This window comes from Astatotilapia calliptera, chromosome 23 (genome assembly GCF_964374335.1).
Source record: "Astatotilapia calliptera chromosome 23, fAstCal68.1, whole genome shotgun sequence".
Taxonomy (NCBI): domain Eukaryota; kingdom Metazoa; phylum Chordata; class Actinopteri; order Cichliformes; family Cichlidae; genus Astatotilapia; species Astatotilapia calliptera.
In genome coordinates, this window is record NC_137443.1 from 1659919 (window position 1) to 1785000 (window position 125082).

Below are 125082 nucleotides of genomic sequence, written 5' to 3' on the forward strand. Positions count from 1 at the left end.
GACGGAATCCACCCAAACTGAGGAACAGCTTGTTCCCCAGAGCTGAAGCCTGCACTGTTTGCACTATAATATAATATGATATAATATAATATAATATAATATAATATAATATAATATAATATAATATAATTAGGGCTGTCAAATGATTAAAATTTTTAATCAGATTAATCACAGCCTAAAAATTAATTAATCATGATTAATCACAACTCGAAATATGACCAAAATGTGTGCAAACATACGGACAGATAGCGGATTTTTACACACTTGTTAGTGTTATTTAATGCTAAGACCACGCTGAGTGGCCTGCGTTCACTCAGCGTGGTCTGACGTAGGCTGGGTGTTGTGCTGGAAGCGAATTAATCACAGCCTAAAAATTTATTAATCGCAACTCGAAATATATGTGTAAAAATCGGGACAGATAGTGGTTTTTAACACACTTGTTTGTTTTATTTATTATTAATTGTGAGTACAAGCAGTACAAGCAGAACAGGGCTTCAAATAATTGTGAGGGATTTTTACTGAATGTTTTCCACCCGTTTAAATCTAGCACATTGTTTTATCCATATACATCTTCAAGTTCACAGAACATAGGCCTAATTCAACAGGCAAAATGTGGAGGCAGGAGTGGCCAGGTATCTGCGAGCAAGGCGGGCCAGCTGGCTGTGGGCTCCTGCATGAGCTGCCCACCACTGTAAGGGACAGTCCTCTAAGGCAGTGCAGGGCTCTGCTCTGTAGCGCTGTATGGCTCTGTCCTGCTGTACCTCCTCCTCTGACTCAGAGTCAGAGTCCATCTGCAGCAGGCTCAGCCTCTTCTTGGCTGGACCTTCTTCTGCAGTGTGTGATCTTCTAGGAGAGTCTTCATGCAGCATGCCTGCCAGTGTGGTCCACACTGCTTCTCTGTCAGTCTTGGGCACACTGCGTAGGTCTTTAAAACGTGGGTCCAGGGCAGTTGCGATCTGGAGCCATGCATAGTTGGTATGTTCCTGGCGGGAAGCAAGGTCTTCCTTAAACTTCTCTTTAAACCTCACCACATATGCAGGGTCCTCATCAGTTACTTCCATGACACGGCGCAGGTGGCAGAAGGCTGGTAGAACTACAGAGCAGGAGACGTAGGCCTCTCCTCCCAGCAGTTCAGTCACATATCTGCAGTGGAATACACACACACACACACACACACACACACACACACACACACACACACACACACACACACACACACACACACACACACACAGATAAGACAGCAAATTAAAAAAAGCTTTTTAATACTAGGTAATATTAATAAAATATTTGATTTCATTTATTTTTTAAATAAGACATTTTCATAATAATGAATGAATGAATGAATGCTTTATTGGCCATATGCAGGTTGCCCCACAGAGGAATAGGACCCCCCGACTTACACACACAACAACAAGACATCACATGGGAATACAGTCGGAGACCGGCAGCGTTGAGAGAATAACACTGAAAAAATTACACAACATTGGGAAAAGTACAAGAGGAAAAAAAGAGACCTCTTCACACGCTGGGCAGCCTATGGGAGGACAGCATGAGAACAGGAAACAAAAAAACTCCTCTGCACAGAGAGCACATTAATGTCCACATCACAACATCAGAGCACATGACAAGCCACAGGGGATGGATAGGGGGTGGGGGGTGATTCGAAGGAACACAGCAGTCGTCCTGCACCATGCTATCATTTCAGCGCGGCACGCAGACCCGCTGCCTTCCCCCACAGGAACAAGCATCGAAGGCGTTTGGAAGGGAGGGGGATGAGTGCGTGCTTATCAGTGTAAGTGTATGTGTGTGCGTGTCCATAGTTCAGCTGAGACAGTGTCCTTCGCCGTATCAGGCTAAGTAAACAGTCCTAACAAAACTGATTTAAGATGTATGTTTGATACATTTAATCGAAACCTACAATTATGGTCACAATGACAGGCTCACCTGCAGGGCTCTAGAAGTGTCTCCAGTCTCTGGAGTTTGTCCCACTCTGGAGGCGTCAGGAGGACAAGTTTATGCTTTTGTTTATCCAGAGTCGCGGTTACTGCAGTTTGGTTGCGGATCAAGCGCTTCACCATCTCCAGCGTGGAGTTCCAGCGCGTAGGCACGTCCTGGGCCAACGGCTCCTGCTTGCGCCCCAGTGACACCTGCTCTGCGTTCAGCTCTGCTGTGTTTGCTGGGCTGTGCTTAAAATGGCCAACAATTTTGCGGCATTTGGCCAGCGCAGTGACAAAGCCACTGTCTGCGAGACTCACTGTGATGCATCTCTGTAGAATGTGCGCGGTACACGGCATGTGATTGAATGGCATGATGCGAGCCGCGGCGATCATATTGCGCGCACTGTCCGTGCCTACTGTTGTCACCTTCTCCTCAATTCTCCACCTGCGAGCAACAGTCTGGAACTGCTCTGCACAAGCCTCCGCAAAGTGCCGCTCTTCCGTTTTCATTATAGTCAGCGCAAAGGATGTCAGACCCCAGGCTTCAGTGATTAAATGCGCAGTAACTCCCAGGTAATTGTCATTACTCAATGATGTCCAGTGGTCTCCTGTCAGAGCCACGCATTCTGTGTGAACTAAAGCCTCTTCTTTTTTCTTTTTCTCCGTTTCATACAGTTCGTGGATTCGAATTGTTATTGTGCTTCTCGCTGGGGGCTTGTAGGACGCGTCCTGAGATGCAACCTTTAAAACATCCGCAAAGCCCTTGTCCTCCACAATGCTTAGCGGTCTGCAGTCCTTTGCTATCCATTTGGCTATATTGTCGGTCAGTTTGTCCAAAGAAGACTTACCGAGTGGCCTGCGTTCACTAAGAGTGGTCTGACGCAGGCCGGGTGAAGCTGCTGCCCCGACAAACGCGTGTTTGGCATTAAGGTGGTATTTTAAGGTCGAATTTGAACGGTGAAATTGAAACTCTTTACTACAGTGAGTGCAAATTACAACGCGTTTGTTTATTGTCCCATCTATGTTCTTCTTGTATTTAAATTCCCCATCCAGAAGGCCATCCGCTTCCTGCTTCTCCATTTTCAGTGGCGCGGTAAACAAATCAAGTGGAATTATGGGAGCGACTTATCTGCGTGTTGCGCTAAATAGTTAAATATTCTAACGTAATTAATTCCAAAATTTAATTATCGCAATTAACGCGTTAATTTCGACAGCTATAAATATAATATAATATAATATAATATAATATAATATAATATATCATGTTGCTATTTAATGTTTTTTGTTCGTGTTGCAGCTGCTCTGTGAGCCAAGCTTTCGTTGTCTAAATTCAATGGCAATATATCTCTGCACCACACGATGGCGATAGATTCTCACAGACAGTCTGTGCTCTGCTTCCGCCACCAGTCATCTTTAAATCTTTTTTTTAATTCAATGAAACCTTTATTTAACTGTCCATCTCGCGGCATTACTTAAAAAAAATCATATTTAAATACAAAGAAGATTAAATACATGAACGACAGTAAATTGATAAAAAACGAGCAAATAAATATATTTACAAATGATAGCAACATCAATGGAATAAAAGCATGAACAGCAGCAGAAGGAGAAAGAGGCCTGTATCTACATTATTACTCTGGCAGCTCTCAGTCTCCATACAGACAGGACACGTTGCAGCGTAATTGCAGACAGGTGCGTGGGCCTGAGCTCCGCCCAGGCAGAATGACGAGTGGAAGAAAGCAGCAACACAATAAACATATGTAGCCTTGCGGAGCCGGCCGGGCAGACACCGAGACAGAGTGCAACGATTTTATACGTGACAACACACACAAAAAAACACACACAACAAAAATCAGAATGTGTTTGTGATTTGGATTTTTATTTAAAGGTGAAACCTTTTTTCTTTTCTTGTTTTGCCAGATTAGACATTTTGATTCATTTCATTTAGTTTTTTTGTTTTACTTTGATGCTATAATAGATGTTTTTAAAATGTAGTCATATTTAATACTATATTGCATCATGGCAAAACAACAGTCTCCTCAAGCTGCTTTATACTGTAAGGTAAAAACACTACAGTAAAAGCCAGAAAACCCCAACAATCCAATGATCCCCTTTGAGCAAGCACTGGGCGACAGTGGGGAGGAAAAACTCCCTTTAGGAAGAAACCTCCGGCAGAACCAGGCTCAAGAAGGGGCGGCCATCTGCTGCGACCGGTTGGGGGTGGGTGGGCAATCTCAGTCCACGAGGGCCGGTGTCCCTGCAGGTTTTAGATGTGTCCTCGAACCAACACAGCTGATTTAAACGGCTAAATTAGCTCCTCAACATGTCCTGAAGTTCTCCAGAGGCCTGGTAACGAACTAATCATGTGATTCAGGTGTGTTGAGCCAAGGTGAGATCTAAAACCTGCAGGGACACCGGCCCTCGTGGACTGAGAATGCCCACCCATGATATAGGGAGACAAGATGAAGTATACTTCTAATGGCCTATTTTAGCAGTTAATTTTTAACAATCAACTGGTGGTAATCCATCATCAGAATTGAGGAAAGGTGGTGTTGATGGAGACTCTACAGGAGGATTCACTGGGGAAGCCATACCTGCACTTCTGCCAGGGTGTCTTGGACGTACCTGAATAAATGTAGTTTTCCCTGGAAGTGGACGAGGATTAATCTGAGACGGAGTCTCCTCAGAACATCTCCCCATCATGCTTCTATGGTCCAACGATGCCAGCTTTTGTCCTTTCTGTTTTTCTAATTTAAGCTGGAGTTGAGCGTCTTTCACTCTAGATTTTAGATGACCTATCTCTTTTTCTTCATTGGCAGCCTTTTGGATAATCTGGTTCACTGGTCCAATGAGCTCCTCTCTTTGTCGGAATAAAGCGTACTCGGAAGACTTTACCATGTCATTGTACTGCTTTTTAAATGATTCCAGCTCCCGTGTTTTAGCTAGTAAAGCTGCATCTAGATCCTTGCATCTGATACGTAGACAGTTCAGCTGTTTTTCAAGAAACTCCGTTGTTCCAACAAAGGGGGTGCCTTCCACTCCGTCTACGTATTTCTTTTTTAAGTAGTGGAACATATCCCTAAATTCCACCTTTTCTTTTCCTCTCAAGTGACCTTCATGTGGAAATGCCTTTTCAAAGGACAAAACGCACTGGCACAATTCCTCTTGGAAGTAGCGCTCTTTCTTCTCCAGCCAATTCACTTTGGATATAAATCTTTCCCGTTGCTTTTTTGTGGAGCGCAGTTTCTCTTCCAGCGCCACCTTTTCAGCCAGTGCCTGATTGTGTGCCGCTTTTACTTTGTGCCGGTCCACTGCTGTCTTTCTGTGGTTTTCCTGCTCTGTGCTTAGGGCCTTTTTGACGTCTTCAATTTTCTTTTTCAAAGAATCAACTTCGTCTTCAAGCATAGCCTTCATTTTCTTTTCCAAGGCCAGAGCTCTAATATTACTCTGGCATTTCTGCTTGATCGCCATATTCTGGGCCTTTTGGTCGTCTATCACTTTGCCCATTTGACCTTTCTCCTCTGTTAATTCTTTCATGTTTTTAACCATAAATTCATTTTCGTCTTGTAGCTTTGTATTATGCCACAAAACACCGTCAATCCAACACTGCGAGGATTGACGTTCTTCCTCGCGTTCCTTAACCGCATTGACGGTCACACCTCTACTATTTTTTACTGCCGTCTGCAGCTTTTCTATTTTGGAGTCATACATGTTGATCACCTCTTCTAACTTCCTGTCTGCAGCATTTGCTTTGTTTTCCAGTTTTTTAGTATTTTCCTGGTAAAACTGCTGCATCTGATTTTTTTCCTCTTTGTGGCGTTTCAATAATAATTCAACAACTTGGCTGTTGTGAAATTGCTGACGTGCCACCTTTTCTTTCTCTGTTTCCAGCAGTCCTTGCAGGACTTGGACTTCGTCCTCGTGTTTTTCTTTAAGCTCAGCCAGAGTTTTCTCCGTCTCTGCGCGGAACTTTACCAGAGCTTCGTGGTCATCTTTTATCGAGTCCAACCTGTCTGCGATGTTTGTCCTGTCATCCAAGACCGAACCCAGCAGCTTATTATTCTGCAAAAGTTCATTGTTTTCTTTTGTTAGATCCTCGATCCGTTTCTTATTGACTGTATGCAGGTTTTTGAAGTAGTCAAGCTCAGTTTTGAGCTTTTCAACCTCGTCGATCATTGGCTGCAGTCTTTGCTCGAACTGTCTGGCATATGTTTCTTTTTCTTTTTCACTTTTTTTAACCATTGTTTTCGAGAAATTAACATTTCTGTCTTTGTTAGCTTTCGAACTCATTTCTGCTTTTTTATGTGCTGTATCACTCCAACAAAACGATAGCTTAATGAATTCCCTTTGACAGCTGTCCTCTATTTATAGACTTGAACATCAAAGGATGAAAGGACTGTCACTATGACATCACCACGTTCTGTGACGTAACAGGGCTTTGGAGCGTGATGTCACGGGGGTGGGCGTGGAAAGGATTTTGGGGGTCTAAACAAAGCGTGTCTTTTTTTTAAAACTTTATTTAACAAACAATGAGTATACAACATACGAACAGATGAAGTATACAACAGAACATGAACACAAAAAGCCAAGGGTGAAAGAAAAAGGTAACAATTATAAGAATACACGCAAAAATTCACATACATATATTGTTGTGAGAGCCTTTTTGTTGGTGCAGTCTGATATTGATTGTATGTGCATGTGCACATCCTTAAAATAATGACAGAAATATGGTGTTTTGTTAGTAAACTTACATTTATGGATAAAAAATTTAGCTAAAAGTATTAAGAAATTTATCATAAAAAACATTTCTCATACTTCTTGGGGAACTTAAAGAAACAGAATAAAACATTTTCCCATCGTAAAGAAAACTCCCTTAAAATATGGACAATAACAAAGCTGCTAAATTCCTTCCAGAATCTCTGTGTAAAAGAACAGTACCAAAAAAGATGTGTCACCGTTTCTGGATGATCCCCACAGAAAGTACAATTAGTATTTATGTCCCTTTTAAATTTGACCATGTAGTGACTGGCTGGATAACATGTATGTCGAATTTTAAAAGAGACTTCTTTCACCTTATTTACAATCAAATATTTATGGGGGACCATCCAGACTGTCTTCCGCTTGATATCTGGAACACTGATTGGAAAATTATATAGTGCAATAAAGTCGTTGTAAGTAAGTAGTTGTCCCTCTTTACTAACCAGCTGAGCCACCAATAGGATCCCATTTTGGAGCCAAGTTTCCAGGAAAAGTGATTTATTTTTCTATAAAATATCTCTGTTGTTCCAGATAAGGTATTTGTGAGGTGAGAAGTTGTGTTTATAAATGAGGGTCCACGCTAAGAGGACCTGCTTATGGAAGGATGAAAGCTTTACAGGGACTTTCTCAACATTGTAATTACAATTTCAAATAAAAGTAAAGCCACCAAAACGAGAGAAAATGTGGTATGGTATAAAGTTCCAGATAGAGGTAGGGTTTTAAGAAAATGTTTGGCCCAATTAATTTTGAAAGTGTTATTTAAAGTAGAAAAGTCTAAGACGTTAAGCCCACCTGATTCGTACTTATTCATCACAACAGTTTTTCTAATATAGTGCGTACGGTTTTTCCATATAAAATTAAAGAGCATACGGTCAATATCTTTACTACTTTTCTTATCCAGATGTAAGGAGAGAGCAGCATATGTTCATCGGGATATCCCTTCAGCTTTAGTAATTAACACTCTACCTTTCAAAGACAAGTCCCTTGTTCCAAGATGGCGCCGCCGCGTATGGATGCCCCGGTGCTTCAGTGCGTTACTTCTGTTTTGTTTTTGTGCATAACTTCTGTGTCTGGGCACTCCTCTGGATATTCTTACACTAGAGAAGAGCTTCTTAACTACAGGACTACAACACCTGTGGATTTACTTCCAATATTTGTCGCATCTGCGGCAGATTTACTGCAGACTCTGATCAGGAAAGTGAGACGCCGAAAGCGAGGAAAGCGAGCCGGCGCACTCGTGCGTCTGAGGAGACGCGGACTGCGAACTGCTCTTCCTGGGATCTTCCTTTCCAACGTACGCTCACTCAGGAATGAGATGGACGAGCTGGCCCTGATGAGAAGCATGAACAGAGACGTTGCCTCCTCCTGTGTCTTGTGTTTTACGGAGTCGTGGCTCTGTGAGGACATCCCGGACAGCGCGCTCAAGCTGGAGGGCTTTCATCTGCTGCGCGCGGACCGGCAGGCCTCTCTCTCTGGTAAGACCACAGGTGGACGTGTCTGCTTCTACATTAATAGTGGCTGGTGCACAGATGTAACAGTGATTGCTCAGCACTGCTCTTCCTCTCTGGAATACCTTTTTATTCACTGCAAACCGTTTTATTCTCCGCGGGAGTTTGCTTCATTCATCTTGGCCGCTGTTTACATCCCGCCAGATGCGGATGCGCAGGCAGCTCAGTGCGCACTCGCGGAGCAGATACTGCACATGGAGCGGACATTCCCGGACTCTCTCATCATTGCTCTTGGGGACTTTTACAACACCCCCCTCCTCACCCCACACAAAAGAGGATTTCACACCACCTCCTCCCACCACAACCCTTCATATTCATGAAGCAGATGCGAGGAAGCAGTTTAAGAGTCTGAATGCTCGGAAAGCTCCCGGCCCAGACGGTGTGTCTCGTCTACTGGACGCAGCCGGAGGGTTCACTTGGTTGTTTGCTCTCAATAGAAGCTGAGCGCGTCTCCGTGTCTGTGCTGGTAAACGATACTGAGTCCCAGTGCTCAGTAAACTGTACACCTGACCGTTATTCTCCCACTGAATCCGGTGTGTCCACGGTCCAACACGTGCTCAACACGATGGTGCTGACCGGTGCCCAAACACACCAGAACACCAAATAAGTAAAATAACACAAACACGAACTTCTCCATGGCTCGTCGGGATGGCAACTGCTCCAAAAGTGACACATGAAATAGGCTGACATTTGAGTTTGACACGGGAGGTGAGGGGGTGTTTTGAATATGCTTGACTCCGTCACGAGGTTGCGCACAGCATCACCGGCAAGGGGGCTTGGTTTGAGAGGTTTTTGGCATCTGTGATGTGATTTACAACCATCCACCCATGTACAGCAAGAAGCCGCACTCACAACCGTGGGCATCAGCAAGTTGGTGAAATTTAAACAAAACAAAACAGCATTCCATCTGAAACTCTCTTATTGTACCCAAAATACAAATTTTAGTGATTACATGTGGCTTCATTAATTATGTTCAAACGGATGAATACATAACGCAAGTAATAACTTTATGATCAGTCAGTGAATGAAGGAGCTCAAGAGTGCAAATATAGTTGCAATAAAGTGACAAATATGCCCTTTTATGTCAAACAAAGACCGAAATAAGTGGCATCAGTGTGAGGATGAGAATGAGCGATCCAACCTCACACTGCAGATATCAGGGCAAAGCACAGTGGGGGGGGGGGGGGGGGGGGGTTGCAGTCTGCGCGCACAAGAGGGCTAACAACGCTGTGAGTGACGGAATCCACCCAAACTGAGGAACAGCTTGTTCCCCAGAGCTGAAGCCTGCACTGTTTGCACTATAATATAATATGATATAATATAATATAATATAATATAATATAATATAATATAATATAATATAATATAATATAATATAATTAGGGCTGTCAAATGATTAAAATTTTTAATCAGATTAATCACAGCCTAAAAATTAATTAATCATGATTAATCACAACTCGAAATATGACCAAAATGTGTGCAAACATACGGACAGATAGCGGATTTTTACACACTTGTTAGTGTTATTTAATGCTAAGACCACGCTGAGTGGCCTGCGTTCACTCAGCGTGGTCTGACGTAGGCTGGGTGTTGTGCTGGAAGCGAATTAATCACAGCCTAAAAATTTATTAATCGCAACTCGAAATATATGTGTATATGTGTGTATATATGTGTAAAAATCGGGACAGATAGTGGTTTTTAACACACTTGTTTGTTTTATTTATTATTAATTGTGAGTACAAGCAGTACAAGCAGAACAGGGCTTCAAATAATTGTGAGGGATTTTTACTGAATGTTTTCCACCCGTTTAAATCTAGCACATTGTTTTATCCATATACATCTTCAAGTTCACAGAACATAGGCCTAATTCAACAGGCAAAATGTGGAGGCAGGAGTGGCCAGGTATCTGCGAGCAAGGCGGGCCAGCTGGCTGTGGGCTCCTGCATGAGCTGCCCACCACTGTAAGGGACAGTCCTCTAAGGCAGTGCAGGGCTCTGCTCTGTAGCGCTGTATGGCTCTGTCCTGCTGTACCTCCTCCTCTGACTCAGAGTCAGAGTCCATCTGCAGCAGGCTCAGCCTCTTCTTGGCTGGACCTTCTTCTGCAGTGTGTGATCTTCTAGGAGAGTCTTCATGCAGCATGCCTGCCAGTGTGGTCCACACTGCTTCTCTGTCAGTCTTGGGCACACTGCGTAGGTCTTTAAAACGTGGGTCCAGTGCAGTTGCGATCTGGAGCCATGCATAGTTGGTATGTTCCTGGCGGGAAGCAAGGTCTTCCTTAAACTTCTCTTTAAACCTCACCACATATGCAGGGTCCTCATCAGTTACTTCCATGACACGGCGCAGGTGGCAGAAGGCTGGTAGAACTACAGAGCAGGAGACGTAGGCCTCTCCTCCCAGCAGTTCAGTCACATATCTGCAGTGGAATACACACACACACACACACACACACACACACACACACACACACACACACACACACACACACACACACACACACACAGAGAGATAAGACAGCAAATTAAAAAAAGCTTTTCAATACTAGGTAATATTAATAAAATATTTGATTTCATTTATTTTTTAAATAAGACATTTTCATAATAACAAAACTGATTTAAGATGTATGTTTGATACATTTAATCTAAACCTACAATTATGGTCACAATGACAGGCTCACCTGCAGGGCTCTAGAAGTGTCTCCAGTCTCTGGAGTTTGTCCCACTCTGGAGGCGTCAGGAGGACAAGTTTATGCTTTTGTTTATCCAGAGTCGCGGTTACTGCAGTTTGGTTGCGGATCAAGCGCTTCACCATCTCCAGCGTGGAGTTCCAGCGCGTAGGCACGTCCTGGGCCAACGGCTCCTGCTTGCGCCCCAGTGACACCTGCTCTGCGTTCAGCTCTGCTGTGTTTGCTGGGCTGTGCTTAAAATGGCCAACAATTTTGCGGCATTTGGCCAGCGCAGTGACAAAGCCACTGTCTGCGAGACTCACTGTGATGCATCTCTGTAGAATGTGCGCGGTACACGGCATGTGATTGAATGGCATGATGCGAGCCGCGGCGATCATATTGCGCGCACTGTCCGTGCCTACTGTTGTCACCTTCTCCTCAATTCTCCACCTGCGAGCAACAGTCTGGAACTGCTCTGCACAAGCCTCCGCAAAGTGCCGCTCTTCCGTTTTCATTATAGTCAGCGCAAAGGATGTCAGACCCCAGGCTTCAGTGATTAAATGCGCAGTAACTCCCAGGTAATTGTCATTACTCAATGATGTCCAGTGGTCTCCTGTCAGAGCCACGCATTCTGTGTGAACTAAAGCCTCTTCTTTTTTCTTTTTCTCCGTTTCATACAGTTCGTGGATTCGAATTGTTATTGTGCTTCTCGCTGGGGGCTTGTAGGACGCGTCCTGAGATGCAACCTTTAAAACATCCGCAAAGCCCTTGTCCTCCACAATGCTTAGCGGTCTGCAGTCCTTTGCTATCCATTTGGCTATATTGTCGGTCAGTTTGTCCAAAGAAGACTTACCGAGTGGCCTGCGTTCACTAAGAGTGGTCTGACGCAGGCCGGGTGAAGCTGCTGCCCCGACAAACGCGTGTTTGGCATTAAGGTGGTATTTTAAGGTCGAATTTGAACGGTGAAATTGAAACTCTTTACTACAGTGAGTGCAGATTACAACGCGTTTGTTTATTGTCCCATCTATGTTCTTCTTGTATTTAAATTCCCCATCCAGAAGGCCATCCGCTTCCTGCTTCTCCATTTTCAGTGGCGCGGTAAACAAATCAAGTGGAATTATGGGAGCGACTTATCTGCGTGTTGCGCTAAATAGTTAAATATTCTAACGTAATTAATTCCAAAATTTAATTATCGCAATTAACGCGTTAATTTCGACAGCTATAAATATAATATAATATAATATAATATAATATAATATAATATAATATAATATAATATAATATAATATAATATAATATATCATGTTGCTATTTAATGTTTTTTGTTCGTGTTGCAGCTGCTCTGTGAGCCAAGCTTTCGTTGTCTAAATTCAATGGCAATATATCTCTGCACCACACGATGGCGATAGATTCTCACAGACAGTCTGTGCTCTGCTTCCGCCACCAGTCATCTTTAAATCTTTTTTTTAATTCAATGAAACCTTTATTTAACTGTCCATCTCGCGGCATTACTTAAAAAAAATCATATTTAAATACAAAGAAGATTAAATACATGAACGACAGTAAATTGATAAAAAACGAGCAAATAAATATATTTACAAATGATAGCAACATCAATGGAATAAAAGCATGAACAGCAGCAGAAGGAGAAAGAGGCCTGTATCTACATTATTACTCTGGCAGCTCTCAGTCTCCATACAGACAGGACACGTTGCAGCGTAATTGCAGACAGGTGCGTGGGCCTGAGCTCCGCCCAGGCAGAATGACGAGTGGAAGAAAGCAGCAACACAATAAACATATGTAGCCTTGCGGAGCCGGCCGGGCAGACACCGAGACAGAGTGCAACGATTTTATACGTGACAACACACACAAAAAAACACACACAACAAAAATCAGAATGTGTTTGTGATTTGGATTTTTATTTAAAGGTGAAACCTTTTTTCTTTTCTTGTTTTGCCAGATTAGACATTTTGATTCATTTCATTTAGTTTTTTTGTTTTACTTTGATGCTATAATAGATGTTTTTAAAATGTAGTCATATTTAATACTATATTGCATCATGGCAAAACAACAGTCTCCTCAAGCTGCTTTATACTGTAAGGTAAAAACACTACAGTAAAAGCCAGAAAACCCCAACAATCCAATGATCCCCTTTGAGCAAGCACTGGGCGACAGTGGGGAGGAAAAACTCCCTTTAGGAAGAAACCTCCGGCAGAACCAGGCTCAAGAAGGGGCGGCCATCTGCTGCGACCGGTTGGGGGTGGGTGGGCAATCTCAGTCCACGAGGGCCGGTGTCCCTGCAGGTTTTAGATGTGTCCTCGAACCAACACAGCTGATTTAAACGGCTAAATTAGCTCCTCAACATGTCCTGAAGTTCTCCAGAGGCCTGGTAACGAACTAATCATGTGATTCAGGTGTGTTGAGCCAAGGTGAGATCTAAAACCTGCAGGGACACCGGCCCTCGTGGACTGAGAATGCCCACCCATGATATAGGGAGACAAGATGAAGTATACTTCTAATGGCCTATTTTAGCAGTTAATTTTTAACAATCAACTGGTGGTAATCCATCATCAGAATTGAGGAAAGGTGGTGTTGATGGAGACTCTACAGGAGGATTCACTGGGGAAGCCATACCTGCACTTCTGCCAGGGTGTCTTGGACGTACCTGAATAAATGTAGTTTTCCCTGGAAGTGGACGAGGATTAATCTGAGACGGAGTCTCCTCAGAACATCTCCCCATCATGCTTCTATGGTCCAACGATGCCAGCTTTTGTCCTTTCTGTTTTTCTAATTTAAGCTGGAGTTGAGCGTCTTTCACTCTAGATTTTAGATGACCTATCTCTTTTTCTTCATTGGCAGCCTTTTGGATAATCTGGTTCACTGGTCCAATGAGCTCCTCTCTTTGTCGGAATAAAGCGTACTCGGAAGACTTTACCATGTCATTGTACTGCTTTTTAAATGATTCCAGCTCCCGTGTTTTAGCTAGTAAAGCTGCATCTAGATCCTTGCATCTGATACGTAGACAGTTCAGCTGTTTTTCAAGAAACTCCGTTGTTCCAACAAAGGGGGTGCCTTCCACTCCGTCTACGTATTTCTTTTTTAAGTAGTGGAACATATCCCTAAATTCCACCTTTTCTTTTCCTCTCAAGTGACCTTCATGTGGAAATGCCTTTTCAAAGGACAAAACGCACTGGCACAATTCCTCTTGGAAGTAGCGCTCTTTCTTCTCCAGCCAATTCACTTTGGATATAAATCTTTCCCGTTGCTTTTTTGTGGAGCGCAGTTTCTCTTCCAGCGCCACCTTTTCAGCCAGTGCCTGATTGTGTGCCGCTTTTACTTTGTGCCGGTCCACTGCTGTCTTTCTGTGGTTTTCCTGCTCTGTGCTTAGGGCCTTTTTGACGTCTTCAATTTTCTTTTTCAAAGAATCAACTTCGTCTTCAAGCATAGCCTTCATTTTCTTTTCCAAGGCCAGAGCTCTAATATTACTCTGGCATTTCTGCTTGATCGCCATATTCTGGGCCTTTTGGTCGTCTATCACTTTGCCCATTTGACCTTTCTCCTCTGTTAATTCTTTCATGTTTTTAACCATAAATTCATTTTCGTCTTGTAGCTTTGTATTATGCCACAAAACACCGTCAATCCAACACTGCGAGGATTGACGTTCTTCCTCGCGTTCCTTAACCGCATTGACGGTCACACCTCTACTATTTTTTACTGCCGTCTGCAGCTTTTCTATTTTGGAGTCATACATGTTGATCACCTCTTCTAACTTCCTGTCTGCAGCATTTGCTTTGTTTTCCAGTTTTTTAGTATTTTCCTGGTAAAACTGCTGCATCTGATTTTTTTCCTCTTTGTGGCGTTTCAATAATAATTCAACAACTTGGCTGTTGTGAAATTGCTGACGTGCCACCTTTTCTTTCTCTGTTTCCAGCAGTCCTTGCAGGACTTGGACTTCGTCCTCGTGTTTTTCTTTAAGCTCAGCCAGAGTTTTCTCCGTCTCTGCGCGGAACTTTACCAGAGCTTCGTGGTCATCTTTTATCGAGTCCAACCTGTCTGCGATGTTTGTCCTGTCATCCAAGACCGAACCCAGCAGCTTATTATTCTGCAAAAGTTCATTGTTTTCTTTTGTTAGATCCTCGATCCGTTTCTTATTGACTGTATGCAGGTTTTTGAAGTAGTCAAGCTCAGTTTTGAGCTTTTCAACCTCGTCGATCATTGGCTGCAGTCTTTGCTCGAACTGTCTGGCATATGTTTCTTTTTCTTTTTCACTTTTTTTAACCATTGTTTTCGAGAAATTAACATTTCTGTCTTTGTTAGCTTTCGAACTCATTTCTGCTTTTTTATGTGCTGTATCACTCCAACAAAACGATAGCTTAATGAATTCCCTTTGACAGCTGTCCTCTATTTATAGACTTGAACATCAAAGGATGAAAGGACTGTCACTATGACATCACCACGTTCTGTGACGTAACAGGGCTTTGGAGCGTGATGTCACGGGGGTGGGCGTGGAAAGGATTTTGGGGGTCTAAACAAAGCGTGTCTTTTTTTTAAAACTTTATTTAACAAACAATGAGTATACAACATACGAACAGATGAAGTATACAACAGAACATGAACACAAAAAGCCAAGGGTGAAAGAAAAAGGTAACAATTATAAGAATACACGCAAAAATTCACATACATATATTGTTGTGAGAGCCTTTTTGTTGGTGCAGTCTGATATTGATTGTATGTGCATGTGCACATCCTTAAAATAATGACAGAAATATGGTGTTTTGTTAGTAAACTTACATTTATGGATAAAAAATTTAGCTAAAAGTATTAAGAAATTTATCATAAAAAACATTTCTCATACTTCTTGGGGAACTTAAAGAAACAGAATAAAACATTTTCCCATCGTAAAGAAAACTCCCTTAAAATATGGACAATAACAAAGCTGCTAAATTCCTTCCAGAATCTCTGTGTAAAAGAACAGTACCAAAAAAGATGTGTCACCGTTTCTGGATGATCCCCACAGAAAGTACAATTAGTATTTATGTCCCTTTTGAATTTGACCATGTAGTGACTGGCTGGATAACATGTATGTCGAATTTTAAAAGAGACTTCTTTCACCTTATTTACAATCAAATATTTATGGGGGACCATCCAGACTGTCTTCCGCTTGATATCTGGAACACTGATTGGAAAATTATATAGTGCAATAAAGTCGTTGTAAGTAAGTAGTTGTCCCTCTTTACTAACCAGCTGAGCCACCAATAGGATCCCATTTTGGAGCCAAGTTTCCAGGAAAAGTGATTTATTTTTCTATAAAATATCTCTGTTGTTCCAGATAAGGTATTTGTGAGGTGAGAAGTTGTGTTTATAAATGAGGGTCCACGCTAAGAGGACCTGCTTATGGAAGGATGAAAGCTTTACAGGGACTTTCTCAACATTGTAATTACAATTTCAAATAAAAGTAAAGCCACCAAAACGAGAGAAAATGTGGTATGGTATAAAGTTCCAGATAGAGGTAGGGTTTTAAGAAAATGTTTGGCCCAATTAATTTTGAAAGTGTTATTTAAAGTAGAAAAGTCTAAGACGTTAAGCCCACCTGATTCGTACTTATTCATCACAACAGTTTTTCTAATATAGTGCGTACGGTTTTTCCATATAAAATTAAAGAGCATACGGTCAATATCTTTACTACTTTTCTTATCCAGATGTAAGGAGAGAGCAGCATATGTTCATCGGGATATCCCTTCAGCTTTAGTAATTAACACTCTACCTTTCAAAGACAAGTCCCTTGTTCCAAGATGGCGCCGCCGCGTATGGATGCCCCGGTGCTTCAGTGCGTTACTTCTGTTTTGTTTTTGTGCATAACTTCTGTGTCTGGGCACTCCTCTGGATATTCTTACACTAGAGAAGAGCTTCTTAACTACAGGACTACAACACCTGTGGATTTACTTCCAATATTTGTCGCATCTGCGGCAGATTTACTGCAGACTCTGATCAGGAAAGTGAGACGCCGAAAGCGAGGAAAGCGAGCCGGCGCACTCGTGCGTCTGAGGAGACGCGGACTGCGAACTGCTCTTCCTGGGATCTCCCTTTCCAACGTACGCTCACTCAGGAATGAGATGAACGAGCTGGCCCTGATGAGAAGCATGAACAGAGACGTTGCCTCCTCCTGTGTCTTGTGTTTTACGGAGTCGTGGCTCTGTGAGGACATCCCGGACAGCGCGCTCAAGCTGGAGGGCTTTCATCTGCTGCGCGCGGACCGGCAGGCCTCTCTCTCTGGTAAGACCACAGGTGGACGTGTCTGCTTCTACATTAATAGTGGCTGGTGCACAGATGTAACAGTGATTGCTCAGCACTGCTCTTCCTCTCTGGAATACCTTTTTATTCACTGCAAACCGTTTTATTCTCCGCGGGAGTTTGCTTCATTCATCTTGGCCGCTGTTTACATCCCGCCAGATGCGGATGCGCAGGCAGCTCAGTGCGCACTCGCGGAGCAGATACTGCACATGGAGCGGACATTCCCGGACTCTCTCATCATTGCTCTTGGGGACTTTTACAACACCCCCCTCCTCACCCCACACAAAAGAGGATTTCACACCACCTCCTCCCACCACAACCCTTCATATTCATGAAGCAGATGCGAGGAAGCGGTTTAAGAGTTTGAATGCTCGGAAAGCTCCCGGCCCAGACGGTGTGTCTCGTCTACTGGACGCAGCCGGAGGGTTCACTTGGTTGTTTGCTCTCAATAGAAGCTGAGCGCGTCTCCGTGTCTGTGCTGGTAAACGATACTGAGTCCCAGTGCTCAGTAAACTGTACACCTGACCGTTATTCTCCCACTGAATCCGGTGTGTCCACGGTCCAACACGTGCTCAACACGATGGTGCTGACCGGTGCCCAAACACACCAGAACACCAAATAAGTAAAATAACACAAACACGAACTTCTCCATGGCTCGTCGGGATGGCAACTGCTCCAAAAGTGACACATGAAATAGGCTGACATTTGAGTTTGACACGGGAGGTGAGGGGGTGTTTTGAATATGCTTGACTCCGTCACGAGGTTGCGCACAGCATCACCGGCAAGGGGGCTTGGTTTGAGAGGTTTTTGGCATCTGTGATGTGATTTACAACCATCCACCCATGTACAGCAAGAAGCCGCACTCACAACCGTGGGCATCAGCAAGTTGGTGAAATTTAAACAAAACAAAACAGCATTCCATCTGAAACTCTCTTATTGTACCCAAAATACAAATTTTAGTGATTACATGTGGCTTCATTAATTATGTTCAAACGGATGAATACATAACGCAAGTAATAACTTTATGATCAGTCAGTGAATGAAGGAGCTCAAGAGTGCAAATATAGTTGCAATAAAGTGACAAATATGCCCTTTTATGTCAAACAAAGACCGAAATAAGTGGCATCAGTGTGAGGATGAGAATGAGCGATCCAACCTCACACTGCAGATATCAGGGCAAAGCACAGTGGGGGGGGGGGGGGGGGGGGTTGCAGTCTGCGCGCACAAGAGGGCTAACAACGCTGTGAGTGACGGAATCCACCCAAACTGAGGAACAGCTTGTTCCCCAGAGCTGAAGCCTGCACTGTTTGCACTATAATATAATATAATATAATATAATATAATATAATATAATATAATATAATATAATATAATATAATATAATATAATTAGGGCTGTCAAATGATTAAAATTTTTAATCAGATTAATCACAGCCTAAAAATTAATTAATCATGATTAATCACAACTCGAAATATGACCAAAATGTGTGCAAACATACGGACAGATAGCGGATTTTTACACACTTGTTAGTGTTATTTAATGCTAAGACCACGCTGAGTGGCCTGCGTTCACTCAGCGTGGTCTGACGTAGGCTGGGTGTTGTGCTGGAAGCGAATTAATCACAGCCTAAAAATTTATTAATCGCAACTCGAAATATATGTGTATATATGTGTATATATGTGTGTATATATGTGTAAAAATCGGGACAGATAGTGGTTTTTAACACACTTGTTTGTTTTATTTATTATTAATTGTGAGTACAAGCAGTACAAGCAGAACAGGGCTTCAAATAATTGTGAGGGATTTTTACTGAATGTTTTCCACCCGTTTAAATCTAGCACATTGTTTTATCCATATACATCTTCAAGTTCACAGAACATAGGCCTAATTCAACAGGCAAAATGTGGAGGCAGGAGTGGCCAGGTATCTGCGAGCAAGGCGGGCCAGCTGGCTGTGGGCTCCTGCATGAGCTGCCCACCACTGTAAGGGACAGTCCTCTAAGGCAGTGCAGGGCTCTGCTCTGTAGCGCTGTATGGCTCTGTCCTGCTGTACCTCCTCCTCTGACTCAGAGTCAGAGTCCATCTGCAGCAGGCTCAGCCTCTTCTTGGCTGGACCTTCTTCTGCAGTGTGTGATCTTCTAGGAGAGTCTTCATGCAGCATGCCTGCCAGTGTGGTCCACACTGCTTCTCTGTCAGTCTTGGGCACACTGCGTAGGTCTTTAAAACGTGGGTCCAGTGCAGTTGCGATCTGGAGCCATGCATAGTTGGTATGTTCCTGGCGGGAAGCAAGGTCTTCCTTAAACTTCTCTTTAAACCTCACCACATATGCAGGGTCCTCATCAGTTACTTCCATGACACGGCGCAGGTGGCAGAAGGCTGGTAGAACTACAGAGCAGGAGACGTAGGCCTCTCCTCCCAGCAGTTCAGTCACATATCTGCAGTGGAATACACACACACACACACACACACACACACACACACACACACACACACACACACACACACACAGATAAGACAGCAAATTAAAAAAAGCTTTTCAATACTAGGTAATATTAATAAAATATTTGATTTCATTTATTTTTTAAATAAGACATTTTCATAATAACAAAACTGATTTAAGATGTATGTTTGATACATTTAATCTAAACCTACAATTATGGTCACAATGACAGGCTCACCTGCAGGGCTCTAGAAGTGTCTCCAGTCTCTGGAGTTTGTCCCACTCTGGAGGCGTCAGGAGGACAAGTTTATGCTTTTGTTTATCCAGAGTCGCGGTTACTGCAGTTTGGTTGCGGATCAAGCGCTTCACCATCTCCAGCGTGGAGTTCCAGCGCGTAGGCACGTCCTGGGCCAACGGCTCCTGCTTGCGCCCCAGTGACACCTGCTCTGCGTTCAGCTCTGCTGTGTTTGCTGGGCTGTGCTTAAAATGGCCAACAATTTTGCGGCATTTGGCCAGCGCAGTGACAAAGCCACTGTCTGCGAGACTCACTGTGATGCATCTCTGTAGAATGTGCGCGGTACACGGCATGTGATTGAATGGCATGATGCGAGCCGCGGCGATCATATTGCGCGCACTGTCCGTGCCTACTGTTGTCACCTTCTCCTCAATTCTCCACCTGCGAGCAACAGTCTGGAACTGCTCTGCACAAGCCTCCGCAAAGTGCCGCTCTTCCGTTTTCATTATAGTCAGCGCAAAGGATGTCAGACCCCAGGCTTCAGTGATTAAATGCGCAGTAACTCCCAGGTAATTGTCATTACTCAATGATGTCCAGTGGTCTCCTGTCAGAGCCACGCATTCTGTGTGAACTAAAGCCTCTTCTTTTTTCTTTTTCTCCGTTTCATACAGTTCGTGGATTCGAATTGTTATTGTGCTTCTCGCTGGGGGCTTGTAGGACGCGTCCTGAGATGCAACCTTTAAAACATCTGCAAAGCCCTTGTCCTCCACAATGCTTAGCGGTCTGCAGTCCTTTGCTATCCATTTGGCTATATTGTCGGTCAGTTTGTCCAAAGAAGACTTACCGAGTGGCCTGCGTTCACTAAGAGTGGTCTGACGCAGGCCGGGTGAAGCTGCTGCCCCGACAAACGCGTGTTTGGCATTAAGGTGGTATTTTAAGGTCGAATTTGAACGGTGAAATTGAAACTCTTTACTACAGTGAGTGCAAATTACAACGCGTTTGTTTATTGTCCCATCTATGTTCTTCTTGTATTTAAATTCCCCATCCAGAAGGCCATCCGCTTCCTGCTTCTCCATTTTCAGTGGCGCGGTAAACAAATCAAGTGGAATTATGGGAGCGACTTATCTGCGTGTTGCGCTAAATAGTTAAATATTCTAACGTAATTAATTCCAAAATTTAATTATCGCAATTAACGCGTTAATTTCGACAGCTATAAATATAATATAATATAATATAATATAATATAATATAATATAATATAATATATCATGTTGCTATTTAATGTTTTTTGTTCGTGTTGCAGCTGCTCTGTGAGCCAAGCTTTCGTTGTCTAAATTCAATGGCAATATATCTCTGCACCACACGATGGCGATAGATTCTCACAGACAGTCTGTGCTCTGCTTCCGCCACCAGTCATCTTTAAATCTTTTTTTTAATTCAATGAAACCTTTATTTAACTGTCCATCTCGCGGCATTACTTAAAAAAAATCATATTTAAATACAAAGAAGATTAAATACATGAACGACAGTAAATTGATAAAATAAGAGCAAATAAATATATTTACAAATGATAGCAACATCAATGGAATAAAAGCATGAACAGCAGCAGAAGGAGAAAGAGGCCTGTATCTACATTATTACTCTGGCAGCTCTCAGTCTCCATACAGACAGGACACGTTGCAGCGTAATTGCAGACAGGTGCGTGGGCCTGAGCTCCGCCCAGGCAGAATGACGAGTGGAAGAAAGCAGCAACACAATAAACATATGTAGCCTTGCGGAGCCGGCCGGGCAGACACCGAGACAGAGTGCAACGATTTTATACGTGACAACATACACAAAAAAACACACACAACAAAAATCAGAATGTGTTTGTGATTTGGATTTTTATTTAAAGGTGAAACCTTTTTTCTTTTCTTGTTTTGCCAGATTAGACATTTTGATTCATTTCATTTAGTTTTTTTGTTTTACTTTGATGCTATAATAGATGTTTTTAAAATGTAGTCATATTTAATACTATATTGCATCATGGCAAAACAACAGTCTCCTCAAGCTGCTTTATACTGTAAGGTAAAAACACTACAGTAAAAGCCAGAAAACCCCAACAATCCAATGATCCCCTTTGAGCAAGCACTGGGCGACAGTGGGGAGGAAAAACTCCCTTTAGGAAGAAACCTCCGGCAGAACCAGGCTCAAGAAGGGGCGGCCATCTGCTGCGACCGGTTGGGGGTGGGTGGGCAATCTCAGTCCACGAGGGCCGGTGTCCCTGCAGGTTTTAGATGTGTCCTCGAACCAACACAGCTGATTTAAACGGCTAAATTAGCTCCTCAACATGTCCTGAAGTTCTCCAGAGGCCTGGTAACGAACTAATCATGTGATTCAGGTGTGTTGAGCCAAGGTGAGATCTAAAACCTGCAGGGACACCGGCCCTCGTGGACTGAGAATGCCCACCCATGATATAGGGAGACAAGATGAAGTATACTTCTAATGGCCTATTTTAGCAGTTAATTTTTAACAATCAACTGGTGGTAATCCATCATCAGAATTGAGGAAAGGTGGTGTTGATGGAGACTCTACAGGAGGATTCACTGGGGAAGCCATACCTGCACTTCTGCCAGGGTGTCTTGGACGTACCTGAATAAATGTAGTTTTCCCTGGAAGTGGACGAGGATTAATCTGAGACGGAGTCTCCTCAGAACATCTCCCCATCATGCTTCTATGGTCCAACGATGCCAGCTTTTGTCCTTTCTGTTTTTCTAATTTAAGCTGGAGTTGAGCGTCTTTCACTCTAGATTTTAGATGACCTATCTCTTTTTCTTCATTGGCAGCCTTTTGGATAATCTGGTTCACTGGTCCAATGAGCTCCTCTCTTTGTCGGAATAAAGCGTACTCGGAAGACTTTACCATGTCATTGTACTGCTTTTTAAATGATTCCAGCTCCCGTGTTTTAGCTAGTAAAGCTGCATCTAGATCCTTGCATCTGATACGTAGACAGTTCAGCTGTTTTTCAAGAAACTCCGTTGTTCCAACAAAGGGGGTGCCTTCCACTCCGTCTACGTATTTCTTTTTTAAGTAGTGGAACATATCCCTAAATTCCACCTTTTCTTTTCCTCTCAAGTGACCTTCATGTGGAAATGCCTTTTCAAAGGACAAAACGCACTGGCACAATTCCTCTTGGAAGTAGCGCTCTTTCTTCTCCAGCCAATTCACTTTGGATATAAATCTTTCCCGTTGCTTTTTTGTGGAGCGCAGTTTCTCTTCCAGCGCCACCTTTTCAGCCAGTGCCTGATTGTGTGCCGCTTTTACTTTGTGCCGGTCCACTGCTGTCTTTCTGTGGTTTTCCTGCTCTGTGCTTAGGGCCTTTTTGACGTCTTCAATTTTCTTTTTCAAAGAATCAACTTCGTCTTCAAGCATAGCCTTCATTTTCTTTTCCAAGGCCAGAGCTCTAATATTACTCTGGCATTTCTGCTTGATCGCCATATTCTGGGCCTTTTGGTCGTCTATCACTTTGCCCATTTGACCTTTCTCCTCTGTTAATTCTTTCATGTTTTTAACCATAAATTCATTTTCGTCTTGTAGCTTTGTATTATGCCACAAAACACCGTCAATCCAACACTGCGAGGATTGACGTTCTTCCTCGCGTTCCTTAACCGCATTGACGGTCACACCTCTACTATTTTTTACTGCCGTCTGCAGCTTTTCTATTTTGGAGTCATACATGTTGATCACCTCTTCTAACTTCCTGTCTGCAGCATTTGCTTTGTTTTCCAGTTTTTTAGTATTTTCCTGGTAAAACTGCTGCATCTGATTTTTTTCCTCTTTGTGGCGTTTCAATAATAATTCAACAACTTGGCTGTTGTGAAATTGCTGACGTGCCACCTTTTCTTTCTCTGTTTCCAGCAGTCCTTGCAGGACTTGGACTTCGTCCTCGTGTTTTTCTTTAAGCTCAGCCAGAGTTTTCTCCGTCTCTGCGCGGAACTTTACCAGAGCTTCGTGGTCATCTTTTATCGAGTCCAACCTGTCTGCGATGTTTGTCCTGTCATCCAAGACCGAACCCAGCAGCTTATTATTCTGCAAAAGTTCATTGTTTTCTTTTGTTAGATCCTCGATCCGTTTCTTATTGACTGTATGCAGGTTTTTGAAGTAGTCAAGCTCAGTTTTGAGCTTTTCAACCTCGTCGATCATTGGCTGCAGTCTTTGCTCGAACTGTCTGGCATATGTTTCTTTTTCTTTTTCACTTTTTTTAACCATTGTTTTCGAGAAATTAACATTTCTGTCTTTGTTAGCTTTCGAACTCATTTCTGCTTTTTTATGTGCTGTATCACTCCAACAAAACGATAGCTTAATGAATTCCCTTTGACAGCTGTCCTCTATTTATAGACTTGAACATCAAAGGATGAAAGGACTGTCACTATGACATCACCACGTTCTGTGACGTAACAGGGCTTTGGAGCGTGATGTCACGGGGGTGGGCGTGGAAAGGATTTTGGGGGTCTAAACAAAGCGTGTCTTTTTTTTAAAACTTTATTTAACAAACAATGAGTATACAACATACGAACAGATGAAGTATACAACAGAACATGAACACAAAAAGCCAAGGGTGAAAGAAAAAGGTAACAATTATAAGAATACACGCAAAAATTCACATACATATATTGTTGTGAGAGCCTTTTTGTTGGTGCAGTCTGATATTGATTGTATGTGCATGTGCACATCCTTAAAATAATGACAGAAATATGGTGTTTTGTTAGTAAACTTACATTTATGGATAAAAAATTTAGCTAAAAGTATTAAGAAATTTATCATAAAAAACATTTCTCATACTTCTTGGGGAACTTAAAGAAACAGAATAAAACATTTTCCCATCGTAAAGAAAACTCCCTTAAAATATGGACAATAACAAAGCTGCTAAATTCCTTCCAGAATCTCTGTGTAAAAGAACAGTACCAAAAAAGATGTGTCACCGTTTCTGGATGATCCCCACAGAAAGTACAATTAGTATTTATGTCCCTTTTGAATTTGACCATGTAGTGACTGGCTGGATAACATGTATGTCGAATTTTAAAAGAGACTTCTTTCACCTTATTTACAATCAAATATTTATGGGGGACCATCCAGACTGTCTTCCGCTTGATATCTGGAACACTGATTGGAAAATTATATAGTGCAATAAAGTCGTTGTAAGTAAGTAGTTGTCCCTCTTTACTAACCAGCTGAGCCACCAATAGGATCCCATTTTGGAGCCAAGTTTCCAGGAAAAGTGATTTATTTTTCTATAAAATATCTCTGTTGTTCCAGATAAGGTATTTGTGAGGTGAGAAGTTGTGTTTATAAATGAGGGTCCACGCTAAGAGGACCTGCTTATGGAAGGATGAAAGCTTTACAGGGACTTTCTCAACATTGTAATTACAATTTCAAATAAAAGTAAAGCCACCAAAACGAGAGAAAATGTGGTATGGTATAAAGTTCCAGATAGAGGTAGGGTTTTAAGAAAATGTTTGGCCCAATTAATTTTGAAAGTGTTATTTAAAGTAGAAAAGTCTAAGACGTTAAGCCCACCTGATTCGTACTTATTCATCACAACAGTTTTTCTAATATAGTGCGTACGGTTTTTCCATATAAAATTAAAGAGCATACGGTCAATATCTTTACTACTTTTCTTATCCAGATGTAAGGAGAGAGCAGCATATGTTCATCGGGATATCCCTTCAGCTTTAGTAATTAACACTCTACCTTTCAAAGACAAGTCCCTTGTTCCAAGATGGCGCCGCCGCGTATGGATGCCCCGGTGCTTCAGTGCGTTACTTCTGTTTTGTTTTTGTGCATAACTTCTGTGTCTGGGCACTCCTCTGGATATTCTTACACTAGAGAAGAGCTTCTTAACTACAGGACTACAACACCTGTGGATTTACTTCCAATATTTGTCGCATCTGCGGCAGATTTACTGCAGACTCTGATCAGGAAAGTGAGACGCCGAAAGCGAGGAAAGCGAGCCGGCGCACTCGTGCGTCTGAGGAGACGCGGACTGCGAACTGCTCTTCCTGGGATCTCCCTTTCCAACGTACGCTCACTCAGGAATGAGATGAACGAGCTGGCCCTGATGAGAAGCATGAACAGAGACGTTGCCTCCTCCTGTGTCTTGTGTTTTACGGAGTCGTGGCTCTGTGAGGACATCCCAGACAGCGCGCTCAAGCTGGAGGGCTTTCATCTGCTGCGCGCGGACCGGCAGGCCTCTCTCTCTGGTAAGACCACAGGTGGACGTGTCTGCTTCTACATTAATAGTGGCTGGTGCACAGATGTAACAGTGATTGCTCAGCACTGCTCTTCCTCTCTGGAATACCTTTTTATTCACTGCAAACCGTTTTATTCTCCGCGGGAGTTTGCTTCATTCATCTTGGCCGCTGTTTACATCCCGCCAGATGCGGATGCGCAGGCAGCTCAGTGCGCACTCGCGGAGCAGATACTGCACATGGAGCGGACATTCCCGGACTCTCTCATCATTGCTCTTGGGGACTTTTACAACACCCCCCTCCTCACCCCACACAAAAGAGGATTTCACACCACCTCCTCCCACCACAACCCTTCATATTCATGAAGCAGATGCGAGGAAGCAGTTTAAGAGTCTGAATGCTCGGAAAGCTCCCGGCCCAGACGGTGTGTCTCGTCTACTGGACGCAGCCGGAGGGTTCACTTGGTTGTTTGCTCTCAATAGAAGCTGAGCGCGTCTCCGTGTCTGTGCTGGTAAACGATACTGAGTCCCAGTGCTCAGTAAACTGTACACCTGACCGTTATTCTCCCACTGAATCCGGTGTGTCCACGGTCCAACACGTGCTCAACACGATGGTGCTGACCGGTGCCCAAACACACCAGAACACCAAATAAGTAAAATAACACAAACACGAACTTCTCCATGGCTCGTCGGGATGGCAACTGCTCCAAAAGTGACACATGAAATAGGCTGACATTTGAGTTTGACACGGGAGGTGAGGGGGTGTTTTGAATATGCTTGACTCCGTCACGAGGTTGCGCACAGCATCACCGGCAAGGGGGCTTGGTTTGAGAGGTTTTTGGCATCTGTGATGTGATTTACAACCATCCACCCATGTACAGCAAGAAGCCGCACTCACAACCGTGGGCATCAGCAAGTTGGTGAAATTTAAACAAAACAAAACAGCATTCCATCTGAAACTCTCTTATTGTACCCAAAATACAAATTTTAGTGATTACATGTGGCTTCATTAATTATGTTCAAACGGATGAATACATAACGCAAGTAATAACTTTATGATCAGTCAGTGAATGAAGGAGCTCAAGAGTGCAAATATAGTTGCAATAAAGTGACAAATATGCCCTTTTATGTCAAACAAAGACCGAAATAAGTGGCATCAGTGTGAGGATGAGAATGAGCGATCCAACCTCACACTGCAGATATCAGGGCAAAGCACAGTGGGGGGGGTTGCAGTCTGCGCGCACAAGAGGGCTAACAACGCTGTGAGTGACGGAATCCACCCAAACTGAGGAACAGCTTGTTCCCCAGAGCTGAAGCCTGCACTGTTTGCACTATAATATAATATAATATAATATAATATAATATAATATAATATAATATAATATAATATAATATAATATAATATAATATAATTAGGGCTGTCAAATGATTAAAATTTTTAATCAGATTAATCACAGCCTAAAAATTAATTAATCATGATTAATCACAACTCGAAATATGACCAAAATGTGTGCAAACATACGGACAGATAGCGGATTTTTACACACTTGTTAGTGTTATTTAATGCTAAGACCACGCTGAGTGGCCTGCGTTCACTCAGCGTGGTCTGACGTAGGCTGGGTGTTGTGCTGGAAGCGAATTAATCACAGCCTAAAAATTTATTAATCGCAACTCGAAATATATGTGTATATATGTGTATATATGTGTGTATATATGTGTAAAAATCGGGACAGATAGTGGTGTTTAACACACTTGTTTGTTTTATTTATTATTAATTGTGAGTACAAGCAGTACAAGCAGAACAGGGCTTCAAATAATTGTGAGGGATTTTTACTGAATGTTTTCCACCCGTTTAAATCTAGCACATTGTTTTATCCATATACATCTTCAAGTTCACAGAACATAGGCCTAATTCAACAGGCAAAATGTGGAGGCAGGAGTGGCCAGGTATCTGCGAGCAAGGCGGGCCAGCTGGCTGTGGGCTCCTGCATGAGCTGCCCACCACTGTAAGGGACAGTCCTCTAAGGCAGTGCAGGGCTCTGCTCTGTAGCGCTGTATGGCTCTGTCCTGCTGTACCTCCTCCTCTGACTCAGAGTCAGAGTCCATCTGCAGCAGGCTCAGCCTCTTCTTGGCTGGACCTTCTTCTGCAGTGTGTGATCTTCTAGGAGAGTCTTCATGCAGCATGCCTGCCAGTGTGGTCCACACTGCTTCTCTGTCAGTCTTGGGCACACTGCGTAGGTCTTTAAAACGTGGGTCCAGTGCAGTTGCGATCTGGAGCCATGCATAGTTGGTATGTTCCTGGCGGGAAGCAAGGTCTTCCTTAAACTTCTCTTTAAACCTCACCACATATGCAGGGTCCTCATCAGTTACTTCCATGACACGGCGCAGGTGGCAGAAGGCTGGTAGAACTACAGAGCAGGAGACGTAGGCCTCTCCTCCCAGCAGTTCAGTCACATATCTGCAGTGGAATACACACACACACACACACACACACACACACACACACACACACACACACACACACACACACACACACACACACACAGAGATAAGACAGCAAATTAAAAAAAGCTTTTCAATACTAGGTAATATTAATAAAATATTTGATTTCATTTATTTTTTAAATAAGACATTTTCATAATAACAAAACTGATTTAAGATGTATGTTTGATACATTTAATCTAAACCTACAATTATGGTCACAATGACAGGCTCACCTGCAGGGCTCTAGAAGTGTCTCCAGTCTCTGGAGTTTGTCCCACTCTGGAGGCGTCAGGAGGACAAGTTTATGCTTTTGTTTATCCAGAGTCGCGGTTACTGCAGTTTGGTTGCGGATCAAGCGCTTCACCATCTCCAGCGTGGAGTTCCAGCGCGTAGGCACGTCCTGGGCCAACGGCTCCTGCTTGCGCCCCAGTGACACCTGCTCTGCGTTCAGCTCTGCTGTGTTTGCTGGGCTGTGCTTAAAATGGCCAACAATTTTGCGGCATTTGGCCAGCGCAGTGACAAAGCCACTGTCTGCGAGACTCACTGTGATGCATCTCTGTAGAATGTGCGCGGTACACGGCATGTGATTGAATGGCATGATGCGAGCCGCGGCGATCATATTGCGCGCACTGTCCGTGCCTACTGTTGTCACCTTCTCCTCAATTCTCCACCTGCGAGCAACAGTCTGGAACTGCTCTGCACAAGCCTCCGCAAAGTGCCGCTCTTCCGTTTTCATTATAGTCAGCGCAAAGGATGTCAGACCCCAGGCTTCAGTGATTAAATGCGCAGTAACTCCCAGGTAATTGTCATTACTCAATGATGTCCAGTGGTCTCCTGTCAGAGCCACGCATTCTGTGTGAACTAAAGCCTCTTCTTTTTTCTTTTTCTCCGTTTCATACAGTTCGTGGATTCGAATTGTTATTGTGCTTCTCGCTGGGGGCTTGTAGGACGCGTCCTGAGATGCAACCTTTAAAACATCCGCAAAGCCCTTGTCCTCCACAATGCTTAGCGGTCTGCAGTCCTTTGCTATCCATTTGGCTATATTGTCGGTCAGTTTGTCCAAAGAAGACTTACCGAGTGGCCTGCGTTCACTGAGAGTGGTCTGACGCAGGCCGGGTGAAGCTGCTGCCCCGACAAACGCGTGTTTGGCATTAAGGTGGTATTTTAAGGTCGAATTTGAACGGTGAAATTGAAACTCTTTACTACAGTGAGTGCAAATTACAACGCGTTTGTTTATTGTCCCATCTATGTTCTTCTTGTATTTAAATTCCCCATCCAGAAGGCCATCCGCTTCCTGCTTCTCCATTTTCAGTGGCGCGGTAAACAAATCAAGTGGAATTATGGGAGCGACTTATCTGCGTGTTGCGCTAAATAGTTAAATATTCTAACGTAATTAATTCCAAAATTTAATTATCGCAATTAACGCGTTAATTTCGACAGCTATAAATATAATATAATATAATATAATATAATATAATATAATATAATATATCATGTTGCTATTTAATGTTTTTTGTTCGTGTTGCAGCTGCTCTGTGAGCCAAGCTTTCGTTGTCTAAATTCAATGGCAATATATCTCTGCACCACACGATGGCGATAGATTCTCACAGACAGTCTGTGCTCTGCTTCCGCCACCAGTCATCTTTAAATCTTTTTTTTAATTCAATGAAACCTTTATTTAACTGTCCATCTCGCGGCATTACTTAAAAAAAATCATATTTAAATACAAAGAAGATTAAATACATGAACGACAGTAAATTGATAAAATAAGAGCAAATAAATATATTTACAAATGATAGCAACATCAATGGAATAAAAGCATGAACAGCAGCAGAAGGAGAAAGAGGCCTGTATCTACATTATTACTCTGGCAGCTCTCAGTCTCCATACAGACAGGACACGTTGCAGCGTAATTGCAGACAGGTGCGTGGGCCTGAGCTCCGCCCAGGCAGAATGACGAGTGGAAGAAAGCAGCAACACAATAAACATATGTAGCCTTGCGGAGCCGGCCGGGCAGACACCGAGACAGAGTGCAACGATTTTATACGTGACAACATACACAAAAAAACACACACAACAAAAATCAGAATGTGTTTGTGATTTGGATTTTTATTTAAAGGTGAAACCTTTTTTCTTTTCTTGTTTTGCCAGATTAGACATTTTGATTCATTTCATTTAGTTTTTTTGTTTTACTTTGATGCTATAATAGATGTTTTTAAAATGTAGTCATATTTAATACTATATTGCATCATGGCAAAACAACAGTCTCCTCAAGCTGCTTTATACTGTAAGGTGAAAACACTACAGTAAAAGCCAGAAAACCCCAACAATCCAATGATCCCCTTTGAGCAAGCACTGGGCGACAGTGGGGAGGAAAAACTCCCTTTAGGAAGAAACCTCCGGCAGAACCAGGCTCAAGAAGGGGCGGCCATCTGCTGCGACCGGTTGGGGGTGGGTGGGCAATCTCAGTCCACGAGGGCCGGTGTCCCTGCAGGTTTTAGATGTGTCCTCGAACCAACACAGCTGATTTAAACGGCTAAATTAGCTCCTCAACATGTCCTGAAGTTCTCCAGAGGCCTGGTAACGAACTAATCATGTGATTCAGGTGTGTTGAGCCAAGGTGAGATCTAAAACCTGCAGGGACACCGGCCCTCGTGGACTGAGAATGCCCACCCATGATATAGGGAGACAAGATGAAGTATACTTCTAATGGCCTATTTTAGCAGTTAATTTTTAACAATCAACTGGTGGTAATCCATCATCAGAATTGAGGAAAGGTGGTGTTGATGGAGACTCTACAGGAGGATTCACTGGGGAAGCCATACCTGCACTTCTGCCAGGGTGTCTTGGACGTACCTGAATAAATGTAGTTTTCCCTGGAAGTGGACGAGGATTAATCTGAGACGGAGTCTCCTCAGAACATCTCCCCATCATGCTTCTATGGTCCAACGATGCCAGCTTTTGTCCTTTCTGTTTTTCTAATTTAAGCTGGAGTTGAGCGTCTTTCACTCTAGATTTTAGATGACCTATCTCTTTTTCTTCATTGGCAGCCTTTTGGATAATCTGGTTCACTGGTCCAATGAGCTCCTCTCTTTGTCGGAATAAAGCGTACTCGGAAGACTTTACCATGTCATTGTACTGCTTTTTAAATGATTCCAGCTCCCGTGTTTTAGCTAGTAAAGCTGCATCTAGATCCTTGCATCTGATACGTAGACAGTTCAGCTGTTTTTCAAGAAACTCCGTTGTTCCAACAAAGGGGGTGCCTTCCACTCCGTCTACGTATTTCTTTTTTAAGTAGTGGAACATATCCCTAAATTCCACCTTTTCTTTTCCTCTCAAGTGACCTTCATGTGGAAATGCCTTTTCAAAGGACAAAACGCACTGGCACAATTCCTCTTGGAAGTAGCGCTCTTTCTTCTCCAGCCAATTCACTTTGGATATAAATCTTTCCCGTTGCTTTTTTGTGGAGCGCAGTTTCTCTTCCAGCGCCACCTTTTCAGCCAGTGCCTGATTGTGTGCCGCTTTTACTTTGTGCCGGTCCACTGCTGTCTTTCTGTGGTTTTCCTGCTCTGTGCTTAGGGCCTTTTTGACGTCTTCAATTTTCTTTTTCAAAGAATCAACTTCGTCTTCAAGCATAGCCTTCATTTTCTTTTCCAAGGCCAGAGCTCTAATATTACTCTGGCATTTCTGCTTGATCGCCATATTCTGGGCCTTTTGGTCGTCTATCACTTTGCCCATTTGACCTTTCTCCTCTGTTAATTCTTTCATGTTTTTAACCATAAATTCATTTTCGTCTTGTAGCTTTGTATTATGCCACAAAACACCGTCAATCCAACACTGCGAGGATTGACGTTCTTCCTCGCGTTCCTTAACCGCATTGACGGTCACACCTCTACTATTTTTTACTGCCGTCTGCAGCTTTTCTATTTTGGAGTCATACATGTTGATCACCTCTTCTAACTTCCTGTCTGCAGCATTTGCTTTGTTTTCCAGTTTTTTAGTATTTTCCTGGTAAAACTGCTGCATCTGATTTTTTTCCTCTTTGTGGCGTTTCAATAATAATTCAACAACTTGGCTGTTGTGAAATTGCTGACGTGCCACCTTTTCTTTCTCTGTTTCCAGCAGTCCTTGCAGGACTTGGACTTCGTCCTCGTGTTTTTCTTTAAGCTCAGCCAGAGTTTTCTCCGTCTCTGCGCGGAACTTTACCAGAGCTTCGTGGTCATCTTTTATCGAGTCCAACCTGTCTGCGATGTTTGTCCTGTCATCCAAGACCGAACCCAGCAGCTTATTATTCTGCAAAAGTTCATTGTTTTCTTTTGTTAGATCCTCGATCCGTTTCTTATTGACTGTATGCAGGTTTTTGAAGTAGTCAAGCTCAGTTTTGAGCTTTTCAACCTCGTCGATCATTGGCTGCAGTCTTTGCTCGAACTGTCTGGCATATGTTTCTTTTTCTTTTTCACTTTTTTTAACCATTGTTTTCGAGAAATTAACATTTCTGTCTTTGTTAGCTTTCGAACTCATTTCTGCTTTTTTATGTGCTGTATCACTCCAACAAAACGATAGCTTAATGAATTCCCTTTGACAGCTGTCCTCTATTTATAGACTTGAACATCAAAGGATGAAAGGACTGTCACTATGACATCACCACGTTCTGTGACGTAACAGGGCTTTGGAGCGTGATGTCACGGGGGTGGGCGTGGAAAGGATTTTGGGGGTCTAAACAAAGCGTGTCTTTTTTTTAAAACTTTATTTAACAAACAATGAGTATACAACATACGAACAGATGAAGTATACAACAGAACATGAACACAAAAAGCCAAGGGTGAAAGAAAAAGGTAACAATTATAAGAATACACGCAAAAATTCACATACATATATTGTTGTGAGAGCCTTTTTGTTGGTGCAGTCTGATATTGATTGTATGTGCATGTGCACATCCTTAAAATAATGACAGAAATATGGTGTTTTGTTAGTAAACTTACATTTATGGATAAAAAATTTAGCTAAAAGTATTAAGAAATTTATCATAAAAAACATTTCTCATACTTCTTGGGGAACTTAAAGAAACAGAATAAAACATTTTCCCATCGTAAAGAAAACTCCCTTAAAATATGGACAATAACAAAGCTGCTAAATTCCTTCCAGAATCTCTGTGTAAAAGAACAGTACCAAAAAAGATGTGTCACCGTTTCTGGATGATCCCCACAGAAAGTACAATTAGTATTTATGTCCCTTTTGAATTTGACCATGTAGTGACTGGCTGGATAACATGTATGTCGAATTTTAAAAGAGACTTCTTTCACCTTATTTACAATCAAATATTTATGGGGGACCATCCAGACTGTCTTCCGCTTGATATCTGGAACACTGATTGGAAAATTATATAGTGCAATAAAGTCGTTGTAAGTAAGTAGTTGTCCCTCTTTACTAACCAGCTGAGCCACCAATAGGATCCCATTTTGGAGCCAAGTTTCCAGGAAAAGTGATTTATTTTTCTATAAAATATCTCTGTTGTTCCAGATAAGGTATTTGTGAGGTGAGAAGTTGTGTTTATAAATGAGGGTCCACGCTAAGAGGACCTGCTTATGGAAGGATGAAAGCTTTACAGGGACTTTCTCAACATTGTAATTACAATTTCAAATAAAAGTAAAGCCACCAAAACGAGAGAAAATGTGGTATGGTATAAAGTTCCAGATAGAGGTAGGGTTTTAAGAAAATGTTTGGCCCAATTAATTTTGAAAGTGTTATTTAAAGTAGAAAAGTCTAAGACGTTAAGCCCACCTGATTCGTACTTATTCATCACAACAGTTTTTCTAATATAGTGCGTACGGTTTTTCCATATAAAATTAAAGAGCATACGGTCAATATCTTTACTACTTTTCTTATCCAGATGTAAGGAGAGAGCAGCATATGTTCATCGGGATATCCCTTCAGCTTTAGTAATTAACACTCTACCTTTCAAAGACAAGTCCCTTGTTCCAAGATGGCGCCGCCGCGTATGGATGCCCCGGTGCTTCAGTGCGTTACTTCTGTTTTGTTTTTGTGCATAACTTCTGTGTCTGGGCACTCCTCTGGATATTCTTACACTAGAGAAGAGCTTCTTAACTACAGGACTACAACACCTGTGGATTTACTTCCAATATTTGTCGCATCTGCGGCAGATTTACTGCAGACTCTGATCAGGAAAGTGAGACGCCGAAAGCGAGGAAAGCGAGCCGGCGCACTCGTGTGTCTGAGGAGACGCGGACTGCGAACTGCTCTTCCTGGGATCTCCCTTTCCAACGTACGCTCACTCAGGAATGAGATGGACGAGCTGGCCCTGATGAGAAGCATGAACAGAGACGTTGCCTCCTCCTGTGTCTTGTGTTTTACGGAGTCGTGGCTCTGTGAGGACATCCCGGACAGCGCGCTCAAGCTGGAGGGCTTTCATCTGCTGCGCGCGGACCGGCAGGCCTCTCTCTCTGGTAAGACCACAGGTGGACGTGTCTGCTTCTACATTAATAGTGGCTGGTGCACAGATGTAACAGTGATTGCTCAGCACTGCTCTTCCTCTCTGGAATACCTTTTTATTCACTGCAAACCGTTTTATTCTCCGCGGGAGTTTGCTTCATTCATCTTGGCCGCTGTTTACATCCCGCCAGATGCGGATGCGCAGGCAGCTCAGTGCGCACTCGCGGAGCAGATACTGCACATGGAGCGGACATTCCCGGACTCTCTCATCATTGCTCTTGGGGACTTTTACAACACCCCCCTCCTCACCCCACACAAAAGAGGATTTCACACCACCTCCTCCCACCACAACCCTTCATATTCATGAAGCAGATGCGAGGAAGCAGTTTAAGAGTCTGAATGCTAGGAAAGCTCCCGGCCCAGACGGTGTGTCTCGTCTACTGGACGCAGCCGGAGGGTTCACTTGGTTGTTTGCTCTCAATAGAAGCTGAGCGCGTCTCCGTGTCTGTGCTGGTAAACGATACTGAGTCCCAGTGCTCAGTAAACTGTACACCTGACCGTTATTCTCCCACTGAATCCGGTGTGTCCACGGTCCAACACGTGCTCAACACGATGGTGCTGACCGGTGCCCAAACACACCAGAACACCAAATAAGTAAAATAACACAAACACGAACTTCTCCATGGCTCGTCGGGATGGCAACTGCTCCAAAAGTGACACATGAAATAGGCTGACATTTGAGTTTGACACGGGAGGTGAGGGGGTGTTTTGAATATGCTTGACTCCGTCACGAGGTTGCGCACAGCATCACCGGCAAGGGGGCTTGGTTTGAGAGGTTTTTGGCATCTGTGATGTGATTTACAACCATCCACCCATGTACAGCAAGAAGCCGCACTCACAACCGTGGGCATCAGCAAGTTGGTGAAATTTAAACAAAACAAAACAGCATTCCATCTGAAACTCTCTTATTGTACCCAAAATACAAATTTTAGTGATTACATGTGGCTTCATTAATTATGTTCAAACGGATGAATACATAACGCAAGTAATAACTTTATGATCAGTCAGTGAATGAAGGAGCTCAAGAGTGCAAATATAGTTGCAATAAAGTGACAAATATGCCCTTTTATGTCAAACAAAGACCGAAATAAGTGGCATCAGTGTGAGGATGAGAATGAGCGATCCAACCTCACACTGCAGATATCAGGGCAAAGCACAGTGGGGGGGGGGGGGGGGGGGGGTTGCAGTCTGCGCGCACAAGAGGGCTAACAACGCTGTGAGTGACGGAATCCACCCAAACTGAGGAACAGCTTGTTCCCCAGAGCTGAAGCCTGCACTGTTTGCACTATAATATAATATAATATAATATAATATAATATAATATAATATAATATAATATAATATAATATAATTAGGGCTGTCAAATGATTAAAATTTTTAATCAGATTAATCACAGCCTAAAAATTAATTAATCATGATTAATCACAACTCGAAATATGACCAAAATGTGTGCAAACATACGGACAGATAGCGGATTTTTACACACTTGTTAGTGTTATTTAATGCTAAGACCACGCTGAGTGGCCTGCGTTCACTCAGCGTGGTCTGACGTAGGCTGGGTGTTGTGCTGGAAGCGAATTAATCACAGCCTAAAAATTTATTAATCGCAACTCGAAATATATGTGTATATATGTGTATATATGTGTGTATATATGTGTAAAAATCGGGACAGATAGTGGTTTTTAACACACTTGTTTGTTTTATTTATTATTAATTGTGAGTACAAGCAGTACAAGCAGAACAGGGCTTCAAATAATTGTGAGGGATTTTTACTGAATGTTTTCCACCCGTTTAAATCTAGCACATTGTTTTATCCATATACATCTTCAAGTTCACAGAACATAGGCCTAATTCAACAGGCAAAATGTGGAGGCAGGAGTGGCCAGGTATCTGCGAGCAAGGCGGGCCAGCTGGCTGTGGGCTCCTGCATGAGCTGCCCACCACTGTAAGGGACAGTCCTCTAAGGCAGTGCAGGGCTCTGCTCTGTAGCGCTGTATGGCTCTGTCCTGCTGTACCTCCTCCTCTGACTCAGAGTCAGAGTCCATCTGCAGCAGGCTCAGCCTCTTCTTGGCTGGACCTTCTTCTGCAGTGTGTGATCTTCTAGGAGAGTCTTCATGCAGCATGCCTGCCAGTGTGGTCCACACTGCTTCTCTGTCAGTCTTGGGCACACTGCGTAGGTCTTTAAAACGTGGGTCCAGTGCAGTTGCGATCTGGAGCCATGCATAGTTGGTATGTTCCTGGCGGGAAGCAAGGTCTTCCTTAAACTTCTCTTTAAACCTCACCACATATGCAGGGTCCTCATCAGTTACTTCCATGACACGGCGCAGGTGGCAGAAGGCTGGTAGAACTACAGAGCAGGAGACGTAGGCCTCTCCTCCCAGCAGTTCAGTCACATATCTGCAGTGGAATACACACACACACACACACACACACACACACACACACACACACACACACACACACACACACACACACACACAGATAAGACAGCAAATTAAAAAAAGCTTTTTAATACTAGGTAATATTAATAAAATATTTGATTTCATTTATTTTTTAAATAAGACATTTTCATAATAATGAATGAATGAATGAATGCTTTATTGGCCATATGCAGGTTGCCCCACAGAGGAATAGGACCCCCCGACTTACACACACAACAACAAGACATCACATGGGAATACAGTCGGAGACCGGCAGCGTTGAGAGAATAACACTGAAAAAATTACACAACATTGGGAAAAGTACAAGAGGAAAAAAAGAGACCTCTTCACACGCTGGGCAGCCTATGGGAGGACAGCATGAGAACAGGAAACAAAAAAACTCCTCTGCACAGAGAGCACATTAATGTCCACATCACAACATCAGAGCACATGACAAGCCACAGGGGATGGATAGGGGGTGGGGGGTGATTCGAAGGAACACAGCAGTCGTCCTGCACCATGCTATCATTTCAGCGCGGCACGCAGACCCGCTGCCTTCCCCCACAGGAACAAGCATCGAAGGCGTTTGGAAGGGAGGGGGATGAGTGCGTGCTTATCAGTGTAAGTGTATGTGTGTGCGTGTCCATAGTTCAGCTGAGACAGTGTCCTTCGCCGTATCAGGCTAAGTAAACAGTCCTAACAAAACTGATTTAAGATGTATGTTTGATACATTTAATCGAAACCTACAATTATGGTCACAATGACAGGCTCACCTGCAGGGCTCTAGAAGTGTCTCCAGTCTCTGGAGTTTGTCCCACTCTGGAGGCGTCAGGAGGACAAGTTTATGCTTTTGTTTATCCAGAGTCGCGGTTACTGCAGTTTGGTTGCGGATCAAGCGCTTCACCATCTCCAGCGTGGAGTTCCAGCGCGTAGGCACGTCCTGGGCCAACGGCTCCTGCTTGCGCCCCAGTGACACCTGCTCTGCGTTCAGCTCTGCTGTGTTTCCTGGGCTGTGCTTAAAATGGCCAACAATTTTGCGGCATTTGGCCAGCGCAGTGACAAAGCCACTGTCTGCGAGACTCACTGTGATGCATCTCTGTAGAATGTGCGCGGTACACGGCATGTGATTGAATGGCATGATGCGAGCCGCGGCGATCATATTGCGCGCACTGTCCGTGCCTACTGTTGTCACCTTCTCCTCAATTCTCCACCTGCGAGCAACAGTCTGGAACTGCTCTGCACAAGCCTCCGCAAAGTGCCGCTCTTCCGTTTTCATTATAGTCAGCGCAAAGGATGTCAGACCCCAGGCTTCAGTGATTAAATGCGCAGTAACTCCCAGGTAATTGTCATTACTCAATGATGTCCAGTGGTCTCCTGTCAGAGCCACGCATTCTGTGTGAACTAAAGCCTCTTCTTTTTTCTTTTTCTCCGTTTCATACAGTTCGTGGATTCGAATTGTTATTGTGCTTCTCGCTGGGGGCTTGTAGGACGCGTCCTGAGATGCAACCTTTAAAACATCCGCAAAGCCCTTGTCCTCCACAATGCTTAGCGGTCTGCAGTCCTTTGCTATCCATTTGGCTATATTGTCGGTCAGTTTGTCCAAAGAAGACTTACCGAGTGGCCTGCGTTCACTAAGAGTGGTCTGACGCAGGCCGGGTGAAGCTGCTGCCCCGACAAACGCGTGTTTGGCATTAAGGTGGTATTTTAAGGTCGAATTTGAACGGTGAAATTGAAACTCTTTACTACAGTGAGTGCAAATTACAACGCGTTTGTTTATTGTCCCATCTATGTTCTTCTTGTATTTAAATTCCCCATCCAGAAGGCCATCCGCTTCCTGCTTCTCCATTTTCAGTGGCGCGGTAAACAAATCAAGTGGAATTATGGGAGCGACTTATCTGCGTGTTGCGCTAAATAGTTAAATATTCTAACGTAATTAATTCCAAAATTTAATTATCGCAATTAACGCGTTAATTTCGACAGCTATAAATATAATATAATATAATATAATATAATATAATATAATATAATATAATATAATATAATATATCATGTTGCTATTTAATGTTTTTTGTTCGTGTTGCAGCTGCTCTGTGAGCCAAGCTTTCGTTGTCTAAATTCAATGGCAATATATCTCTGCACCACACGATGGCGATAGATTCTCACAGACAGTCTGTGCTCTGCTTCCGCCACCAGTCATCTTTAAATCTTTTTTTTAATTCAATGAAACCTTTATTTAACTGTCCATCTCGCGGCATTACTTAAAAAAAATCATATTTAAATACAAAGAAGATTAAATACATGAACGACAGTAAATTGATAAAATAAGAGCAAATAAATATATTTACAAATGATAGCAACATCAATGGAATAAAAGCATGAACAGCAGCAGAAGGAGAAAGAGGCCTGTATCTACATTATTACTCTGGCAGCTCTCAGTCTCCATACAGACAGGACACGTTGCAGCGTAATTGCAGACAGGTGCGTGGGCCTGAGCTCCGCCCAGGCAGAATGACGAGTGGAAGAAAGCAGCAACACAATAAACATATGTAGCCTTGCGGAGCCGGCCGGGCAGACACCGAGACAGAGTGCAACGATTTTATACGTGACAACATACACAAAAAAACACACACAACAAAAATCAGAATGTGTTTGTGATTTGGATTTTTATTTAAAGGTGAAACCTTTTTTCTTTTCTTGTTTTGCCAGATTAGACATTTTGATTCATTTCATTTAGTTTTTTTGTTTTACTTTGATGCTATAATAGATGTTTTTAAAATGTAGTCATATTTAATACTATATTGCATCATGGCAAAACAACAGTCTCCTCAAGCTGCTTTATACTGTAAGGTGAAAACACTACAGTAAAAGCCAGAAAACCCCAACAATCCAATGATCCCCTTTGAGCAAGCACTGGGCGACAGTGGGGAGGAAAAACTCCCTTTAGGAAGAAACCTCCGGCAGAACCAGGCTCAAGAAGGGGCGGCCATCTGCTGCGACCGGTTGGGGGTGGGTGGGCAATCTCAGTCCACGAGGGCCGGTGTCCCTGCAGGTTTTAGATGTGTCCTCGAACCAACACAGCTGATTTAAACGGCTAAATTAGCTCCTCAACATGTCCTGAAGTTCTCCAGAGGCCTGGTAACGAACTAATCATGTGATTCAGGTGTGTTGAGCCAAGGTGAGATCTAAAACCTGCAGGGACACCGGCCCTCGTGGACTGAGAATGCCCACCCATGATATAGGGAGACAAGATGAAGTATACTTCTAATGGCCTATTTTAGCAGTTAATTTTTAACAATCAACTGGTGGTAATCCATCATCAGAATTGAGGAAAGGTGGTGTTGATGGAGACTCTACAGGAGGATTCACTGGGGAAGCCATACCTGCACTTCTGCCAGGGTGTCTTGGACGTACCTGAATAAATGTAGTTTTCCCTGGAAGTGGACGAGGATTAATCTGAGACGGAGTCTCCTCAGAACATCTCCCCATCATGCTTCTATGGTCCAACGATGCCAGCTTTTGTCCTTTCTGTTTTTCTAATTTAAGCTGGAGTTGAGCGTCTTTCACTCTAGATTTTAGATGACCTATCTCTTTTTCTTCATTGGCAGCCTTTTGGATAATCTGGTTCACTGGTCCAATGAGCTCCTCTCTTTGTCGGAATAAAGCGTACTCGGAAGACTTTACCATGTCATTGTACTGCTTTTTAAATGATTCCAGCTCCCGTGTTTTAGCTAGTAAAGCTGCATCTAGATCCTTGCATCTGATACGTAGACAGTTCAGCTGTTTTTCAAGAAACTCCGTTGTTCCAACAAAGGGGGTGCCTTCCACTCCGTCTACGTATTTCTTTTTTAAGTAGTGGAACATATCCCTAAATTCCACCTTTTCTTTTCCTCTCAAGTGACCTTCATGTGGAAATGCCTTTTCAAAGGACAAAACGCACTGGCACAATTCCTCTTGGAAGTAGCGCTCTTTCTTCTCCAGCCAATTCACTTTGGATATAAATCTTTCCCGTTGCTTTTTTGTGGAGCGCAGTTTCTCTTCCAGCGCCACCTTTTCAGCCAGTGCCTGATTGTGTGCCGCTTTTACTTTGTGCCGGTCCACTGCTGTCTTTCTGTGGTTTTCCTGCTCTGTGCTTAGGGCCTTTTTGACGTCTTCAATTTTCTTTTTCAAAGAATCAACTTCGTCTTCAAGCATAGCCTTCATTTTCTTTTCCAAGGCCAGAGCTCTAATATTACTCTGGCATTTCTGCTTGATCGCCATATTCTGGGCCTTTTGGTCGTCTATCACTTTGCCCATTTGACCTTTCTCCTCTGTTAATTCTTTCATGTTTTTAACCATAAATTCATTTTCGTCTTGTAGCTTTGTATTATGCCACAAAACACCGTCAATCCAACACTGCGAGGATTGACGTTCTTCCTCGCGTTCCTTAACCGCATTGACGGTCACACCTCTACTATTTTTTACTGCCGTCTGCAGCTTTTCTATTTTGGAGTCATACATGTTGATCACCTCTTCTAACTTCCTGTCTGCAGCATTTGCTTTGTTTTCCAGTTTTTTAGTATTTTCCTGGTAAAACTGCTGCATCTGATTTTTTTCCTCTTTGTGGCGTTTCAATAATAATTCAACAACTTGGCTGTTGTGAAATTGCTGACGTGCCACCTTTTCTTTCTCTGTTTCCAGCAGTCCTTGCAGGACTTGGACTTCGTCCTCGTGTTTTTCTTTAAGCTCAGCCAGAGTTTTCTCCGTCTCTGCGCGGAACTTTACCAGAGCTTCGTGGTCATCTTTTATCGAGTCCAACCTGTCTGCGATGTTTGTCCTGTCATCCAAGACCGAACCCAGCAGCTTATTATTCTGCAAAAGTTCATTGTTTTCTTTTGTTAGATCCTCGATCCGTTTCTTATTGACTGTATGCAGGTTTTTGAAGTAGTCAAGCTCAGTTTTGAGCTTTTCAACCTCGTCGATCATTGGCTGCAGTCTTTGCTCGAACTGTCTGGCATATGTTTCTTTTTCTTTTTCACTTTTTTTAACCATTGTTTTCGAGAAATTAACATTTCTGTCTTTGTTAGCTTTCGAACTCATTTCTGCTTTTTTATGTGCTGTATCACTCCAACAAAACGATAGCTTAATGAATTCCCTTTGACAGCTGTCCTCTATTTATAGACTTGAACATCAAAGGATGAAAGGACTGTCACTATGACATCACCACGTTCTGTGACGTAACAGGGCTTTGGAGCGTGATGTCACGGGGGTGGGCGTGGAAAGGATTTTGGGGGTCTAAACAAAGCGTGTCTTTTTTTTAAAACTTTATTTAACAAACAATGAGTATACAACATACGAACAGATGAAGTATACAACAGAACATGAACACAAAAAGCCAAGGGTGAAAGAAAAAGGTAACAATTATAAGAATACACGCAAAAATTCACATACATATATTGTTGTGAGAGCCTTTTTGTTGGTGCAGTCTGATATTGATTGTATGTGCATGTGCACATCCTTAAAATAATGACAGAAATATGGTGTTTTGTTAGTAAACTTACATTTATGGATAAAAAATTTAGCTAAAAGTATTAAGAAATTTATCATAAAAAACATTTCTCATACTTCTTGGGGAACTTAAAGAAACAGAATAAAACATTTTCCCATCGTAAAGAAAACTCCCTTAAAATATGGACAATAACAAAGCTGCTAAATTCCTTCCAGAATCTCTGTGTAAAAGAACAGTACCAAAAAAGATGTGTCACCGTTTCTGGATGATCCCCACAGAAAGTACAATTAGTATTTATGTCCCTTTTAAATTTGACCATGTAGTGACTGGCTGGATAACATGTATGTCGAATTTTAAAAGAGACTTCTTTCACCTTATTTACAATCAAATATTTATGGGGGACCATCCAGACTGTCTTCCGCTTGATATCTGGAACACTGATTGGAAAATTATATAGTGCAATAAAGTCGTTGTAAGTAAGTAGTTGTCCCTCTTTACTAACCAGCTGAGCCACCAATAGGATCCCATTTTGGAGCCAAGTTTCCAGGAAAAGTGATTTATTTTTCTATAAAATATCTCTGTTGTTCCAGATAAGGTATTTGTGAGGTGAGAAGTTGTGTTTATAAATGAGGGTCCACGCTAAGAGGACCTGCTTATGGAAGGATGAAAGCTTTACAGGGACTTTCTCAACATTGTAATTACAATTTCAAATAAAAGTAAAGCCACCAAAACGAGAGAAAATGTGGTATGGTATAAAGTTCCAGATAGAGGTAGGGTTTTAAGAAAATGTTTGGCCCAATTAATTTTGAAAGTGTTATTTAAAGTAGAAAAGTCTAAGACGTTAAGCCCACCTGATTCGTACTTATTCATCACAACAGTTTTTCTAATATAGTGCGTACGGTTTTTCCATATAAAATTAAAGAGCATACGGTCAATATCTTTACTACTTTTCTTATCCAGATGTAAGGAGAGAGCAGCATATGTTCATCGGGATATCCCTTCAGCTTTAGTAATTAACACTCTACCTTTCAAAGACAAGTCCCTTGTTCCAAGATGGCGCCGCCGCGTATGGATGCCCCGGTGCTTCAGTGCGTTACTTCTGTTTTGTTTTTGTGCATAACTTCTGTGTCTGGGCACTCCTCTGGATATTCTTACACTAGAGAAGAGCTTCTTAACTACAGGACTACAACACCTGTGGATTTACTTCCAATATTTGTCGCATCTGCGGCAGATTTACTGCAGACTCTGATCAGGAAAGTGAGACGCCGAAAGCGAGGAAAGCGAGCCGGCGCACTCGTGCGTCTGAGGAGACGCGGACTGCGAACTGCTCTTCCTGGGATCTCCCTTTCCAACGTACGCTCACTCAGGAATGAGATGAACGAGCTGGCCCTGATGAGAAGCATGAACAGAGACGTTGCCTCCTCCTGTGTCTTGTGTTTTACGGAGTCGTGGCTCTGTGAGGACATCCCGGACAGCGCGCTCAAGCTGGAGGGCTTTCATCTGCTGCGCGCGGACCGGCAGGCCTCTCTCTCTGGTAAGACCACAGGTGGACGTGTCTGCTTCTACATTAATAGTGGCTGGTGCACAGATGTAACAGTGATTGCTCAGCACTGCTCTTCCTCTCTGGAATACCTTTTTATTCACTGCAAACCGTTTTATTCTCCGCGGGAGTTTGCTTCATTCATCTTGGCCGCTGTTTACATCCCGCCAGATGCGGATGCGCAGGCAGCTCAGTGCGCACTCGCGGAGCAGATACTGCACATGGAGCGGACATTCCCGGACTCTCTCATCATTGCTCTTGGGGACTTTTACAACACCCCCCTCCTCACCCCACACAAAAGAGGATTTCACACCACCTCCTCCCACCACAACCCTTCATATTCATGAAGCAGATGCGAGGAAGCAGTTTAAGAGTCTGAATGCTCGGAAAGCTCCCGGCCCAGACGGTGTGTCTCGTCTACTGGACGCAGCCGGAGGGTTCACTTGGTTGTTTGCTCTCAATAGAAGCTGAGCGCGTCTCCGTGTCTGTGCTGGTAAACGATACTGAGTCCCAGTGCTCAGTAAACTGTACACCTGACCGTTATTCTCCCACTGAATCCGGTGTGTCCACGGTCCAACACGTGCTCAACACGATGGTGCTGACCGGTGCCCAAACACACCAGAACACCAAATAAGTAAAATAACACAAACACGAACTTCTCCATGGCTCGTCGGGATGGCAACTGCTCCAAAAGTGACACATGAAATAGGCTGACATTTGAGTTTGACACGGGAGGTGAGGGGGTGTTTTGAATATGCTTGACTCCGTCACGAGGTTGCGCACAGCATCACCGGCAAGGGGGCTTGGTTTGAGAGGTTTTTGGCATCTGTGATGTGATTTACAACCATCCACCCATGTACAGCAAGAAGCCGCACTCACAACCGTGGGCATCCATTTCTTAAAAGGGGTAATATACTTGTTTATTTGTGATTAGATATATATGTACAGTGAGTTATTTTGATGGATGTAATTAATGTTTACAATGAAAGTGAATTATATGGTGACTATAATTCCTGAATGTTTGCAACCTTGTAGATAATCTTTAATGTTACTGCAGGTTACAAATAAGTATTGAACCTTGATACTGTGAAATTTTGGATATTGATACTTTGACCTTTGAAACTTGATATTTTAATGTTGTACAACATGACTGAACTGACGATGATTGAATTGATGATAGCTGATCTGAATCATTGTTACTGTGCACTGTGACACTACTTTAGGTTAATTTGTGAGAGTTATCCTTAAAGGGCACGTGACATATATTTGGCCATTGTTTATAGCTCAGGTTTTTATATGGGACGAATCCAAAGACCTGGGGCCCGTTCTTCGTACCTCGCTAAGTAGGTTAGCCGGATTAGATTGTTGACGATTTCGCGTGATCCTGGATCAGTCGGTTCCCCGAAGCTCATCCGGGACTTGCTGTCATAGCAACAGAGCCGTAAGCGTAAACCTGCTCGGGAGCAGGTTTACTTTATGTAAACAGGATTAGATCGCGGCCACGCAGGTATGTCCGCTTCATTTATACGAAAGCAACAGCGATATTTTACCACTGTTTGTCCATAAATAAATAACATCAATGTAACTAAAGATAATGCAGCACTTGACCCTTTTATTGATGTCACACAGATACATACAGGTCATTTCCTAAAAAAGGGAAATGTACTATTAACATTCTATTACATGTATGTGATTATTACAGATGTAATTCATATTTCAGAGTAGTAATTGTAAATTACTTCGTGTAATCAAGATGAGAGACCACGGCTATAAAAGCGAAGGTGGATTTGGGAAGCCTGTCGCAGCCATGTCCTGTCCGTATACGCGAGCAGCCCATTGCGGAAGGTGCAAGATTGATAAGGAGAGTCCTCAGAATTCAGCGTATATTGCGGGACAGACAGGATCCTTTAGCTCAGCGCGACAGTGTGCTCATAGAGAGATATCGATATTCCCGTGAGGGTATTATTTACTTAACCAACTTGTTGACGAGGGGGTGCAGGACCACCACCTGTCTTTTTTTCCTCTGCCCTTTTCTTGGTTGCTGTTATGAACAAACTAACAGAGTATTACAGGCCAGTATTACCTTGCCAAGAGACGCAAAGCAATCTAAGAGATAAATATTACCATTCTGTAGAATACTCCTGTATTCCACTTTTACTTGTTCCCATGTTCTTGTGGGTCCTGTTGTGGCTCTAATGTGAAAGGGGATATAATATAACATATTATAATATAATATAATGCCATATGATATTGGACAATATAGTGTCATATGATAGATCTACCCTACCGCCTACTGGTGTTGGCCAGAGGGGCCGATGGCGCGATATGGCAGCCTGGCTACAACCGTAGCTGCCTCCACCAGTGTGTGAATGTGGGAGTGAATGAATAGTGGTATCGTAAAGCGCTTTGGGTGCCTTGGAAAGCGCTATATAAACCCAATCCATTATTATTATTATTATTAAATTACCTACGAGTTTGATTTGTCAGCAACTTTCTGCCAGCCCTCTCTCCTTGCTTTTGCAGCCTTTGCAGTGTTCTCTTGCGTTTTAATTAAACTCTGAAACTCCTGAAATCCCTCACTCATGAGTTCTTGCTCTGCTGCCGGAAAATACCGAGCACGCCCCTTCGACATTTTCGCCGACCAATCAGCGGGTTGCCGATCAATGTTTCTACTATCGATGCGTAGCCCCTTTTACGACACCCAGTGATGTCACATTCCTGCGTCCAGCTGTAGTAATCGTCAACAGCAGGTGTGTTCGGGGAACCGGATTAGCGAGCTCACGGTTAGCGCGATGATTTGATCTTGGATGTGTCATTTGATCTTGGATGTAGTAAGCGACGTACGAAGAACGGGCCCCTGGGCCCTATTTCAGGAAGCCGGTTTATTAAACTCAGAGTGAAAAACGATACTCAGGGTTGAGTAACCCCGAACTGTCCAACTCGGAATATTCGGTTTCAGAAAGGCTGATAACAATTAGTTCAATCAACGCGGAGTTGCTTTAACCCCAAGTGAAGCGCGCGCACGAGGATACATAAAGCCCTGATAAGCGGAGCACAGAGTAAGCGAGTCACCATGGAGACGGAGGGAAAGAAGGCGCGGTCAATGTATTTTACAGCGCTTGAGGCCGAAATTCTGATGGCAGCATATGCCGATAACATGCAAATTTTGCGGAAAAAAAGTAACACAGCCTCAGGTGCCAAAGGAAGGGAGCATGCATGGCAAAACATAGCCGACAGAGTCAATGCGTGAGTGTTAATTTAAACATTGATCGAGGGATTTTCACCCATTTAACACATTATTTTATCATATGTTATTTTATTTGTTATTATATACATTTTATTTTGTGATGTGATGTGAGCGCAGGTGCAACCCAACAGGCCCCAAACGTGCCTGGCAGCAAGTAAAAATGAAATATAAAAATATAGTCCAAACAGGTAAGGTGTAATTGTATTATGAGCCATAGTGCTTGGTCTGTTTGTCCCATGTAAATCAATTGCAGTTAGAGGCTACATTAATTTTCCTTCTGTAAGCACTTATTGAAATTATCTGAGCACATTACAAGTACATATTTGCTTACTCTGTATGCTCAAATGTGGCCCGTTATAGCCAACAGAAAAAAAGCGGAGGCCCGAAAAACAGGTGGGGGTCCTCCACCACCACCACTCACAGAGGCTGAGCAGTTGGCCCTCAGCCAAAACAGTGGGCGCCCTGTGGCCGAAGGCATCTCTGCGGGGACATCCTCTGAGTCAATAACCCCGCAAGACACAAGTGCCTACATAGGGGGTAAATCCAAAATAATACATGATGTGCATACATCCTTTCTTCACAGTCACCTTTGCAGTGCTGCTCATTCATTTGATAAACTCTTTACCATAATGAATTATTTTGTAGTGAAGTTATTTTCCGACTGATTTTGCCTTCCCTCAGTCTTGGTTGTCTTTGAGAGCATAATGACAATGAAGTGTAAGGTGCTTGGTATGTTTGTTAATTGCCATTTGGTCCCTTGTAAGTTATAAGTGACCTGTATAAACCTCATATTCTATCAGTTGATGGTGGTGGTGTACTGCATCTGGTGCAGCCTCCTGTTGAGCCAGACCAACATGCAGTTGTGAGTAATACTCCACAGATTATATGAGTTTACAGTAGAACAGCAATGTTGTTTATTTCTTTACTGCAGGAAAATAATGAAGAAACATTGACAGCTGTTACAGAGGAGGAAGCAACAGAGACACTTTATGAGGTTTACATCTTTTAATACTTTGTGTACAGGAAATACAGGCGACCAATAAAGCCAGTTGAACAAAAAATCTGTTTATTCTTCTTTCAACATGTTGAGGTGATGGGTCAAAGGAAATGATTGTGACATATGGTGTCTCTGACTGCTCTTCCATCTTGTATGTCCGTGGGAGGGTCAGGATGTTCATGGTTTGGATCACTGCTGATGTTTGGTTCAGAAGGACAGTGTTCTCCTCTAATTGTGGCAATGTTGTGAAGAATCACACATGCCACAATAATGTCACATGCCCTTTCTGGGGTGACCCTGAGTCTTTGCAGGCACTGGAACCGGGCCTTAAGCATTCCGATAGTCATTTCAATTCTGGCTCTTGTCCTGCAATTAGCCAGATTATATCGCTGCTGTGGGCCCGGTTCAGGGTCAGGGTAAGGGGTAAGCAAATAGGGTAAACATGGATACCCCCTATCACCAAGCAAGTAGCCAGTGAACTCTCCTAAGACAGAAGGATACACTTCAGTTCAAATGTCCCTGAAGCAATTGGTCTTTATATATTTTAAAGTATTCTCAACTCACCATGTCCAAATTTTGTGCTCAGTGTACATTCACGGAATATTTGTGAGTCATGGACAGAGCCTGGCCACTTGGCTTCCACATTTGTGATAATGTTGGCAGCATCACATATGATCTTCACAGTGCAGAGAACACAAATTAGCATCCATTACTATAATGAAATAATTTGTTAGTTTGAAATGCTACAGGGAACTATGTACCTGTACATTAATGCTGTGGAAGGATTTCCTGTTCACATAGTCTCCTTCATTTACTGAAGGAGCAATGATTGGAATGTGAGTGCCATCTATACACGCCTGGGAACCCTGAAAATAAATGTAGAATTTAAGTAGTAGTCCAGGTATCACCACATCATACATTACGTTTTGGTCATCCTGATACCTGCAATTTTGTGGAATCCCTCTTTGATGAATCTTGTGGGTCTGTGACCGGGGAACACCACAAACGAGTACAGGAGACGTTTCAGTGCAACTGTAACATTCCTGACTGCCCGACAGACGGTAGCCTTGGAAACGTGCTCAGCGTCACCAATATTATACAGAAAGCTCCCGTTTGCAAAAAACCGAAGTGTAATACAAATAATATGTAATGAACTGAGAGCATGTCCGCGATGTGTCACATGAGCAATATTAGGCCTGAGGATGTTATTCAAATAAATTATAGATTGTGCTGAGAAACGGTAACGTTCGCACAGAAAATCATCAGGAAATGATAAAATGTCCGAACGCGCTCTGATCACTCTCTCCCGGCGGAGAGCTCTGCGGAGAATTTGGGCTTCACGATCTACTGGCTCTTCAAGGAAGGGGCACGCCATGTCTGACACTTCCTACTGTCAGGTTTCCGACAAAGGGGCGGAGACAGTCAGGGTTAGTTGTAGTAAACCTGCTAGGGGGCAGGTTAGCTTCACGGCGTGTGTCGTCATAGTGACTCACTCAGGCTTCAGCTGAACTCGCTTTGTGAAACCGAAAACCCAGAGTTTTCGTTAACTCAGGGTTTACTTACTCAGTTTTTCCACTAAACCGGCTTCCTGAAACAGGGCCCAGGTCAGCGATTCCAGAACCCAGAGTGTTCCAGTGTTCACTGGATGGCGAGCCAACCCAAGATCCTAGGAGACGATATACATATACACGCACACTCATTTGCACATTGATGGACTACAATCCTCTACTGTACAAGTACGGTAGGACATACAATCACACACACTCCTTGTCGGACGAATTCTATTGGAATACACCTGTTTGTCATGGGTCCCACCGGTACCATTTGGACTTAAAAAAAGACTAATTCTTTTACTTGTGCACAATTTTATTTAATTCTATTTTTTTGCTACTTTGGGGGAAAATTTTATACTTGACATTCTGTTAAAACCTGTTGTGATACTGTGTTGTTTACAAATTTATTTTACAAGGCTTAACATCACTAAAGTATTTTTAAAAGCCACACAACTGTGTTTGTCTGGTTTCTCTGCCATTCGTGTACCAGAGCTCTAAGAGTCGTTCTCAGTCTTCTGACACTAGCCCAAATTACTCATTACTTTAGTAATTATCCATTGGTACTTTATGTAACTCCACGTAAGTGCTACAAACACATGATGTGAAATCACTTAATTAACCTGCTGGATTTGCCAAAAGTTCAAATATTTATACTACTTTGGCACATTACTCTTAACTTATTAACAAATTTCCCACGTGTGGGACTAATAAAGGTTATCTTATTAAGTGGCTATTAGTGAGGGTCATGATAATCAATTCAATTGAGCAGAAGTGACATTCTTACTTCGATTCGTCCAAATTCATGTGAGTTTCGGTCTGTTCAGCCTGTTTCTGTGTAGCACCAAGCAGCAGACCTAAACCTGGATGTGCTTCTGGCTTCTGCCTCTAATCAATCAATCAATCAATCAGTCTTTATTTATAAAGCACTTTTCATACAGAAAAAAAATGTAGCACAAAGTGCTTTACATAGTTAAAAGCAGCCCACCCCACCCTCCAACTCACTCCCCACACTCTCAATACACATATATCCCCCCACCCCCACCCACACACACATACACACACGCGCACACTTAAAGAGTAAAAATTGGGCTGGGCTCGCATGAGCCAAGTGAGGAAACATTATAACAGAGAGCCGTCTGCACCGGGAGCCGGTCACAGACCGCAGCCTCCGGGATGGGCACACAGCAGGAGGGAGGCCAAGGAGCCCCCCAACCAGGCTGAGAGGACCCCCAGAGACCCAGCAGCCACGGTCAATCACAGCCCCGGTGCAGAGAGCGCCCTCCGAGGAAACACTGGAGATATGACGCAATACGATGTATACAGGGTAAAATGATAAAATAAATAAGAACAGGATACAATATAAATATAAATATAAATAGAGTAAGAAGATTAAAAAATGAATAAGAATCAAATCAATAAATATTAGGTAAATCCTAAATTAATAATAGAATGACAGGATAGAATAAATAAGCATAAAATAAATAAACGTTAAATAAAAGCTAAATTAAATCAGAATCAGAATCAGAATCAGAATACTTTATTGATCCCTGGGGGAAATTATTTTTTGTTACAGTGCTCCATTTTAAACCAACATTAAGACAAGACAGACAATACGCTAACTAAGAATAGTACAATATATACATATATATACATACATACATACATAAGTCAGGGTCTTGAGCCTGTTCTTAAAAACATGTACGTTCTCTGCGGCCCTGAGCTCCTCCGGCAGGCTGTTCCACAGACGAGGACCATACCACTGAAAAGCTGCCTCTCCGTGAGTATGTGTCCTGACTTTAGGGACAATCAAAAGGCCAGTACCAGAGGACCTCAGGGTCCGCGAGGGTTCGTATGATAAAAGCAGATCTGAGAGATAAGAAGGCCCAAGACCATTAAGACATTTAAAAACCAATAAAAGAACTTTAAAATTTTAATGAAAACGGATGAGTGTAAAATGCAACCATTGTTTGTAGTTTGCTGCCACCTACTGAGTGAAAAAAGAACTGAAGCTGTAAAAAGTCAGTATTCCTAATGATAGGCTTCGTTTTGTTTCAGTTTCAGTTCACTATACAGCTCATCAAACTGTTTTCCCTTTACGTTTTGATATAATAGCTTTTCAGTACTACTGAGACACATGCTGCCTTTGTCTTCCGTTACAGTAATATTTTCTTGAGCTGTGTAACTGGATTTGTTCAAACATAGAGGTAGTTTGGATTCACTGACACAGGAGCCATACGCCCTTTCTGCAGTTTCTATGCTTCCTTAGCTCGTTTATGTCGCCATTGTTAATCCTGTCCTGTGCAAACAAAAGCCCAAGCTACACTTGTCTGACTGACAGAAGGTTCAAGAGAAGGACATTTGCTCTCAACTCTTTCCCTGTTGAAATGTTATTCCAAGGAAGTGAGTTTCCTACAGGGTATGGAGGGTTAGTATGTGTTAATGATTTCAGTGTCATGCAGGGGAAAGCAGCATTCAGTGGAAGCTTCTCGGTGACTGTTTTAAATCCAAATATGACCCTTATTTGTGTCTGTGAAGGTTCTCAGTCATCCAGGTCATCATAGTCAAAGGAGCTTGCAAAGAAAGCTCCTTTGACTTCTTTAAGTTGCAACTTAAAGAAGTCCGGACGCTTTTCTTTGCAAGCTCCTTTGACCCTTATTTGTGGCGCATGTTAACATACAGTCAGCCCAGGAGTTAGTATCAGTGATGTGGTTGTAAAATGAGTAAATACAACCTCAGATTATCACATATTGCACAACATCTAAGTTTATTTAGCAAAGGTTGAGTCACAATGCAGAAGCAGTATGTGAAAATCTATACTCTTACTGTTTCCATAGGAATTAAAAAGGTAAGAAGCAGTCATTTGCTGCTAATAATTTAATGCAAATTTGCAAATGTTAATGCAAGATTTTTTAGGTTAATTAGAAAAATCTCAATTGCCCATAGGTGTGAGTGCGAATGGTTGTCTGTCTCTACGTGTTAGCCCTGCAACAGACTGGCGACCTGTCCAGGGTGTACCCCTCGCCCTATGACAGCTGGGATAGGCTCCAGCACCCACCACGACCCTGAAAAGGAGAAGCAGAAGTGAATGGATGAATACGATGTTGGGTGAGACTGGGTGGATTTCTGTTTGCTGTTTTGACAATATGAGGCATAGTTTGAAGAAATGTGTTTAAGCAATCGAGAAAAACTGTAAAACACTAAAATCTCATTTGTGTTATGATGAAAGTCTTTAATCAAACAGAATTCAAATATCAGAAACATTTCACATGTGGAGTTAAAAATGAATCATTGTTTCAACAATTTATTTGTTTTCATAAACAGACAAGAAGACAACAACAATCTGCTCCTCCCATTCAACACATGTCAGTCCATATCCCAGCAAACTAAATCATCTCCGTTTACACACATCAAATAGAAACATGAACCACGTGTAATGATTAGACACTTGATGAATTTCAAATCTGGTTTGGGGAGTCATTCAGTGAGAAACAGTGAAATGATTTTCAATGTGAAAAGGTGGAGAGCAGGAACAAAAAAGAAATAAAAAAGAAACAAAGGGCTTTGGAACCAAGAGGCAGCAGGAGGACAGCTGCAGTTTAACAGCTTCAGCTCACTGACAGGAAACAACATGAGAAATATAATCATCCACTGACACCTTCACATCATCCCCAGTTTGGATAAATGGAAACATCCTGTGAGCGAAAGTGTGTGTGAAGGTGTGTATGTTAGTATTGGGCCCAGAGAACGACGGCTTTCCTCTGTTCCAGTCCAGATTCACTCTGATCCTCTGGAGCTTCTTCTGAACTGAGAGAGCAGTGAATCCAGCTGATGGTGAGCGTGTTGAGTATTTACCTAAACAGACCACTACTCCCCAAAGCCCAGACTCTATGTTTCCCTTCCTGTTGATAGACTCTTCTACCACACCAAGCATCCAGCTTGTACTGTCTCCAACCTCGACATCCCAGCTGTGAGTCCCTGCGTTAAAGCCCTCAGAGCTCATGACAGAATAGAACCAATCAAACCTCTCTGGATTACCAGGAAGCCACTGCCTCGCTCCTCCTCTCACTGTTCAGATCTTCAGATAGGATAAGGTCTGGATGAGCAGTGTTTGGGTCCAGAATGAGAGGAGTGCAGGAGACCATGTCCTTCATGTTGTTCCAGATGTTGAAGGTCAGGTTGCCCAGGTGTTTGGCTCAGTCTATCAGAGCTCCTGAGGGCAGCTGTGGATCATCCAGCAGGGGGCAGCGCTGGACTTTTTCCACTGCAGCCTTGTAGTTGTGCAGAAATGAGCCGCCTTCAGCTCTCAGCTCCTCTTCTGCGGCTCTGTGTCTGAAAGAGCTGCTATCTCTCTGCCCAGAGCCTCCATCTTCTCCTTCATCATCCCTCTCTTCTGCTCCTCTTCCTCCCTCAGTGCGGCCAGCCTGTCCTCCTCTTCCTCTGCTAGAAACTGGTGAAGCTTCTTAAACTGCTCCTTAATCTGCTTCTCTGTGTGCCGGGCCTGGACCTTAATGTGTTGTGCTGTTTGATCAAACTTCACTTGAATTTCTTCACAAACCTTTAACTTCTTCTTTAAGGCCTCCAGAGTTTCCTTAAATCCCTTCTTGTTTTGTTGTGCAGCTTCATCGATGGGTCTGAATCTGTGCTTGGTGTGTTTTTCTGAGCCTCTGCAGACGAGACACGCTGGCTGCTGATGGTCCAGACAGAACAGTTTGAGTTTCTCAGACTGCAGAGAGCCTCTGAAGCTCTCTGGTCTTTCTCCTGTAAGAACAACTCACACAGGTTTTCTTAAAGCCGGGTTTAAAAGAGCGTCCTCTTTTCGACATTTTCGAGATAGATGATAGATGTCCGGGTTTTCCTACCCATATGTGTGACGTCATCCCTGAGCTGCTGCTTTGTGAGTTGTTGTTCCGCGCTCACAGACGGGACAGAGCTGCAAAAGAAATTTCCCTCGTACCGTCCCGGTACTGGTCATTTTTCTCATTCAGATTAGGCCTTATTTCTCTACCATTATTTAATTCCACTGGCTTTAAGTTTTTTGGGGGTTTTTTGCCCTTGTTGACTTGTAAAAGCCTATATGACATTTTTTTGTTTCACCATTCACTAACCGCACCGAGAAGGCATCGTTTAAATGTTTAAAATTATCTTATTTTCTTCAAGAAAACAGTATTATTAAAGTTTATCATGACTGGGCCGAGTGTCCTCTTTTTTTGGAAATCAAAATATGGTCATCCTACGTGTGTGTGTTTATTTCGTGTAAACTGCACATTTCTAATTTATTAATTTAAACTACTTCATCTAAACACTAATCAAAACTAGCTAAAATTCTTAAAAGTGTCGAACATAAGCAGCTTGTACGTTGCTGTTTTCGTAGATACCTTTGTCTCACACGGAACATACATGTTCTAGGGTAAAGCTTCACTTTTTAAAAGTCGGACTCATCACTGCCACGACTCAACCGTCTTAAGTCTCGTGAGTTCTACGTGTGCTGTCACGGCACGCGCACACCGCATTTGTACAAATCTTAGAAAGAGGAAGTGACTCGAAAGTTTTGGTCAGCATCGTTGATGTTCCTGTTGTTCTGCTCAAACTGATAATCACACACGTTTCAAGTTACACTGAGAATTCACTGATTTAATGCGCATGTAGAGACGTTCAGTGCAATCAGAAAGACTTTATTTATCCCCAAGGGCCAATTAACAATTAACCTGTTCCTCTTCTTTTAAACTGCGAGGTGTGGCGCGGCATTCATACCAGCTTAATCTGGTACTTTGTGTATACAGGTGGATGTATGGACACTGGATTTATGTCTAATGTTGAAGCAGGCAACATGTAAATGGTCTGGACTGTTCTGGGAGAACAGAGAAGATGTAAGGATGTTGAGAACTACAGGAATAATAACTAATAGTGAGTCAGTGAAAGATCATCAGCTATCATTATAAGCTCTGCCATAATATGTGCCAATATCCTTCATGGTTTGCATTAGATTTGTAAATGTAGCTCAGGTGGCAGAGCAGGTCAGCCACTAATCAGAAGGTCGGTGGTTCGATCCCAGGCTGCACCCTGGCTGCATGCCAAATATCCTTGGGCAAGATACTAACCCCGTGTTTGCCTACTGGTGGTGGTCAGAGGGCCCGGTGGCGCCTGTGTCCGGCAGCCTCGCCTCTGTCAGTGCGCCCCAGGGCAGCTGTGGCTACAATGTAGCTTGCTATCGCCAGTGTGTGAATGTGTGTGTGAATGGGTGGATGACTGAATGTAGTGTAAAGCGCTTTGGGGTCCTATGGACTAGAAAAGCGCTATACAAATGCAGGCCATTTACCATTTAAATGTGAGCGAGGCTGACGAGAAGCAGCTGCCACCTTATGCCCTAATGCCAGCGCAGTCTGACTGCTCAGACGTGCAGATCGTGTGGTAGCCTGGAGCCCAGAGAACACTGTAAAATCAAATGTTTTCATATGTGATTTGTGGGATGCGACTATAAACACAGTGTACGGGCTTCGTCTGCTCGGACAGCCTGGTGTGATTCTTTCAGCACGTCAGGAGGTCTCAGCCTGTGTAGCACACTGTGCCTGTTTTTAATTCAGACACGTGTGCTTAATGTGACCAAGTGGTCGGCGGGGTTATGCACAAAATAAATAAACTTGACAACGCCACCTAGGGGAATCACACCCCCAGGAAATATATTTAAGAAAAATAAATAAAAGGAATAAAAGAAGACCGCACAGATTCAAGGATGCACACTGAGGCAGGTTGGCTTCCAATATTAAAACAGTTTTATTTATAGAAATAAATAAAATATTATAAATAATATTTTATAAATAAAATATTAAAAGTCAAGATGTAGCATCATTATTGACAGTGTCCTACAGTAAAAATAAACAATCGTGGAACTTTGACTTACCAGCAGCCGTGGAACCAAAAGAAAATCACACCAAAAGAATCACTACAGACCACCCAGTGCTGTACAAAAGAAAGTGTGAAAACGACCCACCACCTGAGGTCCCAGGGCCACTGGCTCGTCCTCCTTCACTGAAATAAAACACAGAAAAGTATGTTAAAAGAATAAAAGGACACTGAGCGTCAGGCTCGCTACAAATCATAAAAAGACTAAAACACACGTTAATAACTTTAATAAAAGAAATCACACACACACAAGGCTTATTCCCCACGGGTCAAACTACCACTCGTGCTGGTAATAATTATTCTCAGGCGTAGGCCGGTCTGGCTCCCCACCGGCTGAGACCGGCCACCCAGGCGATTTAGAGTCCCAGCACGACACTCGGGCAGAGAATCACTTCAGCCCGATCACAGAAGTGTGGGTACGAGCAACAGTCCAGGGTAAAATAGAACACCAGGCGAACCCAAAAAAAGGTAAGCCTACTTAATAAAAACAAGATAAGACAAAACGAGACAAGACAGCAGACTCCACCAAGGAGGAGTTCACAACAGCAACTGAGAAGGCAGTCCACTCTTCCAATTTAGGTTGGACAATTTACCATGGAGAGGTGAGTACAGCAGTGAACCCTGAAACAGATAAGTGTAACCTTAAACTCTTATAGCTATGAATGCTAATAAAAGTAGTTCTAACAGCTTACCCCAGGACCGGAGGCACTATACTCTCATTGGTGGAGATACCACGAACACCTCTCTCCGCAATGGCAGAATTAAACAGACTGCTGCGCTACAACAGGCCGGAAAAGGATATTAACACCAATTCCAGTATTCGGAGGGAATCCAAGGTTAAGCGAGAGCATACCTGTAGCTGTCGTATAATCGGCTCTTGCTGATCAATCCGTCGCAGTACGCCAGCATTTACTGCTGTATCGTACCAGAAGCTCGGGAGGAATTAATCCAACAAGACATCGGCTTAGCTTTATACAGGCTAGCGCCACCCTGCATTCAATGTGCAGGTGGGTTCCCAATTAACCCGATCACCTGATACAAGGAGCGAGTGCAGTGGAAAGAGAGCGAGGGTGGTAGAGCGAGCGAGAGAGAGAGAGAATGAGAGAAGAAAAACAACGGAAGGCGAGTAGCCCATCTGGCTACATTAAAAACAAATCTTTCCCAACTTTGAGTCCTACACTTGGAATGTGACACCATGATGAAGTCTGTCTTTAGTTTGTTTAGAGGCTAAAGAGAGAGGCTCCCACTAGAGGGATGTTTATTTCAGAGTAACCAGCCAAGAGGGGAAGTCGCCCACTGACGGCAAAAATATGTGTTACAGTTAGGAAACTTCTGCTCAGTGCAACTCATTAAATCCCAGCACGCTGCGTATTTTCTTTTAGTTATAATCCACAACTTTCCAGATGGCATGTTCAACTTTTCACTCCACCACAAATTTTTGACATTTTCTGGTAGTTTAAGGCCAGGGTAAGAAAGAAAGCACAGTCCCACCTAAACTGCTGCAACAGTGTAATGCTACATACTTATTAATGCATTCATTCAATTAATAATGCGTCTAATAACATTAAGAAAAGCCATCTAGTTTCATTCTTTCACTTTCTTGTAGGTGCCCCGTGCTGCAAATATGTCTGTGCTATTGTTTCAGTCCCTGCAGAGGCGTTCTGAACCTTTACATGAGCAAAACCAGCAATTCAGAGATTTCTTTTTAAAGCTGAAGATAAAAATGCTCAATTCTTATGTAAGCAAGCTTAACAATGCTTGCAATGCAATGATGCAAGTATTCAAGTAACAGTAATCATCACATGAAAAAGCACATGTAACAGATTATTACGTCCATCGTTTTTAAGCAAGAAAAAAAAAACTGAAAATATTGACAAAATGTGGCAATGAAGTAGATGCAGAATAAACGAGCCGTGTTCCTGTACACACCTGTTCACCTGCACGCGAACACAAATATCTCATCAGCTGATCACAGCGACGCAGGTCTGTGCATTTAGGCACGGTTAAGATGGCACGCTGAAGTTCAAACCAAGCATCAGGATGAGGACGTATTTCAGAAGCTGATGGAAAATAGGAAGAAAAGAGTAACTCAGCACGTGTTACAACAAAGGTGTGCAGACGTCCAGATGTTAAACCCTGAAGCAGATGAGTTCAGCAGCAGAGGCCAAACTCAGCGTTACTCCTGTCACGTAACTTTTCAGTTTATTCAGAAGCATGCGTTATATTTCACAAAACGAGAAACTGGGTTATGTGTAAAATGTGAATTACAAAGAATTTTATAACTGTAATCTAATCTCTGTGTAAACAGCTGTCAGTAAAGTGCACTGGATGTTACAACACGGAGGGAGAGAGTTTATTTTCCATAGGTAATAAACTTTGTTGTCATTTGATTCAGAGCAGGTGTGTGATTCCAACACAAAGGTCAGAGTTACTCAATACATTACCCAACTTTAGAATATTAATATATCTAACAAAGCTTATCGTGAGTTAAAGGATCATTTTCACCCTAAAACAAAGAAAAAAGTCATTTTCAGAGCCTTCAAAGTTTCATTTGAGATTCATTTCAGGTCACGTGTTAGCAAACAGACAGTGTTCAGGTATTAAACACACAGCACCTCGTGCACGTTTGTAACCATGGGATCCACACATTCAGCAACACAGTAGTGTTATTATTGTTTTGGGTGGGGGCAGCTATAGATTAGAATCACGTGTGACCTCATGCTGCTGATGGATGCGTTGCAGTCACATGATCCAATCATGCTGTGGAGCAATGAAGTCAGGTGGGTGCAGGAAAATGTCTAGACCGGATTTGTTTGCACTATAAAGCAGCTCGGGATAACGTTGCCACTGGGCCACACTGGTCCTGTTTATCTGTTGGGAATCGTGCACGGGTTCACGTGTGAGTGACTACACCTACAGCACCTACAGCGCAGCGTCATTTTGTAAATAAAGGCGCGTTTTCTTTGATTTGCGGTTGTCTCGAGTGCATGCTTCCACAGCCGTCACACATACTGCTGTCATATTTAGCCACCGGGAGTCAAGGTCAGTGTGGTTCAGACCACGACCACCTGTCAGAGCGTCACAATTATTTTGTCAGTCAATTTCCACACGCCACTCACATGATGGGTTACATGTACCTGCAGCTGAAGTCATGACGAGCAGTTGGGGAAAGAATTATTACTGTAAATGGTGACAGAAGAAGGTGGATCTATTTGAGTCACTGCAGATTTTTGTTTTTAACCCTCTCCAGGCAGGCGTTGCCGATTTGCAACAGTTAAAAACTAACAACCTGATTACCTCACATACATATTTTATGAGTTTTGTTTACTCAGAAGTACCACTGCAGGACTTGGTTGTGCATTAGCAACAAAAAGTTTGATTTAAGCCTGAGAGGGTTAAATCTGAGTGCAGGCCTGCATGAGGGCAGAATATAAGGGTGTTATTTCTGGATATGCCACACTACAAACCCAGAGGAGCACTTGTGATAAAACCCAGGCTGTAAGTATCACTGGGCTGCTTTCCAGTTTGTAAAAGAGGACACTTAAAATACAGTCACCTGTCTGACCTGTCCTATATTTAGCTGCAGTATAAGCTGAAGTTCCCACCACATTCTGTGTCTGGAAAGTATTTCCTTGGGGGAAATGGGAAATTATTTTGCCCTATTTATAAATATGAAAACGTATGTGATGTCAGCACGTGTCCCGGGCCTCATGCGCTATAAATCTGGTGCTAATAGTCTCAATCTTGTGGCTAGTCCGTGACCCACTCAGGCATCTTCTTGAGCTATTTCAGAGGTGCAGTGTTGTGCAAACATGCAGGAGGGCAGATATACGGGTCTGAAAGGGCATTTCCTGTTTAGAAATTAGATGCAGGCAAAAATGGCTCACCTTGGTTTGTGTACTGTAAAAATGACTGTGAGCTGCTGAGTTTTCCCACTACTGTTGTGGGTCTAGCTGGGAATGAGCTACATGAAATCCAGCATTTACTCAGTGACAAAACAAAGAGCTGGTTATCCGTGTTGAGGCTATGATCCCAAAAACTTCAACAACTCCTTCAGAGAGGTTGTGCACTGCCTGCTACACCGAGTCACCAAAGAATTATAGCTATGCAAACAGATAAATTCAGCTACCACTTGCTTCCCCTTCAGCTATCTGAACAACCTCCGCTACTAAAGTGGCATGTCCCATATTTACAGTTGCGTTTACATGCACTCATCATGAGTTTGAGCCTTTAATGACTTCTTTGAACTGTTCTTTTTCCAGAGTGGGACGATGCTACAGCATACATCTTTAATCATGTTAAAAACAGGAACTGGGTGCACAACTTTGACTTTCATTGTCAAAAGCATGCATACACCCCACTAATATTTGGTTAAATCCCCCTTAGCAAGTTTCACCTCAACCCCTTTTGGTAGCCATAAAGAAAAGTTGCCATCAAACAACCAAATTCCTTCATCTCAGGGTGACAGTTTGGGTTTTCCTTGGCAAAGTAGTGACGCGTGTGAATGACTCCTGCTTCTTCTTGGAGTCTGCAGTTGTTTAAAAATGACTCAGAGAGACTTTCCCAACTTGTGTCCAATTCTCCTTTTTAGACAGTCACTGGCGAATGCTGTGAAACGAATCCTTCTTATGCTGATAAAGAGAAACCACCAGCTGTATCCAATCATGATCACTAACAAGAATTTAATGGGCTCTGACCTCGTCAGGTTAAAAGCCATTTTTAGAACCTTCAGCTCAACTTATTAAAAGATTTGCATGCATGTATAAAAACAACACTATGCCAGTGGTCATGCGTGATGGTAGCAGCATGCTCTGGGTGCTCCCAGACAGTACAACCTCCAAAGTCTTCATTGTCATCTCAAATCAACTGATTATTGGTTATAGATTATTAAAACTCAAATCAAAACTGATTTTGGAACGGATGATCCAACACAGCTGATTGAAATGGCTAAATGACCTCCTCAACATGTCTTGAAGTTCTCCAGAGGCCTGGTAATGAACTCATGAGTCAGGTGTGTTGACCCAGGGTGAGATCTAAAACCTGCAGGGCACCAGCCCTCGAGGCCTGGAGTTGGCCGCCCCTGCTGTAACGGGCTGGATGATAGTAGAAACCCTTCACATAATGCAATCTGTATAACTGAGAAAATTAGTTTTATAAAAATGTTAAAATTCAAATTAAATAAAAACATAATTAGAAATGTAGAAAAAAAAAGAAAAAAAAACCAGTACAAACTGGGTGCTGAGCAACTAACATCCACCACGACCATAGCTACATCCGTGTTTCCTGTTCACATTTATTTTTAAAAAGCCCCCAAATCCATAAATTTACATTATATACTTAATCTCTTCTAAATAAGCCGGTAATCTGTGTCACTGAGCTGCTTCTTTAAACACAGAAAGATTCATTTTCATCCTCCTTACATAATGCTATACACAACACATAAGCCTGCTGATTTTAGAACGGCCCAGCACACGGTCATCAGTTTCACACTGCAGGCCTGCTTTAATAGACCCTGGCAGGCTTATTAAGAGCTCAGCGCAGTCACAGCTGTAGGATTTAAGATGAAAGGCAACAAGCAGCATTGATAACATTCAGTATGTGATCCAACACCAACGTAATCTGCAGACGTTTTATGTCACTGTGACAGAAACAACAACACGTTTGTTCCCTTCAACAGCAAATAATGCTTTTATTGACAGGTGAATGTGGCTGGCACATAAATGGTCCAATACAAGCTGTCTAATGTAATGGTAACGAGCAGTTCAACAATCACCTTCACAGAAATAACTGAAACATTGATCATCAGAAAAATGATAAAAAGACAACGATAAGTTAACATTCATTCGTCCATTTCCAAAAAAAATGAATATTACAAAAAACCTTCATAAAAAAAAAAAAAAAAATCACTGGGTCTATTTACAGATTGTGTACAGGTGTGGAGACGAGTCCTCCTGCTGCAAGACACAGAAAACAAAACTGTTAAACAAGTCTGCATACGCCACACTTAATATTTTCATCAACATTTGTACAGGTTGTATGATGCATCTACTTCTTCAAAATCTGAATGTTTTAGCTGTACAAACAACTGAACTCCATTTGTCTCCAGTAGGAGACAAATGTCTAAACTTGTGTACGGTTTATGACATTAGTGACACAGTGGCACACTCCCTCCACCTCCTTACCTATAAACGATTGAGCAGGTTGTTCTGAATGTCTTCATACACCTGGCTGTAGATTTCCTGTTTGGATTTCAAGCCATCGAGGTACACTGCAAAGAAAATGATTTAGTCATACGTTTAATGCTTTTACTCCCAACATACAGGGACGGCAAAGATGTCCTCACATAATCCAGCTGCTACATACCGATATTCAAGCCACTGTCCTCCATCTGTTTCCTGTGTTTCAGGTACATGGGCCACACGTGGCCATCGAACAGGCCGGGAGGGTCAGGGACGGTGTACTGTCTCGTACTGAAAGTGACAAAAATACAGTGAGAACTTCCACTTGAAAAGAGGAAAAACAGTATGAGTGAAATCTTTCATTGTTCACCTTCTTCTCCTCTTGCACTCCTCGTAGGGTATCGAGATGTAGTAGCACTTGTCGAAGACGTCCAGCAGGGGCCTAGAAGGCAGAAAGAAAAGTGACGCAATGATGTACAACATCTTCAGAGTCAAAGGAGTTCAGTTATGCAACTGTTCAGATGGCGCCTTATCTACACCTCTGACAGTCATCACTAGCGCACTGAACACGCAGCAGCAGCGCACTGAACAGCGTCAGAGTTGCACCTCGACAGCATCTTTCTGCTGAAGGCCTTATCTCTAACTGCAGGACCTGCCTGAGCTGGCGACGTGGGCGTCACTGAACACGACTGAGTGGTAAGCACGCTACACCAACATGTGACACGGCAGAAATCATACCGCCTAATGTGTATTTAAAAATAAATAAATAAATAAATAAATAATGAGAGATAGATATATATCTATATAGATATATATCTATATAGATATAGATATCTCATTTTTTCATCATCAACCAAATGTGCTCACAGTGCGAACAATACTTCATTTATTAAAAGATATGAAAGTCTGCTTTAGACCTACGGGTAGTTGTAGAGCAGGAAGCCCTCCACAATCAGGATGTGGATCTGCTCGTCAGTGTTGGCCAAATCGGAGGAAGAAGACAAAGGGACACCGTGAGATCTGGCAAACTTCACCGGGTTCTCAATCCAGGCTTTTATCGTGTTGGTCATGGCCTCCATATCCAACGCCGTGATAACTATAAAGAAAGATTGGAGGCAAAAAAAAAAAAATGATGGAAAGAAGAGAAAAAGATTAGAACAAACCCAAGCAAACAATGTAATTTATTGGATGTGTGGTTGTTGTTTGCGAGCTACTGAAGGCTACAATAAACTTTTGATGTGCATGATTACGGTTGTGTGCAATTATGGATTGTGGAGGTAAACTATGTTAAAATGGGCAGCTATGTGGATATAAGATTAATGAGTCACTGGCAGTCTTCGGGTGAAGTCTTACCATCCCACTGTTTAAAGCCGTCCTCCCCGACTTCTATCTGATCGGGTTTCTGAAATAACAGTGACCAATAAAACACTGCTGCAACCTCACAGCTCTGAACACTTGCAGATCCCACTCACATGCCAGAGTTATTAAGGCCAAACAAGTGAGTACAGAGGGTACACAGCAAGGGGCATGCACAAAACAAAGCAAGCCGTTCACACAGGTATGCAGCTGTGACTAAACTGGGGGGGAGGGGGGAAAGGGAGCAAAACACATCATCTAATGTAGTAGTGCTTATACGGAGAGAAATAAGAAAAGACTCAATAACAAGAGAAGTTGATGTTAACAGCTATCTTAAGAAAATGTAGATGAGGAGTATAAATGGATAAATTCAAGGATGTGGGGAAGGGAAAACAAGACCGAAGCAGTGAGGCGAGACAACAAGGGAAAGACACAACTCTGGATCTAATCTGGAGAACAAAAAGTGGGGGGATGTGGTGGGGTAGGAGGGCTTCCCCTCAGGGAAGCCCTCCTATTTTGTTGAAATGCAAATATCACGCAGTGTCCAAAGAGGAGAAAGCAGCATGGGGAAAAAACAAAACAAGAAACCAAACAAAACAAAAAACCGAAAACAATCCACTAGCTTACACTCACCTTGAAAAAGTCATCCTGATGCACGACACAGCAGTTGGGCAAAGTCTTGATCAAGTTATTTGTCAGAGTGGTTTTACCACCATTAGTCACCCTGTAAACACAAAGGCACAGGGTGATAAAAATGCCCGCTATCACCACAGCAAAATTAATGACCTTCCGTTAGCTTTATGGCAGCGAGTATTTATGCATTATATTGAGCTTTGTTAATATTCAACATAGTAAATTTGTGTACATTATTAAAAGGAAACAAATGAAAACACAAAAACTCTGGGAGCAAGTTAAGTTTAAATGTGTTACATTTAAATATTAAATATGTTGCACAAGTATAATAATAATAATAATAATAATAATAATAATAATAAGTGTTATGGCAACACTAAACTCAGATCTCCCTCCACTTTTGAGCTGACCTCGCGGTGAATTTTCAAAAGTCCCGCTCGATTTATAACAACAAACCGACCGGACCGGATGTGACTTTGAACAGGTTTGTGGCGGGCAGCTGATAAACACGCGGCCAAAAATGATAACATCTATGAATCTGAGACAAACAATCACCATTACAAAAACAAAAACCCTGAAGCACCAGTTTGGCAAAAACAAACCTGCACCAGCAATAACGTGAACTGCACCACACAGTGCAGTCAGAGCATCGCCGCAGCGTGACCCTGCTCCACTGTCACTGTGTTTAGTCGACTTACATCAGCCATTTTTCACGTTAACGGATAAAAGGAAACGTTAAAACCGTTGACTTGGTAGTTAAATAAATGCGATAAGCTTGCCAAACTTACCCGCCAATTCCTATAATGCACTTCATCGTCTCGCTTCTTCCGGACAGGTCTCGTTCAAACAAACAGTCACGAACAACTTTCACCAAGAACGAAAATCCCAAATTTTAAAAATAAGAATTTTAAACGATCCAAAAATACTTCCGGAAACCTTCCCTTTCGCTCTCAGCGTGTTTCTCTGTAGTACTGCGAGCGGGAGGCGCGCTAATTTATATCCAGCCCGAGCTCTACAACGTCACAGCGAACGTGGGCGTGGTGTGTTCTCGTGGTCAGGCGTGCTCGTGCTCTTTTTCCACCTCGTGCTACGTGCCGTCAGAGCCGTTCTGTGTGTACCTTTTTAGCAGCCAATCAGCTGCGGGCAGAGCGCCCAAACCCCTCGCCGGCCAATCAGAAGCTGGTAACTTTCACCCATTTCCTTATTGTTTCCTCGCTCACTGATGTCCATATGAGAGCCAGATGGTGAGGCGCTCGTACTATTCCATTCAGCATCTAATCCACCTGCAGAGTCAGCGGCCTGTGGAAAACTACCATTGATGGTGTCAAATGGATGCATAAAAATAACACTAATATTTTACAGTATGGTCATGTGCTCGGGTGAAAGTCAAATTAGGAGGAATAATAATAATTAGAACGTCATTGAACCTAGTTAGGGGTGAGAAATTAAAGGAAAAACGTGACACAGTCAGTACAACATATGATTTTCTTTAATTTGATGTTTTGACGATAGTTGTAGAAAGCGGGTACTGTTTCATTTACCTGATTTAAGATAATAAAACCATAATTATATTAATACTAAGCCATGGCAAAATGCCCACCCTCTGAAAACTGGAGTCTGGGGTTCTGCTCCCTATAAGTACTTCAGTTTTTCCTTTATTTTATCATACTTCAGTGAAATTTTAAGAACAAAATGCTGGGACCATAGTTTGTCTGCTACTAATGTTCATTAAATTAAAAGCAGCCACAGTAGATCATCTGACTCTTTGGCATGAAGAGCAATATGCTTCTTGTCTCTGACTAATTTTCAAACTGAGGTTGTTGATAATATATCATCCCAGTGAGCATCCATGTGTGAAGTGTGTCAGATGGTAAAAATGGCATGTATTTGTATAGCGCTTTAGTCAGGAGTGTGAGGGCAGTGTGAGCTCCATTGTGAGCCAGCGAGCAGCACCTACATAAAAAAAAAACTTAATTAGGACGAAGGAGAAGTCACAGGTTCAGCTGTGAAGTGGAGCATGCCTGATGTTTACTTTCTGCCACAAATGTTCTTGCTAGGTTGTGTCATAAATGAGGTAAGAGACAAATGAGTGAATATTTCGAGAGAACACGTGGAGGTTCTAGTAGATGTGAATTACAGCCTTCATAAAGTGTTGTTTATGGCCTTGATCTGTTTCCCAGTACATGTGTTTGTGTCCACATGCACGTTGAGGCTCAACAGTCGACAGTGAACATCATAAAGTTGTGATGGGCGAGTCTTCTAGCTGTGTTGCAATTACAAGTCTTCCTAGATCCAAGAAAACGAGGAAACCTTCACATGAGTGTCGGCAGTCTTCAGCAGCTACAGGCCATCCCTGCAAGTGGGAGGGTCACACTGTAAATCCAGTGTGAGCTGGTTTGTGTAACTTTAAACTAACAATTACGACAAAGGAAACAAAAGCTCACACCAAAGAGCCATCCATGAACATAGTTATGGGACACTGTAGACCCCAGATAGTTAGGACAGTTTGTACTCTTAATATGCTACTGTGAAACTACTGTTTTATTAGCTCTGAATTTAAGGCCAAATCAATGTATTTTTTCCATATATTTTGACATATAATAGAGAATAAGGGCAGGAGATGAATTAATAACATTGGCAATGGTTTCATTAAAGTCAATATTTCAGTAGATACGAGGTAAGTTGGCTTTTCAGCATATAGCATCTTAAAATAAACATTTTTTTAAATGTCTGTATCACTGCAGAGGCGAGGCCATAGATTAAGATATATTAGTATGGTCTGCTTTGATTCATCATGGCGTTGATTCAACAGGGTGCAGGAAACATTCTTCAGAGAATTGGGTCCATATTTATTGATAGTAGCGCACACATCCCAAATGTGCTCTACTGGACTGAGATGCGGTGACTTTAAAGGCCACATGATCACAGTGAACTCACTGTAATGTTCAAGGAACCAGTTTGAGCTTCGTGACACAGTGTGGTCATGCAGGTCTGGACATGGGCAGGAACAACAGACAGGTAAGCTGTTTTATTTAAACACTGCTCAAACTTTTGGCCAAAAGCATGGCAAGAAAACGTACCCCACACCACCATCACCACCAGCATGAATCATTAAAACGAGGCAGCATGAGAGGAGTAAACAGTAATGGCCTACACCGCCAGCTATCAGCCACCTATAATGACACCTCGGCACATCTGAATAGATCCTATGATTGCAGGGTGGGACAGTGTCTCACAAACTGTTCATACCTTGGCGGTAACGACCGTTAGCTTATTAAATGATTAACAGAGGGTCAAAGATTCTCAGAAGCACCTCGAAGGGGAGAATCCCACCACGGGTTAAATGATATCTGGAACTCTCGTTTAGTTGTTTTGGAACTGAAAAGGTCTCTTAGATAGAGAGAGAGAGAGACAGAAAAAAGTCCACTTGCTCAAAAAATGACCTGGGTGACTGAGAAACCTACACAAACATCTTCTGTTGTCTAATTTTAGTAAGCCGTGGTGACCGTAACCTCAGTTTCCTGTTCTTTGCTGACAGGACTGGCACACCATGTGCTCTTCTGCTGCTGTAACACATCTGCTTCGCATGTGCACTGAATCGGTGCCACATACGTCTCAGGGAGCAGGTATACCTAATGATGTGGCCAGTGAGTGTATATTGTACATGTAAACACTTTTCAGAACTGTCGTTGCATCACGTCACACACTACTGTTTTGGTGCTGAGAAAGAGTCGCCCTGTTACACGTTGTTCTGTGAAAAAGCCGCCACACACCCACCTCCATGTGACACCCAGGAAGTCAAGCCAATATTTGCAAACAGCTCAGAGAACATACAGTAGTTTAACACGCATGTAACCAATTTAAGCCCAGGCAGTGCTCTAAGCAACAAACAGAGAACATATGATGAGGAACAATTTATTCAGTCATATTTACAGGCAGAAACAATCATGGAAGCTTCAGGAGAGTGAAACAGTTCATATGTGAGCAAACATTTTACAGCAGGTATGGTCGGTTTATGGGTTGAAACATTACAGATTTTGTGCTTTTATAGTCAGAATGAACAGTTTATGCACGAGTGTGACTCAAATAAAAAACATAACCAAAAAGTAAAATGCTACACTGTACATTCCTTCATTTTTCCAGATTTCCCCGAAGCATTTGGTTCGACAATAGGCACTCGGTTCAACCAACAAACGACCAGCGAGAGGCGTCCCCCTCGCAGAATGAAGACGGGACGCCGCCAGGTCGGGTTTGCCAGTGAAAAACACTCTTAAAGGATCACAAAAAGAAAAGTTCAAGCTTTTTGTCCAACTTTGCCACTCTGGAAAGGCAACAGAAGAGGAGTAAAGTAAGTCGGCACTTTATAAACAGACTTTTCATTGGTCAGATTTTCTGTACCAAAAATGCATAAGAATGCCCACAACCTACAAAAACACAAGTCATACTAACAACAGCTCAAAATGCATAAATCTATCATAGTCTTAAACTACCCAAATTCAATAGTGCAAAACATACGAGCAGTTTACAGACAATCAAGTCATGAAGTCCACACAGAAGTAATCCTATGCTTCAGTCTTCCTGCTACAATAATTTGAAAAAATGGAAGACACAAAGAACCAGAGTTAAACCGTCCAGAGGTGCTGACACTGCTGATCACTGAGGACGTTTCTGAATGACCAAAACATTCACTCATTAATCTGGAATTAAATTCAGACGTATTAATTGCGACCCCGTCCGAGAGAAAGCGTCACTGCTTCATGTGCAGTTTGTCAAACTTTGTCTGCTTTATGTCTTGACTTTCATCACATCTTTACAGAATCTATACAAATTTGTTGTAGATACTTTGCACACGTGTTAGTATTACATTTATGGGAACCTGGAATATGGAGTTTAGCCAAAATATTATCTAAATACAAAGCATTCAGTGTTGTATGAAGGCTGTTTATGTGACTATGTTACACAAAATAAACAATATATTGCTTGAACTTACCTAAATAATTTTACAATCCACAGGGACTCCTGTAGATTTTCCAGTATGGGTCACAAACTGCAGTAAGCGCTCACGTTCCTGCCTTTTCTTTTAAACACTCAGGATGACTGAGGCACATAATGACACCGGGTACAGAGTAAGTGGAGGCGATCAAAGGAAACTTCACAGAGCTAAAGGACCCCCGCACCAGCAAACGTTAGCACATGTTGACATGTCAGAACAGCATATGAGAGCGCTTCAAAGGGCCTTATGATGCAGCAGCTATGAGGTAAAAAAATAAAATAAAGCATCTGATACATTGGAAAAGCCTTGTTATCTACATCTGACGCACACGACATTCACATGAACCGGCACGAATATAAATGTGAGTTTGTTCCAGTGGTCTTGTACTGACCCAGATCTCAGTTAAAGGAGCTTCAAGATTCGCTCGTGTTTTTAAACTGTCACGATTTTCAGGTAATTTTGCCCTCATTAACTTCAAGCCTGTAATCTCTGACTCGAACAACGAGGAACAAGGAGGCTCATTATAATCCAGCACGAGCTCCCTAACAGCAGATTAAAGAATGAACGAATCGAGCAGCGGTTTCAGGTTTTAAATCAAATCTGGTAACAGAGTAGTGACTTCATTTAGTGTGGCCATAAAACCCCTCTGGGATAGAGGAGGGGTGAGTTCCCAGTGGCATTATGGGACGGAGCATTTATTTTGTTTTGATCGGACAACGACGGCACAAATCGTCAGCGGGATGATGACACGAAGCTTGTGTAGACTTGCTGGACGTTCACGCTCCACTTCAGGTGAGCCCTGCACAAACAGAAAAGAGCACAAAGAACTATCATGTCTGCACAATAAAAACATGTAAGTGTTATTTTAGACAGTGCAGCTGTCTATGAGGGACAGAAAAGGCCCACACTGTGTGCTGGAAGCATTTCCTAGAGATGTGGGTCTATACTGACACAATAACATCAGACAGCTGCAGTAGATTTGTTGGTTGAACATCCATGATGTCCATCTCCCGTTCAACCACATCCCAAAGGTGCTTCACTGCACTCGAATGGTCTCCGCAGTCACCAGATCTCAATCCAGTAAACTTGTCATGTTCAAGAAACCAGTTCTGAGTTTTGTTGCACGGCACATTATCCTGTTGTAAGCACCCATATGCAGATGGGTCCATTCATGCTGACAGGCCATCCCCCACACCTCCGTCACACCAGTCTGCACCACCACTATATGAGGCAGGATGGATCCATGCTCTCGTGATGTTTTTGCCACATTCTGACCCTACCAGCTGAATGTCACTGCAGAAATCTTGACAAAACACTCGCCCAGCTGACAAAACACAAGCACTGCACATTGCACAGCATACACAGTGTAGTCTATGCAGTGAGGAATGCTTGGACCGTTACACAGACCTACTCCACATATGCATAGCACAGCACAGGAGAACCACCTCAGTAGGACGAGATTCAGCTGGATATCTGCACTTGTAAAAGAGGGAGGACATGTTTGGTTATGCTAATGTTCCCATTTTGGAGCAAGAAGACAGAGGAGACGTTTTCATTAAGTATAAATCGTTTAACAGAGACGGTGCCTTACAGCATCAGGAATCAGCCACCCACAATGCAGTTTTGGAGTCTCTTTGCAAGCTGATTCAACCCACGCTCACATAATGAAGAGCGCGATGGAGCAAAGTCTCACGAACAATTAACAACTTGGTGGAAATGACCCTTAACGACTTGCTTCATTAACAGTGGGCCAATAATTCCCAGGATTATGTCCAAAGGGAGAATCCCACTAGAAATTGAATACCAAGGATTTTCCACCAGTTGTTTTTGAACTGAAAAAGGTTCTTGAATACGAGGTCCAGTTTCCTTTTCCTCAAGCGCTAAAAACTGACCCAGATAACAGAGAACGTACACAGACAATCTGCTGTGGTCCTGTTTTGGCGAGCCTGTGAGAACTGTAGCCTCGGTTTCCTGTTCACAGCTCACAGGAGCAGCAGTGTGGTCTTCTGCTGCCGTGTACCACCTGCAGTGGTTATTTCACTTACTGCTGCCTTCCTATCAGCTCACAGATGTCTGGTCATGACCTTTGACCTCTGGCATCAACAAGGCATTTTACCCACTTGTATGGGTTTAAACTTCAGCAGTTTGACTCGACTACGTCAACATGCCACAGTGTATCGAACTACTGCCACGTGATTGGGTGATTCGAAATTTGCATTAAGGCAGTTGAAGGAGTGTACCTAATGAAGTGGCCTGTATGAGTGTATGATGGGTCAGTCCTAAACTAAAAATGATCTCTTTTCAAGTAGTTTAAAAAATTGACAAGAATCTTGCTTCTGCATCTCAGTGATGTGTAGCATTAGCACACTGTCTCTCTGAGCATATCAGCCGGACAGTCACAGGTCACTACTCTATACAACCTTCAGCCACCTGGTTTCTACCAGCATGTGCTGCCACATTAGCAGCCTGTAAGGATATTATCGATTAAAACAAACAAACAAACTATCCACTGAAATTTTAGCCTGAATCAGGTTCTGTACAGGAGTTATCTACCTCAAGGACTGACAATATGACTTAAAATGAACAGTATTAACCTCTTCAGTCAGCCATATGTTGATGATAAAAACACCAAAATTGTTTGAAATCCAGGAAACTTCATCCAGAGATACAGCACAAACTGTGTAAGGCTAAAGTTTGGTGAAATATGTAAAATACCCCTAAAATCTAAAAACAAAACAAAGTTTGTTCCCTCATCACATCACTTAAATGACGTGGAAGATACAGAATATGTACGTGACCATCAGCTGGGTTAAGTTAACACAAAATATGAGATTATAAGAATCTCTGAAGTACACGAGAAACTGAGAAATGTTGTTTCACAGCTGTAACTTTAGAAAGCAGAAAAGAAGCTGCACCAGACAGAATCAAGCAAACGTAGAGAAAGAAACACTGAAGGAGAAAAGCTCAGCTAATGACAGAACCTCAGTATTTAAAGGCAGCGAAGAAGCACACATCACACGAGTACCAACTCACACCGTGCAAACTGTGAAACTGCGTCCTGCTCAGTTCTACTTTTAGCACCAAAGCAATCAGATGAATATTTTTTCAGTTTGTGACCCTGACAATGTGCAACAGACGAACCTGTCATCATAGAACATTAATCCAAAATTAGGACACATCATAGACCCAGAGTGATGTACTTCTATAAACATAAACTGGAATCTGTTGTCACGTCTGCAGAGGCTTAATGGGCGATGCGGTAAACTCGTGTGAGAGCAGAGCACCATCTTGTGGCTGAAATAAGAAGTGCAACGTTACCTTCAAATCTCCGTCCGTCTCAGAACCCTTGACCTACAATCATTGATTTTGGCCTGAAAAATAAAAGTAAAGGTAAGAGCTGTGATAACGAACTGAAACCTGATGAGCTTCTGAGTTTGTTGTCACACATTAAAATGTGGTTAGAGGACCTCTACCTCTCAGACTTTTTCACGGGCTCCTGTGGGGCTGGATGCTGTTGCTGCTGTCTCTGCTCCTGCTCAATCCTACACACACACACACACACACACACACACACACACACACACACACACACACACACACACACACACACACACACACACACACACACACACACACACAGTTACATACACAGAGTTATTAGATGGGAGTCTTGTGTAGCCAATTATCCAGTTCTAAGTGCTTAAGCCACTCTTAATTCTGCACACAGTTATATGTATATAATAATATGCACGAGGTTGGCGCGTAATGCTATTTAAAACTGCACAAAGCTATATCTTACCTTTCCCTCCGCGCTTTAATCCTCTCCTCGTCAAATCTGAAAACGAGAGGTGCTGTTATATCCTCACATCACACAGTAAATCCTGCCATCTAAGTCCTCTTTTTAGGAACTGAGGCAATAATCTTATTTTACATTTATTCAAACAGCAGTCTTGTTCTCGGTTTGGTTTAAATGAGTAATAACTTTAAAAAAAGAAAAAAGGATTAACCGCTGCCTGCAGGTAAAGCTCACGTTCTCCATCTAGTGGTCACAGATACTTACTGCACCACACACTCGGGGACATGGACGTGCTCCATGGGCACCATTTCTGCCAGTTCGTCCAGGCTGTGGACGTACTGGATCTTATTCATGAACTTCACACTGCAGAGGACGAGAGAAAAGCAACACAACAGTTACACAGATACACAAAAAGACAAACAATAAAAAAAATCTGCAGCAAACAGATCCACGCTGTCAAACTGATATTTTAAATGAGAAACAGATTAAAGTTATTATAGTCGCTCTGTGTCAGACCTCCCGTCTCAGGGATGTTTCCTTTCCTGCACATTACACTTCATTCTGCTCGACCCGGCTTTATACTTACTATGAAATCTTGATTTTATTGTATTATTCTGTAAAATTAACCCATTTACCCATATGGGGACATAGTTAGTAGCAACTATGTATCAAAGTAACAAGTGAGCTTAGTTTATAGACTTGACAGGACTGTCTGATCTCAAATAGCTATCAGAAAAATAAAAAGCACATCCCAAACAAGGACTCAGTTCTCGGGAGGTCAAAAGACATCGTGTGGCCTGTATCGATTAACCTTCAGGTCTTAATGGAAAACGTTCAGTGTTTGATATTCAGCTTGTTCGTATCACCTGATAAAAGGCCTCGATATAGCCAGGACGGTGCGTATAAACCACGTGGGATGAGCAATGACTAGAGACTTCAGGTTCTTCCTCAATCTGCCAGAAAACAGAAAGAAAACGTTTGTTAACAGAGCTGCATCGTTGTTCACACGTTTATGCTTTGTGTGTGTGTGCTTAAAAGTTTATTCCAATTTTATTCCCAACTGCCAAACAGGACTCAGAGCCATCGACAAGCTTTCACTGACTGACAACTTGAGAAAACATTTATTTCTCTCCCTTTCATATCTGTCAATATCAGCATCGTGTATGTGGGATGATGGAGATGAGCCAGAGTTCAGCGCTGATGTGAACATCTCCAAAAAGATCTATATAAAGAAATTCCCAATACGCTAGATATCAATCAATGTATTGAACTTTTTTCTGACCTTCTGTCGATCATTTGGTAGCATTTCTTCAGCCAGCTGATGCCAGGCATCTTGTTCCGAGGAGTTGCTCCGTTCATGTAAATAATCAGGTAATCCTCGGCAACGAGCATCTCCAGACTGCTCACCACATACCTGGAGGGCACGAGAGTTATGATTTCCTGTTGGGTGCAGTTCAAAATGTGTTGATATACAGGGCTTAAAAGTGCGAGTAAGTTGGCTCTGACTGAGAGACGCACAGGAAGAGGTTTTCCATGATGTAGTGGTAATCTGCACAGCTGCTGTCAGGCAGGTAACAAGCAGAAAACACAATGATGGCATTCAGGCCTTCGCCGTAATAACCTGAGGAGAGAGAGTTTAAGATTACTGTCATGGAAATCTTCACAACAAACCAGAGGAAACATATTGAATGTTTAAACTGAGACATTTTACTACTTCCTGAAAAACATTAAGTCATTTTTACACATGACTGGTTATAAAGAGAGCATCTCAGTTTCACCAGTTTGCAAAAAATGCATCTACAAAACATAAAATTGTGAAGACTTTGAATATCTCATCCTCTACAGTACATTATATCACCAACAATTCAGAAAACCCGGAAAAATCTCTGCATGCAGGCAACAAGGGGAAAGTTCATGATGAGCGTCAGGTGTTCAGGCGTCAGTCTGTCATGGAAATCACTGCATCCACAAATCACTGCCTGTGCACACGATCACACCATATATATATATATATATATATATATATATATATATATATATATATATATATATATATATAAAAAACACCCAGCACGCCCCTGCGGGCGGTTTATCCTTCAAGCTCGGGTCCTCTACCAGAGGCCTGGGAGCTTGAGGGTCCTGCGCAGTATCTTAGCTGTTCCCAGGACTGCGCTCTTCTGGACAGAGATCTCCGATGTTATTCCCGGGATCTGCTGGAGCCACTCGCCTAGCTTGGGAGTCACCGCACCTAGTGCTCCGATTACCACGGGGACCACCGTTACCTTCACCCTCCACATCCTCTCGAGCTCTTCTCTGAGCCCTTGGTATTTCTCCAGCTTCTCGTGTTCCTTCTTCCTGATATTGCTGTCATTCGGAACCGCTACATCGATCACTACGGCCGTCTTCTTCTGTTTGTCTACCACCACTATGTCCGGTTGGTTAGCCACCACCATTTTGTCCGTCTGTATCTGGAAGTCCCACAGGATCTTAGCTCGGTCATTCTCGGTCTCTCGAATAGGATGAGGGACCTATGGATATATATATATATATATATATATATATATATATATATATATATATATATATATATATATATATATATATATATATATATATATATATATATATAAGGATTTTAAGGATTATTTTATTGCTAATTGAGAGCTTTTTCTGACTCTCACCTCCGTGTGTGATGACCCGAAGGTAAGGTCTGATGACCTGCATGTCGATGCGATGTTCCTGTTCTCCGATGATCACTGTTCTCCAGAGGCGTCCGTTGTTGGCATTCCCATCCTCGCCCACCTCTCCGGATCTGTCAACGGGATTTGCTTTCGCTGATGCCACCGGTGTGTCATCTGGGCACGAACAGAGTTATGCTGAATCATTTTAGTCGAAGGGAAACATTGATCATAATATGTGTAAGCTCCTTTTAAGTTAGGTTGTGTTACAGATCCTTTCCTTTTGCAAAGTCTCTGTAAAAATCGACATGTATTAGTATGTTTAGGTTAAAGAGCACAGTGTAACTTCTCAGCTGACATTTTATGGTACGTGCATGGATACATGTAGTGAATTTTCAGCTTAAATAGCAACAAAAAACCCTTTTTGCCTAAAGTTCAGCCTCAACTAGCTTTTTGAAGCTGATGGATTAATATCAGGAGTAAAAACAGTGACCTGTTATGGATCTGCTAACCTTCCCACTCCAGGTCATTGCCATTCGTGATGAACTCGAGTGAGTCGGTTTCATCTGGAGTGTCGATGTCGTCAACGTTTATGTCCAGGTCATCCGGCGTGTCCAGGAAGTCATCTGACAACAAAGAACCTTCACTTTGATCCAGGGAGAGGTTCATCTCCGGGGCGATCAACGTACGCCTCTTCCGGTGGGATGAGGACACACCGCCGCTGCCTCCTCCTCCCGGTGAGCTCACGTTCAGGGAGGTAGGATGAGCTACAGTGAGACCAGAGGGCAGGAGGAAAGAGACTGTGATTCATGCCACACAGAGAGGGGTTTGTCATCAATAATGATCATTCGGTGACCCCCGACTTGTTGGTGTTACTTACAGGTTCTGTCATCTGTGAGACCACAGGAGGGGTCCATGTCTCCGTACTCTGGTAGTGGTCTGGTTGGAAACATGCATACACTATGTAAGCATCTAGCGCTGTGTTTGCCCAATCTATTACACGACAGAGAGGAAGTTGTGATGCTGCAGAGAGTAAAGGTTCAGCCACACAGTACAAAAACCCATCATTTTTCCTCAGCTGAGATAAATGCATCCTAAAGCACGCCCTACTTTGTAACTATGACCTCATAATAAAATGGATCCATGTGATTAGGACCGTGTTAAAAGGTCCAAGCTAGGCATGGGTGTTGTCACTAATCTGGCTAAGCGCTGAAAAGAAGAGCACGCAGAAGAGGATAGAGATGGTTATTAACTTGTCTCCGGGGAGAGACGAAGATTACAGCGCCGCCGGGCAGGGTGTGAGTCAGAGCGGATGATGGAGGGGTGGAGAAACAGTTTGCATGCAAACAAAGTGTCTGCATTTCTGCTTCTGTTTACACTCTGCACAGAAGGAGGAGAGGATGGGAGGACATCAACATCTTCCTCTTCTTCCCTCCTTGTCAAATGTGTCTAAAGCAGAAAAAGCAAGCAAATGGGGGCAAACGTGCTTGCACCTGCATGTGTTGTCTGTCGGCAATAAAACCCGAGGAACAACCGAGGAGCTGAGTGCACAGCTGTGCTCTCACTGGTTAAAAAAAACTGGGAGGAGGAGAGAGCTCTAGCGCAGTGTTGTTCAGCAGAGAGGGTCTTAGCTGCATTCCCGTGAAAGCCAACCGTCTCATCCTCCCATTCGCGGGAGGACAGTTGTGTGACAGTGCGGGCTCCTCCTGAGCCAACAATCACGCTTCAGCCCACAGAAACAGACACTGTGCCTCTATTCCCCGAGGACCCCTGCAGTGACTACTGATCCGCCGCTTCCTTTGTCACAAATGAAGCTCTTTTTTTTATAGAAATGCAAACTGACGAGGGGGGCGAGCTCAAGCTCATCTGTTTATGTCTGCATTATCTCTTAAGATCAGCACGAACCACTGATGCTTACCTTACGGAGACAGCGCGGGGCTGCTTTTGTCCAAGCCGATCCTTAATGATCTTTATCTTTTACCTCACACACCTCTGTGTTTGGGCTCATTCCCTGTCCTCTCAGCTGGTGTGAGCCAAACCGGAGCAGAGCATCACTCTGATTCTTCTTTAATAACTGACTGACCCTCCGTCTTTAACCACAACCTGCCACCATATTCCTGAACTGGTGTTGTTGATCAGCGACTGCCGTTGCGTCACATGACGTTGCCCGACACCGCTTCCAAGACGGCGCTGCACCTGCTCCCTGGCTTCCTGCCTCCCCCATCCAACAAAGGAGGAGGGAAAAGGGAGGAGGAGGAGCAGGAGGAGGAGGATGGAGCCCAGTGCTGATTTTCATCACACTTTCCTGCCACTTATTTTCTGCTCATTAAGCTCTGAATTTCAGCCACTGCTCATCAAATTCCCATAATTATAAACAATATCGCAGATCTTATCCTGTTGTGGAAAATTACCAATCAGCTGAGGATTTAAAGGAGAATAAGTGGATTTTTTTTTAAAATCTTACAATCAGTTTTCATCATCACATCAACACGACCGCGCATTAGATGCCTTTAAAAAGTGGAAGGATCATACCTGGGGAAGTCTTCATCCTGCCACTCGTCTTTTACTTCCATGTTCTCCATTCGTAGAGTCGCCTCTGTGGTGCCCATCCCTCAGAGAGGAGAGCAGGGGCCTGGAGGTGTGCAGAGAGTTTTTATGAGCAATAGCACTCGCAGTCACAGACCAAAGGTGTCACACATTGCTGCACTGCAGGAACATGTGTTTTGGCCTGTATGCTGAGGGAAAAGTCAGATTTCTCCCAAATAATTGACTCTCTTTCATTATAATTAGGGGGCTTAAGTCACTGCAGCTCACGTGGTTTTCATCCCCCCGGCCCACCGGAGCACATGTGAGAGGCATGTGACTGGATCGGACTGAGCTCGCTTTTCTGCGCTCAGAAATCCTTCAAAAGTCAAATATGAAAATTGACTTTGGCCTCGCCTGGAATTCCACAGGCAGACGTGGAGGACAAAACTGACTCCTCTTTAAGTCTACCACACCTCTGCTTTCTCAGGCTTCCAGGCACTAACACAATTAAATAGAAAACCTGAAAAGCATGAATTAATTTGTGCTTAAGAGCTTAGAGAGAATTCTCAGTCAACTGCACGAGTCCTAAAGTTCTGCTTTCCTCATGCTTTTCCGAGCCTGTTCCACAGAGCGATGGAAGCATTTCCACTCTTGGGTTGCAGGTTGCACTTAGAAACAGAATGAAAAGGTGTGTTTAGCCACAAAAAATGTGCTGTAGTACAACCAGCCCCAGTGCGATGATGACATTCAGCAGTGCATACCGAAATAATAGCAACACTGTGATATAATCGCTAGGAGTGGTGTGGTTTTGGCAGCAGCACTTGTGGCTGTGTATGAAATGGAAGGCAGCCAAATAACTAACAAAGGAAATAATTTGTTTCCACATGTTTTGTTTTATTATGCACAAGAAAAATTATTGTGTGGAGGCAAGCCAGCAGGCGTAAATCGCAAAATCATGTTTATAAAAAAATAAATAAACACCATGTAACTGTGAGCGGGTTGTTTCTTCCCGGTCTTCAGATGTGAACATCAATGATTTCTGCAAAGCCAATCAGCACCAAAAGGTGCAGTAAAATGGCTCCACAGCCTTTCTAGGTCACCCCAAGTGGAGCATCCAACAGAAAAGATTTCTCACATTAACGGACAATCGTGCATGCGTGTGCAAGCTGTGTGACCATGCATAAAATAAATGCAAGGATGTTAAACTCACACGAGCGGCGTGAGATCTCCCGATGTGGAGCGTCTTCTTCGTCCTCAGTCACAGATGCACAGATTTGAGGGGAGACCGCCCCGCTGCTCCACATCAACAGAAAAGCGTGGGTCAGTCTAAAATTCCTCCTCCTCTTTCTCTCTCCGTCTCTCATTCATTCGTTCGGAGTCACGCACGCGCACTTGTGCACGGACACAGTCATACACTGTCCTCGATGTCCGCGGCTCGCCAGCAGCAGGTGTCTGAGGACAGGGGGCACCTCTGTTCTGGACCCCCCTCTCCTCTCCTCCGCCTCTGGTCACCTTTGTTGGGGGAAGACTGGCCGTGAAGAGCGAGCCGACAGCCTTGCCTCTCAGCTCTTACTTCCACACCACCGAGACACAAAATTCCTTTAATGGGAACGCATCTGCTCTGGCATCGTGATCTCTCTCTATATATATATCGACCCCCCCTCTCTTCTCCCTTAATGTGGACCCAAATACCTTTGGAGAAGCTTTTTCTTCTCACCACAGTATCAATTGAAAAGCTTCTTTGGGCTTCCACTGTATTTACATTCCTCCATGGAAGTAGCTTATTTATCCCTGCAGCAACTTGGGAAAAATAAGCACCAGCCTCTGTCTCCTTTTAGTCCCATCAGATAATCCTGCTGTTGTTTTCAGTGGTGGTCTGTGTGGCTGCTGTTCCCTGGCAACAGCATCTCTCTCCATCCATAGCCTCTCTTCAGCCTCTATGCCTCCTTGCTCGTGCCTCTTTCATACCTGCTACCCCACAACATGAATTATTCAGACCCTTACTTCACTTTCTGCCAGCCAATCATATCACCCCTACAGCTTCACCGCATACTATGGCTGAAAATACTTGTTCTGCACATTCCTAAAAGGTCTCTTTTACTCTGTCCATAAGGCCTCGTGAGTAATTACCCGCGAGAAAAAGCTTTTAACAAATATTTGTGTCCCTCTTATGCATAATAAGGGTTTTCCTCTTCTTCTTTTTTTTTGTACGGATCCTGAGCTGATGCCTTTAAAACCCCCAAGGTCAAACGATGCTTTTTAGCATCGTGGACATAGTGCACCTTTATACGAAACGTCCAGAAGAGCTGAATGTGATGGTGCTTGGTATGACTCACCCCAGGCAGCTGGGTTAACATTAGACTGTACCTCAATTATCAGAGGCACGCAACACCCGTCCAATCACCCAGCCATTCACACCCAGAGTATTAAGCAAAGCGAGAGCATTCACTCCAACGTACTTCCGTCTCCGCTAAAATTTATTTATTTACGTATATATCAATTAATCGTTCATAAAATTGGTATAACAAATAATAATTATACAAATCAGTACAAAATGTAAAAGAGATAAAAAGCAGAAAAGAGAAGGAAACAAAATAAAGCAGTGCCTTTACTAAAGCATAAAACTGGAGTTAATTAGTTAAATTGACTTTTTTTAATTACAGTTTTTTTTTTAAATATGATCTGTTTGTTGAAATTTAAAATAAGACCAGATCCAAAAAACTATATGTAGGGCATTAAGTTTGTGTGGGGCAAAGGAGAACATAAATATGTTAACATAAATATAAACATCCACAACTTACAATAGTAAGTTGTGGATGTCACTAGATTGTCAATTAGCATGTAAAGGTTAAATATATTATATTTCTAGCACTATTGCTAAAGTTTGTTCGCGTGTTCTCATGCCACAGCTCACGCATTCTCTGTTATGACACTATTATCTCAGCAGTTTCAGGTTGGGTTTATCATTACACTGGCATACAGTTTTGAGCCATACCTGAATAGTGTTTAAGACACAGATATACGGTGTCATTTAGCGCTATAATAATAATAATAATAATAATAATAATAATAATAATAATAATAATAATAATAATAATGAGAAGAAGAAGGATTATTTTTAATCTCAGCGGGGGGGGTTAGTGCGCATGCGTGTAGCGATTGAGTGGAGAAGTTATGAAAATCTATATATATTAACAAGGATATCATATATATATAGAAATTATACACTGACCGCAGACTTTACATGGCGCACACGGAGTTCCTCGCTGAAAGCTCCCTGTTTGTAACCGTTTCGTGTCTTTCCGATCCAGTTCCGGTATGTGACCGTTAGCAGCAGTCGAGGGGGGGAACTATCTTGAGTTTCGGTGTCACCGCTCCGCTGCTGTTTGTCAGGACACTGTACTGTACCGGAGATGCCAAGATGGCTGCAAGCAACTATTTCGGCTTCACACATGGTGCCGGTCCGCAGTACAGGTAATTCATGTGACGTGGGTTGGTGTCAGCGAGCGCGTTGAGCCGCAGGTGTCAGCTGCCGAGGTGTATCGGCGGAGACACGGTCACCCGTGGGGTTTCGCTGCGTGGCAGCGCAGGGATACACGGCTAGCTTGACCCGCTTGGTTCGGTTAGCTAACATTAGCTGGCCGAGATCGCAGGCCAGCGCTTGCAGCTTGACATTAGGTGAACCACAGCGCTATACAGCTGCACCAGTTGGTTCGATGCTTCAACACTTTCTGTGCTGTAACATAATTAAACGGGGTCAGTAGAAAGAAGTGTTTTAGCCGGGTAACGAAACCGAGCTGGCTGCAGCTGTGACGGGTTAGATTTTGGCCGGCGTTTAGGATTAAAGAGGGCCAACTCTGATCTGACACCACTGACGGTCTTGTATCCCCAAACGTCATTCTCTGACTTCTCTGACATGCAGCCATACAGAGCAAAGAGGCCCTCGGAAAAGCAGCAGCAGCATTTGCATAATTTGGCTAAGTTTGCCTGCCTAATTTAGCCTTTGAATTTGACAGGTAATCAATTAGTGATGTGATGGAGCCATCATCCTGCGGTTAGTGAACTGTGAAGGTTTTCATGCCTTGTCTGTTGTGCTGCATTAAGCCAACAAACCTGACAAACCGGACTGCTTTCCTCTGCGGCCTCTTTGTGCCTTTTATACCTGTATTAAAATTCACCCCTGTCATTCTCTGCCACCAGCACTGATAAAATATGCAGTATTTAACCTTATGCTGCACACCACATCTGTGCTGATAAACTGGTTATAGGCAGGAGTTACCAGTTCACTATGCTCTTCATCACGTCAGGGCAGTGATCCAAACATCTACAGCACACTCACAGGCCGAGAGGAGTCTCCGAATATTTTGACCTGGATTTAGGGCAGCAGTGTCGTGCCCGACTAAAGACACCGAGTTGGGTTCCCAATCATTTTTGGGGAAATCTGTGGGAGCACATGGTGTGATGTTCTTTAAAGTTTTCTCTAAATTTCTGGCAGAAGTCGGTTGATTCAGACCATTTGACGTGCAGACATTTTTTTAAAGTTTCACTAAATAAACTGAGCTTGCAGCAGTTTTCTTTTGGCTGTGTTGAAACCTGTTTGAAGGGCTGTCAGGAATTCCTCTGTCAAGAAACACACAGAGCTTTTGTTTTGTACTTTTAATTAAAATCGTGCTATAGATTTACACGTGTGCTCTTTTGTGACCTTACGAGCTGGACCAAATCCTGCTCTTCACAGATTTTAATCTGGCCCACCCGTTACTTTAGCTGCTTCATAATTTAGGTCGTAGCTGTGTGTCGTGAACCTTGCACCCATGCGAGACTAAATAGACAGGCGTGCTTCCACAGCTTGTGCAATCTAACAAGCTGACTAACAGCTGAATCTTTGCAGAGCCCACGGCGTGACCCTCCACACATTTGTGCTTGTGTGTGGTTTCAGTGCCAGCCCCGAAACAAACAAATGAAAGGCTGGGACTTTCTTACTTCCCAAGTCCTGGGAAGTTTTTTACACTTCTTTGTGCGTTCCCTCACAGTCATTCCGGTAGTTTCTGCAATCTCCCTCCAGGAGTTTGTTGACATCCCTATGTCCCTATGTCGAGTCCCTATGTTGCGACTATGATTACTATTCCTTATACTAAGGTGTTAATTGATATTCTCTCACTGATAAATAAAACAAACTGCAGTGAAACGTAGCTGGAGATGCACAGGAGAAATTGGCCATTGTTTGCACAGCATGTAGCTACATTTCCAGGGAAGTGCAGGTCGGGTTTGAGTGGAGCTTTGACTGCAGCGAAAGCAAAGTTTCCACTGACGTGGGAGATGGACTGTTTGCACAGAGAGTGCTGTGTATCTGTTTGCTGTATTTTCAAAGAATATAATTCACATGGCTGGTTTGAAGTTTGAACCCCAAACAAACAAAGATAAGGCGTGACAGACGGATGCGTGCAGCTGCAGCGCTGTGAGTCTTTTCCTAAACTAGTCGCATCGTTTGGAGCAGGAAAGGCTGGCTGTACTTTAGTGTACATCCAGTTTCTGTACTGCACAGTTAATCCGCCTCATGAATGTTTTTGCGTTATATGAAACCTTCTCCACAGGCTGCATAAGACTTGCAGACAAATCTGCAGAACAACATTAAAAATTCATTACTTTGCCTGGATTTATTTATAACATAAAAATATCAGTGAACTGTATAAATATGTCACTGTTGCTCAGGTCCTCTGTGTGACCATTAGTGACAATGAATGTGACACCTCTGCCTTTAAGGCATCATTTAATTTAAGCCCACTAATGTTCTCGTCCAGACTGACACTGAAGGCTGTCAGCTGGAGTCACTGATGTCATTGCCTATAATTACTGTGCCTTCAAAAACATGCAAACATGCTGAGCAGCCATGCATGTATTTTAAAGTGATTGGTAATGATACAGATTCAAGATTCTTTATTTGCCACATTCATAGTTATAGGAGTACAACATGCAGTGAAGTGGATCCTGACGCGCTCCTCGACTGTGCAAAAGGAGAGAAGGACATTATATACATTTAGTGAATATATACAGGAGGACATTATGTGCAGTAAGTAAATGAATTATGTACATTAAATGAATTAAATAAATAATTTTAAAAAATCTGGAAATTTACATTTGAAAATCTGAAAAATGTACATTGTGCAAGTGGGTGTTAAAGTGTCTAGAAGAGTCAGGCTGGGGTGTGTTAGAGGAGTAAGTGCTGTCTCAGTCACTTATGGATGCTGAGGGGGGGTGGGGGGCATGTTCTGGTTTAGGACCTGGATGGCTTGAGGATAGAAGCTCCTCCGGATGGCGCAGAACCTTCTGCCTGTTGCCGGGATGGGACGGGTCCTTCAATAGCTGAGCTGCTGTAGTTCAGCATCTCCTGATGTAGGTGTCCTGAAGGGAGGGGAGAGCAGTCCTGCAGCAGTGTGCCGTACGGGTCACTCTCTGAAGAGCTTTTTGGTTCCCAAACCAGGATGCGATGCTCTGTGTGAGGATGCTCTCCACAGCACTTGCATAGAAAGTCCTGAGGATCACTGGAGAGATCCTGAACTTCCTCAGTTGTCGGAGGTGGTACAGGCACTGCCGAGCCTTTTTGGACTGGACCTGATGAGATAAGAGCTAAGAATCAATATCCATCCATCTTCATCCGCTTTATCCGAGGCCGAGTGGCGGGGGCAGCAGCCTAAGCAAAGAGGCCCAGACCTCCCTCTCCCCAGCCACCTCCTCCAGCTTATCCGGGGGAACACCAAGGCGTTCCCAGGCCAGCCGAGAGATATAATCTCTCCAGCGTGTCCTGGGTCTGCCCCGAGTCCTCCTCCCGGTGGGACATGCCCGAAAACCAACCCCAGGAGGCACCCAGGAGGCATCCTTGTCAGATGCCCGAACCACCTCAGCTGGCTCCTTTTGATGTGGAGCAGCAGCGGCTCTACTCTGAGCCCCTCCCGGATGGCCGAACTTCTCACCCTATCTCTAAGGGAGAGGCCAGCCACCCTTCGGAGGAAGCTCATTTCTGCCGCTTGTATCCGCGATCTCGTTCTTTCGGTCACTACCCACAGCTCGTGGCCATAGGTGAGGGTAGGGACGTAGATCGACCGGTAAATTGAGAGCTTCGCTTTTACACTCAGCTCCCTCTTCACCACGACTTAATATCCATATGATGTCATAATACTAGAATCTGACCAATATTGGATTTTTAGTTACTAATATTTGATTTAAAAAGCTAAAATTGTCTTTTTTTTCTTTCTTTTTTTGAGGTGCACAGTAATAAACAGATTTTCATTAACAAGCACTTGTTTACTCTCTCTGTCGCTTCTCAGTCAGCTTCTTGTTTGTGGCCTCTCCAGATTCAGCAGAACAGCTGCACAGTGCCCTCTGGTGGACCAGCTGTGCAATGTCAGCACTCATAACAAGGTTGAAGGGTGTTTCCCCGGCTCCTCTTTTCTCATTTTCTAAAACACGATGCAGACATTGCAGCTCGGTCTACAGGGATGCATCACAATATCTGTGTTACTGCAAGAGAAACAATGAGCTAAAAAGGCAAAATGAATAAATAAATCATGAATTACATATTTATTCACCGCACTGGTTTCAGTGAGGGTGTGTATCATTATTCTTTGCTTTTCGTCAGGTGGCTTTTGAGTCTGTTAGCGCTCGGATTAGTTTGTTCACTGTAATCATCAATGAGAAGTATTCTGTAGTTACTTCTTAACTGTGTTTGATTATCATCTTTATTTCTGCTGTAATAAACGTTTCGGTTTAAATTCATCTCAGCGTTGTTGGTGCTGCACAGCGTGCTGACTCCAAAAACAAAAATGCAGTTTAGCATTTAAGCGGTGCCAAACGCAGTGAGGTGCATGCTTATGCATACATGTAAAGTAAACTGAGTAAAATTATCACCACTGTGGTCGTGACCGTGCTTTTTGCATATTATTAATGAGTCCTGCTGTTTCTTGGCTGCAGTTTAAATAACTAAGATAAGTGATAGCGGTTTCCTTTTTGCACCGGATGTTAGTGACTCACCTCTGTGGTCTGTGCTTCAGCTAACAAGGATATTTTGGACTGAATACTTGGTTTGTCACGTTCCTGTGGTAAATACCTGACAGCGTGGGTGTGACAAGATATGTCAGAATGTTTTGAGTCATTTAAATGTCGCGTCTTCCTTTCTTCCCTCTCCCGTCCTGCAGTACCCAGCCTCCACCAGCTTACTCCCATCCCTCCACAGCGAGTTACAGCGTCCAGCAGGCTCCGGCTGTGGCTCACGCTGTGACCGCCTCATACTCTCCAGCTCCGGTCCAGGCCGCCCGGCCTGTGGTCTCGGCCCCTTACCCGGCCTACCAAAGCCACCAGGCGCCCCCGGACTACACCTACAGACAGCCCGATCCCCCGCAGCCAACCACTACCCCACAGACGTACCAGGTATACTCAGACACGGTCAGTTTCTTTGCGCTTCTCTTATGATTTCTGCTCTTCTGTTTCATTTTGCATGCCGGATTTTTGCAAAGCAGGTTTTGTTTTGAGGAATTTTAGAATTCAGATGATTTAACCTGAGAGAGAATCTGTGCACGATTAAATTGTCTGCATTGCTCAAGTTTTAATATGTGTGGGTTGGATGCTCTCTTGTGAACACCAGCAGGACAACTACAATTACGGGCGTCCTGCTGCAGTGACTACCTATGACAATAAACAGTACTACCAGACGAGTATAGCAACGGCTCAAAGGACGCCTACAGAGAGTTACTACCAGACTGGTGAGTCTTTTTCATTCCCAGTGTCCAAACAGTGTAAAATGAGTTGATTTCTGCTTCTTATGGACAATAATATTAGGTTGGTGCATGTAAACCAGCTGATTTCATTTTAAACCATCTTTGCCTTCCCTGCAGGGAACCTGTGATTATTTTTCTTTGCTATGATTTCTCACTTTTTCAACTCTATTCATCGTCTGGGAGAACTTTTCATGACACATAGCCTGTTACGTTCTCCACGATTAAAAAGGTTCAGCGTGGAAGTTTAACCTCATTTGGTTTCAGTGAATAAAGAAACAAAGATCTGTGAATAAAAGAAAAGACTGACTGGTACAGGAAGTTGACCAGTGTGGTCATTTTTTTTAATATAGCATGTTGTCTCCAAGAAACACGAGTCAGGCTGTGATCTAACGTAGCTCTTGATGCCCTTGTTACAGTTTTCCTTTTAAATAAGACGTCGATATCAGTCACAGTTTCTCAGTTTGGAAGAAATATAGTCCAGCAGCTGAGCGAGTTCTGCTTCTTCTTTGGTTCGATTTTCGGTGCAGCGGCTCGATTGGGAGCAGCGTCCTGTGACTCATCAGTGATACTTTAGTCTAGAAATGTCACGAGCCTTTAGACTTTTGATGACTGCTGGATGCTGCTGTGGTGGTGCAGCTGTTATTGATCGTATGAACAGCATCTTCGGATCCCTACAAGCTGTTTTTCCTTCTATAAATGTCCTTCAAAACCAGATAGCAGCTTTCGATGGCTCACATACATCCCCTGAGCTCCTTCGAGTTGCCGATAACATCGGCAGCTTTATTGTCTTTATTTTGTTCCTGGAAATCATTGAAGCAGAAATGTATTGATTGACTCTTTGTGAGCGTGGCACAGAGATGAAACGCCGGATGTGATGCAGAACAATGCCTTATGCCCGATAAGTGCCTAAAACGTCTGCACTGTTCTCTGTGTGCACGTCTCTGCCACTCATTTGTTAGTGAAATGAAGATCCTGCCTGCTCTGCCAGAAACTCTCTTGAACACGAACTCTATGACTCATATCCTTCAGCTCTCTCTGTCCTTCCTCTCCACCTGTGCTGCTGCTCCTCTGTTTTCCTTCACCCCTCAATTCTGTCGCATTTTTCTGTATCAGTAGGAGTGAAGAATGCTTACAGTCCAGCCACCTCCACTGTGTACAACCAGCCGCCTCCCCCCCAGAGGCAGGTGACAGCACTGAAACCCCTCGCCCCCTCCAGCTCTGTGTCTACCAGCTACAACATCTACCCAGTGTCCACGAGCGTCCAGCAGCCTCTAACGCCAGTTTCGTCGTACACGCTCGGCTCCTCGTTCAGCTCCAGCGTCGCAGCCACCTCCTACTCAGGTGACGTCAACATCGGTTTATAGACGCGCTTTAAAGCTGCTAACATTTCAGCCAACTTGTTGTTATGTCTTTTTATGTGTTTTTGTTACAGGTAGAACTGAACAACGATAAGCTATCGGCTAAAGCTAGAAAACCTGTTTAATTAGCTGCACGTTTAACTGTGACTGCACACAGGCTCGTGCTAATTCGTGCTGAGTTACATACAATCTGATATTACTCATCAAAGCTGAAGCTCAGACATGTTGGATGTGGAAAACAAGAAGCGAGGTAGAAGCTAATGTAGCTGACAGGGAAACACGGTAAATGTTACACAGATTATTCAAATGAAAGCAAACTCAGACTAAATGATTTTACAGTGAATAAATTTTTGCCTTTCATTGGTGGATGATGTGTTACATCACTGACATCTGTAAAGCTGAAGCTCAGATGTGAAAGCAGAGTGGATGAAACTGAATGCAGCTTATTTCCTGAATGACTGCTGACTGTTTGACCCATATCCTGCTTGCTTTCGTGTCCCTCTCTCTGCTCTCTCACCCCTCAGGCATTAGCTACTCTGGTTATGATTCAGTCGGCTACACCTCGGCATCCACCCCCACCTATTATCAGCCGCCCCAGCAGACTCTGTCCCAGCCGCAGCCGCAGCCGTCACAGCAACCTCAGCAGCCGCAGCAGCCGCAGCAGCCGCAGGCCCCCGTTCAGCCGCCACCCAAGCAGCTGACCAGCTCGTCCTGGAGTAACTCGGGCAGCAACATGGTGACCGCTCCGACTGGAAACGCCTACAAAAAGCCCACGTTTCACCAGAGCAAGCTGCAGAAGCCCAAAGGGCCTCCCAAGCAGCCGCAGCTTCATTACTGTGACATTTGCAAGATCAGCTGTGCAGGCCCTCAGGTAGGCCATCAGAAATGAGGAAAACATGTTTAATTTTGTGTTTCTGAAGCTTCCCTGATGTGTTTTCAGTATTTTCGACACGTTATCTGCGGCGGCCGCACGGCTCTATTAGATGAGTTATTGCTGCTGTTGTCGTGACTATTTTGCTGCCTTCTTATAAAGGACCTTGAAGCTAGTAACAGATGTCCTCCTGCTACTCTGGAAGTCTGCAGTGAGCTGGAGCGCCAGTAGGGCCAGTAGAGAATATGTTCCTGTCCCAGTGTTCAAGCTTACGGAGGCTGCTGAGCAGTGAAGTTGTGTAGTAGTAACACAGCGCCAAATAGGAGCACCTTATTACCGTATTTCCCGGACTACAAAGCGCACCTGAATATTAGCCGCACAAGCTAAAATCAGGGGAAAATCCTGTTTTGTACATACATTAGCCGCACCTGACTAAAAGCCGCAGGTGTTTCAATGTTGACTTATCATATGTAAGAGAATATGCACAAAGCGAATCAGGAAAGAGATGGCTGTTTGGAGACACACCCCTTTTATTAATATTTTGAAAAACAAGTTATGGGTACATATTTGCATAACTTTTTAGGTATATGTACAAGTAGCGGTAATTACAAGTACGAAACATGTACTGTGCTTCATAAATGAGTAACAAATGTAGTACATAACAATAACCTGCAGCACACCAGAAAAATAGATTCAGACTACCTTTTAGGCTCAGGTGCAGCGACACGGCTTTAACAAGAAGAAAAGTCAGTCATTCACCATCTTTCTCTTCTTCCTGCCACTAAAACCACCAAAGTCCTCTCCTCCAGTGTCAGAAACGAACAGGCTCAGGATGGCTTCGTCATCCACTCTCAGCTTCTCTCCTTCGTTGTCACTTTCAAAACCAAACAAATCCTCGTTGTCAGAGTCGAACACCCTCAGAAGGGCCGTGGCGGTGTCCTCCTCTCCATCATGCAGCAGTCCAGCCCTTCGAAACCCGTTGGTGATCGTGGATGTTTTCACACTTTTCCACGCTGTCAGAATCCACCGGTGGAGTTGGGCATAACTTGCTTTTCGCAAGTTTATTGCCGCTCGTCATCCACGCCTCCCGCTGAACGCGTAGCGCTACTTTGAAGTTTGTTTTTCGCGCTACTTCGTACGGCACTACGTTGCCTGGCGGATGGACATGTGACCAACATACCACTCTTGAACCCCGATCCTTCCGCCAGGCAACGTAGTGCCGTACAACAGCGGAACAAACAAAACAAATCGTCTTACGATATCACAAAAATCATGGACAATCCATAGAAAAGCCGCACCTGACTAAAAGCTTCAAGGCTTGTGCAAAAAGTAGCGGCTTATAGCCCGACAATTACGGTAATTCTAATTTATATAATGCCTTGTATTAAATCACTAAAATACAAGCAAAAAAAGACGTTAGAATATTAGCGTTTGCTTCAAAGGTGTATATCAATGAAAGCGTCCATGACTGTTTTAGATGCTTCGTGTTGTTGACTGGCTTCATCTTTATTTACTGCATTAGACGTACCGGGAGCATCTGGAGGGCCAGAAGCACAAGAAAAAGGAAGCAGCCCTAAAGTCTGGAGGGCAGACGGGGCCCAGCAACGGCCCCAGAGGGGTCCAGACGCAGTTACGCTGTGAGTTATGTGACGTCTCCTGCACAGGAGTGGATGCTTATGCTGCTCATATCCGTGGGTCCAAACATCAGAAGGTACGCATCCCTGTGGGGCTTTTCTCCCCATCTTTCTGTCTGTCCATATTTGCTGTTATTAAAGGAATAAAATAAGCAGCTGACATGCTTTCAGTAGTGATCGTGACTGTGGCGTACACATGTGATGTTCCACTTGACCTGCCAAGTCCTGGAACAAAACCTCCCAGAGGGATTTGGGGTGGGATTAAGTATCAGCAGCCTTAAATGGGTCTGTCTCCTTGTGTCTGTCTTTGTCGACCTCGGAAAGGTGGTGAAACTTCACACCAAGCTGGGGAAACCTATACCTTCCACTGAGCCAGTGTTAGTGAATTCTACTCCAGTTGTCACAACCACGACAGCCGGGAAGCCTTCAGTCCCCTCCTCCTCCTCCTCCTTGTCCTCCTCCACTTCTGCATCGACCACTGCAACTCCTGCTGCAGCTCCCAAACCGGTGGCTGCAAACAGCACGGCTAAAACAGCAACACCAGTCAAGAAGCCCCCGCCTTCCAGAATAACTGTCATTTGTAAGTTTGTTCAGCTGTTATAAAATGTTGGATCTTTAATATTCAGTGTTCACTAATTCAGATGAACAGTGCACACTTACCTTAAGAATGATAATAATAACAACCATAATAAAAATAATTCAAAGGAAAAACATTTGCTTTAGCAGGTTTGTCTGGTTTAAATCTATATTTATGTTTTGGGTGATTTCACAGATGATCTAAGTAGCGCCTCTTCATCGACAGCATATCTGATCCATCTTTATTACTTTAACACCCCAGCACAGGACCAACGAGCTCTACAGGAAATACGTTAAGACCGACAGAATAAAACAAAACAGTAAAAAATAAAACTAGTCAACGAGCTAACCGTGCTAACGCGTTGACGCCGTGCAGCCCCACGCATGGGGCGATCCGCGCTAACTCGCTAACGGAGATTTGCCGCTTTAATGCAGTTATGGTGTTAACGTCATTTTAACGAGATTAACGCTGACGGCATTAAATAAAACACATAATACATAAAAATTAAAACAGCGCTTTATTTACAAATAAGATAAAATCAACTAAAATAAAACTAGAACTAAAAACCAACATCGCACCAGGAGCCATAGGTCAGGGTGGTCTCCTCTCTGCAGGCAGATCGTACCAGCGTAAACAAAATAAACTGAAATGCAATTTCACACTGAACACGTTTGCAGTGCAGCTGCAACTGTAGTGTTTAGTTTCTATAAATCAGTAAAATGAAGTGCAGTCTATTCATGCAGCTGTGGGGACTATTTGTTTTAAGCAACTTGACTTAGACGGCGCACAGCGCTGCGCACATGACAAAGGCACGCTATGCAAACAATACGATGACTAGAACCTGTAAAAATAAACGATGAGAATAAAAACGATAAGATGAGGAAGATTTAACAGCTCTTTAACGGTTTGCAGAGAAATGTCACCTGCAAGGACAGAAAAGGATAATTCTGTGTTCTCTTTGTGGTTGCGTTAAATTAGTTCACATTGAACGATGTTTAGTGTTTATTAGTCAGTCGTGTATCTCTCCATAGCCGTTTCATTTAACGCTTGCTTCTTGGATATCCTTTCTTAGTAATTCCTGTAGTTGTGAAACTGTTGTTAAACTTGGGGATCAAACTGGAAGTAGAAGAGCTGCGTCTTCCATTAAACGAGCCTCGAGTATGCCTTCAGCGACCTCCTGAAAGTGTTAACATTTGCCCTGCTTCACAGCCAATAAGCCAGCCAGCACTGCCGCTGCAGCTGCAGCAACAGCAGCGGCGCCGGTGGTGGTGGCTGCAGCCAAGGTCGAGGAGCCTGCGCAGCCGTCAGTCCAGAAGATGGAACCGCAGAGCGAGGATGAGGATGGAGACAGAGCTGGAGGCCAGGGAGACATCCAGCCAGTGGGACACGACTATGTAGAAGAGGTAGGCGGCAAAAGGGTTTGATGGCAGTCCAGTGACGGACGGCAGCTGTGAAATGCTGAGGTTATATTTACCAGCTTTATCCTGCCGGCAGTTTCCAGTCATCATGGGACACAGCAGCATTCGGGTTAACCAAGAGATCTCTAATATTAGTGAAGGTGATTGTTGTAGCAGTTATCAGGACTGACATGGAGCCTAATTGTGACAACATTACACGTCATTTCCCGTTGTTATGAGCTGCATTTATAAAGGTTTCATTACTGTTTCAAACTCATGCCAGTTCTCTTCGTTTTCAGGTTCGTAATGATGATGGAAAAGTGATTCGATTCCACTGTAAACTGTGCGAGTGCAGCTTCAATGACCCCAACGCGAAAGACATGCACCTGAAGGGAAGAAGGCACAGGCTGCAATACAAGGTAGAAATAAAGAGCATTGCTGAGCCAAAGCTGCATATTCTGGAACAGAGTTTGACAATCCTCACTGAAACCATGTGTCTGTTGTGAAGTAATAGCACACGCTTAAATGACAGTTTAGCTGTGATTCCCAACCAGCTCCGCTGAGATATGCCAGGGAATTTTCTTTATGGATGTTTTTGAGCACCAAATATGATGTGATGGATTCCGACTGAGCGAGACTGTAATCTAATCTTGTCAGCCACAAAGTAGCATACCCTGCTGTCTCTGCTATTATAACGGACCGTCGTTTACAAAGTGGACATGGGGTGGTGCTAAAGAGAGAGCGCTGAGGTATGAAATCAAATGAGGATCATTTTCAAATGTATTTGTATGAAATCTGGTTCTAAGCGGAGTCGTTCCATCTCAGCTGTCCAGAACCAAACGGAGGTTTAAGTCCGTTATGGAAACTTGAAATGGAAAGAAAAACGCTGTCGGGTAATCTGTGAAGAGACAGAGTAGAAGAGAACATGTTCATCACATGCTTTCTGTCCCTCTGTAGAAGAAAGTGAACCCGGAGCTTCCTGTGGAGATCAAACCCAGTAACCGGGCCAGGAAGCTGCAGGAGAGCAAGCTGAAGAAGCAGAAGCAGAAGGCGGTGCTGAAGCGGCAGAGAGATGACGAGCAGCGCTGGCACATGGAGATGAGGTCAGAGTCAGACGTTAGCCTGGGGGGGGCACGCGTACAGGTAAAACCAAAGAGGATGTGCCAAATTTGAGTAGCTGACTGGCAGATTTGCATGAATGCGTGGAAAAATGTAATTTTTTCATCTTATTTTTACACTCGTATTAAGTTTCTGATATCACTGACCCCCAGAGAAACGTTACAGTGAAATCAGACTTTTTCAGATTTCATCGTTTCACCCGATTAAAAAGTTCCCTGTTCACATTCTCAGGTTCACTTCAGCTGAATCTTAGGCGATGCTCTAGATTTTGGTGCAGGACTTTTTATAAGTCTGATGTATTATTAATGGCAGACAGAGCGTGCGCCTCTGTCCGCTGGAAAAAATTATTCTTGACGAATGGCATTCGAATCCTTTCCTCCTCCTGCAGGCGATATGAGGAGGACTTGTACTGGAGGAGAGTGGAGGAGGAGCAGATGTACTGGGGGGAGCAGAGACGCAGGATGGCACCTCCACCTCTGATGAGCCGCCCCGGGATGCCAGTGCCCCCTCTACTGGTGAGCATTGAAACAGCATCTTTGTTGTTCATCTGTTACCTGGAAAAACAACAACAACAAGAAAAACAAGATCTGATTCCACTTCCTCCTCCCGTCTCGCTTCAGTCTTGTGTGCGTCGTCCTGACTCGCTCGACGACCGCCACATCATGGCCAAGCACTCCACTATTTACCCAGTGGAAGAGGAGCTGCAGGCTGTTCAGAGGATCGTCTCCCACTCGGAGAGAGCCCTGAAACTGGTGTCAGACTCTCTGCTGGAGAAGGAAGCACTGACTGATGATGGTGCTGCTGAAGGAGGAGATGAAAAAGGGTAAAAACCTGGCAGATAATTCCCATTTATCCAGCATGTGATTTTTATTTATTTATTTTACGTGCTGCGTGTTTCTAATAGTTCCCAAAGCAGAAGAACAGAAACAAATCAAAGCCTGTGTCTGTGTGTCTGCCTGGCAGGACCGAGAGCCCGGCCCGGCTGCTGAAAGGCGTGATGAGGGTGGGAATCCTGGCCAAAGGCTTGCTGCTTCGCGGAGACAGAAATGTGGAGCTCATCCTGCTGACTGCAAAGAAACCCACCATCTCGTTACTGAAGAGCATCGCCAAGCAGCTGCCAAAGGAGCTGGCGGTAAGCAAATCTCACAAAAGACACGCTTTAGGCAACGGTTTCATCTTTCTGTGATGCGTGGGACTTTGATCCTGAGTTATTTTGACAGTTACTGTATGTGGGATTAAAAAGCAGAACAGAAATATTTCGATATGCAGTCGAGTTATCAGGCGCTGTGGATATTTTATTGTTTGTCATCACTGACTTATGACTTTAGTCATAAGGCCTGGACCCTGAGGTTTCACGGTTGTGCAAGAAAAAGACAGAAAACCGGAAGTTTTCACTTGTAATAGTTTTTGTTATACAAGAGGAAACGAGGTTTTAGCAACTCGAATACCAATCCCACTGCAGCTCATCAGGTACAGAGCAGGTGACTGTATGCACGTGTCCCCCAGAGCCAGAAAAAAGAGCAGTTTGTCATCCACACGTACAGTCGTGATAAGAGGAAAGTACACCCGGGCCGCGGTTATACTTGTCAGGACGTAATAAAAATCCTCGTGTCCTTAGAGGGATGAGCAACAAAGCGTGTCGTAGTGCATTGCGTGTTCGTCTGTTTAACAAAAATGAAATTAAAATGCAGAAGCAGAGTGTGGAAACATGTAGGACACCCTATGATTCAATCATTTCTGTATGACTGTCAGTCCTTTACGTCATTGTAGAGGCATTTTGGTTCACTCGTCTTTCCAGCATCGCTTCACCTCATTGAGGTTTGTGCACAGCTCTCTTAAGGCTAACGTCTGTGCACCTTCTCTTGTCGGTCATTCTGCTCTTTGGGTCACTGTCCTGTTGCACGACTCCAATATTTGGGCAAGCTTTGGCGGTCAGGCAGACGGCGCCAATCCAACACAGCCGACCGAGGTGCGGTCCAGTTAAAAGACTGTAATAAAATACAAAAAGACATCTTAACCAAGAAGGAAAGTAACAGTACCGTAAACAATATTAACACCCACACTCTCAGTTTGGGGACAGCAAGGAGGGACAGGACAGCTGATCTGAGAAACCTTTGTGGGGACGTATATCTGCCCTCATGGTTTCCTGGGTGCTGTGGCTGCGAAACAAGCCCAAATCATCAGCTGCGTTTAACAGCTGGTTTGAGGGGCTTTCGCTGATACGTTTGGTTTTCATCAAACACGGTGCTGTGCATTGTGGTCAAACGCCTCTGAGATAATTCGTTCCAAGTCATGTGGTTTCCTCAGACGCAGCGTTGCAAAAAGATTTTAGAGATAAGAGTCTCCTGGCAACCTGCACTCAGTCTTCTTATAATTATACTGACACAGACTTTAACATTTCACAAGCTGACTCAAGCCCGTAGAGTCTTGACGTATGAATGTATTCGAGCTCCTGGGAGGACTGTGATGACGCGTATGAATGCTTCATACTTGGCTAATTATTGTGAAAGCAGCGAGGGTGGAGTAAGATTTCCACGCACAGCTTCTGCATTTGGATAAATGTTTTGTTAAATAAATACTGACACTGAGTAATATGTGATGTCATTCTGAGATTGTGTTTAAATTAAGACCTAATGACCAGATTAAGTCCTGATAAGTGAAGCTGTATAAGCTAAAGAAAGTGTGCTTTTATTTTTAACGTGACTGCACGAAATTAAAAACGTCTTTGCAGCAAGAATTTAACGAATGTCGCGTTAAAGAGTAAAGCTTTCAATTCGTTCAATTTCAGAGACACAACTTTGTGGCGATACTGTGTGATTTGTGGCTTTGGGGGAGGTCCTTTCATGTTCACGGCCGAGCTGCCAGAGGCCGAGCGGGAAGACCAGTGTGCATTTTTAAATTGTTGCTGCTTTCAGAGTAACGTTCGCAAGACAGAGGAAACGAGGTTGCGATGTGTTGTAATTATTCACCATTTCTTCCTCCTGCTGTAGCTGCCACGAGTGTTTGACTGCAGGTGCTTTTCACTGATCTTTAGACTTACTGCCTGGTTATGACACCTGAACCCTACAGAGTGAGATGGGACTTTTCTTCCTTAGCAGCCCCTTTCTTTTAATAAGCATTATGGCTACAAAGTTACTGTCGATGAACAGCTTTTGAGCTAAATAAGGGAACTAAATTGTCTTGAAGGGGACAAAAAAGAAAGAAAGAAGTCGAGTTAAAATATTTCAGTCCGTCCCTGTATTACTGCCAAACAAGGCTATTCATTGTCCCTACGCCACTTCTCCTCTGTAGTGAGTAATCCCAAGTGTCCTTTTAACCGGCAGACTTTTTCTGAAGATCAGTATGAGGTGCAGGCTCACCCCGAGGAGGCGAACATCGTGATATTTTCAAGCAAGGAGCCCAAAATGCAGGTGACCATATCTCTCACCTCGCCGCTGATGAGGGAGGACCCTGCTGCTGAGAAGGACAAGCAGGCAGGAGGAAAAGCGGCTGAGAAAGGTTAGAGAAGCCAAAGCTTTCAGTACCAGACGACCAAATGTTGGCTATGTGTGTAATACACTTATATATAGAGACCCCGCCCCCTCCCTTTCCACCCAATAGCAGCCTGAATTTTTAGGCTTAAAAATTACACAAGAATTCATGTGGGACTTTTAACTAAGCCCACAGTCGAGATTTCTCCTTTTTTCTGTCTTTTCTCAGCCCCTGAAATAAGAATTAAATCACGCATTCATTTGTCCCACGCCTTTCATTTCCCCATTTTTTTATTTTTTATTTTTGCAGCTGCAATAGTCCCCAACTTCTTTATTTCTTTTCCACAACATGGGAACCAAAAGCCGGGCTCTCCGACCTTTCTGTGCCACTGAGCTGTGTGTTTATCCTGTGAACACATGCTCAGATAAAACCTTCAGGGAGCTGTCCAGATAATGCCCAAGGATGGAAACGGTTCAAATAAACGTTTACAAAAAGCCTCACGTATACACACCGGTGCAGTTCTGCTTCTCTCGCCGTCTTTGCGACGATACCACTGAGGGGATTTTGAGGTCCAGCGACTTCCCGTTCCCTCGCGTCTCATCCTTGCATCATCGTGTGGCATTATCGATGATACGGTGCTGGAGTGTCCTTTCGCCGCCTCACAATGATCGAGGAATTTTAAGCTGACATTAGCGAAGCGTTGCATTTATTTCCCCCCACAAAACAACAAAGTTGTCTAAGATCATTGTGTTGCAAACACTCCTCCACCCGCTCCAGTAAATGTCAGCATTGCAATGTGTTTTTTCACATTTGGAAAACATGTTAGAGATGTTTTCTGTGGCCGCTGTCTTTTGTTTTTTTGTTTGGGTTTGTTGATCAGTGCATCCGATTCTGTATCAGCAGACCTGGGCAAGCCGAAGGCTCGTCTGAAGCCACACTGGAGTACACATACCACTGAGAAGTTCACCCACTTTTATGAAGCTTCTCAGAGGAGGATCGCCCTCCTGTTCACTGACACTGAGCTCCCACTCTGAGAGCTGTGATAAATGTGGGTCTGTCTTTCGAGGTGGTATGCGAGTGTAGACTTCAAAATAAAAGTTGCTTGCTTTATGTTCTGCATTTGCCCTGTGAGAAAGCTAATCTCCTTTGTTGTTGCTACAGTTCTAGTGAACATGGAAGTGTGGAAAGCCCCAGTATTACTTCATTACAGCCATCAGTAACCTCATCTGGAGTGCTCTGGAGAAGACCACCATGTGTCATTTTTAGATGGCTAGTCTTAAAAATGTCCTCAAAATTTCTCCACCTTTTTTGTCCTTTTTCTTTCTTCACGATCTAAATCCACCACAGACACAGGCTCCGTCACTCCACAACTAATTACGTTCATCTTCTTGTTTTTGTTGTTGTTGTTGTTTGCTTATTGACGTTGATATTGTCCTAAAATATGAAGTGAAGTGACAGTCCTTACTTTTGTCCCTATGGCTGCTTGATTACTTAGCTATAAAGACAATTAGGACAGATTAAAGGAAACCAAGCAGTGCGGAACCAAAGTTGAGACATTTGTTACAGAATGATAAACTTTCCAAACTAAAGTTTGAGTTAAAAAGTTCAAAAAGATATAATCAGACACTTTTTTTTAGTAACTTTTTGTTAGTCATCCAACGTCAAAGGCAAACAGGGGAAATCCAGCAGTCACAGCTCCGAGTCCATCATGGAAAACTTCTAAAAGTCTGGTGATCACTGGTGGGAGTGTGCTGCACTTTGACTGGATTTTGCTGTTTTTCACTTTGTGCCAGTTTCTCTCACTTCCTCAGTTTGGAAGATTGTTAATACTTATTAATATTACTGAATAATAAGACCGCTGTCTGATCAGGACTCGAAGAAAGACACAGATTTGTGTTTAAATATTTTCTTTTTCTTGTAATTGTAGCGAGACAGAATTACACTCACTGGCCACTTCATTAGGTACACCTTTTCTGCTGCTCAACGATACAAATATCTAATTAGCCAATCATATTTAGAAACTCAAGAACGGGGAAGACAGGTGACTTAAGTGACTTTTGAACAGGAAATGGTTTTACTGGTTTGGGCATTTCACAAAGTGTTGATCTGCTGGGATTCAGCAGTTCTCTGGGTTCTCAGAGAAATGGCCAGACTGCCTCGAGCTAACAGGAAGCCAACGCTAAATTTAAAAAAACAAACGAAAACCAAAACACGGTGTGCAGAAGAGCACCTCTCAGTGCACATTACGCCCCCACCCCATTAGGCTGGTGGTGTAATGGGGTAGGGGATATTTTGTGGGCGCGCTTTGATTGCTGCTTTCAGCAGAACATGACAGCGAGTGCATGGTACTCAAATAACCTCCATAACCATCAGATTGCAGTAGAAGTAGGGCACCTTGAGGATGTGGTGCAAAGGGAGCCACCTCGTAAATGTGCACCTGATAATCTGCAGCAACTGTAGCAATGTTTCCAGCACATTAGTCAATCTATGCTATGAAGAGTCGCGGCTGAGCAAAAGGGGTCCAGCGCAGTACTGCTGAGGTATACCTAATAAAGTGGCATGAGTGTATGTGCAGGGGGAGGAAAACCAGCTTCGGTGGGCTTTGTAGCATACAGGTTTTTTTAATTCTCCATGCCTCAAAGTCCACCAGAGTTTCACCAAAGACAGCAGCACTCGGACTGTGAGCGTACACAAGTCGGCATTAAACTGAGCGGGAATTAGTCGTCATGTAAAAAGCATCCTTTGGATTTCCTCCTGGTTTACACGTGCCTGTATTCTTATTCGATGCCTCCCTTCTCATTCATCTTTCCCCCTCATTCATTTTCTCATCCATCAACTTCAAACCAGAGAATTTAAGGACTGATGGAAATGTTTCTCCTTGTGAGGTACTCTCACTCTTACATCTCTGATCAGTGACTGTACGTCAAGAGATACAACACCTACACTTAGGTAGTGCAGTCAGTATGTGGGCTTTGCGCTGGTTTGGCTGTAAGTCATGAAGTCAGTACGTTATCTCCTACAGATGTGGCTGAGAAGGATCCTCCTGATCTCCTGAATAAGAAGAAATGCCTGGAATATCTAGCTGCTCTGCGCCATGCTAAATGGTTTCAGGTATGTGTGTGTGTACGTTCAGTTTCCCTTTAACTGTTCTGATAAGCTGTGCAGTTAAATGAAAGACACTTAAAGCAGCTTTTAGTGATTATGGCCGTGGTGAGTGTTTGAAATTAAGGCAGTTGGACTTATTTTTTGATTCGCGAAGAGATTTTCACGTGTCATCCGAGCGGCTCCCGAGCGGTCCCCTCTGAGAGTCGTTGATCCACAGTTAATCATGTGAGTCGTCACATGATGAGCCGGTGCATGAAACAAAGTCTGGGTCATTTCCGGTTGCGGCGGTCAAGGTGTGTGAGACGTTTCCCCACGCTGTTTGTAAGCTGCTGAGGTCACATGAGCGGAGCTACGAGCCGGGATTGAATCGCCTGTTTTTGTTTTCAAGCACGCGAGGCTGCCACCCAGGCTTTTCCCATGACATGCCGTTATCTCTGAGCTATGTTCATAAAGGTGCTGGTGAAACAGATTGTGAGATTTTGTTTCACCGGTGGTTTCTGGTAAGAGGAAGATGCTGCCAGCCCACTGGCTGCTCTCTCTGTGGTTTGTGCTGCTGTTTCGTTACTTCTCAGGTGCTTCACATCGCTCTGTGTTGTTCCTCTGCAGTGATAAGTGTTCTAGTTTCTGTTTCATCACAGGAGTAATTCTGTTTAATCAGATAACTTTACCATGATGAGACATTTTCTTGGTTTGACAGACTGTATCTTTGGGCAAAAGTCCCATCCTTCCTTTATCACAGCAGCTGTAGTTGCAGAAAGAAAAGAAAAACAAATGCAGGGTGCAGCGTCTGAGCACGCTCGGTGTCTGCGACAGATGAACAGGTACACTTGGTCCAGTATAAGAAGGGAAGGTGATTCTCTACAAACGGCTGCAAGAGGCTGTTGTTGCGATTCAGAGCTTTACCGAGATAACTGAACTGTAATGGAAGCATTCAGACGTACAATGCTCAGAAATTGCAGAAAACCCATAAGCCACACCTCAGACTCTGCAGGCCTCACTCAGCATGTGAGACGTTAACGTTCATGACCGTACAGTTAGAAAAAGTGTGGTACGGCTTGTTTCGAAAACATTTCTTCTCTGCAGAGAGAACACGAGCTTAGCTTTGCAGCGTTGCAGACCAGCGAACATCGAGATACGTTGCACCAAAAATTCCCACGCAGCAGACTTACAAAGTCATACAGAAAGCCACCACTTCTATTTATTGAAGCTAAATATGTTTCTACAATCTACTGAGTCATTGCTTTTAGTTTTTTTTGTTAAATAAGTGATGACTGTGCAATATGTCGCGTTGTTGTCCATCTCAGGTTGCATGTAAATAATTTAGAAGCTGATATTTTTATTATATCCTCAGACATCCTTTTGAACATGACTGCATAGGCTTTTTTGTCTGCTTTGTTTCTGGAGGCTCGTGCCAACGGTCTGCAGTCCTGTGTGATCATCATTCGGGTGTTGAGAGATTTATGTCAGCGGGTTCCCACCTGGGGGAAGATCCCCTGCTGGGTAAGTGGCTTCGTTTATCCTGTTTTTGCTTATTGATGAGGTTTTCTCTCTTTCATTTGTCTTGTTGTTTGTCTGCTTGGTCGATCTACGAAGGAACATTATGCAAAGCATGCTGAGCATTCATAACTCGGTCAGACTCGATTGGACTGTGTGGGAGGCGATAGTTTCAAATGTCCTAAGCTGGTGTTTAATGGACAGGCAGTACAACAGTATACACGTGACATGTGATGTCTTCTTCCATTTGACTGTTTCTTCTTCCAGGCGATGGAGCTGCTGGTGGAGAAGGTTATCAGCAGTGCCACAGGCCCACTTAGTCCAGGGGAGGCAATGCGCAGAGTCCTGGAGTGCATCTCCACCGGCATCCTGCTGCCAGGTCACACACACACACGCGCTAAGGAAAGCAGTCGATGAATGCCACGTGCAGAACTTAGTCGCATTTGCTTCCCTTTGAGCTGCTACAAAATAGCGATTAACTCTCTTTCTCCTCCCTTCACTCAGATGGACCAGGTCTGATGGACCCCTGTGAGAAGGAGCCAACAGATGCTTTGGAAAGCATGGAACTTCAAGCGAGAGAGGACGTCACTGCCAGTGCACAGGTACCCACACACAGCTGTACACCTGAGACCATCATAGGCACTAACAAGTAGGGATGGGAATTTAGCGAACCCGATTCCAATATTGATTCAGTCCCTTCTCGTTGTCTTATCGCTCCGCTTTGAGAGTCACCGTTGCTAAGCAACATATCAAAAAGACGTTGCGTTCATCATTCATGCAGATTAACACAAATCCCTGTCCTAATGAGGACACACGTGTGACCTTTGTCTTAGCATTTAGGTGGGAAAACGTAAAGCAAAAATAAGAACCAGCACAAAGACGCTTTAATGCGATCGCCATGGCGATTCTACTTTAGCAACACCAACAGGTAGAAGCTGAGCTGCAGCCCGGGGTCGGCGTTCGCTCAGCTTTTACTCTGGGTTCTTGGCTAGCTTAGCGTTAGCATGCCGTCTGTGCAGATGCTTGCAAAGAGCCAACGTTGTGTGTGTTAGCAGTACGATGCAGTTGTTTCTGTCCTGGGTTCAGTTTGCCATTGTGCTGTCGTCCCTTTGTGCAGTAAAAATAAAAGTAATGTCCATATTTTTCTCCTCTGATGCGTCTGAAATCGACTGATTGTAGCACAACTGGAACCAGTGAGCAGGATTCACAGGCAGGCAGGCTAATAAGTCCAAGGAAGTAGAGTACTGGATTCCCATTCCTGCTCAGACTTCTCATGTTCAACCCCACTGCCATAAAGAACATTCAGGAAGTTGTTCATAACATCCTCTGTAAAACTAATAACTTCTCGTTCTGTGACAGGTGAACACACCTGTGTTTCTCTATTATACCTTCATGCTTTCTTATTGTGCATATTATATATTAATGCAATTTGCACGACTCTCACACAGTATCAGTCTCACTTTTTAAACGTAATTTTTACTCAATTTTCTGTTTTATCACTGTTAATTATGTATAAGCATCTCTCATAGTATGAGGCTCTTAGTAAGCACTTTAACTTTGTCTATCTATCGATTGTATCCTCTCTGTTCCCAGCATGCTCTGCGGCTGCTTGCTTTCCGTCAGATCCACAAGGTCCTGGGCATGGAGTCCCTGCCAGCATCCAAGGCCAGCGCACGTAACCGCAAGCGTCGACGGGATGTCAGCGAGACGGGCGAAGGCGAGGGGGAAGGCAAAAAAGACAAGAAGGAAGAGGCGGCGAGTGCTTGACCTCTGCCTCCGGAGCAGAGGCATTTACTAGTTTAGAGACTGGTAGAATGTCACAACATTAAACGTTCTTTCTTTTCTCGAAAAACAATCTTAACACGCAGCTATACACGTACAAATATAACTTTGACTCTACATGTTACACATCTACCCTTAAACTGTGGGGGATGAAGCTTCGGAAGGAGGGAAGGGACTGACGATTGGTTGCAATTCCTTCTGATTTCAGTGTGCGGAGTGAATAAAGGGAGTAAACTCCTTTTTTTACACGCAGTATACGAACCACCACTAATTTGTGTGCCGTTGTGTTGTTTGCTATGATGTTAAAGCCTCCAGTGCAGTTTAAACATCAGCACCTTAAACTTTATTTGCAGCTTTTCTCCGTGAAGAAAAAGCTGGACGCTGCTGCTCTTCGGGCGAGTTCAGTTTTATCATCCCGACTCTTGAATTAACACTGGTGCAGAATACTTGCTGCTGAAACTGGTTTCTAAGATTGTGAAAAGTGGGCAGGAAGCTTTGAAACTGTGAGGGAGGTCAGATAAGAGTGAGCGAGCACAGTACATGAAGTGATCTTTACTTTGCTTAAGGGTAACACACAAAAAAAATCCCCCTGTTTCCAAATAAGTCTAAAATAACCGGCCCACCAAAGGTGGCTTTCTCTGGTGATAGTTAATCTGCCTCTGAAGGGAGAAATCTTCCTTGGTGCAGTTCAGTAGCATGCTGAGGGACTGAAGCACTGTATGCAGCCATAATTGTATAATTTAAATAATATTACCTAGTAATCTTTTTTCTTCCAGAGTATGGTTAGAAGAAGAGAGAAAATGAGACTGAATACTTACTGAAATGACTAAATCGTTATAGTCCTTTTGACTTTCTTCCTTGTGCCTGCCTCATGTTATGTATTACTGATTAAGAGGAACAATTATGGGTTTTGTCTGGTTTGAATCTTGATGAGCGGTATGTCACAGAGACAAAGGAGCCGACGTTTTACGCACCTCTGGCTCAGAGTTGATGCGCATTTTTAGTTTTATCTTCATTTACCAACAGCATCACAGTATGCTACTTGCTTATTTTATTTCCGAGGGATGCTGCGGTCTGTTTTTTGTATTGTTGAAACGGGAAGCGTGAACCTCTCTGTCCTATTATTTGAATGTCTTTGTAGTGTTGCCTAAAGTTGAGGGGAGATACTAAAAATAAAGAGGAAAAAAACACTCTTCGGGCTTTTTCTGTCTTGTGATGTAATAAAAAGCGTCGCTGTGTCTCAAACTGCGCTTTCCTAAATATTGAGGAAGTGGTTCACGCGGACATTGAGCGCGCGCCACCGCGAGCGCTCACAAGGCTCTGAGATGTGAATAAAGACGAGGAGCGGCTGCGGACGGGCTGGAGACGATGAAGAAATTCAGCCGAAAATAAGTTTGACGGAGAGTGCCCGCTGAGGAGGCCTGGAGCCTCTCCCCAAAGAGCCGCAGGTACTGAAACATTTATGCCGACGAGGACTCGGACGGACGGCGCTGTCTGGGCGTTCATCTTCTGGCTTTGACTTCGACAGAGGCGGATTTATCGAACAGCAGCTTTGAATTGTACTGCATCTGTTTGCGTTTTATTACAGGACAGACGGCGCTTTTTATCTTTCCTGGCTGTTCGGAGACCTTGTTTGCTCGGCCAGGTGTTCAAAGAATTATCCAGCCAGCCCTGCTGATGGCAAAGGTACGTACTGCAGATGTGTGCAGCTGTATTTCAGATTATAGGCTAACGCTAATGTGATTGATAAAGTATGTACTAAGTACTCATGTCTTAATCCAAATTTACACCCGAGTGTCGGCTTTATTTATACGGCACATTTAATTACACGTAAACCATAAAACCACAAACCGTGTAGTCAGGCAATAAACCAAACAAGTAGGATACAAGTCAACACAAACACACAGTTATGAACTGTAAGCCTGTCAGAATTTAAATCTTTTGAACCGTAAACACAGATGTAACTGACCTCAGATCAGCAGGCAGCTTGCGCCAAATTACCGAAAGCGCCCTCAGCTGAGATCTGATTCTCGGGACAGTTAAAAGATCTCAACCTGCTCAGGTCTGACTGCGCAACTCAGAGATGCACTGGTGGCCAAACCCTTTGAGTGCGTTATGAACTAATAAAAGGGTTTTTTCCCCAATAAAGTGACTTCAGCACTATTTTGAATTCTATATGTGCGTGTAAGGATTCAGGACGAGCTGAAGTAGTCCTGATGATTCTGATACTGCTGCAGATAGAGTTCTGCGGTATTGCTCCACGGGCAATTTTCTCAGTGAGTTTCATATGAGATTTTTCTAATTTTTGATATATATTTTTTAAAAATGTAACATGCAGTTCCGTTACAAATAATGTTATGGACTTTATTGTGTTTCACAGAAACAGATGATAAATATCAGAGCTGGCACCAGCTCACCGCCGACTCTGTCACTAAATCTGCCATAACATCGAGTCAGTCTGATATCAATCTCCGTTTGAATGAGGTCAAGTTGGCAATCACACGCAATGCGTTCCTGGTAATACAGCCGTAAACTGTGACAGACTGTCAGAAATCACATATCTGTTACTGTCTACGTACACAGAAAAGTTTCTCAGCATCCTTCCTGTTCTGTAGGGATACAACCTGAATACAACCAGCTGGCACTCAGTCGCTGACTCATTCAAACTGACCGCAACATGTTGAGAATCTGTCTGCATTTATAATTTAAACAGCAGTTATTCAACAGTCTCCCAGAGAATGAGTCCAAGTCAGACTGCGACTGTTTGCAGAAAGGTTTCCTCCTGTCAGGCGACCTGTGCAGTTATCTTGCGATCAACTGGATGAATGTGACAAATTTAAGTACAATCAGCACACAGCCACAGATATCTATTTTTTTTAAATTAATTAATCTGTCTAATTGTTTATGCAAGGTGTTGTCCTGTTTTTGCTTGTATGACTGAGCCATTAGTTTGCTTTGAATTAGGACGTTGGCTTTGTCAAGCCAAATGTGTCCAGGAATCTTTTGGCTTTAATGTATTAAACAGCATTAATCGATGTAAAACCTTTGGAAATATCAGGAACTTGCATGAAGGAACAGAGAATCACATGTGTCCTTTTACATTAACAATACTGCCATTAAAGCACTTCAATAGTCATGATTTTAACCTTATTTGAACAAATGAACAAAGGCAGGATGGAAATACTGGCAGTGCAAAATGTCAGAGTTCATATTTATTCAGTGTGGGGACAGAAATGATACATCATAATGTGGCAATATTGTATCAATACAGGGACACTAAATGTTAATATTTTATTAGACAAAATTAAATATTCTGGGAATGCTACGAACAAGACTTCTCATCTCATCCTGAGATGACGTCAACCGAGAAAACTTAAATTTCTTAACTCATGTTTTCTCTACCTTACCATGCAGTGTTTCAAAAATGATGCTCATATGTCACAAACTCTTTGAGAACTTGATGCGTAGGCTATCATTCTCCCCCAAACGGAGGGAGTCTGTCATCGTTTCCATTTGTTTCTCTGTCTGTTTGTTCGCAGTCTGTCCACAGTTTTCAAGATATCGTTCTCAGATTTTGCAGATACCAGTAGCAGATAATAACATTTAATTCTGATGGAAATCAGGCAAAGGTCATTGGTCAATAAAAGGAAATCAGTTGATCATTTCATGAAGGTCCAATATTTGTCGCCGGTAGATATATTTACTAAAATTCTTGGCCAAAAGATCCGACCTCCAAAAAAAGGAAATTCTCATTTTGTTGGTGTATTTTTTACGCCGACCAGAATAAAGTCGACAACCAACCACCAAACCAAGACGGGCTGTGGGTGTCCAAAAGAGATATGTTCAAATGCTTTGGTTTTATGCTGGTTGTTCAGTGGTCTCACAAATCATCACTACGATACACGACAAGTAAAAACGTACAATAACACTTGTGAGTCCTAAAACAGCAAGTTTAGCAAAGCAAACTCAAAGTGTGACTCACAGTCATGGGTCCGTGCCCTTCTCATAATTTTCCTTTGCCTCCTTAGATGAGTTGGGCTGCCGGTACTCAGTGTGTAGCCAAGGGGGATCACAAAAAACCCAAACCTGGAGAACTGCTGTACCGCAAAGGAGACATCCTCACTATTGTTGACACAACCACGGTACCGTCACTCACCGTCATGTTTTACAGATGCTGCAGAGCTTTAGAGGATTTTTATTTGGAAGAAACTGAAACTGATAAAGCGAACGTTGCTCTTTTCTAGAAGAAGGGATGCTACAGAGCCAGACACAACACCACAGGAGAAGAAGGAATCATCAACGCCACCAATGTGCGTGAAAGAGAGGCTCTGCGAGTCGACCCCAGCCTCAGCCTCATGCCGTAAGTCACCTTGTTTTTCTCTCACATGAAGGTACTGAGGGCTCACGTGGGTGTGTTTCCCTCTTGTTTTCACAGCGATCACATGCAGTGTGATGCTCGTCTCTTTATTTAGTTTCCATTGTGGTCAGCCCTTAACTCGTGATCACACATCTTAGACATGCAAACAAACATGGTCTCTGGAGTATTCACCCCAAGTTCCTTTTTCAGAGATGTTAATACCTGAATGCTTGATAAATGTATGTAACCACTTCCTGCCTGTTGAGTGATTTAAAAAATGTCATATTTGGCATTACGTTCACGAGGAACGATTAGTTTATGCGACTCAGCGTGCGTTGTCTTTCCTCAGCTGGTTTCACGGAAAGATCTCCGGTCCAGAAGCTGTGTCTAAGCTACAGCCAGCCGAGGATGGCCTGTTCCTGGTGCGAGAGAGCATCCGTCATCCTGGCGACTACGTCCTGTGCGTGAGCATCTCCGGAGAGGTCATTCACTACAGGGTCATTTATCAGGACAACAAGCTGACCATCGATAAAACCCAGTATTTCTACAACCTCATCGATATGATAGAGGTAGGAGGAAATGAGCTCACTGGACACGTTTCTGTTACAGATTCTGTTTAACGTGGATACGACTCTATATGTGAAAGAGCTACATGTAGTTTATTAAGTCCACCTTCTGACAGATCCGCCTGCACTCTCTGCACCGTTTATCGATTTACAACATTCAAGATCATTTAATTATCATTATGCAATGCAAGATTGCACAGCTGGAGGTGCAGATCCAGCCGCCCTAAAGTGCATGCAGAATTAAAATTGCCTTGGGGGTTCAGCTAGTAATGCTTATGAAATTATCTGGAAGGAGGACACAAGCTTAACCGTCCACTCATAATTCAATTCATGCGTATCCTCCTTCTCCCCAGGGGAAAGTCACCTGACTGGCTTTCTGTTCAGCTTTTTTTTTAAATAAAAAATTGGATGATTTCCTCACTCCAGCCTTTCCAAAATAAAGAGCCTGCACTTGAGGGAAACAGTAATGTGGCACTGCCAGTGTTCCTAGTTAGCACCAGCTAATTAGCTTTGACCATAAAATAAGGGCGATGGGAATGCTGGCAAGAAAGGAAGAGAAAGAGGAGTGCTATCAAAATCCCCTAAGATGAGAAGAACGTGTGCACCAAAATTCATTTCAGTATTATTGTCTCAGTCTCCGTTTAATAGACACTGCAGGCCTGCTGTATTCAAGCTGTTTGTCAGCCTGAAGCCTCATCAGTGTATCATCAGTGACAGCAGAGGAAAAATATATTTAGTTCTCGTGTCAAAATCAGGATGAGATAATCAAATTCAGCCCTTTTATGGTTTATCAGCATTGAGCCGGTCTTTGTGTGAGGGTGCAGTCAGAGTTTGGAGACTCCACAGAGATGGCAGCGCTCGTTCAGCAGCTTATCAGAGAGCTACAGATGGCTCCAGGCCTGAGTCAGACCAGCTGACTTACTCCTGCAGGAAAAGGAAGAACGGCCAAATATTTGAGCTGGATTGTTTGTCCGGTGCTCATAGAGCAGTATGTCACATAATCTATTATATTTGTATAATACATCGAGTTCAGTGCTGGATTTAATTCAGTATTGCTCTTTGTGGAGTGCAGTCTATTCATAGGACTACCCTTTATGTGTTTGCACTTAAACCTACAGCTGTGGCCACATTTAGGTTTCCTGAATTACTAAGATGAGTTATTTTTTCACAGCTCTCTGTTCAAGTTTAAGTGAGATTTTTCCATCTTAACCCCCCCCAAAAATGTACTTGATCTTAATGAGTCAGTAATTCACAGGTAAACCAAGCATGATCACATGGGGTGGAAAATAAGATAAAAAGCTGAAATTGTGTTGACTGAATCTTCCATCTTTGCAGTTCTATTCAAAGAATAAAGGCTCGATCGCTACGACTCTTCTGAAACCCAAACAGAAACAGGGAACCAAGTCAGCTGAGTTGGAGCTGTCTAAAAGTAAGTTTAACATCAGTATGTGCTTCCTAAGAAAAGAGGTGAGCTGCTGTGTGGGGATGAGTCATGTATGTGAAGTATTTATAGCAATGATAATGGAAACATGCGTGAGAGGTTATCTTCTTTACGTATGTGCTCATTTTAGGTGGATGGCTGTTGGACATTGAGAAGCTCACTCTGGGAGAGAATATCGGCGAAGGGGAGTTTGGTGGTGAGTTTTCGGTTTTAATTTCCCTTTAAAAAGCATCAGGAACGGCAGATAGTTAAAGATGCAATAGGTTGGTTAAACGGCGAGTGTGTGATTCAACCTCCAGCTGTTTATGAAGGGGTGTACATGGGCCAGAGGGTGGCAGTGAAGACCATTAAATGTGATGTCACAGCTCAGGCGTTCCTGCAGGAGACCACAGTTATGACGTGAGTCCCAAGATTTCTGCAAATTCTGACAATATTGAAAACAACACGAGTGAAAAAGAATGAATGCATTGTGATCTTGTTTTAAATGTAATGCATCTGTAAGCCTGCATTTCCCGTTATGCTGCTAAATTCTTATTTTTAACGTGGACTCACTTCTTCCAGGAAGCTGCAGCATAAAAATCTGGTGCGGCTGTTGGGAGTCATCCTTCACAAAGGGCTTCACATTGTCACAGAGCTCATGACTAAGGTACAGCCAACATGTTTACAATTAGCAGTTTATCATTGGCCCCATATATGAAGGAAGACAACAACCACCGGTCGCAGTTTTAGTCAATAGATTACCAAGCAAGATTTATAAACAGCGATATTTGACACGTAGAGCTGGTTCCACCGTTTTGCAGCTGCGTTTGAGAAAGTGAATAAGAGAGATGGTATTGGTGGGGTCCGACCACTGAGAGCTTTAAAAACCAATGATAGAAAATCTTAAACTGAATTCTAATATGAACAGGAAACCAGTATCAGTGATACAATCTTGGTTCTAGCACCAGTTAAAAGTCTAGCTCCAGCATTTTGAACTAGAGAGTGAAAAACAGTGAATTACAAAAGTCAAGCGTAGATGAACCAAAGGCATGAATAACGTGTAAATAAATATTAGGCAACGATAAAGCTAAAGTCAGCATAACTGTGAAACATAGAGGAAGTAAAACTAGTATGTGAGTCACCGGTGGGGAGCTTCAGGTTGTTTTCTCACAGATCGTTTCATTGATTGTTACGCTGAAAGTTCATTTTCAGGCTGTGCTGGTGTAAATAAACAGCTGGGCTAAGCAACTAAAGATAAATGTGGTGCAAAAAGCTTTTGTGCAGCAGGTGGTGAGGAAACATGAAAACGTCATCGTTTGCAACGTTGGGTCTACTTTGACAGCCTCAGCCTTTCTCCCATATTTAATATGTATGTTTGAACATTACACACTTTGTTTGATTTGACTTTTTTGAGCGCTGCGTGTTTGTCTGTTGCAGGGAAACCTCGTTAACTTTCTCAGGACACGGGGGCGTTCGGTTGTAAACTCTGTTCAGCTGCTTCGCTTTTCTCTGTGAGTGCGAACATCAAAAATGGCCTTTCATTAGCAAAATCTATAGTGTGTGCATCAGTGCACAGATTGTTAATCAGTCTGCTGTACAGCGTGTGTGTTTAATAGTGTATTTTTAATATTTTTTTATATGTGTGTGTCTGTTGTTAGTGATGTGTGTGAGGGGATGGATTACCTGGAGTCAAAGAAGCTGGTTCACAGAGATCTGGCAGCTCGTAATGTCCTAATTTCTGATGACAATGTAGCCAAGGTGAGCGACTTCGGCCTAACCAAAGTGGATTCCAAGGTGTCAGATAAAGCCAAACTGCCGGTGAAATGGACGGCACCTGAAGCGCTAAAGAAAGAGGTCAGTTTAAGAAGGAATGCACTATGCTCGTCTTTTACATGTTTTTTGGATAAATTCTAAAATATTACTTATCAAATTAAAGAATCAATCAAATTAAAGACAGGAAGGACTAAACTGATTTAAAAAGTATGTCCTAATAGAAAGCTGCTTTACATTTTGCACATTTTTGTCCTCATCCGGCAGAAATTCAGCACAAAGTCAGATGTTTGGAGTTACGGCATTCTTCTGTGGGAGATCTTCTCATACGGTCGTCAGCCTTACCCCAAGATGGTAAGTAGCACCAGTGCAGTCTGCTATCAGTGTATATGTGTGTGTTTACAGTGGTGCTTTACACGCATGTTAGTTGTGGTCATTACTCAAAAAACAAAAGTGCTACACATTACTTGTTAATTTTCTTAAAAGCATTACTTTACTTTCGCCGTACTCACCAATGAACACGATAAACCTGAGACTACAGTTTTACACACCAACACAAACCCCTGTCAGAATCAGGATGCACCAGTTTTACATGTAAACACAAAGCAAAGATGAAATCCAGCCCACAAAGACACTTTAAAGGTGATTCTACTTTAGAAACGTGAATATGTAGAAACAGCATGCCTTAGCGTTAGCATGCTGTCTGTGCAGATGCTAGCAAATAGTCAAAGCTGTGTTAGCAGCATAATGGGACTGGTTTGGTTACGGACAGTTTGTATTTCGTGCTCTTGTCTTTTTGTGCAGTAAAAGTGTAATGTCTATGTTGCTGTGTAGATCAGTCCACCAGTTCCTCCTCTGAGCGCACAATTTCAAATCAGCTGATTGTTGTGTTACTGTGTTACAAAAAAATTGAATTTGATTGCTCTAACTTTACAGCATGTAGAGAAAAACCTGCTCTCTGAACTTGTGCAGTACAGGAAGCTGCAAAGAGCAAACAGACAGATTGTGAAAGGGAGGAACCACGCTGCTTAAACACAGCCTTGTTTATCACTCTAATCCCCGTCAGGTAATATTTGATCCCCGACCTCCAAGGTGATTTGCATCTTAGCAGTTTAGTGAGGAAGACGGGATCAGTAGGATCAGGCAGAATTAAACACCGAGTCCTCCATCTCTTTTCCATCGTACTTCAGGTGGTGTCTTTTTAAACGAACATGATTACCTACCAATTACAACTTGTTTAACAAATACACGGGTTGATTATTTAAGTAAGTTTGTTTTAGCTTCAATTAAACACTACATCTAATTAGTTAACACTTGGCAAAGAGCACAAACTAACAACGAGAGTGTAATTGTGTCTGTGTGAACTCCACTATGCAGTACAGACAAAACTCTGCTCACGTTATCTTGAAGACAGCCTCCACTGAGAGAATGACAAGTCTTCATTGCAGGTTGTAAATTGTTATATTTAAGGCTGGTTTACCCACGGGTGGGTTAGGGTCAGATTGATATCAGCAGTGGTCATGTTCATGGTGAACCTCACTATAATGTGTCTGACACTGAAGGAACCAGAACTTTGTTTGTTGTGATAACTGTATCTGTATTTATAGAGTAGAAATACATGAGCTCTGACACAAAGGCTACGTTTACCTACGTGCATTAAATGGTTGAAGACTTCAGTCTTTGCTAAATTAGTAAACACCATTTAGCATGCAGGGTGAGCAGCTTCCTTCACAGTTGATGTGAAGCACATTGGCACTGCTGGGAGGAGCATGTGTTTGACTTAAATATGACTATTGAGGTTACAGGTTTGGTGTTTTGGCTATGCTGTGTTATCTGAGCGGCTCTTTTCTAGCTCCTTCAGTTGAATTCAAGGATAAAAGCAAAGAAGAAAGCCTTGTTCATATATTTAGGGCTGTTCGATATAACCATATATATCGGATGACGATATAAAAACGTCCATCGTTTCATTTTATGCTGTCGTTTGTTTCGTGGTGTCACAAAATAAACTGTTTACAGCAATATTTGTTCATGGTTCTGATGTCACTGTAGTGTTTATATTAATTTATTAAAGTTCTCTCTTTCTCTTATATTTGATATAACCACACTACAGACGGACAAGCGCCTGTTTTTATGCGTTGTCGTTAGCAACAACTACAGTAACAGCATCGCGTGTCCGCTTGTTTATGTTCCACGTAAACCTTTCACAATAAAGCTCAAGATCCTGTTGAGACTTTTCAAAATAAACTGAATCACGTGAAAGATGCAGATTATTTACGGATGAGAATTAAAAAAGAGCCGCCAGCAGCACGCCATGTAATAAATACTCACAAAGAAAACGGCGCCGTTACAACTTATGTCTAAAAATCTATCGTTTCATGCATCGGTTAAAACACTCGACTCCAGCTACACGACGCGCAGCTGGAAACACTTCACGCAAGTCGAGCTGCCCGAGATTCACAGAATTTACAGAAAATGTTCCATTGTTGTGATTTATATGGTTATCGGACGATAGATGTCTCATATCGGGATATGAGGTTTTGGTCATATCGCACAGCCCTACATATATTCCCTCTTTTTAGTCCAGTAGTTGTTGAAGTTGTTAACTATTGCCATACTGGCTCGGACATCTTCTGCCTTAACAAGCTCGATGTCAGGACATACTGATGAGAAGTACGTCATTGTTCCCCAACCGAGAACATCTCATTTTCCATGTATGTGTCTGTAACAAGACAGGGAATTGATGTAATACCAGCTGACCCAGTAAGAGCTGTTATAGCCAGTGCATATGGGAACTATGGATAAGCAGAAGACCCACATTTACACTGACTATGAAGTACTTGGTTGCCTCGCGCAGTAACATCTGGAGATCCAGAGGCTACGCCACAATGGGAATAATAATAATGAGTAATGAGTCGCCTCTGGTAGAAGATGCAGCTGAACTACAGGATGGAGATTGTGGCCAGACTCAAAGCATCCACACAACCAAGGGCACCACTGCCCCAGCTTACAGATGAACTCACAGATGCTTGCAGACATGAGCGCACAGCTCAACTCACTATCATCAACACCAGATTCAGTCAAACTAATATTTACCACTGCCACAGAAACCAGAACCACAATGCAGGAGGAAACATCCATGAGTACATCAGGAATCTGTCCCCAAGAGATCGGCTGCTCCAAGAGTACCTCGGGCAGCTGAAAAAAAGGCAGCAACAGAGAGAGGTAGCTCAAGAAATCTACCAGTGGCTAGAAAAAGCTGGCCTAATGGACAACACAGCCGGTGCCAGGACGGGCCCAAGACACCAGATCCACGGAGGCAGGAGTCTACCACAACTGACAGGACCCAAGTTACAGGCTGTGCAAAGGTGCTTTGGAGATATTGAACGTATAATAGTGGAATTTCAGATACAAGCTGGGACAGTGTACAGGAACGTCTGTGTCACATACGGATTAGAAGTCCCAAAGTCCTGATGAGGTGGTTGAGAACAACAGGGTTAAGGTATTGGGACCTAATGTTCCAGACAAACAAGCAGCTGCTGGTCAGCCAAGCAGACATAGTGGTTGTTGAGAATCCCAGTGAACAGAAACATTAGGTAGAAGGAGCACAAGCCCATGGGCTGAGGAACATCTGAAGGGGAAAGCCGAGTGGTCAAAACCCGAAAACCTGCTCCACAGCGCTCATGGCTTCAAACTTGGTCAACAACAGGTCTTTCATTTACAGCAGACCTTCCCAAAGTGTGGGGCCCGCCCCCTAGGGGGGGCGCAGAGCTATTGCTGGGGGGGGGACAACAACGCTTGGACTCTGCTAGCACGGGCGCCCACAGAAACGCAAAGCAGGCGATGAAGCGTCGCTGAATATGTTTCCAAACCAACTTCATTCTAAGCCAAAGACTAGAAAATATGGTGAATAGGGCTGCCACAAACGATTATTTTGATAGTCGACTAGTCAGCGATTACTTTTGCGATTAGTCGACTAATCAGATCATCATCCATTGGACATACAGCGTACAGCTTATTGCACCAGCAGCTTATTGCACCAGCAGCTTATTGCACCAGCAGCTTATTGCACCAGCAGCATCTGCTCTTATATAACTATCATTAGCTTACAGCTTTAAGTGTTTACGGTGCTAACTAAAAATAAAGACAAGATGATAGTTTATTAAATTTTAATGAAATTTGCAGATTGTTTCGGTGGAGTTTAATAAACTCCTTGCTATCTAAAATATAACAGGACACCGGAGTAAATTCTGGAGCATCTCACACTTCTGATAATCAGCTGTCTGCTTGATGTTTATTCAGCTGTGTAAAAACTATAACTTTAATCTCAGCCAAACCGATTTACTCAGGAACAAATAAAACACTGAAAAAAGCCAAACAACATTTTGAAGTTATCTAAGTGACTCATATATCATGTTTAACCGGAGTAGCGAAAGACGGCGGTGGGTTTGAAAACGATTTGCCGGGAGTCCGGTGTTCTCACGGCTCTAGTGACCTAGCCCCCGGCTAGCTATCGAGCTAGTGGGTAACAGATGTCTCCGAAAACGTCGGAGCGCTTTTGAAAATATGTGGTGTCCTGATAAACTGAGCAGATATTTGAGGTTTACACAGCTACATTCTCGCCTGAAAATATGTTAAATGTTTCTTTTGTGACCCAGAAAGAATAATAAGAGTAACATTAAAACTAACTAGCTGCCGCCATTGTTGGAAACTGAGCAGGGCCGCGCTATGAATTCTGGGACACAGTTTCTTCTTCTTCGGGGTTTAACGGCAGCTGGCATCCTTGGACATGCAGTGCTGCCATCTTCTGTTTCAGTCCGTTATTACAGTCTTAAATCCTGCTACTGATTCCTGCGTCTTTTGTGATCTTACAAAGCTTCAAACGACGCGTCGACTATTAAATTAGTCGTCGACGATTTTGATAGTCGACGTAATCGTGACTAGTCGACTAATCGTGGCAGCCCTAATGGTGAAGCAAATCTGCCCTTTGGCTTCACCTGCACAGGTGCCGAGGTAGGTCTCCCTGCAGGGTTGGTTTTCCCTGGGTTCTCCAAATCACAGACAAACAGGATCCCACATTCTTGATTTTTAGTTCACAAACACTTGTTGTAATGACTAACTACTCCTGACAGTTTGGAGATGTTTGCTCTTTATACAGTAAAGTTACAGCGGGATACAAATAACATCAGGCTGATCCTGCCACGATTTGTTCCCCCTGTCTAAATCACAGACAAACAGGATCCCACAGCTGTTTATGTTTTTAAACCCATTTTGCACAGAGAGACATTTTTTCAAAAAAAAAATTATTGATAGCAATGTTGAACATTATTACACAGGAAAAAACAACTACATGTAAAATAATGACACCGTGACGCCTCTGCCTTTGTAAATAGAGGGACAGTAACTGAGTGTTTATATGTAAGCGTGTAAAACCTGAAGATAGAGACAAAATACTGTTAATCTGCTATTCTGCAATTCCTCTCATGTAAACAATGACGTGGCCACAGCGTGACCCGAATAAAGGCACGTACCTTTGACGTTGCCTGACGAACTCTGTGTTCCTCGTCCACACGTAAACGCAAAAAAAGGAGTTTTAAAAAAATCTGTTTTCGGTGATTCGAAACATCGTTTACGTGGACGACACAGCTGCGTTTTCAAAAATACCCGTGTAGGTGCGGACGCAGCGTAAAAGAGTTTGTAGTTTATTTTCTTACTACCTGCAGGTTACTTGTATTTGCTTAATTGTTCACTAAATGTTTGAGGTGTGAAATAAACCGCAATTGAGTAAATGTGGGTGTGTGTGGTTGGAGGATGTGTTTGTGTGTGTGTGTGTGTGTGCGCGCGCGAGGGGGGGGGCGCGAACATTTTTCTGTAAAACAAAGGGGGGCCAGCGAAAAAGTTTGGGAACCGCTGATTTACAGTGTTGACTTACGCACACTGTACATCCCACGGCGCCTTTGCGGGTTCCTGACATGCAACGTAAATAGAAACTCAAGCTTCTTTCGGCTTTTGGCTTCTCCTTGGAGGAAGGGCAAGCATGTGGTTGTTTGTCCTCTCTGACCTGCACTATATCAAGATGTGGTTAATTGGCTGATGCACTTGAGGTGTGTCACTTACCTCAGCCGACCCTACTCCCTAAATCCTTCTGCCTCACCTCTTCCCTGACAGCCTGGCCAAAACCTGCACTCCACCCCCACAGTGGTTTTGTTGTTGCTTCACATCAACAGTGCAGGTGTCCGTCCCTCAGTGCTTTAAATACAACAGACAATGATTGCAGTTCTGCATAAAGTGCAGCTATCATTGTTTAAGTTTGGATTGTTTCTTAATACTCTGCAATTGATTTTAGTCACCATGAAAACCCGTTTAACACATTTAATGTATTAATCTTCTGAGGTAATCACTTCCTATGTCAAACATTTTCCCATTGCTCCTCTGCTTTAGTCTCTGCAGGAGGTGAAAGACAAAGTGGAACAAGGCTATCGCATGGAAGCTCCAGAAGACTGTCCTCCAAGTGTTTACTCCCTGATGAGGGTTTGCTGGGAGCAGGAACCTCGGAAAAGACCCGGATTTCACAAGCTGAGGGAGAAACTGGACCGAGAGATGGAAAAACTCAGCCCGGGCTCTGGGTCAAAGTCTCAAGATCAGACCGGATCTTGATCCTGAATTATTGCCCTGCAGTCTGGGATACAAATACAAGCTGTTGGACCGTTGAGTTTTAGAGCCACAAGAGTTTTACTGAGAGAAAAGACCATGAACTCTGATCATGAATGTATGTGATGCAAAATGGTTGGAGCCATGACTACACCAAACTTCACCTTTTGGGTCTCGATGGCCTACCTAACCTGATAAACTACGGAATAAACCGTGAAACGCTTGACTTTTGTCACGACAGCTGTTGGATGGATTGCAATAATATTTAGTGCAGATATTTATGTTCCTCTCAGGATGGATTGTTATAATTTTGGTAAACCCTTAAAGCAACACTATGTACATTTTGCAGAGCAGTAACAACAGAGTGGTGTTTACAGGATTCAGCCTGTCTGAGTTTCTGCTTCTTTTATAGCCGGTTGTCAGTTTTAGGGGTTTTGAAAGAATATGTGTACTCCGAGTCCAGATTAAGCAGCTTTCACTGTCCACAGAAAGAGGACAGGAGCTTTCAGGTCACATGTCTAAGAGGACACAAACAGAGAACAAAATATCTGCGCAGGGACGAGACTGTGACTCTGATGTACCTGTAAGGAGCTCATTTGGTTGCTCTTCATTATACAGGCACTGATTTATGGTGCAATTTCCCCAAATTTGTCATTTTTTCCTGAAATTAGGGTCAAATTTTCAGTATTTGAAATACACGAGCATTTACTTCCAGTAGAAAAAGAAAATAACAACTTTAAGATTTTTTTAATGGGTGCCTTTAGAGATATTTAAGAAATTCTACTTAGGGACCAAATAATATCTTGGACAAATGCTGTTATAGTCAATTATTGTTACGGGCTAAGCTAGCTTTCAAAAGCAGCTCTCTTATTTATAATCCTATAATCTTATAATATAATCTTATCCATCTTATCTTTTAAGATAACTCCTGAAACACCACTTAATTGGTCAGAGTAATTTTTTTCTTTCATTCTTGTTGATTTTTGTCTTTTAGGCCTTCGTGCATTACTCATCAGCCATTTCAGGTCAGAAGCATCTCTTCTAACTGGGAGTGCATGCCAAACCTGTAAACACAACTCAAGCATATTAAAGAGAAATCCCCAAAATAACGTGTGATTACAGAGTAACAACAGGAAACCTTCACAACACGAGGAACTCATTACATTTCTTTTCAAAGGGACTCAAGAATTTAAATCAGCAAACAGAAATTAGACCCTAAATTCAGAAAAATCATATTTTTAAATCTATGGAACAACTGCATGTGTTTCTTTCATGTTCTATTTATTAAAGTGCACATATGACCTGTTTTTCACCACGTGATTGTCAGCTGTGATTTTTTTTTTTTAGTTTAGAGATTTCTTGGTATTACTAAAAGCAAATCTTGGAGCAAAATGCAGCCTCTTTTTGGATTATTGTTGTGTCACACGACCAAATTTAAGATGTCATTTGATTTAAGTCTTGGTAAGCCTGGTACTGTCCCAAGAGACGAATCGCAAATTGAGGCTTGATCCCCCATCTCTTGTTATCCTTGTTATCCTCTGCGATTTGTTCAATCTGCTCTGTGTAACAGGATGAGCAGCAATTTTCTGCGAAAGGATTTATAAAAGAAGCAAATGTTGAAATGTGCTTCCTCTGCTGAGAATGATTTAAACATAATTGAAAGGTTTTTTCACGAGCATCACATGTTTTTCTGCTCGTGTGTGTTTAGGTGTGACTGAGCTTTCATCCAGGTGTCCATATGTCGCTGGGTGAGCTGATACGTTTTTCTCAGAGAACCTAAAGCTTTCTAAGGTGCACGTTCTAGTAACACTTAGCCAACAGCTAATCTGCTGAAGCAGAATTGATAGGGACTCAGCTGTTGGCTTCAGCTGTTCCAGGATAGGGAAAGTTAGGCGCACAATACCATGCAGTCCCACATTTTTGTTCCTAACTCTCTGACCTCACATGAGAGCTTGAAGCATTGACTTTCAGCTTTGCACAGGCTGCAGTCCTCCAATTAAAACGTAACCATCTCATATTGGGCAAATTAGCTGTAACGCCCTCATATTTCTGTTTGCAGAGCCTTTTTGTCTGTAGTCTAAATTTTGTTTGTATTTGTATTGTATTTGAATTTTCCAGCTTCATTAAGAATTTCTAAAACAAAACAAAAAAACAGTTTTTAAGCTATAGTGTTAAATATGGCTGTAACAACCGTCAAATTAAATGTCTTGACACATGACAAATCATCCAAATCACAAAAAAGCTGGATAAATGATGAAGTTTCTCCCACTGAATACGCTACGTCCAGATGAACGGAATCAACTTTTTCCTGAACCCTCAACATAAAGATTAAAGCTCCGGTGTCATCATTGCTTCCTTTCAGAATATAATTTGCTGGAATGTACATCAAAAACGAGACACGTGTATTAACAGTCGCACTACAAACATTTCTGGGGGCATCAGATTTGTTGCGTATACATAATGTTTTGTCATGTGTGATGCGTTAACATCAAAGGGAGCTGAAGCCATATCTGCTTTCTAACATACACGTAGAGCTGGCTCAAAGTCATGCAAATGATAAATGAATGAATCATACAACACAAATAGTTACATTGTTATTAGTAATAGTTTAATGTCTTGCTGTTGTCCTGGAAACTGTGTGAACGTTAGTCCAGTGGTCTTATTGAATAATATTAATAATGATTATTGTTATTATTACTTTGCATCAACCAGAGACAACATTCACTGCTTTGGTTGCCGGTGTCCCTGCGGCTCCTAATACACTAATAACTTATATGGACGTTTGGTGAATCCACTGGTACTTTTCCATGTGGACTTTAATTCGCCGTGCATGTGTTAGTGAACAATCCCCGGTTTCTGCCCCACCCAACAATCTGTATAGGTTCAGCAGTGTGAAAAGGGATCATGGGGACTGACCTAAGAGGGTTTATCTTGGAGTGATTTAAGTGGATTGTGGTCAGTTCAGATGGTCTAAGGTCAGAATCGAAGCACCAACCAAGCTCCTTGAACCAATTGAGGTATTAGACATAAGATGCTCTTCATAGAAAAAGCTATCATCCTCGCAGCTACAAATTCCAGGAAAACCACTTTTCTCTGCAATTAACTATAACCCCATCCAACCGTGTGCCATCGGGCTCAGTGATATGCTTATAAAGTGAAAATATTTTGTTTGTGGTTCTGTGTGTTAGATCATTAACATTTAAACTGGGGGCGATCGTGGCTCAAGAGTTGGCAGTTCGTCTTGTAATCGGAAGGTTGCCGGTTCAAATTCAAATTCAAATTTTATTTGTCATGTACACAGTCATACACAGTACGATATGCAGTGAAATGCTTAGACAACTGCTCGTGACCTAAAGAAAAAAAAAAGGAAAAGGCTATGAATAAGATAGGAAATAAATATGAAAAATTAAAAAGGGTAAATTTAACTAGGAAGGAATAAAATATAAAAAATTAAGGTTAAAAAATGAAATAACTGTACAACACAAATTAGAATGAAGGGTAAATGTAACTGGGAAAGAATAAGATAAAATATATAAATTAAAGTTGAAAATAAAATAACTGTACAACAAAATACACAATACACAGTATAGAAATATATAACTATATAAGGCTCAGTAGGCAGCACGGTGGCACGGTGGTTAGCACTGTTGCCGCACAGCAAGAAGGTCCTGAGTTCAATTACACCATCAGGCCGGGGTCTTTCTGTGTGGAGTTTGCATGTTCTCCCCGTGTTTGCGTGGGTTCTCTCCGGGTACTCCGGCTTCCTCCCACCGTCCAAAGACATGCAGCTTGTGGGGATAGGTTAATTGATTAATCCAAATTGTCACTAGGTGTGAATGTGCGAGTGAATGTGAGTGTGAATGGTTGTCTGTCCCTGTGTGTTAGCCCTGCGACAGACTGGCGACCTGTCCAGGGTGTACCCCGCCTTTCGCCCTATGACAGCTGGGATAGGCTCCAGCGCCCCCCGCGACCCTGAAAAGGATAAGCGGAAGCGAATGGATGGATGGATGGATAAGGCTCAGTCTCGGTCGTTGTGTCCTTGGGCGAGACACTTCACCTGTTGCCTGGTGGTGGTCAGAGGGCCCGGTGGCGCCAGTGTCCGGCAGCCTCGCCTCTGTCAGTGCGCCCCAGGGTGGCTGTGGCTACAATGTAGCTGCCATCACCAGTGTGTGAATGTGTGGATGACTGAATGTAGTGTAAAGCGCTTTGGGTCCTTAAGGACTAGTAAAGCTATACAAATACAGGCCATTTACCATCTCTGTAGAGTTTTGCTTCATATTTTCAGAAATATTCAACCGCAGCATGGATACGAGCTTCTGTGTTATTCTGTCTATCAGGAGTGCCAGACTCTGAGAGCTGTGATGTTGGGATAGACATCCATAGGTCTGGGTGTGTTTTAGACGTTTGGTGAATCCACTGGTACTTTTCCATGTGGACTTTAATTCGCCGTGCATGTGTTAGTGAACAACAGAGATGGGCAGTAATGCGTTACTTGTAACGCGTTACTGTAATCTGATTACTTTTTTTCAAGTAACCAGTAAAGTAAGGGATTACTATTGCAAAAACGGTAATTAGATTACCGTTACTTTCCCGTAGGAACGCTGCGTTACTGCGTTACTAAAACCGTGATTTTTTGCGAGAATGTCTCATGACAGTGACGTAAGCGAGTGCGCCGTTAGTCACAACAGCTGTGTGCAGATCAACAATGGATCATATATCGAGTGCAGAGAGAGTATGAGCGTGCAGCGTTTAAAGCGTGGAAGTACTGACCTTACTTTGAGTTTGATTCCATAAAAAGTGACAAAAACATTAGTGTCCGCTGTGCGTGGGAAGAAAACTTCTTTTTACAGCAAAAAAACCCCTAAACTTCCAACAAGCACCGAGTAGCTACGACGTAATGGGAAACTCACAGAGAAACTCGCGGATTCTTCCACTGACCGCGGCACACCTGCACCAGCGTAAACCTCCGCCTGCCCCACTCCTGCTTTACAGGTGAAAATAGAGCAACAGGACCGCTGAGTCTTTGACTTTATTTATTTTCTGCTGTGTTTTACTTGCATCTATTTGAAAGACTGAGTGTAAACACAAAAAATATTTTATTTTATGTGCTGGAATGTGCAGAAAATAGGTTTAAATGTTAAACTAATTTCTTCCAGTCAGAGAATGTTGCATATAATTAAATGTTTGCTTGATGCATAAAGTTAAAAGATTAAAACTAATAAAACAAGTTTTAAAAAGAGACTTTTCCATTTGATTACATTTTGTATGATGGATTATGCAGAAAAAGTAGAATTGGGCTGAAAGATCTATCACTTTATCACCTACTCAGGTTGTAAATTGTGTTTTTAAAAAGTAACTAAGTAACTAAACTAAGTAAGTAATTACTTTT

The 125082-nt window shown here is 43.1% G+C and overlaps 4 protein-coding genes and 2 long non-coding RNA genes across 17 annotated transcripts; 2 read left to right on the forward strand and 4 right to left on the reverse strand.

The window, feature by feature from the left end:
• Nucleotides 1–48731: 48731 nt before the first annotated feature.
• On the reverse strand, nucleotides 48732–49819 carry LOC145424324 (uncharacterized). Its single transcript, XR_013905367.1, has 4 exons — nucleotides 49685–49819; nucleotides 49504–49608; nucleotides 49307–49418; nucleotides 48732–49226 (listed from the first exon to the last, which is right to left on the reverse strand). It is a non-coding gene; the product is annotated as an uncharacterized LOC145424324 (long non-coding RNA).
• Nucleotides 49820–57239: 7420 nt separating this feature from the next.
• On the reverse strand, nucleotides 57240–58180 carry LOC145424365 (uncharacterized). 2 transcript variants are annotated; one of them, XR_013905420.1, is made up of 3 exons: nucleotides 58049–58180; nucleotides 57888–57973; nucleotides 57240–57321 (listed from the first exon to the last, which is right to left on the reverse strand). It is a non-coding gene; the product is annotated as an uncharacterized LOC145424365 (long non-coding RNA). The 2 variants fall into 2 exon arrangements; XR_013905419.1 differs by lacking the exon at nucleotides 57240–57321 and adding an exon at nucleotides 57683–57816.
• A 4675-nt stretch (nucleotides 58181–62855) lies between these two features.
• On the reverse strand, nucleotides 62856–66411 carry mibp (muscle-specific beta 1 integrin binding protein). Its single transcript, XM_026159845.2, has 8 exons — nucleotides 66152–66411; nucleotides 65364–65454; nucleotides 64728–64776; nucleotides 64296–64470; nucleotides 63745–63816; nucleotides 63559–63665; nucleotides 63378–63463; nucleotides 62856–63149 (listed from the first exon to the last, which is right to left on the reverse strand). Exons 1-7 carry the CDS (start codon nucleotides 66175–66177, stop codon nucleotides 63378–63380), a joined length of 606 nt encoding a protein of 201 aa, XP_026015630.1. The 5' UTR covers nucleotides 66178–66411; the 3' UTR covers nucleotides 62856–63149.
• A 3980-nt stretch (nucleotides 66412–70391) lies between these two features.
• Nucleotides 70392–81335, reverse strand: atcaya (ATCAY kinesin light chain interacting caytaxin a). 2 transcript variants are annotated; one of them, XM_026159689.2, is made up of 13 exons: nucleotides 80567–81335; nucleotides 79363–79462; nucleotides 77711–77769; nucleotides 77343–77597; nucleotides 76834–77007; nucleotides 75671–75773; nucleotides 75435–75566; nucleotides 75019–75105; nucleotides 74417–74515; nucleotides 74156–74191; nucleotides 73830–73898; nucleotides 73675–73727; nucleotides 70662–71155 (listed from the first exon to the last, which is right to left on the reverse strand). In XM_026159689.2, the coding sequence occupies exons 2-12, from the start codon at nucleotides 79437–79439 to the stop codon at nucleotides 73694–73696; spliced, it is 1125 nt and encodes a 374-aa protein (XP_026015474.1). In that variant the 5' UTR covers nucleotides 79440–79462; nucleotides 80567–81335; the 3' UTR covers nucleotides 70662–71155; nucleotides 73675–73693. The 2 variants fall into 2 exon arrangements, with proteins under 2 accessions (XP_026015475.1, XP_026015474.1); XM_026159690.2 differs by lacking the exons at nucleotides 79363–79462; nucleotides 80567–81335 and adding an exon at nucleotides 78749–79059 and having other exon boundaries at nucleotides 70392–71155.
• A 1336-nt stretch (nucleotides 81336–82671) lies between these two features.
• zfr2 (zinc finger RNA binding protein 2) lies at nucleotides 82672–106125 on the forward strand. 8 transcript variants are annotated; one of them, XM_026157864.2, is made up of 19 exons: nucleotides 82672–82830; nucleotides 87546–87792; nucleotides 87992–88109; nucleotides 89238–89465; nucleotides 90007–90353; nucleotides 91876–92064; nucleotides 92312–92567; nucleotides 93774–93967; nucleotides 94261–94380; nucleotides 94919–95064; nucleotides 95469–95595; nucleotides 95701–95903; nucleotides 96044–96212; nucleotides 98404–98578; nucleotides 101574–101662; nucleotides 103061–103156; nucleotides 103418–103529; nucleotides 103655–103752; nucleotides 104744–106125. In XM_026157864.2, the coding sequence occupies exons 1-19, from the start codon at nucleotides 82778–82780 to the stop codon at nucleotides 104915–104917; spliced, it is 3141 nt and encodes a 1046-aa protein (XP_026013649.1). In that variant the 5' UTR covers nucleotides 82672–82777; the 3' UTR covers nucleotides 104918–106125. The 8 variants fall into 8 exon arrangements, with proteins under 8 accessions (XP_026013649.1, XP_026013650.1, XP_026013651.1 ...); XM_026157865.2 differs by having other exon boundaries at nucleotides 89241–89465; XM_026157866.2 differs by having other exon boundaries at nucleotides 87995–88109.
• Nucleotides 106126–106201: 76 nt separating this feature from the next.
• Nucleotides 106202–121008, forward strand: matk (megakaryocyte-associated tyrosine kinase). Of its 3 annotated transcripts, XM_026157872.2 has the most exons (13): nucleotides 106202–106380; nucleotides 106521–106618; nucleotides 108961–109074; nucleotides 109177–109292; nucleotides 109639–109858; nucleotides 111191–111284; nucleotides 111427–111492; nucleotides 111596–111695; nucleotides 111858–111942; nucleotides 112713–112786; nucleotides 112934–113129; nucleotides 113313–113399; nucleotides 119484–121008. In XM_026157872.2, exons 2-13 carry the CDS (start codon nucleotides 106610–106612, stop codon nucleotides 119697–119699), a joined length of 1377 nt encoding a protein of 458 aa, XP_026013657.1. In that variant the 5' UTR covers nucleotides 106202–106380; nucleotides 106521–106609; the 3' UTR covers nucleotides 119700–121008. The 3 variants fall into 3 exon arrangements, with proteins under 3 accessions (XP_026013657.1, XP_080153735.1, XP_026013656.1); XM_080297609.1 differs by lacking the exon at nucleotides 106202–106380 and having other exon boundaries at nucleotides 106479–106618; XM_026157871.2 differs by lacking the exons at nucleotides 106202–106380; nucleotides 106521–106618 and adding an exon at nucleotides 107034–107208.
• The last annotated feature ends 4074 nt before the right edge of the window (nucleotides 121009–125082 follow it).

Coding starts and splice junctions, on each gene's coding strand:
- atcaya (XM_026159689.2), bottom strand. CDS start 79,439: ATGGGCACCACAGAGGCGACTCTACGAATGGAGAACATGGAAGTAAAA. Junction 74,192..74,416: donor GTCCCCGAGTGTGTGGTGCA/GTAAGTATCTGT, acceptor TCTCGTTTTCAG/ATTTGACGAGGAGAGGATTA. Junction 73,899..74,155: donor ATTAAAGCGCGGAGGGAAAG/GTAAGATATAGC, acceptor GTGTGTGTGTAG/GATTGAGCAGGAGCAGAGAC.
- zfr2 (XM_026157864.2), top strand. CDS start 82,778: ATGGCTGCAAGCAACTATTTCGGCTTCACACATGGTGCCGGTCCGCAG. Junction 95,065..95,468: donor CGCTGGCACATGGAGATGAG/GTCAGAGTCAGA, acceptor CTCCTCCTGCAG/GCGATATGAGGAGGACTTGT. Junction 95,904..96,043: donor GAAGGAGGAGATGAAAAAGG/GTAAAAACCTGG, acceptor TCTGCCTGGCAG/GACCGAGAGCCCGGCCCGGC.
- matk (XM_026157871.2), top strand. CDS start 107,149: ATGATTCTGATACTGCTGCAGATAGAGTTCTGCGGTATTGCTCCACGG. Junction 111,943..112,712: donor TCACAGAGCTCATGACTAAG/GTACAGCCAACA, acceptor TGTCTGTTGCAG/GGAAACCTCGTTAACTTTCT. Junction 112,787..112,933: donor CAGCTGCTTCGCTTTTCTCT/GTGAGTGCGAAC, acceptor GTCTGTTGTTAG/TGATGTGTGTGAGGGGATGG.
- mibp (XM_026159845.2), bottom strand. CDS start 66,177: ATGAAGTGCATTATAGGAATTGGCGG. Junction 63,817..64,295: donor TTCCTGCTCTACAACTACCC/GTAGGTCTAAAG, acceptor TCTGCCTTCTAG/GCCCCTGCTGGACGTCTTCG. Junction 63,666..63,744: donor GAGTGCAAGAGGAGAAGAAG/GTGAACAATGAA, acceptor TGTCACTTTCAG/TACGAGACAGTACACCGTCC.